The sequence below is a fragment of the Drosophila serrata genome, unplaced genomic scaffold (genome assembly GCF_035046125.1).
Source record: "Drosophila serrata isolate PLE 108 unplaced genomic scaffold, ASM3504612v1 contig_346, whole genome shotgun sequence".
Taxonomy (NCBI): Eukaryota; Metazoa; Arthropoda; class Insecta; order Diptera; family Drosophilidae; genus Drosophila; species Drosophila serrata.
Genome location: NW_028257244.1, coordinates 1,757 through 136,307, shown reverse-complemented (window position 1 = coordinate 136,307; position 134,551 = coordinate 1,757). Strand labels below are relative to the sequence as shown.

The window sequence follows — 134,551 nt, the reverse complement described above, 5'->3', positions numbered from 1 at the left end:
GAGTTCAAATCCCAAAGGATAGAGATACTCGCTTGAAAAATGGGTGGTATGGGGTGGACTCTTTCATTGTCCTGACAGTGGCTGTGAAAGAAGCAGCCGGTCCCGCCTCACGGGGTGGTGGCGTTGGCGAGGCCCCTTAGTCCTTGATCCTTGGAACGGGATCTTTGAGTGCGCAATAAGCGATTTCCTTGAAGGGTGGTACTGGCGGTGGTGGTGGTGGTGGTGGTGGGTTGCATAAATCTTGGCACACAACTCGTTTTCCCTAAATGGACAGCTGCCTCCTTGGCTGCCTTTTCTGCCAACAAGATGATCCTTCGTTTTGCCAGGCTTTCAGGCCGTGACAGATTGATAAATATTCCCTAGTTTTCCACAAGATGCGCAATTTTCCAAGGAGGAGGAGGGCTTAGAGGAGGTGAGATAGCCACCCGCCATAGATGAAGAGGATCTATACAGAGAGGGAAATGTATACTACCTAAAAAGTCTATAAAAATATAAATAGATATTAAATAGCTTTAAAATAAATACTATAGAAGTATTAATTAATGTTGAGGTAATATTAATTACTTACAAAAAGGAAACTAAAAGCATAAATCAAGAAAATGTTGTAATCTCTCTTGTTTACTAATTAATAATTTTGTTTAATTTTTCTTACATTTCAATTATAATTTAATTGATTTAGAGGCAATCATAAACAGACATTCTAATTTTGACTTTTTTTCCACTGTGCCCAAACTGCTTCGCGTATATATATTTATGTCATTAAATTTAAGCATTTTCGTTTAGGCCATTCAGCTGGCCAACCTGTGATTAAGTTGGGCCCTGACTTGGCTCACTGTCTGTCTTACCCGCCCTCTCTTTTGTGTCTCTCGCTCTCTCTTGGCCAATTGCATGTCCCGGCTAATAGTTGCAAGCTCCGCCATAAGAAATTCATATGAAATTATAAACGTTTTAGTTTTATTGTGCGTTCGCCAGTCGGACACGGACTTGGACTTGGACTTGGACTCGGTCTGGAAGTTGAGTTGGTGGCGGTGGCGGAGGCCCCATAGCAGTGATAAATGTTTCCTACGCCAAGGTATTTCACCCGCGGCATTAACAGCGGCTGAAAGAAATCATACAAATGCAAATTTAATTGTAGTTTGCCGCATCCCAGTGGCAGACCCACAAAACGCACAAATATCTTTCGGCGACCGATGATTTCTTTTGCCACAAATGAATGCTTTCAGCGTGGCACGCAATTTAAGTGGGCGAGACTGCTCCACAGTCCCAGGATCCTCGCAGAGACACGGAATATGTGCCAAGACAAAGAAAAAATAACCCCAATGCGAATTCATTTGAATTTCTTTAAATGTTTCTTACTGTCTCTGATTTTGGCTAACGGTTGTTCAGTTTATTTGGCTCGAAAGGAGATCCTTTTACCTTTCTCTTAATGCTTTCTTAACGTCTGGCAGAGGGTTATTTATTTCTTTTTTTACCCATACTAACAGGAGTGTATGGTTGTTTTTTATTACCTAATTCTCCTGCTAATATTATATAAATTTCTGCTCTCCCAAGTACTAATTATTAATTTGGGAATATAGACCAAAGAGTATCTCTTGCCCTTCTTTTTCTGGCGTCTCACACATGTCACTCTTTTACCTACAAGATAAAAACACTTGATCCCCTGGTCTCCTCTCTCTAATTGCATTTACAATTAAACTCCAAATTACCAATACCCTACACAGCTGTTTTGCCACAATTCTGACACCTTTTCTGCTCTAACCGCAATGCGATCAGATGCGATCCTTTCGTCTGCTCAGCTTCCTTGACTCGTGCGTTTCAGTTTTTCCTGTGTCAGCTGTTCACTCTCAGATTTTCCCGACTTGGCCCCGACTTCTGTTCCGGTGGCAGCAGCGTCTTTTATTTATATTTTTCCTGACTGCGCGCCAACGACTTCTTAAGATCAGCCTGATCCTGCCAACAGCTGTCCTGTAGCATTCCTTCTCCTCAAACAAAAGGCCAGGGTTTCGTTTTGTTTTGTCGGGTGAAGAGGTCAATAATCTTGGACCGGTTGGGGTGGCTGCATTTTGCCAAAACTCAGTGATGAAGGAAGAAATTTAAAGCAAAATGTTTGCTAAATTTATTTTCAAGTGCGAGAAGAGAGCAACTTTTGAGGGTAAAGAAAATGTCAAGGAAGTATACCTCCTTCTAAAATGTTTTCAATTAAATATTATTGTGAGAAACTAATATATTTAAAGGATTTATAAGAACCTTCAAAGATCATGGTAAAGTCCAGCATCCGGCTAGGTAATAAAGAAGACTCTGTTTATCAATAGTAATTCTTTATATCACCACAAATATTTACTCCATTTAAAACTCAACTTACATTTCGTTCCTGATCCAAAGATTCCCCTAAACTAACTCCCTCTCTTTACTACAATCATAAAATCTTCTATATGATCTTAAATTTCTTTTATCCTCTATACAAGATTGTGTCTTCAAATTCTCCGATTAAATTGAAGTCGCCTTCTTCCGCATATCTTACCATTATGTCATTAGCGGGGCATACAAATATGCAACATTCTTCGCTCAAGGATATGATGCTGGTGAATCCACACCCTGCCTCCTCATATCCTCGAGCAAGGGATGTCCTGAGGAAATCGGGAAAAATCAGAGACAAAGTGTGCAGCATTAGGTAGCCGAAGGGAGCTGCAAAGAAAGGTAAGAAATTAGATGTTATTGTACAAGCAAGACACACCGGGCCGTGGATAATAACAATAATGATGAGGATGAGGAGGAGCAGGAGCAGCTCGCGCCAAAGGAACAGAGGAACAGCTGAGGTGGCAGATGAAGTCCCCTCGTCCGGGATTCGGGTGTACCCTGGATGGATCATCTGACAGTGGATTCAGGTGCGGGGGTGTTTTCTTACCAGCTCCTGTTCCTGTTTTCTCCCTGATTTCTTTTTCTTAACAGCACGTGGCTGCTTTTGGCGCCCTTTTTTTGTTCAGTTTTGTTGCTGACAAATTTATTCATCTGAAAGAGTTGAGAGCTGAAAGCAGAGATTGATCGGGTATCAAAGGTATCGAGTTTCGATACTTTGTTGCGCCCACACCGGAAGTGGAACCTCCATTTGCGGGGCTTCGCAGGAAGGGAAACCCGTCGCAAATCTGCATGCAAAGCCATGTAACTTGCAACATTATTGGCAACATGATCGGATGGCAGGATCGGCGGCAGGGGGCGGTCGTCTGTCAGATTGGCAGCTATATTGAGCCAGGCCCAAAGACGGTTATAATTGGCCCAAGGCAGCAACAATTTATCAACGCCGATTGCCATTTGTGTTGACAACTAACATAGTGGACACTCGCCGCCGGACAGTGAGTGGATCAGGAAAGGAATGGGTACTCCCGTCTCCAGTCTCTCAGTGGGTCTCTGGTCTCCGGTATTCGGTCCCCAAGATCTAAAGTTGGCATGAAGCGTGTTGATTTCGCACTTTACAGCTTGTAAAACCAGCAAAAGGCAGCCAAACAGCGAACAGCAGCAGCAGCAGCACCACCGCATCAGCACTATGAAATTATTTATTTAATAATCGACAGCGAGTCATGAAAATGGTCAGCAATTGTCGTTAGTTGCAGCCGCTAATTGTGCACGAAAAGCTACAGTAACTGCACGCGAAGAAAATGTGTGTAAAATGGGAAGAGTTTGCAGAAAAATTACTATAACTAAAGTAGGGGGGTAAGGCAGAATTTATAAATTAATAAAGAAAGTATAAACTTCATAGAGTTTTCCTATAAATTAATTTATAACAAGAAAGGTAACTAACATAGGTATGTCGAGATATACGCAATGGAATCAGAAATGGATCTTAGCTTAAAAAATTTAGCAAACTTTGAATCAATATTTATCAATATCTTTATATGACAATTTTTGGAACAGATCCAAGCATAAAAATTATCAAAACTTAGCCAAAAACTTATTAATTTTAATTTGGAAAGCTGCTCTATGCTAGTTTTGACTAGATTAACAAATCTGCATACTCAGTTTTTTAAATTAACAAAATTAATCTTTTTGTCGATTTTTGAAAAAAACCATGATGTAACCCCTTATGAAAATTTAAAATTTTAACAAAATTCGAAAATGGTATATTTCTTTTGATGGATTTTGATGATTTATAGGGTCGCAAATGATTCCTTCACTGCGTTTCAATCGTCTGACTGAAATTATATTCTGCAAAAAAGGTATAAAAACAGACAATTTCATTGAAAAATCAATGTTTTCCAACCATCATAATTAAGCCAAAACAGCATTAATTTTGATTCGGAAAGATGTTCTGTGCGAGTTTTTAAAGCACTAACAAATCTGCATACTGCGTTTGTTGATGCAATTATAAGCTTCTGACTAAAATAATAAAACCCTGCAAAAAGGTATAAAAACAGACATTTTTGTCAAAAAATATTTGTTTAAAAATTTCATAACTATGCCAAAAAATCATAAATTATAATTTGGAGCTGTTCTATGCTAGTTTTTACTAGATTAACAAATCTGCATACTCAGTTTTCAACTTTAAAAAATTCAATTTTTGTCGATTTTTTAATAAAAAGAATGATATAAAAATGATTATAAAAATTTAAAATTTTGGAAAATTTTATTTTTCTCCCAGATGTGCCTAGATAGAGTCTTCTATTGATCCTGATCAAGAATATATATGATTTATAGGGTCGGAAATGATTCCTTCCCTGAGATTTAATCTTCTGAATGAAATTATAATACCCTGCAAATATACATATTTTTCGTACATTAAACTTAATGACGAAGGCAATTTGGCTTACAAAATCGTAACCATTACTTGTGGTTAATTAAATCAAACATTATTTTGTGTGTAGCAACGGTGGCAGTTGCTTCAGCAGCATCACACAGAATTTATTACGTTTCAATTATGTATATGGGCAAATGTTGGCACAGCCAATTGGCAACGCATAAATCTCTAAGGAGTTGCTGCTCCCTACCTCTCCATCTCACCTTTCTCGCTCCCACTAACAACTTGGCCAAGCTGTCAAATTAGCACGCCAGCAAGTTGGCCATTAGCAGCGTCCACTGTTTGCCTTGGCAGCTCTGATCTGGCTAATCAGCTTCCTACTCCTTAAGCGGTGGCTGCCGCTGCATCGCAACATGCAGCAAGCGCAACACTTTCTTGGCAACATTTTGTGGGATATGGCAACACTGATTTATATGCCAAGGGGTCTAATCAGTTCTTATCAGTTTCTCGCTTTTCCACTTACCATGGAGTAGAAATCACCAGCAACCCCCTTGCGGGCAAACAACTTTGTCTTGGCTATTGACAGCAAAACATTCTGGGCCTGGAACTAACTCACTTTCCAATTGGTTTTCCTGGGACTCTAAATTAAGATGAACAAATGGAGGGTTGCTTTACTCCAGGCTTTGATGCTGCGTAATTCATATTCCGCCGCCAGTAGGCAACTTAAGCTGCCCCACAGGCACAACATGCAGCGTGTGTGGTCCTCTCCAGGCTGCCTTGCTCCTGGGATGCTGCTGTTGTTGCTGCAACTGCTGCAGTTGCAACTTTTGTCGTTGTCCGTGCATAAATCGTGTGAAATATCGCATTTCGCGCATTTTCGCTTCGTGTTAACGAGTGTCACATACGCACACATGAAAACAATCGCCAGCAACAAGCATTTATTTGTCTTTTCTAGAGGAGAACCGCGAGGAGAATGTTGTCTCTTGTCTGTTGCTGCTGCAGTTGTCCGTTGCAGTTGCTTTTGCTGTGTGTTGCTACTTGGCCAAGTTGCCTGTTGTCGCTGGGTTTGCCCTGGGTATTTGCATATTGACAGCGCTGTGTGATAATGCTGTTGACATTGATATAGCTTCAAAAGTCTGGCCAGAAGACTATGGAAACTGTGGCTGCGTTGTGGCTGTTGCTCTTGCTGCTGCTGCTGGCTTTTGCTTGTTGCTTGTTGCTTGTTACTAGTTGCTGGTGGCTGCTGGCTGCAACGCCCACCAAACAATTGACAGTCAACAACATGCCGGCATAAGGCAGCACGGAAAAAGGAAAAAAAATTACAGAAATAATGCTAAAAAGAGCGCTGAATCTGATAAAGTTGCGGCTGTTGCGCATGCGCATGTTGCACGCCTACAAAATCATGTTGCACGTCAGTCCAGCGAGCTTTTTACCCTCAAAAAATATCTGTGTGAGTGTGTGTGGTGTGTGTGTGTGTGTGTGTTCTGCTTAGCGGCTCATTTAAATTCTGCAATGATTTTTGCCAAGTACTTTAGCATATTGCATCTCAAGGCCGCCTTTTCCATTCCCCCTGTGTGTGTGTGGCCATCGCTTTTGGGCTTTGGTTGGGGGGTTTTTGCGCTGACAGACGGCAGCCAAGAAGGCGGGCTATGCCCAGATCGGATTTCGAGAAGTACACACTAAGAAAAGAATCTAAAATGTATTTTATATAAGTGTTTGTTAACGAAGACTATCGATAGATTGAAATGTTTAGTTGTTAGTTGTTAGTTTTTGATCATCAGTGACTTTTGTGAGCTTAGAATCTTTAATTTTGCAATAAATTTAATTAAAATATATCACAAAACACCCAATTTTCTCACCGTGCTTTGCTGGGCGGCAATTGATTCTTAAAAAACGCTGACAACTTACATGTTGCAGCAACATGTTGCCGCGTTGACAAATCGGCTGCATGTATGTACTATGTAGATGCAGGCGGATGCAAGCGGAAATTGGAAATTACGGCTAAAATGTTCTGGCCAACAGAGAAAAAAGCGAGAGAGAGAGAAAAAACGAGAGCAAACGCCCACCAAAAATAGGGGCTTGCAGGTAATCCCCTCTTTCGGGAGAGCAACTAATAATCGCATAATACACGTACCAGGCTAATGATTAACCTGCATCATTATCGCTCCAAGATCTCCAAGATGTTCCCTTTCCTCACCCGATTTTTTTTGTTCTGGTGCCCATCGAAAATTAGCTGCCGTATCTGCAGAAGCTCTTCCGAACCGGAGCCGGAGCTGGAGCTGGAGCCAAAGTTTGGGCTGGGTTCGGGGGGCAGGACAACAAAGCATCCTGCACTTTTACTCGCCCCATTCAAGATGAAGGAGGAGGATGATGGCCCCAAGGCAAGACCTGCAATCTGGCTTTATTTTATGCGCGGAGCGCGCTTAAAAATGCAGTCAACGTCTCCTTGGATGGGGCAGACAGGAACCTGCCGCTTAGGCGAATGCCTCACGGGCCCCAAAAAGGCAAACGGCCCGACAACAGCAACATCTACAGCGGCAGCAGCAGCACAGCAGCAACATCTACAGCGGCAGCAACAAATGGCATTAAAAAACAGGGAGAAAAAAAAACCATCACTGGAGAAAATTCACTGCATCCTCCCACTTTTTGCTCGGTACGCGAATGTTGCCTCTAGATGGGCCTATTATGTTGCTGCCACTGCTGCTGCTCCCGATGTTCCAGCTTGTTGTTCGCCAATCATTAAATGCGTTTTTCATACACTCGATTTCGGTTTTGGAGTTTTGCTCTTTTTTTATTATATTTTTTTATGCGGGAGTTGCTGCTGCCGCCGCTGCGCTGGGATTTTTGATTTATGAAGCAGCAAATGAGTTTGCGAAAAGGAGAGCACGAGGAGCTGGGCATCGAGAATGTATATCAAGTAAGTATACACCCACACTTCCGGCTCTAAATTGAATTGAGGGCGTGGCCAGAGAGCCCCTTTTTTTGTTGTGCTGGAAATGGAATGTTGCCTGCGGCCAAGGCACACATAATTATGCGCATGTTGCAAGTTGCTACGTCTGTGGCTACATCAAAGTGCCAGCAGCAGGCAGCTCCAGCGACGACGACGACGACAAATCGTTGAAAGTTACAGTTTAAGTTGCTGCTGCAGTGATTGGCAGCAGCAGCATTTGTTGCTGCGAGCAGCGGATAATCAGAATTCCAGCATTTTCACCTGTTGCCCGGACTTGTGCAGCTTGACATGTGCCGCACATGCCGCACTGCCATTTGTCTGCACTTTAATGATGCGCCACATCTAACTGCAACAGCAGCAGCAGCAACAGCAACAGCAACAGCAGCAGCAGCAGCAGCAACAGCAACAGCAACAGCAGCAACAGCAGCAGCAACAGCAACAACAGAATTGCTAGTAGAAACTTTCAGTATTCACTGGCTGCACACGGAAAAAATCTAGAAATTATGCAAGATTAAGGCATTAATTCAAAATTAAGAGAAGAATAATTGATACTAAATTGCATTATCAATCATAATGCACTCTAAAAATAATAATCAAGTTAAAAACTAAGCTTCAGGAAAAAAAATCACTGAGCATTTAAAATTCTTCAACCTAACTAAAGATTTTAATTAAATTTCTAAGTTATGTCTAAAGACATGTACCTAAACTTATTTGATTTGATTTCTTTCAGTGTAATCTCCTGCTGATCCATTCTGCCTGCCTGGCTGCCGAGCATTCTATGCACATAATTTATCATTGCAATTAAAATGAAGCAAAATGTGCTTTTTAGTATTATTTAAATTGTGTGAGGAAAGGCATTCAAGGTTAGGAATTAAAATTTGTTTTCCAATTAGGTATAAGTACGAGTAGGAATTAGAAATAGAAACAGAACCGATCCGCAGTCAGTATGCCACCCAACGGCGACGATGTCACAGGAGTGCTTTTCGAGACGGATGGCCAGACGGGAGACCTGGGTCTGGCCAAGGATCTGACCAAGCTGAAGACAACTGATGGCAGGAAACTAGAGTTGGTGTGGCTCAACATCATCCTGTTTGTGATCGCACACACACTCTCCGCGTACGGCCTGTGGTTGCTGCTTGTGGAGTCCACTTGGATGACTTTCTTCATTTTCCCTGCGACCTTTGTACTTTCGGTTGTGGGAATTTCCGGAGGCGCCCATCGTCTGTTCGCGCATCGCACCTTCAAGGTCAACAAGAAGTTGAAGCTGATATTTCTGTTTCTGAACACGCTGGCCTTCCAGGATGCGGTGTACTACTGGGCAAGGGACCATCGGTTGCACCACAAGTACACGGAGACGGATGCGGATCCGTACAACTCGGAGCGCGGCTGGTGGTTCGCTCACATCGGTTGGCTGTGCTGTCGCAAACACCCGGAGGTGACGGAAAAGGGTCGCCAGATCGATCTATCCGACCTGAAGAGTGATCCGATGGTGATGTTCCAAAAGAAGTACTATCTCATATTGATGCCGCTCATCTGCTTCGTGATGCCCACTGTGCTGCCAATGTGGCTGTGGGGCGAGACTTTCAGGACCTCCTTCTGCGTGATGAGCCTGCTCCGGTGGGTCCTTTGCCTGAATATCGTCTGGTTGCTGAATAGCTCCGCTCACATGTTCGGAACACGGTTCTACGATAGGAACATCAATCCCACGAATGAGTCATTGCTCATTTGGTTCAACTTGGGCGAAGCGTATCACAATTACCATCATGTCTTTCCCTGGGACTACAAGAGTGCGGAGGTGGGTCATTTCGCCAATGACTTCACCACCAAGTTTATCGAGTTCTTTGCAAAAATTGGCTGGGCCTACGATCTCAAGAGTGTGCCCATAGACCTTGTCAAGCGAAGAGCACTGCGCACTGGAGATGGAACCCATCCCATTTGGGGCTGGGGAGACAAGGATCAAACGAAACAGGACATTCTCGAAACTGAAATCAATCACCAGCAAAAGGATAATAATTAGAAAGTAATTTAAGTTGTATTGAACCGAATATTATAGTTTATTTATCTGTGCACATTTCATGTATGAGGTATATATTTTTTTATACAAATAAATACATTAAGTGGGACTTGAACCTATTATGTACAACAAGTTTTCTTCAAATGAGGTTTGATTATACTTCCGCCTGGCTGATTACCATCCTTTATTTGCTAAATGTTAAAAAATAGCAACGTCAGGAATACATTAAATTTGGTTGAATTAGGTTCCAATTGCACTTTGTTAACAATTAGCAAGTCGATAATAATGCGCATATGTACTTATCGATACGTAAATCCAACTCGTTGCTTTATATTCAAAACTACAAACCTACACTGTAAACAGTGCAAAACATTCCAAGCAATAATGGAATCCAAACAAAGAATTATTTTGAATTATTTGACTTGTGTAGCCCCTTTAGAATTGATTTTACTTCCTGTTCAGGCCCTACACAATGATACTTGAAGTCCAATAGGTTTGAGCTTTGCGCAGAATTTGTGGAATATCTATACTAAGCAGTCGGTGCCATAAATCGGTGCGGGGGCACTTGAAAAATGCCAGTTCAGGCCACACTAATTAGTTTGCCCAAAAGCCACCGCCGGCTATTGCATAATTTAGGTAGCCAGCTCCAGCTCCTGGACCAAAGAACGCCCACACAACACAAAGAGAGCTTGATTTCCTGGAAAAGAGTTGCCGCTTAGGGCCATGCTAATACCTCCACCCTTCCTGGAAGCTGACCAGATCCCAGAGATCATGGTAGCAGCAGCAGCCGTTACCCGAGGGATCTCTGATCCACATTTGCATAATTGCAGACCAAAGTCGGCGCTGACTTCCCCTCCGAACAAAAACAAAAACAAAAAAAAAGGAAAACGAACAAAAAGAATACAGAAATTATTCCCTTCCGAGTGATTTAAGTTTCCTGAAATGGAGCGAACCAAGAGGAAGTTGGGCGGCCATCGTCGCTTTGACCATGAGCTGCCCCTCCATCAGAGGCTACTGGGCGGAATTCAGAGGAGTTTCGGGTGAGTCAGTCCAGTGCCCAGGAGAAGACAGGGATTTTCTACTTAAGAATACATATCTTCTAGAACAACGATGGCTCTTCAGGTTCAGATGCAACCCAACGATGAGAAAAGTCACTTAACGTAAGCTATATATGATTTTATTCCTCTTCTATAAATCATATATAAGATTTCAGGAACGTGGAGGCTTTCATTAATGTCCTGAAATGTGCTTTAGGCACTGGCTGTTTGGCCATGCCGCGAACCTTTCTGTATGCCGGCTGGTTGACTGGACTCATTATGACGATAGTCCTTTGCTCCTTTGTGGTATATGCCATGCATATTCTGGTAAATAATATATATTTCTATTAAGATCTCCCCCTGAAATGAATCTATTTAGTTAAATGACATAAATGAAATGGAAAAACGCTTTGGTGTGCCTCTGCTTTCTTATGGAAAGAGCATGGAAGTAGCTGTGGCAATTGGACCCAGAAGGTTTCAGTTTCTGGCCAAGCCAATGCAGTAAGTTGGGTTTAGTTGTAATAAAGAATATCTATATGTCTTTCTCAGTTATTTAGTGGACATTCTGCTGTCCTTGGATCACTTTGGTGTGGACTGTATCTATGTGGTTTTCATAGCCAAGATTTTAAAGGCTTTGGGTGATATATACTTTTGGCCATTCGATGAGAGGATCTATATGGCTCTGCTCCTGCCGCCCTTGACCATTACCTTTGCGACACGCAAATTCAAGCATTTAGTACCATTATCCTTTATATCCAACTTAATGTTAGCTATTGGTGGGTTATGAACAACTAATTTCCTTTTTCAGATGCCTTAAATATCTTTGTCTAACAGGCTTCCTCATCAGTTTAAGCTACATGATTCGGGATCTGCCCGAGTTCCGTGAACTTAGTCCAACTCAATCATTGAAGAATCTATCCCTAGTCTTTGGAACACTTCTTTTTTCAATAGAATCGGTGGGAGTGGTGAGTTTAGAAAGGGATTTTTGTCTGATTATCGATTTATCGAGCTTCTATACCTCCAAGGTCTTGGTACTTCGTCGCAAAATGCGTACACCGGCGGACTTGGTGGGAACGTGTGGAGTCCTTAATCGTGGCATGTTTGTAATAATAGTCTTCTATGCAGTATTTGGACTCCTTGGCTATTGGCATTACGGCCAGGATACGGCAAGCTCCGTTCTACACAATCTGCCAATCGATGAAATGTAAGTGATCCTACAGAAAATAATCCTCCGATTTATATTATTATATATTTTATCCTTCAGACCTACCCAGATAGTGGCTGGATTATTTGCCTTGGGAATCTTCTTTAGCTACGCCCTACAGGGTTTCGTGACTGTGGACATCATCTGGCGTGACTATATGGAACCGAAGATGGAGGCAGACTCATTTTCATCCAAATTTGTGGAGTACCTGGTGCGGATGGCCTTGGCAATTGCCTCTGTGCTGGTGGCCATGCGATATCCGGATTTTTGGATGCTACTCTCCTTCGTGGGCTCCTTTTGCCAGGCCCAACTGAGTTTTATCATTCCGGGCATCCTGAATCTTTGCGTACGATATGAGGAAGGCTATGGACCTGGAAGGATTCTATTCTGGCGATCGATGATATTTATTGGCGGTGGCCTGATTGGAGGTATAACCGGTACATTGGCTACCATGGGAAATCTTGATGATGAATATCCCATTATTAGGTGATACTATTTATTATTATTTATATATTTGTTTTAAGTTGTTCATTTTACTATTAAAGTTTTGCTCGTTTAACTTCCAACCAATGCTTTTAGTGTCATATATATAATCATGGTCATTTGTAAAAAGTTTTTGGCTACATTTTAGGTACAAAATAAGCTCTCTTCAAATTTCTATGGTATGGCCGAAACAGAGTAAGAAGAAATTCCCAATTGTTGAAAATCATTTTTAAAGCTTATCTTTCTACAGGGTTTACAATCCATACAATAATCGAAATGTTGCTTCCCCATTGTCGTAAGTCTTTGGCTTAAATCTTTAATTCTTTTGTAGGAATTTAGTTTTCTTTTAGGAATGTTGGTGCCTTTGTGACCTTAATGAGTTGTGTGGTTGGCGTGGGATTCCTGGCTTTACCCTTGGGTTTTTTCTTTGCTGGAATCCTCAATGGCATCTTCATACTCATAGTGGTCACTGTCCTTCTCGTCTATGGCATGCACTTGCTGGTAAGTTCGTTTTTGAGGATTCAAAATCAAAGATATTTAATACTTTTTTCTGCTTAGATACATAGTATGTTGGAGTGCTCTCGTCGGATGAAAGTTGGCTATGCCACCTATAAGGAATCTGTGACATATTCCTTTAAGCAGGGACCTGTATGCTTCAGGTGCTGGGCCAAGGCTGGAGGTTACTTTGTTGACTTGGTTTTGTGCTGCTCCCACTATGGCATGTGTGTGGTGTATATTGTCTTTGTGGCCGTTGGTTACAAATTCATCATAGATCAGTATACCAAGGCTTTGGATCTACGCATCTATGTGGGGATAGTTGGACTCCTTAGTATACCTTTATTTATGATCCGGAAACTCGGCAACTTGGTCTCCATCAATATGATATCCAATGCCTTGGCTTACTTTGGTTTCATCTTCATGTTCTATTTCCTGTTTATAGGACTGCCTCCGATTACCGAGCGCCGTCACATATTCGGTGATGTAAATAAGATGGCTCTCTTCCTTGGCATTGCTCTGTTCTCCATCAGCTCAGTGGGTGTGGTAAGTTTGATGATCGAGATCATAGAATTGGAGATTGTGGCACCATTTACAGATCCTGGCCATTGAGGCGATGATGGAAACGCCACAGGACTATATGGGTTGTTGTGGTATGCTCAACATGTCCATCGCCGTTATCCTGATCTCGTATGCAATCTTCGGAGTCTTTGGCTACTGGCGTTTTGGGGACAAAATAGCTGGGTGTATTTCCTTAAATCTGCCCGCCAATCAAGCGTGAGTTTTGCAAATGAATCTCAATATTTTCAATTATCAAATGTATATATTTCAGTGTCGCGACTGTCTCTAGTGTCTTGATTGTCACTTCCATCTTCTTGACGTATCCGGTATCCGGATATGTGGTTATCGACATCATAATGAATAACTATTTAAACAAGAATGGAAAACTGGAGCGCCCGAAACGCAAGGAGATCATCGTCCGCTTAGTGTTTGTTCTGATGACCACTGGAAATGCCTTGCTACCCCTTAATTTGATTCCCCTGCTTTCGTTGATTGGAGCCTTCTCCATCTCCTTGCTGAACCTCATCTTTCCGGCCCTCATTGAAATCTGCCTGTACTATCCGCCGGAATATAGGATAGGCAGAAAAAAGTGGAAGATATGGAAGAACCTTTTTCTCATCAGTATTGGCATCTTTGTATTAATAATCGGCACCTACTTTGCCATAAAGGAAATGATGGAGACTTGGGGCAGGAGCAACGTTGGATCATACAATCGAAACTAACATTACCTTGGAAAGAACTGGGAATCCCTGCTAATCTGCACTCCTCATTAAGAAATGAAAGATAAATTTATATGTGTAATGACAATTTTGGTATAGATTTTACACCTTGAAATATTGTTGGATAATGACATTTGAAAGCTTAGTGTAGAAAAGGATATTTGATATATGAGTTTATAATGACAAACAATTACTAATACTGCAAATGCATAAACTAAATTTGGAAATAATTAAAGGAGTGAAAAAATAATTGTTTTTTGACCGATTTTTGGGTGATTGATATATTAGAAAGTCTTTTTAGATTTATATCGCTGTGGATTATCTCCTATAGCCATATCCTGCAACACCCAAAAAAAGGCTAGTTGGTCACTAAGTATATATATCTTATATATACTCTCTCTTAATATATATAATCTTTTACAAAAATGTTGGGTTAATGTGCAAATTAATTAATCTTAATTCTTTGATATTTATGTCATGTGAGGAATATATTAATAAACAAACAATCCATGAAAACACCAAAAAAGGAAATTCTAAATTAAATGGCCGATAAAATGTAAGATGAAGTCCATCATAGTCTGAATTGTATAATAAGCATATCCTTCACAGAGTAGATTATAATCCGTACGAACACCGAGATGTTGACAATCCACTAACGTGAGTCTAAAGATTATTTAGCTTAACTTATGTACTTATAATACCCATTATTTAAGGAAATGTGGAGCCTTTGTGTCGCTGTTAAAGTGTATAGTTGGAACGGGAGTCCTGGCCCTCCCCTTGGCATTTCACTACGCGGGAATTGTGACGGCCATTATATTGCTCCTCCTGTGTACCTTCATGCTCATTCATGGGATGCAGTTGCTGGTAAATAACTCAAAATATATTATTAAAACCTCGATAATACAATTTTTTCACAGATATATAGCATGGTGGAGTGCTCACGCCGGATGCAAATCGGTTATGCCAGCTTTCCGGAGGCAATGGCCTTCTCCTTTGCCCAGGGACCCGCGTGCTTCAGGTGCAGTGCCAAGGCGGGAGGATATCTCGTGGATGGAGTCCTGGCCTTCTCCCACTACGGCGTCTGTGTGGTCTACCTTGTTTTTGTGGCCTCTACTTTCAAGCAGATCATCGACTACTATTGGCAGGTATTCGATATCCGCATCTATGTGGCTGTCGTGGGAATCTTCACCATCCCGATCTTCCTGATTCGGTCGCTCAAGTGGCTGGTGCCCTTCAACCTGGTGGCCACCGTGCTCATCTACTCCGGCTTCGTCATGATGTTCTACTATCTGTTCACAGGACTACCGTCGCTGTCCGACCGCGACATCCTTATTGGGGATATAGGGAACATGGGCCTCTTCTTCGGCATCGCCCTGTTTGCCGTCAGTTCGGTGGGAGTGGTAAGTCTGCCAGATGATCTCGAAAGCTATGGAAGTCCTTGATATTAGATAATATTACTCTACACTCACAGATGCTGGCCATCGAGGCGAAGATGGCCAAGCCCGAGGCCTATCTCGGTTGGTTCGGTGTCCTTGACTTGGCCATATTTGTGGTGCTGATCTCGTACATACTGTTTGGATTCTTTGGCTACTGGCGTTATGGGGATCAATTGTCCGGCAGTATTTCCCTTAACCTGCCCACCAAAGAAATGTGCGTATAGATGTATTCCAAAATACTTTATATAAAAATACTTTTACTTGTAGTCCTTCACAGGTTGCCAAGATCCTTATTGCCGTGGCCATCTACCTGACGTACCCGTTGGCCGGATATGTGGTCATCGACATCATTATGACCCATTACTGGAACAAAAACGGCGATCTGAAGCATGCAAAGCTCAAGGAGACCCTCCTCCGCATATTGTTTGTAATCCTGACCACCTTGAGTGGGGTGTTGGCTCCTAATCTTGGTCCATTGCTCTCTCTGGTTGGTGCCTTGACCATCTCTTTGCTGAACCTCATCTTCCCGGCCCTCATTGAAATCTGCCTGTACTATCCGCCGGAATATAGCTACGGCAAGTTGAAGTGGAAGCTGTGGAAGGACATTTTTCTCATCATTGTGGGAACTATCATACTGATCGAGGGCACCTATTTCGCCATTGTGGATATAGTCAAAGAATATGGAAATGTTAAAGCAATTTAGACCTTTTACCAAAATTAGTATAATAATGAATATTTGATTTATATTATTTACTTTTGACAAAAAACTTATAGAATTAGAATAAATGAATATACAATTTAAGCCTAAACGCTTGAAAGGAGAAATAATTATGACAGCTTTTACTACTCAACTACTTAACTAAATTTGGAAATAATAACAGTACAGATTCTTTTTCTTAAGCTTTACTTTTTCTTAATTCTTTGCCATTTATGTCATGTGATTATATACTTTTGAATATTAAAAAAACAATACAAACTATATGGCAAACACTGGGTAAGACGAAATTCGCCATAGTCAGAATAAGTACAGTAAGCATATCTTTCACAGAGTAGATTATAATCCGTACGAACACCGAAATGTTGAAAATCCAATAACGTAAGGCTTTGTAATTTTCTAACTTTTCTTGAGCTTATAATTCCGTTTTCTTTAAGGAAATGTGGTGCCTTTGTGACGCTATTCAATTGTGTGGTTGGAACAGGAGTCCTGGCCCTTCCCTTGGCATTTCACTATGCGGGAATCATGATGGCCATTACCCTGCTCCTGGTTTGCACCTTCTTGCTAATTCATGGCATGCAGTTGCTGGTAAACTCATATGTAGAACTCATATCATATGGCTAACTTCTCGGTTATCCTTATTTCTTTACAGGTATCTAGCATGGTGGAGTGCTCACGCCGGATGCAAATCGGTTATGCCACCTTTCCGGAGGCAATGGCCTTCTCCTTTGCCCAGGGACCCGGGTGCTTCAGGTGTAGTGCCAAGGCGGGAGGATATCTCGTGGACTGTGTGTTGGCCCTCTCCCACTACGGCGTCTGTGTGGTCTACCTTGTTTTTGTGGCCTCTACTTTCAAACAGATCATCGACTACTATTGGCAGGTATTCGATGTCCGCATCTACGTGGCACTCGTGGGACTATTCACCCTTCCGATCTTCCTGATTCGGTCGCTCAAGTACCTGGTACCTCTCAACTTAATGGCCACCGTGCTCATCTATACTGGGTTCTTTGTGATGCTCTACTATCTGTTCACAGGACTTCCGTCGCTGTCCGAGCGCGACATTATAGTCGGAAAAATCGGGAAGCTGGGCCTCTTCTTTGGCATCGCCCTGTTCGCCGTCAGTTCGGTGGGAGTGGTAAGATCTGTAAGGCTATGGATATCCTTAAAGTAATAACTCTGCACTCACAGATGCTAGCGGTTGAGGCCAAGATGGCCAAACCCAAGGCCTATCTCGGTTGGTTCGGTATCCTTGACTTGGCCATATTTGTGGTGCTGATCTCGTACATATTGTTTTGATTCTTTGGCTACTGGCGTTATGGGGATCAATTGTACGGCAGTATTTCCCTAAACCTGCCCACGAATGAAGTGTGCGTTTCCCACAATATATCCCAGATATATCTACAATCTAAAGCACTTAATACTTTTACATTTCAGTCCCTCGCAAATTGCAAAGGTCCTTATTGCTGTGGACATCTACCTGACGTACCCGTTGGCCGGATATGTGGTTATCGACATTATTATGGCCCATTACTGGAACAAAAACGGTGACCTGAAGCATGCAAAGCTCAAGGAGATCCTCCTCCGCATGTTTGTAATCCTGACCACCTTGAATGGAGTGTTGGCCCCTCACTTGGGTGCACTTCTCTCTCTGGTTGGTGCCTTGACCATCTCTTTGCTGAACCTCATCTTCCCGGCCCTCATTGAAATCTGCCTGTACTATCCGCCGGAATATAGCTACGGCAAACTAAAGTGGAAGCTATGGAAGGACATCTTTCTCATCATTGTGGGCACTATCATACTGATCGAGGGCACCACTTTCGCATCGATGGCTATGATCACCGAATATGGATATACCGATACCGGCGAGTTAAATCGCATGGTTTACCAAAATTATTGTTTAGACATTAGCGCAAACTGCAGTAATATGACTGAATACTAAATTCTAGTCTTTTAGAAATTTTGGAGTTGTAAGAAATCCATTTGTAAATGTAGACATATCTATAAATGTCTTTTATGTATATAACGATCTCTTATTAAAGACTTGAATATCACGAAATTTATATACTTTACAGTATTTCCAACTACCTGAACCATTGAACTATGTAATAGTAACATTTCACCTACATCACGGCAAAGTTTGGAATACCATAATCAAGTTACTTTATAGACACACAATTTCATCCTTAAGTTCCTCTTATTTAAGACTGTAAAATGTATAAATTAAAGACCCAATCCTATAGGAGTTTGGAGTTTCCTTCGAACTGAGTCGGCGTTATTCCCAGAGGTCAACCTCTTGCCGCCCACTGATTTAACCTCTTGACTTAACCCCAGCCAGAGGGAATCATCGAGGGTCATTATCAATGGCGTTGGCATTGGCATGGCGGAGTTATTCCCTCATTAGCTGTCAGGCGGTGGGAGTGGTGGTGAATGGACAAGAGGCATGCGGCATTCGGCATGTGGCATGTGGCATGCGGCAGCATGCTGCAACCTGCAACCTGCAGCAGCAACCTGCAACCTGTTTCAGCACACGTCTCTCTCGACTCCATCAGCTCCACTTAACGATGTGCTCCGGAATTTATGCCGATATGGTAATGCATCTACGCTGCTTCTCCCAGAGTCCGTCTCCAACTTCAACTCCAACTCCATCTCCGCCTCGAACTGGGACTGGGAGTTGGAGTCTGGATCTCGGATCGAACCGGCGGCGGGACTGCCTCATTATGCCATTGATGGACTGCAGTTGGAGCATTTGGATTGCGTAATTTATTGTTTTGGGTCTTTTGGCCCCGATAAACTGGTGTTGGCCACTCGATTCCCGGTTTGGCCAAAAACGGGCAATGGGTCCATCGCCCGACATCTGTTTGCAATCCATTTGTCCAGTTGTCCGGCCTGTCCGGCCTGTCATTTGTGTGGCATTTTTTGCCAACGCCTGCCGGCGCAGCAATCTCACTTTCCGCCGAGGGATTTCCATGGGAGATCCCATTTAAGGCTCTAATTAGCTACGCAGTCAGCATGCAAAGCGATGGCCATCTAATGGTTTTCCACAGAAACTACCAAGCCACACGTGCATTGAACACATCTCCACCTTCTCCCATTTCCCCAGTGCTTCCTAGAGACCATTCCATTATTCTTATTCCTTTCAGTTTGGAACTCTGGAATAGCCCATCCAATCCCTCCCAGTGCGGGAGGTCAGGAGGTTAAGCAGCGGCTGGAATAGAAACTGAAGAGTTCTGCGTAGACTGTGATTGCAGCCAGAGTGCAACAAATCATTTCCCATAGTCAGTGAGGACACTGGAAAAAAGGATTGTATTTTGTATTAAATATTCATCTATTAAATATATTTTCAAGGGGTTTAGATGAGGTCTGTTTTAGGGGGAATAACAAAAAGAAAACTTGCAGATATTCTCTGTCTAAAAAGTAGCTCTGGTAATATTCCTTAAAATAAGACAACTCCTTGTTCCATCTATATATTTCATTATTTTATAATCTCCAGAATGTAATCCCTATTTCTTTCAGTGCCTGAGCTGAGAGATCTGCAAGGCAGCCAATTTGTGTTCCGTTGCTTTGCCGTTTGTATAAATCAATTGGCAATGAGCCAAGTACGGTTGGGTTGGAATGGGTTGCATGCTATATGGTGGATTGGGGGAACTGGTACCGAGATTCTCCTTGGGACGCGACATCACGCTGTGCGGTGTCTATCCTATAAATTGCACAAATACGAATCCCCTCCCCACACACCCAAAAAGTCCTCGCCTCTAATGCGTTATGTGCCATGTGTTTGGACTAGGATCTTTTCACTTGCTCAAGGTGCGTGCACTGGGCCTGTGATTGGTCTATAAATTATTGAGTTTATTGCGCCGCAAGGTAAAAACGCCCCCACCTCCCCATGACACTGATGGATTACCAAAAATAATATATATACATATATATAGAGGGTCTTATCATCGATGGCCAAATATTTGCCCAACGAAATACCCGCTTCCTTTCGGCGGCTATCTCCTGAGGGTTGTACAAGTAACACACATATTATTTGCCTGACGACTTTACTTTCGATTTCAATTTCATTTTCGAATTCCAGATCAACGGCCACTTGAAGAGAGTTCGATGAGGTTCGGTACAATTTGAGGTATTTATTTATTTATTTATTTATTTGCACAACTTGAGGGTCAGCATTGAAAAAAACGCTGGTGGCCAGAGGGTGACAAATAAAAATGGATCTTAAAATATACACCATTAGCTTAAGGAAAATGATGAAATAAAATGAAAGAAAATATTAATTTCTGCAAGAATAAAGCCACAAGAAATTATCAAGAAATAGTATCCAAAAATTGGTAATACAATTCTATAAGAAATGTATAAAATACAATCTAAATTTCCTTAAAAAACTCAAGTATTTAAATAGCTTTTTATACTTAAACTAATTTAAGAAATTTTTTTAAATTAATCAATTAAACATTTCCGTACTATTTCTACCATAACTTTATTATTCTTGGCGGATCTCTTTCCCAAAAAAAAACTATGTCATATTGCAGTAGAAATGCTACTGGAATTCTGAATGTTACTGCAGCAACAACCGCAAGAGTACATCGGTCGCATTAATATTAATTAAATAAACGTTAATTCAGCGCATTAATGCGTAATAAATAATGCTCTTTTGAGCTGAAATTAATGCATAAAACGCTACTTATCGCCGCCGCCACGCACTTATCTGTGTCAACACAGAGCGACAGAGGCAGAGGCAGAGGCGGCGGCAAGATGGCAATGGGGGTGCAGGAGGGGCTCTAAGGGGGGGTAGGCAGAGGGTGGAGCGGGTGAGTGGGGGGTAAGGGGTAGGGGGGGTGTGGGTAGGGGCTACAAAAGCGGCCATTGCGATTGACAAACGCATTGTCAATAGTCTATAGATCTGTCTACACTTCAGAATATAATATACAATAAAGGGATTTAATATGTTTCATTACTAATTGGTATTAAATATAAAATAAATATTATAATTAATATATTTTTAATACTATTAAATATTTTATTACACAGATTAAACCTTCCAATGATTAAGAACTCTTATTCATAAGTGTCTAGACCAATGTTAATATTTTGCATATATCATCTAAGCTTTGAAATATAATATAGATCCATGAAGATCCACCATGAGAAACAATGGAAAACCCTTGACTATTCCATTGATTTTCATATAAAATTTTCACTTTTTCTATTAAATTTCTTTCTGTGTAAATGAGGCTGCCCACAGAGATGGAGTCAGATCGAAGTCAGAGTCCGGGAATCGACATCATCGGTTGGCGCGTTGCAATTACATGTCTGTGACAAGAATTTTAAATGAAAATCGCTGCGTAGTGCGCTGGACAAATGATTCAAACTTTCGCGTTACGTGTGGAAAATGTTTAAAACTGAGTCGCCAGGCCTTGTGCCTTGTGCCGATCTCAATGGAGGCGCCATGCCAGGATTGGAGATTTTTTCTCCTTTGCTTATTTTTTGTGCGCTTTGCATGCCCAATGGCCAGGAGTAGTCAGTCGCGACGCATGAAATTAGAAAGGCATTATTGCAAATCTCTCGCTTTATTTATCAGCAATTTGTCAGCAAGTGTGCCGCGGCTCAGATTAAAGTGCCAGCCGCCGCTGGATCTGTCCCCGGATCCATCCAATCCGTTCGATCCCGTCCAGACTTTCTAATGCCAAGATGCCACCTGACACACGCACAAATCGCCGCAGGAATTAGGCAGGTGGAGAAGGTCCAGTCCGTAGCCAATGGGGTCAAGTGCATCCGCAAATGAATTAAGTATTTTATAGTTGGTTTAAATGCGGTCAAGCCTGACTTGGGGACTTAACAAATTTATATATATTTTTTTATTTTAATCAGAAGGAGTCGTTTGCGAACCTAAAAACCAAACAACATATATACTCTTGATCAGAATTAATAGCAGAATCGATAAAGGCATGTAAGTATCTATGACCAGTAACCAACTCTGATTAGTAAGTATCAATGAACATTAAGTAACTCCGAACAGTAAGTATCTATGACTAGTAAGTATGTGAAGGGGACCATGGCAATAAGCAAATTATAATATACAATAAATTAGAATATAATGTCTGGGCCTACGTCTGATACCACCAATAGCTTCTCTATATATAATATTATTGTCATGGGCTTACCGCAGTAAAGAACACGTCATTGTTTACTTCCTTCCAGAGTTGTGATCAAGAATGGTTATTTCATCCAAAGTGAGCTTCTTCCTAGTCATCCAGATGCACTCCAATGGCCACGTCATATTTTTCAGGTTGAAGGATGATCACTTGCACTATCACTTGAGATGTTAACACTAGGTACCCCTAGGACAGACTGAGGCGCGCGCGACCTCAGCGCCTCTATTTATAGTCCGCGAGCAGAGCAGAGCAGAGCAGAGCAGAGAAAAGCAAAGCAGAGCAGAGAAGAGCAGAGCAGAGAAGAGCAGAGAAGAGCAGAGAAAGTGAGTGTGAGTGGGTGGGAGAGTAGGAGTGGCCTCTAGAGATTTACATAGAGCGATTAACATAGATCGATTAACATAGATCGATTAACATAGCGAGAGAGGGGGAGAGGCAGAGAGCAGCAGCGAGCTCATATTTAATTTAACTTTAATCAATAAGTTACTATGATTAGTAAGTATGTATAATTAGTTACTAACTTTTAACACTAATAAACAATGACTTACAACTTTTGTAACACAACACATTTCTGATCGAATTTCAATCTGCAACGGTGTGCCAAAGATAGCTTTCTTTCTACTTTAAATAGTTCTCCAACAAATTCTCATATAAAAATGTAGATAAATAGCGATTCAAAAATTACGAATTTAATAATAATAATAATAATAATAATAATAATAATAATAATAATAATAATAATAACAAATAATAATAATAATAATAATAATAAAGGCATAGGTTTAATCGAATTCCGATTCGATCCTATAATTCAATTGCAAACTGAAAAAGTACATGAACTTTGGCTTCCCGAAGCTAGTTTACTTTCTTGTTTTGAATTGAATATTGCTGCAAATAACTATCTTTAACATCAATTTGAATATCTCACAAATATTTGTAGAAACATTCATTAAATTTTTTGTCTAGTTGTTTCTAAATTTAAACAATAAATATTTAAAGAATGTAATCATAATATACATAATTCTATTTCATTTTTCCTGGTGCACTTGCATTAGATGAAGTCTCCTGGCCTCGGGACACATAACTCAGACCGCGGAGCGCCCTTCGCAGCAGTTAACAAATAACATCAACTTATTAAATAAAGTTTCAATTCGGTTTCGGCGAGAGGAGCACCAGCTACCGTGCTGGGATCTCAACGGAGCCAGAGCAGGGAATCTCTGGACAGGGAGACGGGACACGGGGACACAGGGAGCTGGAGGCGCAGCCGCAATAAATCATCACATCGGAGGGGGGCATCGGTGTGGAGCAGGAGCAGGAGAAGATGGGGTTCTGGAGGGGCACTGGCCACGGGTAACAGACGGTAACTGCGGCCAAGTTATGTGGCTTCATTGTGGACAGAATGAACGCTTTTAAGCAGACAATTGCAGCCCGGGGCGCAGGCACAACAGGTAGGAGAACCTGCGGAGTGGGATGATGCTGAAGGAACAGGAACTGGAGAGGGGTCGGGAGCAGGAGCAGGAGCAGGAGTAGGAGGAGGACCAGGAGCAGGACCAAGGGCTAGGGGGAAAAAACACTCTCGCTTGGTGTAGAGCAACTCCCACTAACCCCCTTGCTATTGTTGCCTTGACTCACCTACAGACTCTCGTAGGCCGCACTGCGAGCATAAATCATTTGGGTCTCCAGAGCAGCCCCTGCTCCACTACACTGGGAGAAAATGTATAGCCTAAGGTTAGATATATATTATGTAAATAAATTTAAAGGGAAAGCAGGAAATTCAGCGAGGAATAGAAACTTAATAGAGGTAAAGACCCTTTTACTTAGAAACTCTTTCTTCAACTTCTTCTTAAATAAATAAACATGAAGTTAAGAGTAGCATCGTATCTCTTTTTTTTATTTAAGGATTACATTTTATATTTCCCTAATATTTCCCCTTAAATTTAAACCCTTTACCTCCTCCTTAAAGTGTAAAACCTTCCAATCCCCTAACCCCTTTCTAAAACATCCAAAAAGCCCCAGCAATATGAGTTAATTTTTGCAACTCTTGGACTGTGTAAGGAGATTTTGCGTATTTGTCAACTGCAAATTACAGCATTTTTATGCTCCTTTTTCCCACACACACAAAAAGGCTCCTTGGTGGACTCTCCAACTCCGATTCCAACTGGTTACTAGTTACTGTGGCTACATGTGGGCTTCCACCACCATGTGGGTGGATGTGTATATATGGCAATGTGGCAAATTTATGGCAAGCCTAGCATTATAAATTTTCTATTAACCTGCCCCCAACCGAAGCGAGAGAGATACCGATTCGTGATTCCCAGATTTGCATTGAATACTGGCTGGCTGCACTCGGAAAGTGCGTTGATGATGGGGCATTATATCTGTTTAAGGCTTTAATTTTATTTCTTTTGCCAAAAATGTACGCAAAATAAGTACGCAAGGTAAGGCAGGAGCGCCTTCTATGGGGTTACGGGTGCGGGTACAATTCCACTTGCCACTGGGCTCACTTTGCATCCAATTGACTTGAAAGGCAGGGAGCTGCATCTCATTGAACCCCCGGACAAATTGGTCATAATTTCAGGCAACTAATCCCAATAAACATGGCCCAAACATTGTGCCACTGACATTAAGCTGCCAGTTGGCCATTCCCGACTTATATTGCGACTTACAGCCGGTGTAAGCCGGGTAAGTAGCCAACTAATAAAATGCCATTTATCGGGCCATCGATCGATGGCAGGCAGGTGGAGTTACTGGAAAAGCTAGAAAGCTGGAGGGGCACAGGAGCAGGAACTGGTGAGCTTGTCCAGTGAATCGATTTGGCCAGCGGCTGAGCATAAATTGTAAATTAACAAAAGTTCAAATCGAAAAAACGGGCCAACGATTTATAAGCGACGAGTAAATGACGAGACAAAAGGTTAATCAGATGCTCATCAAGTGGCCATCACTTCTTCTCCTATCAGGATCGGGGGGATATACAATGAAGGTTAAGAATTAAGTACTGATCAGTAAGGAAATTATTAAATATAGCAAGATTTTTGAAAAAGAAAAATAGTTTTACTTTAACTAGGGTTCATAAACCCCTTAAAGCAATTACCTTAAGTTCAAGAAAGAATTCCTTTTTGAACAAAACTTATGTTTTATTTATTTGTAATACTTTATTAAGACTATAAGCCTTTCTATATATTAGGAACTCCAGGAACTCTGACCTCAGGCAAAGCTTTATCATCAAATCAGGCAAAACTAATCACACCTATTGACTTGATTATAAGTGTAGAAGGCACTTGCTGGCCTGGCTTGCTCCTGATTTGCATAGTGGGAAAAGTGAGTGGGAAAACCGAGAGCTGAGAGTCCAGAGAACACACAACACACAACACTATACACTCTGACACACACAACACACTCGATGGGTCAGACTAGGCTCAATCAACGGGTTTCTGATTGGTTTCACACGCTGCCCCTTATCGAGAATCGAGTATCCGTATCCGCCAGATACGATACGATACCAAACACACGAACTTTAAACTCTTGCTGGGCAAATAGTAATTTTTCAATTGTACACACACACTCACACACACTCCTTATTTTATGTTTTTTCCTTCACACTCGATGGCGTCACAATGCAAAACGCTTATCGGTGCAGTAAAGTAGGAGAATAAGTACGAGTGCGATCTCGTATCTTGTGGATACTCCGGCGTATTTGTTATCTGTGGGTGTAATTTTCTCACGGTTCAGTTTCAGTTTCAGTTGCTCGGACCTCGGACTGGGATGGGATTGAATTGCGTTTGCACATTCGCCGCCCTTTATTTTGTTTTCCTCACTTTTTTTCGCCAACACTTTTTTGTGGGTGATTACGATTCCGATTCCGATTCCGATTCCGAGAGCAGCCACAGCCAAGCACCTGGATAAATATCTTATCTTCCCAGACTTGAGTTACCTTTTGCCTCGTTTCTGCTTTCAGCTCATATCACATATTAATTTGATTTCTCAGCTCTGGCCTCAAGTAGCGTGGGAAAGTGTGTAGCCCCTGGGCATGGGCCCTTTAAATGCGAATCGCTGTTCTCTTCCAATCGCCAAAACAACATTTAATTGTGAAAAAATGAGGAAGAAGTAACATTGCTATCAAGTGCTAAATTGTTTGTTCCCCCGCGAAATGTAAACAGGCAACCAGCAAATCTAGGCGTTGGGAAATGTCAACAGGGCTCAAGGTTGTATCGAGTAGGAGTCGCCAATTAGTTCCCACACTAAAGTTTATTCAAGTTTTTATCAGTTTAAAAGTTTAAAGAATTACTGCCATATTTCGTTGTATTTTTCCCATGTTTACTAATAATCTATAAGCCTTTAAGAGAGAAGAGCTTAAAATATGAAATATAGAATATACATATATCCTTTCTTTAAAAATTAATTATTATATCCAGTATTGTTGTTTTATTTTCATGTGTGTTACTAAACCAGAATTTTAGGAGGTTCTCTTCAAATCACTCGAATTTTTAGGTTCTCAACAACAAATAATATAAACAATAAAGTTGGTACTTTAAAACGAAGACATCTTAATGAATCTGTGCAGTAAATATATATAAATATATATAAATATATATAAATATATATAAATATATATAAATATATATAAATATATATAAATATATATAAATAGATATAAATAGATATAAATATATATAAATATATATATCCCCACTAGTATATAGTTCCGGATCGAACGACTATATTATATATCTGATATAGGAACGATCAGGAACGATTTTCCCCTAACTATCTGCCACTCGCTCTGCCACCCGCTTTGCCTCTCACTCCCACCCTCCCTCTGTATATGTTTCTCGAGAGAAAGCTATTTCGCTCATACCCTCTTGCGCTCTCGCTCGCTCTTCTCTGCTCTTCTCTGTTCTTCTCTGCTCTGCTCGCGGACTATAAATAGAGGCGCTGAGGGCCCGCGCGCCTCAGTCTGTCCTAGGGGTACCTAGTGTTAACATCTCAAGTGATAGTGCAAGTGATCAGCCTTCAACCTGAAAAATATGACGTGGCCAATAGAGTGCATCTGGATGACCAGGAAGATGGATGAAGTCAGCAAGAATACAACTCTAAACTGGATGGAAGTAAACAATGACGTGTCCTCTACTGCGGTGAGTCTTAACCATGCCAATTATATTATTTATAAACATGTTATTGCTGGGATCCGGCCTACGTGTATAACTTATTGTCCTATTATTTCCCCTTATTTAATTTAATTTAAAGTGACACGGCAATTTTGTATTAGGGATATCTAAAAACGTAATCTCTAAGTTAAAAGCCTAATTTGTTTATAAATTATTCACGAATATTGAATTCTTACTCTAACATAGTCTCAAAACTGACTTAGATGCCAACTTTTGCTACATTATTATACCCTAGGATGAGTATTATAACTACAATCAGAAGCTTGTAACCGAGTGAAGATGTCATATCCGACCCTATAAACCATATATATTCTTGATCAGCATCAACAGCTGAATCGATCTAGCTATGTCTGATTAAAAATAAAAATTTTTCCAAATTTTTTAAAATTTGAAAAATTTTTAAGAGGTAACATCGTTACAAAAGTCAAAAATTGACAAAAAATTAAAAATTTTAAATTTAAAAACTCAGTATGCAGATTTGTTAACCTTTTGAAAACTAGCAAAAATCAGCTTTCCAATGTTAAATTAATGCATTTTTGGCTAAGTTATGATATTTAAAATTCTTCGAAAATTCTTTAAAATTGATTTGATTTACCCATCTAAAAATATCGATTTTAATATACCTGGACTTGATTTTTAGATTTAGATTTTAGAATTCAGAAGCTAATCATTTCCAAAATACATATGTACATATATGTTTTGATCTGCAATCAAAATCTTAATGAATAAAGTATAGAACATACATATATAGCTTATAGGTTCGGAAATGATTCCTTTACTAAGTTAAAAAATTATTAAAATTATTTCACCCAATCAAACATACAATATTTTAATTATTATTATTTTAACTAGATTTTGTAGATTTTCTAACATATTTTATATGTAATATATATTTTATTAATCAGCACATTTAGAATTAATCAGTAAGTCCATTTAATCGTCTTTAATCAATAGCCTCCACAGTCTCTAGCTGTCGTTGCACATTTGTACAATTAATGTAACCCATTTAAATTTAATTTTCATATTGCTCATATTGATTTTCGTTAAAAGAAATGATAAGTGCCAAAGTGTTAAATTAATTCTGATTTATGTGTTTGTTTGGTATATATAAATTTACATTATTTACAATTGTTACATGCAAGGTAATTGAAACATCCCCAAGAGTATGCTGTAACTTACACGAAACTATAGATCCTCTAACTGAACAACTTGTAGTTTATTCATATTATTGCCTTAGAGAATATCTATTATTTAACATATAATACTTACAACCCATTTGAATTTAAGTATAAAACCCAGTTTACTTGTTTCAATAGATTTTTATTTATTTAATATTTTTTTAATGCGATTTTTTTGGCTGCCCCTGATCAAGGGGCAGCGGGTCTTTGTGTATTGGTAATATATATATTTATATATATGTCATGATTATTGAAATAGGGCGTCGATAATGTACAAAGTAAATCAATGATAAAAAAACAAAAAAACATAATTGAAGACGAAAACAAAAAAAAACAAACTTCGGCTGCGTCCGTCTGTCTTGGCTTAGTTCGAGTAGGAACTAATTACGACTAAGTTGTTGTCAAAATCACTACGATACAAAATCGCTTCTACAAGAATTCTCTAAGTAACCTTAATGCCACGCCCCCCACGAAGAGGGCGTTTGGCATCGACTAAATCGAAATACTTTTGTTGTTTTGGTTGCTATGATTTTCGGATGGGAGGGTGGGATCGGATTGGGTCTTGGAAATGGGTTAAGAGTCAGAGGCAGGCGGGAGTTTTTGGAGTCCTAGAAAACTTTGGTTAGCCCTAAAATTAGTTAAAAACTTAGCTTAGACATCCCTGTGCTTAGAAGAGTTTCATTTAAGACTAATTTAAATTAAAAAATTGTTTGCATTAGAAGCTAGACCAGCGGCTCATCTCTCAATGGCCGCCGCTGAACTCGGCATGGAATTCGATGATGCTGACATATGTACCGGCCACAAAGCCCACCACGCCGAACAATATCAGGCCGGAGTTTTTCCATAGCCTCCACTTGAAGCGTCCGAAGCCAGGATCCTCATGGTACACCGCCAGTTCAATCACCGCCGGCACAATCATGCCCAGCGTGCTCAAGCATACGGCACCAATTAGGGAGATGAAGGGACCCAGGTTGGGCAGGGCCACGGCAATGCCACCACATAGGAGCTACAAATTGAGAGATTTTTGTTGAAATTAATAAGTTAAGTTACTTGAAAGTCAGCCAAACTTACCACCAGTCCCACTCGCATGGCATACTCGCTGATGTTCTGCCTTTCCGGCCGGATCTTGTGCTCCAATCCCTTCCAGAGGATGGAGACGGGCACATAGAACTGCAGCGTAAAGGTGAAGAAAATGGCAATGGCAATCATCAGCTTCACAGATTGAGCCAGTCTAAAAAGGTAAAATAAAATAAGTTAGAACAAAAGAAATATATTTAAATAATTAAGTAAAACCCACTTGTCCTCCAATGGCAAATTAAGCGTAATGCTAGCCTGCGTCTCCGGGCCGTACTTCAGGAAGCCAAAGAAACCAACCAAGGTGTACAAAGCGATGACCAGTCCCATGCCGAAGTTCAAGACCGAAGGGCAGCCAATGAAATGGGAGGGATTCTTCATATCGTTCTCCAGGGACATCACTACACCGATACCCTCCAGGGCAAAGATCACAGTACCAAAGAAGAGTGGCCACTCGGTGACCGACACAATGCCCGGACGCTCAGCGGGAGCAGGCAGATCGGAGAACATGTAGATAAAGGTGATCACAATGCCCACAAACATCAGAATATTGGCAATCATCGAGAAGGGCGTGAGGAACTTGAGGTTCCGCACCAAACACATTAGGATCAGCGGCGCCGTCACGATCATTATCCACACCCTGATGCTGAGCTCCGTCTCCATGTAGACCCGCACCACCTGCTCCACATTGGTGGCCACAAATACCAAATAGATGCAGCAGCATCCAAGCAGATCAATCACCAGAAATGTGTTCACCATAAACCGGATGAAGCGTGACCAGCGATTCAGCGATGGCGGACCATCAAGGAAGGCCTGTTCCGCCACATCGGCGAAACCCATCATGGGGATCTTACGTCGCCGGCACAGGATGTGGGCGCACTTCACCAAAATATGGACACAATAGGTGCACAATGTGCCCACCAAAAAGGTGGCTACCAAACCAAACCACAAGCCAGCGTGGGAGAAGGCCATGGGCATGGCCAAAATGCCGGAGCCCAGGGAACCCTTAAGCAGGTGCACAAAGGTCTCGAGGTCCCTAGAGAAAATGGTGAGAATATAAATAAATAAATATGTTTCAAACTCTAATTTGTTAAATTAAAATCTTAGTTCTAAAGTTGACAAAAAGTTAGGGTTTCATATTAATTGTTATTACTTTTCTATAACAATTTCCTTCATTTTATGCTTCACAAACAGTATTTAAGTAAAACCAATTATAATATAATATATGAATATATATTTTCTATTTTCTTTGGATATTTGACAGGTTATTTTTAAAGAAATCCTTTAAAACCGACATCTGCACTTTTGGTAAATAAAAGGTCTGCATTTAAATATCTATTGTTGTCTAATCGCCACTATATAATATATTCGACAGATAAATAAATACACATCAGTGGGGAAAATGCCAAAAAGAAAACACCAGAAAATTGAGTAAAATGCTGTAATGCCTTGCATCTCAATCTTATAATATATAAACTACACATTTTTCTTTTGTTAATAGAATCACTGGAAATGAGGGCTTTTCCCGCTTCTCCGGCAGCTGACGTAGTGCACTCAAAATCAATAAATATTTCGGTTAAGTATATCAAATTTTAAAACACATATATGAGCTGGTCAATAATTAATTTGGTGAGCTGGCAAAATGAACGAAATTTTCGTCATTTTCCTCAATTTTCTCTCTCACGCAATTGCAAATCGTAGTGCAAGGCCTGGCGGATGCGTTTTTCTCTCAAGAAAATTGGGAAAATTCCTCATTCCACATGCTAAACGAGTCGAGCAAAACATTTGTCGGCGCTTTTCATTTTATTGGCTCGTTCGTCCGAGATTTTCCTTTGCACGATTACTTATTTTTAGTTTGGAAAAAAAGTAGTTTTTGCCAAAAAGTCCAAGGCCAATGTCAATACAATTGCATTTCCGTCTGTTCTTTTCCTTTTTAGCTTTAAGTATGTGCAAAAGTCAAAGTCTTAGTCGCTGGTTAAAGGTCAATGACGCTAGTGGGGGTGTATAATTAAGGGGATTAGTCATTGAAAGTTAAATGAATTGCATCAGCTGTTCTTTTTTGTTCCGGATTGCCAGAGAAATCTACAAAGGCTAGATAAGTCTAAAAAGGTAATGGTTTTAATTGGGTTTCTATATATTTTTAGTATTTGTTTTTACCAAAATAATACATTGTATCAAAACAAATGTGTGGAGCATAACGTAGTTACTGAATAAATAAGACTATTGACTTGATTAAATAATTAATAAAGATTAAAATAACTTTAATTTTACACCTTTTACATATTATATGTTTGAAATATTATTTATTTATATGAAAAGAAATAATATACTCTTTGAATTTGTTAAAAAATATTTAAAGAAAATACTAGAATAATTGAAAACAATTAATAGAATATAAAGACTTCTATTGTGGGTAAACCTTTAAAAGTCGCACCTAAATATGTAATGCTGTTCACATAACTTATAAGTTTTATGTGACTGTATTTAATTAACTACTTCTTAAACATTCATAAAAAATATGATTTAAACCCTCTATAACTTTTGTTAGAACTCTCATTTATAAAGAAGCAATAAATATTAGTTCCTTAGTACTTACGATGTGGGATGCTCCACCTTGCGATGCTCAAATGGATTATAGTTGCCATCCTCGGAGTCGTCGCCACCTTTCTTCCGGGTTATGACCAGGGGCAGCGTGGAGCCAGCCGCCTGCTGTACGGGCACATCGGCCATATCCGAGCGGATGAACCTATCCGAGGAGGAGTACATTTCAAACATGGTCGTGGAGGACTCGTTGTTGTCGATGTTCTTATACATCGCAAATGGATTGCAAAGGCCGGAGCCGTAACTTTATCGGAATTGGAAACGGAATCGTACGTAATACAGCCGTTGCCTGAGGCATCGACCAGACGAATGATTCAATTTCGATACGGATTCGGATTCAGATTCCGATTCCCATTCCGATCACCGATCTCCGGATCTCTTGGATGGGATGCACTCGGGGAATACTCACTTGGTTTGGCCGCCTTTACCGCCTTTGCCGGGCTTCTCGTTCTCACCGTAGCCCGCAGCGACCGTTGGGATTTTCTGCAATGAGAGGAAAAGCGGCCCGAGGAAAAAGCCAAGTGAGTACATTTCGGGAAAAATAAGCAAGAGCAATAGAGAGAGAGAGGGAGAAACGCTGATTATGTAAAGCTCTTTACAGCTGCAGTCAAAAAAAATAAAAATAAAAGAAAGAAAGGAGGCAAGGAGCAACCGATAAATTGTGGCCAGAAAGCAGAGAAAAATACGCAAAACAAGATCAATGAACAAGTTCAATGCAGTTTTATGACACAAACTATTTTGCCATAGGTAAAAATGTCTAAATATGTGATATCTTTGAGGTCCCACGCGGCGTATGCGCAATATTCATTTCTTCGATCCCCTGGAGCGTTGCTGCACCTGCTGATGCTGATTCTGATGCTGATCCACATTGGTGGTCATCACGCCCGTTCCACTGGAAGCAACCGGTGGCGGTCCGCCTCTTTTTAGGGACATCTTCAGCTTGTGCCGGGCCAAGGCAGCGCCCGAGAGACGCGGCTTCCGGCCGGAACCGGAAATGGAGCCCGTCGAGCCACCAAAGCTGCTTAGGCCCAAACTCTGACCTCCCTCCGGTGGCTGTGGCTCGCGGCGCGGCGCCACCGGTGGTTTTCCGGTGGGAGCGTTCAGCTTGAGGTCTTCCAAGGTCACCGTTTTGGATGAGGAGCAGGTGGAGGACGAGGACGAGGACGAGGACGAGGCGGTGACGGTGGCCAGGTGGTGTCCAGCCAGGAAGAGAGTTCGACAGACAGAGAGAGAGAGAGAGATTCGGCGACGAGGGACAAATCTCGGCGCGTGACTCTTGCAAGCGGCGACAAGCAACTGAATCAAGGCGGCCAGCCAAACGGCCAAACAACAAAAAACACCGCCCCATTGCCACCCCCAGAGATCACAGATTTCTATTAAATCCCCAACCTCCGTCACCACCACCCACCACCACCAGATGCTTCTCTCCCAAAAGGCAGCAACGCTCTTGAGTGGGATCAGGCACAGTAAGAAAATTATAGTGAGTTCTCTGATCAAATCGGATATTAGTAAGACAAAAGGGTTGCAAAGAAGACATTTTAAAACATTTTAAACAAGTTTCTAGTTAGGAAAAACCCCTTTAAAATTTTAAATATTAATAATTTACATTTCCTATCCATTTCTCTCAGCGTACCTGTTCACAATTTGAATATTTTGTTGGGTGCAGCAGCGGCATGACGTCACATCGCCACCCCTCTGCCAATCCACACGTGATCTTTGTGAGAAGAAAAAAAAACCTAGTCACAAAGGTGAGGTGAAGTACGGCGGCGGTCTAGGAGGGGGTGTGAAAGGGGTGTGGTGCGATTTTTATATAAATTGTTTTGAGGAATTTTCGTTCACCGTTCAGCGCGTTCGAAATAAAATGCTGTCGTCTAATGAGGAAACTGCGAATTTGTGCAACAAATACGTGCGAAAAAAGTGGCATAAGCGCAAAACAACTGCTGCTGCAAATTGTCCGTAAAACAGAACCTCAACTTGATTGGTCATTGTTTATGCTGATTAGGATTTTGTTTTAATTTCCTTTTTTTTAAGTTTCTTTATATTTGCAAATTTAATTCAGTGGCGCTTTCTAGTGGTAACAGTCACAAACTTAACAGAGCTGTTAACTACCATTAACGGTTAACAGATCAAAGTTCCTCTTTAAATGCGCTAGATGTCGCACTATGTAGAATGCCTGTGTAAAATGTAAGCTGGTTAATACAATCGTCAGGTGTTGCTGGTAAAACGATTAAAGTGCTTTCTATTTTAATATTTATTATTTAAATAAATATTAATTTTATGTTTTACATTGAGGTAAGATGCTCTAGAAAATCTTTATAAGAATAAAAAAACCCTGCATGGCTGTAATAAAATTCTTAATCTAATTTATGCACTTATTTTTCAATTGATCAATCAATAAAAAATCTAAAAAAAAAGTAAATAAAAATAAAATAAAAACCCCAAATTGGGGAAAAAACTAAACCGCAAATATGCAAAACGTTTAACATTAAATTGAGCTCGTGTTCACGAATCAGTGCATCAATCCCCCCCGCAAGACTTGAATTATTTCAAATATTTATTCAAATTATCGAACAGATTTCGACTAAAACAGCTCAACATTCAGCCTCTTTCCGCTTCAGATAACAATAAGCTATAAATGGTTATTATATGTTACATTTAAGCAGAAGGCAGACTTCCTAGTGCGCAAATGCAAAGGCAAACAAAAAACAAAACTACTTAAGGGAAACCGAAGTTTCCTTACCCTTAAATACATATATGCAATTGGAAAATGAAAATCGTTCATAACTAAGCCAAAAATGCATTAATTTTAATTCGGAAAGCTTTCCTATATTAGTTTTTATTAGCCTAATAAATCTGTTTACTAAATTTAATATTAAAAAGAATTAAAATTTTTATAATTTTTTTGACAATTTTAACGATGTAACCCCGTATAAAATTTTGAAAAAAATTTCAAAAAATTTATTTTTCTCTCAGACATACCTAGATCGATTTTGCTATTGATGCTGATCAAGAATATATGTGATTTATAGGGTCACTGCTTTGTAAGCTTCTGACTAAAATACCCTGCATGGGTATTAAAAAAAACGTAATGTTGTAATTTATAAATAGTTGGAAATTAGAAAATAGATAGAACAATAATTGAACAGCTGCCGTGTCGACTAATTGCCACAGAGCGCCACTCGGGCAGTCAGTCAGTCTCTAAGTTATTCAATCTGTCAATTGCATGCTTCAATTTAACTCAATGCACTCGAAGAAATGGCAAAGTAACTATTAGCTAGCTGAAGTACAGGTTTTTTAGAGTTTCATAAATTTCAGTTCTTTAAAGATTTTTAAACTATCTAAGTAGTTATTCGTTTGTAAATCCCCTAAACTATAATTTTCTCTACGCCTTTTTCTATCACCCTTTAAAGCTTAATAAATTACCATTTTTATTGCCATATTTAGGGTGTTAATTTTTTGTTCAAGTGTCTCAGTGCAAACCAAAAATCACTTATTGCGTTGCAATCTTTTTTTTATTGCATTCTAATATTATGAATTCTGTGGACTGGCGGTAAAATAAACAGAAACGTGTCGATGGCAAAGAATGTAAACACAGAGTTTGGAACAGTTGAGAATTAATTTCAGAGGGGGGAGGGAGGGTGCGGTACATAAAAAGGGGGGTATTACTAAAGGGCGAAATAGCCCCAGAACAGCAACACGTGTCGATGGCGCAACTCAAGTTCAAAATGGCGTCAAGTGCAGTTAACATTGCAAAATGTGTGACGAATGAGGGACAAAAAGAAGGGGAAGGAGGGAACTGCATTGATAATGAGAGAGTGATAAAGAGCCCAGCAAAAAGAAAAGTGGGAAAATATATAAAGAATTCTGGTATTAAACATAATTTGAATTTATTAACATAATTATTGGTAATAAGAAAAGATAATTTATGCAAAAAGACAAGAGAGATTTGTGTAACACTTTTATATAATTTAGATTTAGTATTTACTATATTTTTTATCAAAACTAAAGCACAAATAATAAATTAATATCTTAAATATTCTTAAACATTAGCAAGTCCACATATATCCCATTAATGAAGCGTGTTAACCCATACGATGTCATTATATAAAACCGAATGACAACCAATTTCACACACGAATTGATTACAGAATAAATCTATACACTCACACACACCTATCGATTTTATATTTGCATTTCCTGCCACCCAAATGCGAAATCCCTTATCTCACACAATTAGCCAAAAATAAATAATGCAATCATGCATGTTCTGAGAATGTTTGGGCCATTAAATATTAGATAAGAGCCACGTTTTCTGGAACTGCGCAAAAGTTTCAGAATGCTGTAAGACCAAATAACCAACTGCCATCAGTAGATGTCATTCATGGGGAAGGGTATAATTTATGGCAGGTATTTTCCCGCGGGCGATAAGGAAGCCTATTAATTAATGGGTCGCTATCTTTAGAAAATCTCAGTAGCTTATAGTTTACTGGTTACAAGATTGTTGTGACTAATGTGAAGAGGGTGACGTCTTTGCCGGGGCATGACGATTGCGATATTACTAACCCCTTTTCTTAACCCCTTTCCCGCTAGTGACTAAGCTAAGGAGTCTAGAGCAATGCCGCATTTTAAGGTGCACAGGTATTTCGTGTGCCTTTCCAATTAAAATCGACGACAATGGGTATTGAGTGTATATAGCCCATATATAGCGGCAAATTCGATCCGTACTCCGTAGCTGCCCCAACCTGGCGTGCCATTGAACTTATGTAAGCGAAAATGTGGAAATAGAAGTGGAAACCGAAACAGCAAACTAAACGAGAACGAGAACGAGAACGAAACAGCAAACGACAACAAATTGCAATGGAAAATTTTTATATTTGTTTGCAAAAAAATAAAAAATAAAGCCAGTGACAAAAAACTGCATTTGGCGGCAGACAGTTTGAGCAAAAAAAAAAAAAAAAATGAAATATGCAAGCTGCAAGCCGAGAACTACTAATTTAACATCAGGGGGAAATCACGTGGCCGAGGGTTCACTTCCCCGGAAAATTGTCGGCAATCTGTCAGTTATTAGTTTAGCAAACGGTCAAAGCCGACAATAAATAGAGATCTATTTGCCTAAATGCAATCATAGACTTAACACCTAGAGACTCCAATGGGGATGAGTAATGCTGGCGCCTGGAATTACCAGGCAATTGTAGATAAGACATATCGGTTGTATATCTCTACGAATCAGGAGTACTTCTGAACTTGATATAATAGATAGTCTTGTACAGATAGTCTCAATTTTTAACTATTAAATTGGAAAGACTGCGTTTCGTGACATTTCTAATTAAGAATAAATTCTATAGATTGATTGGCTGTCATTTTATCGGGAGATATGTGCGAGGCATTTAAGTAAAATTGTAGAAAATCATTAAAAAAAAACTAGAAAATATATATATTTATCTATATATAAATAAAATAGGAACATTCCCACGGAAGAGGTTTCAATTTTCTTATATAAATTAGAGTTTGTTAAAACCTTTCACTATATCATATTTATTTATTTTCTATTATTATTATATTTTTAAATACATTTTAATATTAATTAGTTCATAAGCCCTGAAGGTGTCATTATAGATAAGTGAAGTGAATGATAACTTAAAGACAAATTAGTATAACACAAGTTGTGCTGACATTTACAAATTGCATTTTTAAAATATTCTTAAAGAATATAATTTATTAAATATTTAATTTCATATATTAAATATAATCCATTAATATCATTTATAATTTTATACCTTAATTCCTTTCATTTCTCTCTTAAAAGTTATACCCCAATATACCTTATTATTTAAGAACCTTATATGATCTCATTTCCTTGCCATGTAAAGCCCTTTAACAGCATTTCTAGTTTAGTAAACCATGAATAAATAAATAAAAAAAATATTAAGTTTTTAAGTCTAACTGACAGAATAATTAACGATTTTAAGTACACAATTTTATTGACAGTCGTTTATTATGTTTATTTTAATGACACAACTTTAAAGTGGTTTAATATTTTATAGAACGAAAAATATTAAAAATACATAATTAAACCTCTTTGTTAAAAGAGTGGCTTAGATTTTTGTTCTAAACATAAACTATACCAATTAATAAATATTTACATTCATGCGGATATTGCCCTTTCTAGTCAATAGCATACACCTTTGGGATTCGATCGGAAATTCCATAGTTTGATCCAAATAACATTGCAACTTGTCATGGCGAAATTGGATCATTTCGGTTGTGGATCAGATTTATGATATGGTGCTGGAGCGATCGACCGACTCCTCGATTTCCAGAACAATGTACCCCGATTCTTTTCACCCAAAAGGGTAGAGCCTAGTGGAGAGGTCTCCCCCTGTCCTAGAGTACTTTGTAGTTCGGTTTCAAGTGCAAGCTGACGCAATATATTGCAATGTAGACCCAGAAGAATATAGAAAATAGAGAAGTACAAGTCATGTTCTCTCCCATTGGTCACACTCCCCGCGGTCAGTGGAAAGTTACCGAGTCTGAAACCGAAAACCTACGGCAGCATGAATTTGTGCCAGACCCAAAAATAAAAAACAAAAAATTAAAATCTTTTCTGCAAATTCAGCAAATTCCGGCACTTTGGCGCTTGCGCAGCAGCCAAAAAAATAAATAAAGTAAAAATGCGAGAATATTCCACATTAAAACCATACCATATCGTAAAGTCGAAACCCCGAAAAACGCTGACATAGTAGGTAGGAAAATATATGCATATAACCGGCTATAACCGGTAGCCCAAATGCCCTGCGGCAAATGGAAAATAAAGAAAACCCATAATGGGCAAGTCCAGGCAGACATAAAAGTGCAGCACGGCGAGTGGAAAATTCCATTGGGACAGGAACAATAAGGCCCAGAAAACTGAGGCGGGGGTGGAAAACTGTTTGTATGGATGGTTACTCATAACAACACACACCGAAAAGTACAAAAAAAATAACAATAAAACCTGTGAAAAAGGAAAGAACCGCCGAAATCATCCCCGAAATTAGGCTTCAGTTTGTTATCAATCCAAACAAACATTAACCCAGAGAGATTTGCATAAACAATCAGTCAAATTAAGGCGGGCAACCATCGATCAATAAATAAACAAGGCATTAGAGGGTTAAGTCTGCGGTCTACGATTCTTAAGGGGAAGGTGTCACATCATCACATGTCCACATGGGAAAAGCCTCTAAGCCCATATGCCAATTTAAAGTCCCGACAAGTCAAATTTTTTTCCCCGCCGGCAAGTCTATTATCAATCGTCAATGATATGCATATATGTTTAGATATATGGATCTAAATTTGCAAGAATTGTGATGATATCGCAAAGATAGGGATATAGGGTGTGAATATAAATTAAGATAGGAAATGGGTATTAACTTTTAAGAATTATAAAGGATTTACTTGTCAAATGTGAAGCCTTATTTCCTTTAGACTAGTCCTTAATCTTTGTTAAAACAACGAAGTTTTTAATGGTTCCAAATATAGATATAGATTTTAAGATATTTCCTCATTCAAAGGGAAGTTGTTACAGGTAATTATAAAAATAGTTCTTCTAGAACCTTCGACCGAACCGTAAAATTAAATTTCGAAAGAAATCGAAATTCGAAAATCGAATTAAAGTGAATTTACTTTTAAGGCGGAAACTTTCTTTAAAATAATTTAAAAATAAGGAAAAGTAAGGAAGTATAAATAAAAGCAAGTGAAGTCTTAAAAGTGTTGATTAAATTTAGTATTAATTAATATTGAATAACTTGAAGGAAGAAGGAAAAAAGAGCTTCGAGGAGGGAACACTTTAATGATAGTGATAAAATAAGGATAACTAAGCAACTTAGGGGACTTAGAAAAATCTTCGAAAGCAAAGAGAAAAATCTAGACAGAAATCCAAGAAAAAGAAAGCATTTTCTCCATTTTAAATAATTAAAATCTTTACTTACAGTGTACTCAGTGGGCGCCAGCGGCGTCCGCGAGTCGCTCTTATGGAAACTCATAGCGACGATAGTGATAATGGTAATAATGGAAATAGTTATCCTGGATTAGCCGATGCAGGATCAGGCCGTTGGGGGTTATGATCCTGGTGCACGGAATGACACTCGGCCACCGAGTGGCGGATGGCCGGATCCCAAGCACTTGTTACGATACAAAATAGAATTTAATGGGATAGATTTAATAGCAATGGTTGAGACACGTCTGAGAGTGGGATTGGAGTTTGGAGAGTGGACAATAGAAAATGCAATATTACTAATGCAACTTGCGAGAGTGACCGTGACCGTGACCGGAACTGGGGATCGAAGATATCGGAGATTGCATTAAATCGCAAAAAATTCGAGGGATTTATGATGGCTCTCTTTTCCTATTTCCGATTTCTGATTTCAGATACGATGGAGTTGCGATCCGAGCAACCGCGCGGCTTGACAAACAGAACAAGAATGCCAACCTTTGCACTAAAACTGACGAGTAAAACCCAGCCAGCCGATTCCCATTCCGATTTCCCGAAGAGGGAAAGCGATTTACTGCTACGCGGAAAGCGAAAGAGACAGCCGAGCCGAACCTAGCCGAGGGTGAGAGTGAAACGGCGAGCGAGAGAAAGAGAGAGCTCTCGCATTTTCCGTTGCCAGTTCAAAAATATATATGTATATATATAGTTAAATTTATCAAACGATTTTCAAGTTTTCCTTGGGGATTTGGGCATGCAAAAAAAGGAAACTTGCCACCGCTTTTGTGGGATTTTTAGTTCCGGTCGAAATATTAGGCGTTGACATATAATGCGTCAAGTTTGCATTAAATATCGGTTTAGATAAAGCTACACAAAGGAAAAAGAAGTGATTTATATCCATATATTTTAAGCATTTAAACCCATATATTTTAGAATAATTTTAAACTGCTTCAAAGAGAACTTAAAGGGTATTGTTTATAAGGAACTTAAAAGAACAGGGCTTGGTATAATTAAACCTCTAGTTTATATATATTTTTAGTATTACTAAGGACAGTTCTGGTAAGTTTTCTATACCCTTTAAATTCTTATATATTACAATAAAAGGTTAAACCAACAATGATTAATTCGTACATTCATGTAAAATATATCTTAAGCCCCAGTACGATGACGAATATCCATAACAAATAATTTTCTATGCCAGCAAATATTAAGTGAATCAGTTTCCCAAAAGCTCAAACAAACCCAGATAAAGCCCATAGATAACTGAAATGGCCGGGAAAACTGGAATAGTCCGCTAATTAATTAGTGATAAGACTCGCAGAGAGATGAATGCGTACTATTGCCTCGCCTCAATTGGCTGCCAATTGAAACGTGTGACCCCCGGGAAGTGAGGCTCAAAAAAAAAATTAATTTTTGATTGCCAAAAATACACGTCAAGGCTGGAAAAAAGCAAGAAAAGAGCGAAGTGCGAATCAGTCACTTGCTGAAAAAATTGAAATCAATTTGATTTCGCATTTCATTTTTGCGTCGCGCTTGATTCACGGGGTAACTTGAAACGTGCGCCAACTGCAGCAGGTCTGATGTTCCGTCTGTGCCCATAAAAACCCCCCTTCGATCCCAAAACCCCCCTTGAAACTGGATCGAAGCGGTTCCATTCCTGGCCTATTTGATTTATGGAAATATTCGCAAAAGTCCACTCAAACTTGACCGAGTTTGAGCATCTGGGTAAGGGATTAGATTGAAGCAACCTTGCATTGGACTTGAATCAATGCATAATTGATAAATACTTTATTCAAATGTCACTTTACGGATTTGGGTCAGGTTGTTCAAAGGTTTTAATTTATATTTTAAAAAAGTAACGAATTTCAAAAGGCTTAAAAAATAAAGTTGCCTACTTTTCGGATGCCCCGACAGAGTCTCCCTCTGTTGGCTTCTGGTGCTCAACAACACTTGACTAAGCAGACGTTAGGTGGCGTACAAGTAACATCGCCTGCTAACTGACATTGCTCATACGCCCCCTTAGCCCGCCCCAAAGACAAAAAACCTGAAAAAAAACACTTAAATTGGGATTATATTCGCAACGATATGCTTTCCTTAATTTGTGTGACCTCTGCTGCCGATCTCCGCGGATTTAGCTACTTAACTTATAGATAAAAATAAACACAAATAACAAGTGCAGCGCTTTCACAGAGCAAAAAATCAGAATCAAGTCGTACTTGAAAGCTAATTTACGGCAATCTCAATCCCCGTGGCAGTTGACAGCCGAGTTATTTAAGCAATTTGAATATGCAAAAATAAAAATACGTCGAAAACGCACCCTGAAATCGGACTGCCAAAACGGGTTTCTGCTTCAAACAAAGAGATATAATATTCAACGTAATTGTTTGCAATAAAATCAGTGCAGGAAAAAGATTGTGAAGGTATTACCTAAGTTACACACACAATCTCTGCCACTGGGCATGCACATCGCATATAAATATATTTTAAAACAAACACACAGAGTTCATCCATCACTCACAGCGTCAATCCTTGAACCATTCACAAAAAACACTTGCCGCGAAAAACCCCCAAAACATGACAATCAAGCTTGGGTTGTTGACTTTGAGAGACCAAGCTTAATTCATTAATTTCACACAAAACACTTTAGGATTCTCACTTCGTTCACTTATGGGAAATTCTCACCTTTAAAGGATTTTTTTCTCTGGGGCCTCAAACTCCTTGAACGATGTATTAAGCAGCACAACTAAAGCACTTAGTTGAAGAATCTAAACTAAAAGACTGTTTGAAATCGAGGTGCCAAGTAACCAGTGGTCCGTAAAAAATAAATGGATAAGAAATCCCTATCTGGATAGGTGTATCCGCGAAATAAATCGAACGAATTCAGGGCCATGGGGCAAAGTATCCATCCACCTGCAGCTCAATGACGCTATTGATTATTAATTCTAGTCTGCCGATAGCTGTTGATAGGAGTGACTGGGGAAGAAAAGATCTGAGGACCCGCTGCCGACTAAACCTCGTAGCGCATGTTAATTTAATTAAAAATCCATGTATTCTCCCAATGCAAAAATAGCCGCTAGCCCTGATAATGCCAATAGATAAGCCACTTTCGGTACAGTTTTAGATATTTCTATAAATACTAGGGGGGCGGGGTAGAATCACCCTCCAAATGAATCATTCCTAGCGGACTTTTGAAAGGTTTTCAAATGGCTTAAGCAGAAAATATGTATTATACACTCAATAGAGTCAGCTATCACCACTCGCTTAGCTAACAAGCTTTTATAACTAATTACACTTGAAGTGAATGTCGAATCCATCGTTCTCCGGTGATCCGCTTTTTTGTGGTAGTGTCACTCTTAGGTAACAGACACTTGATGACTGCCAGGGACTTAACCAAATCCCAAAACACACAGGGGAGCACCTGATAAGGCCGATGATGCCCTAATATCATTCGTCGTGTTTACACCCGCCTAATTGCAGTCTCAAGTGATATACGGTGGCATACTGAACATAAAAACCAATTACTTTGTTGTGTCTCACTGAACTCAACTGTCTAGTTGGTTAATTCTGGGTGGGTTGTGATTTTTCATAATTTATTTCCGATTTTTTGTAGGATTTATGGGGTTTATAAATCAGGTCTGGGAAACACACGATTTATCTTTGATTGACAATCCATTTGGGTTAAATATTTATGTAGGATCACAATCGAATTTTACTATAATCGTTCTTGTTTTTCCACTAATCTGAGTTTATTATCAATGGGACAAACACAGCCGATAACTTTGCGAAAATAGCTTGTCAAGTGGTATAATAAATTAATTATCTATAGATTATTTTTGTTAAGTTATAAACATATCTTGTTTTTCTGTAACTTTACTTTATTACAAAACACAGCACAACTCTTTATTATTTAAGACTTTGTTATTGTTTCCTTTCTAAATATATTTATAATGGATTAATATTCAATTTTAATGGCTTACAAACTAGTTAAGCCATTAACTATATAATTTACTCTCTTAATTTTCTTTTATATATTAATGTATTAAAATTTTCATAAAGTCCACATATCACCCTTATTTCAAAGATGATTTTCCATGATTTTTCCCAACACAATTCCTCCATTTAAAATGCCATAATTGATTTCAGATTTATCTGTGATTAACCAGCTATATTGGCCCCAATTTAATGACCGACCGCGACCGAATTCCGTTCGATCGATATTGCATTAACCTGGATCCAGGTGGAGACGACAAACGCTATCAGTTGGGAAACACTCTCGAGGGTTGAATTACGCTTACGAGGCACTTACTGTATCACAGGCTGCGCCCGATCCGCTAATCACGGCTATAGTCATAGTATTGGCACAATAAAAACGGAACCGAGCGGAGAACAATTAAATCGAGTATACGCCGCGTTAGCCGCCGGAGTCGAACTTGGTTGTTTGTGGAGCGATCGGCGGGCACAGAATAAAAGCGCGAATCTGGCCAGACATTCAATTTAAAAACAAAAGTTGGCACTGGCACTTGGCAGTGGCAGTGGCAGTGGATGTGGGCCTCTATATCTCGATCCCAAAGCTCTCGGAAACCCGCTCGAGTGTACCGCTTTAGCCTTTCCCCTCTCCACCCCACCGATCTCCACACGAAGCACTTGGCAATGTCAGCGGTTAAGCACTAACATTAACATTGAGTCGGTCATAAATATAACCTGGTCCGGAGATCGGGTATGGGGATTTTAGCGGGGGATGATGGTACACATACGGAACATGTTACGTTTAGGCTCTTTTATTGCAATTCCACACTGACTTGGCCCAGACAGCGGAACGTGAGAAATAACTCAAAGCCGGAGACAGATGACAGCGGAAAGTTCGACATTTGTTAACAGCCGGTTGATAAAGATGTTGTCAATCTTGTAGGCCAGTGCACGCCAGCTCGAAATTCTTATCTACGAGATAAACTCAAACCTAATTGAGGGGAGTTCTCTTTAAGATTAGCTGGCAAAGCTTTCAAGATAATTAACCCACGAGTTGCTGTTCTATGTTCTCTTTTTGGGTTGAGGAATTTCAAAAATGCAACTTACAGACTGTCATTAACGATTGAAACTGAGTTTTGGCACACAAAAGATATGGAAACTGGTCATGACTTTATAGACAAATTAAATAGTCTAAGAGATCTAGTATTTAATTCGAATATTACCTATTAATCAAATGCTTGCGAATTTCTTTAAATTGATTTCTACAATTTCTACAATTATTTGGAAAACAAAATCTTTAAACATTTACAGCTGTTTTTAGGTGAGCAACTTACAGTCTCTGGCGTTGACATGATGGAAACCGAGGATCTTAGACCTTCCACCAGGAACCTGAAGCCTGGAAACCTTTCACCCTGACCGGGCCGGTACCAACTGATCCGAACCCATGGACATGGCGATGGTAAGCTCCGATCTGCATGCAAAAATCCATCACTGCCGAGCGAACAGCACAGCAGGCAGCAGAAACTGTGTCACCCTCAATTCCCACTTCCTTCGACGGGGGAGCCAAGCCAACCCCAATCTAATAATAATAATAATAATAATAAATCAGCACTCATCAGGCACTCGGAGGCAAACAGCACCAGAGGTGTCCGAAATGGGATTCGCTCTTTTGTGCGCAATTCGTGATTGAACCCAACGCATAGCGCCTAAAACTGTTTAGAGCCTCAAATTGAGAATAACAAAGCAATTTTTCAATTGAGCAGCCACGAAAAAATTACACGATGCCATGAGATATGAAATATGAGATATGGACAGAGGCACATGGTTGGAAAGTAAAAGTCAGGGAAAATTGGCGAGGCCAAAGGGCAGTCGACCACCTGACCGTGGATGACATCGGATCAGGGCACTCAAAGAGAGATGTAAATGGAAACACGGAGAGCACATCTCGAACCAGAAATGGTCCAGCGGCACGTGTTCTTTGTTGTGTGACACCCAACAGGGCAGGCACAAGTTCAGGGCGAAATCAATTTTCCCCCTGGCCGTAATATACGACTACTCACTTTGGCTAGCTATTGGATACACTAAGGAAAATTAGGGGGAAAATATTTGGAATAAATTAAATTAATAGAAAAAATATACGGTAATTATGATAAATACATTTGTGGGTCTTTACTGCAAACCAAATGTTTGGTAACTCAAATAATAAAATGTAATAACAATAACAATTTTAATAAATAATATTAGTTCCCTTTAGACTTTCCAAGATAAACCGAATCCAAAAATTAATTAAACCTTGAATTAGATATATGTTAAAATAAAGCCTACATAATCTTTAGCTTTATAATATTTAAATTTAAACTGACTTGCTATTAAATATATACAAATTTATTCAAATATTTCAAAATTACATTATAATACCCTTCTTTAACCCATAAAATATTTATTTAAAACCCAGAAAATCTATCATAAAATCGAACAATTCCCTAGTGTACGCCCAATTTTGTGGCTCACTGTAAGCGTCAATATTCCGCAAATTAAATATAATTTAAACCGAACAGAGTGCCTGTATGCTTTTACACCTAATCAGATTAAATTCACATGCAATTATCACGGTATTTCCATATATTTAACTGCAAATGAGAGATTGAAAATCTGTCATTTTCATAACGATATCTAAATATATGTATTTAAAGCTGAAAGCTTTTTTTTAGCATTCAGTTAAATTAGAGTTTTCACCTCGAAGTCATCCTCCCTGGCAAAATGATGGATGTTTTTCCTTGACCAACTATGATTAATCCCAGTCGTAGTATAAATAAATTGGCATAAATATTTTGCACCTATTAATCATACATAAGTTTATGACGAGGTGAGAATCACTGGCAATTCTAGCAAAGAATTAACACTCTCGACTTAATTGAAGCCGTCCATTGATCAGTAAGGCAGTAAACCATTAAATCATTAAACCATTAACCATATTAGCCCATTAGAGTGGCTTTGCCGACGTCATTGGTGAGAAGAAATGCGCAAATTTGTTTTGGCCAATTCGAAACCAGCTTCCCTTTCGATTCAAGCCAAAGTCAAGAGTGGCTAGACCAAAAGACTACGTCACAGCTTGGCCAGATGGAGGAACTGGTTTTGGGGCGGCTATCAAGTATCGCTCTGGTTATTGATCGCTTCGCTCCAGTGAGGGATAACTGGGGTAATTCCCAGGCACATGCGGCGTATGCGCAATGCAGGCAAATGCTATTAAGACGCAGGAAATTTCAGGCAGTCGCAGAACACGACTCCCTTCTTCTCCCTCTCCCTCCTGAAGAAAAACCAGTTAACTGACGCTGAGAAAGTGCATTAAGCCATCGTTGATTGAACCGAATATCAATGCAAGAAAAACAAAAAAAAAAACATGTTAATTGCCCGCCGATCAAAGTGTCTTGGCCTGCTGGCTGGTTACTGGTTCTTGCCATAAGCCAACAGCCATCGGCCAGACAATGCACCGCGTCCAAATATTTGGCAATGCCTCTCTGTGCCAAGACAGGAAAGTGGCCCACGGCTTGGAGATGGTGAGGAGGAACGAGGACCGAGGAACCGAGAAGATCAGGCCTTGATGGTTGTTGGTTACATGAAAACGTGTTGAGTGACTGTCATTAAGCGATCGCTTATGGTTAACAGATGAGCTTGGGGAATATGGGGGAAAGCTGCTTAGGGACAAGATGCTGCAGTCCATTGAGGGAATGCATTAAAGGGACTTGTCTGACAGAACTCCCAGGGAGATATTACATAAATAATTATATATGTTAATGAGTTCTTTTAATTATAATCTAACTAGGAAGTTGAGTTGCTTTAGAAACCTAGAAATTACTAGTACATAAGTTAATCAAAACAAGCATCTAACCTGTGTGTCCAGTTTGTTGTAACTTGCCTTTAATAAGGAAAAGAGTTTGTGTTTAATTAGAAACCCTAAGGTTTATTAATCAGTAAATCTTAATTCGTTCTTAATTTAATATAAATATACTTCAAATTGTATTAAATATTAAATAAATAAATATTAAGCTCAATACAAAGCTAAAGTTCATTCATTGTAACACGTAAACTTATAACTCTTTAAACAATTCCCATCAACTAAGATCTGTAAGTAAACACAGACTATTTAAATTGCTTACTCTCATTAATAATAATTAAGAATTTCTCACTTAATCTTCTAGTTAAAACTATAAGTTTAAATTCTACAAAACTAGAATGCAACTGTTAAAATCAATAACTATAGAAAATCCTGATCAATTAGGTGTTAAATGCAATAACAAAGAAACCCTGAAAACCATATTATTGATCTTTAAATATAAAGGAAATTGTTAAAATAAATATAAAACTATATAAGTAACCCTGAGGACTCTGTAACTTTCCTCTTAAAGCTTTGAATAATATATTTATTAAGTTTTAAGTTTTATTAAACAACTCTATAAGCCATAGATATACATATAAAGAAAATCCCTGAGGACTCTGTAACTTTCCTTTTAAAGCTTTAAATAATATATTTATTAAGTTTTGGGGTAAACAACTCTATAAACCATAGATATATAAAGGAAATTGTTAAAACAAACATTAAACTATATAAGCAACTTTGTAACTTTCCTCTTAAAGCTTTAAATAATATATTTATTAAGTTTTTGGGGTAAACAACTCTATAAACCATAGATATATAGCCCTGAGGATTACTTGAACCGATTCCAGGATCTTCTATATTCTATGTAATGCCCCCTAAGTGATCAGATTGGTACACAAACAAAAGCCACCGTTATACAGCATCCCTCCTCCCTCAGCCAAAGCATCCGTTGGATTCTGCGACACTCGGCAAATGTGCGAGATGTTTCCCAATATGTGTGTGTTTTTGTGTGTGTTTTGTATCTGAGCATGTGAAAAGTGAGTTGATGGTGTGCGTGTCGTGCAACGTTTCGCGCGATGCTTAAAACTGGTGACCCACGTTGGGTCTGATTTAGTCGTTAACGCGCGGCCAACACGATCACACCGCAGATCCATCCGATCCGACCAACTATATCGCTCGTAGATCATCATCATTGCCTAGTATATATCCCATATAGTGTGTGTGTTTGTGTTCAGTGCGCGTTGATTTAGATTTATGTTTTTATTCTTTATACGAGTGTTTTCGGTTAATTGTCAAAATAATCAACTAACTAAGCGGCATTGCCAAGAGTTCGACATCGAGTATATATTATATACATTTATATGCAACAGAAGCTGCACTCGCCTCCGTTAATAAACCAGAGTTTTGCAATCCCACAGACAACGACGGTAAGTGAGGAAAATTTCTGGCAAATCTCTATTTTTGTGTGAATTTTTGTGCTGTTTTTTTTTGGGCTAATTAGACAGCGGAAGTCGCAAAGCTCGACTTTTGCAAATTAGTAAGTCGGGTCTAAGTTAAATGAAGTATAACCCCCCATTAATTGCAGTTAAATTTAGACAAATCATCGATTGCAACAGTAATATATATAACAAACAATGTTTCTTTAACAAATTAAGTAAAAAATTAATAAGCTGCATAATAAATATATCAAGTCCTTTTTAAATTATTTCCTCATAACAATAAAGATCTAGATCAAGAGGTATCCTAATAATGGAGCATTCTATTAAACTTACAATAAGTTTCCCCAAGTACAATTTCAATATTTACTCATCTCTCAGCCAATACACAATTATCAGTGGCATTATTTCAAGTCTCTGTTCAAAATGTCTAAAGAAGTGCTATAAATCCATGGAATTTTATTTATTTAGCAAACGAGTCCCTGATAAGGTATAGCATAAAAGTCTCAGATAAAAGAAGCACACATCACTCATACGTCCAGTTGGCCAAACTAAAGTATTAACAAACACAAATCCATGACTTCTTCGACATTTGCACACTCTCGGGTAAAGGTTGGATAAATAGCGATGTTAACATATCACAATAAATAATTACTGAACATTGATTGCCAATTTTATATGCTTAATGCTGTCATTAGCCAGTTGTATGCATCAAATTAATCAATAATATTAACTTTCAATAAAGGTGTTGTGCAAACTAAGTGTGCATTATTCATTTTAAATTTTTAAATAAATTTTCCCAAACCTAAAATACAAAAGTAACCAGTTATTAACATAAATCGAAACCAAGTATATAATTATTGACTATTATTATTGTTTCGGTGAAGTAAGTTTTTTTATGTTAACATTAAGCTTTTTGTTCCGTAACCCAGTTTAAGGAAAATATATGAATATTAATAAATATATTTTCAAATATGTTATGTCGTTACAATTTTTTGTGATAGTTATTGAATAACAATTTTCCTGTGTAACTATCGTTATTTTTCCACCTCTCCCAAAACGCCTTGATTAATGTATGTATGGCCTGGCATGGAAAATTCGATTAAAAACCTGCCCTGGCTGTTTAGTTGCCACTTCGCCACATTCGTCGACCGAAAACAGAAGTTAATGTCCCCCTCGGCCTTCATTGAGTGCAACTTTTCCACCTGCCAAGAACTTTTCCACTCCAAAATTCACTGCCAGAGCTAGTAGAGTTGAAAATTGTGGTTTCGAAAAGCGAAATGATTAAGCGGAGCAAGGCCGACGACTTTTATAAGCCAGTAATAGCCGCTTAGAAGCCGATCGCGTTTGGGCCAGGCCAAGAGATCCGCTGCCAACCTCAAATGCGGCGCTGTCAATTGAAATTTGTATTCCGCGGCGGCGAGTCAAGTGCTGCAAACGACGACGTCTAAGGCCAAACAACCTACCCTGGCTCATTGAACTTGGCTAAGTCTCGGGTCTAGACATTAAAAAAACCAAAAACCAAAGCAGCATTAGTGAGTAAATAAAAGCACAATAAAAAATAACAGCAAAGAAACCAAAACAAAAAAGCCGAGAGAGTCGCGTGCCGCTTTCAATTGATATTCCGCTGGCGTTCACGTGAACAGAATGCGAGCGGGCCAGCGAGCGAGCGATTCATGGGGAATTCTTGGCTCAAAACATTTTCAAAAATATTTTGTATTGCCTATTAATAGACAGCTGCAAAAAAATAAGAGGGAAAATAGAAAAAGAAATACGAAAAAAGGAAACGATGGGCCCACTAAATCATGCACAGCCAAGTCAAAGCAAATTGCCAATTTTGCAAATCGACATCGTCACATAAAATTAATTTATTTACATACTATAATAAACGCAAATGCAAATGCCAATCCAGTTAAAACCGCCTGCACTTCATTAGTAAAACAAACTAAACGGGGTTTGTTTTGTTTTGTTTTTTTGCGGATAGTTGAAATAAATTATGGAGATTATTTCTGCGAATTCTGTTTTGCGTAGTCTCTTGACCATTGTCTATTTTCGGTGATGATCTACGATAGTTTTTAAAAGCCGGAATTGGATTATTAGAAAGCTCTTCTTAAAGTTTTTTAAGGTTTTCAGAATTTTAAATAAAATTAGTTAAATTAAAACATTACTTGTTCCAGTTTACTATATTTCAAAGTCCGACTTGTACTTTCATTCAAATTATTATGCAAGGTAGCATTTAGGAATTTCACATAAAATCATTAGACTGCGAGTCATCAACTGTATTTACCTTTCATAGATATTACTCATACAACCTGTTAATTTTTCATTATATTCTTCAAGCCGGAATTGGTCTATTAAAACCTCTCCTATAACAGAAAATTTCCCTTTAAATCATTATTTATGCCAGCTTAGCAATTGTTCCCTATTATAAATGTATTATTTTACATAGATTTTCCCAGAGATTACTAAAACTCAGTAGAGTTCCCAAAAGTCAATTCAGTAAAATCATATAATAAAGAGCTCCCCCTGAGAGATCGGTTAATGACTTCCGCATATTTCAGACTTTATAAGTGGCACAGAAAACCCGGCGTACTTGAGATTATGCAGAGAGTCATTCAGGTTCTTGATTGGATCTGGGTCTGACATATCATATCACAACATATATGATCTGCAGATATGATCTGAACAATTAGCTAATGACAATTGCAGGAGGCACGAATAGGAAAAGTTATAGCAATTTGCCAAAATTTCCATATCTCTCTGAGATTATCTTAACTGGAAGCAGTAAACTCTTGAATTGCTTGTTGTCACACAGCTAAACAGACATATTTTCTAATTAAGCAGGGACTGTGACTAGAAGGAGGAGGAGGCGAAGGCGGAGCGATTAGAGCGGACAAAACAAAGTCCGATCCGTAGACAAGTGACACTGAAATTGGCTTTTGTTATTTCGCTTTCGTTCTATTTTAGCACGTCTCGAAAACACTGCACGAAATGCCAGGTACTACTAATACCCTTTAATGGAGGAGGTGTGTGGCTGGGGCAGGGAATGGGTAGCATGGGTATGCAGTCGGATCGGGGCAATGCTTTGCTAGCACTGAACTTGACATTGCCGAGGTCTGCTTTCAATTTAGAAATATGTCAGCGGCACAAACTATTTTCAGAGCAACGCGCACTGTGCACATCACGCACTTGTTGCGCCACAGATACAGATTCAGATAAAGATAGAGATACAGATACATTAACAGACAGAGAGAGAGAGTCGTAGATACAACTCAGACAGCTTAAGTGTTACAGGTGGGAAATGTATCTGAATTATGAAGTAAAGTTAAAGATATTTCCGGCTTTAGTTGATTTATTTTTATGGGTATCTTCAACAGCTCTTTATTTTCTTGTTTATGTTAATACAAATTCATAAAACCTTTAAATACATAAATTAATTTATCGGTTTTAATACACAGTCATGACTAAGAATGGACACAGCAACACAGCCTATGTCAGCGATCATGCAGACAAGTTGGAGCTGGCCGAGAAGGGTCAGAAGAACAAGGCCATAGTGGCCAAGGATCCCGACTACAATCCCTACCATAATCGCGAGGTAGAGCATCCCACAACGTAAGCAAATAACACTAAACATAAATATAACAAAATGAATTCCTAATTATATGATTTTCCCATAGAAATTCGGAAACTCTCTTCCATTTACTGAAGGGTTCCCTGGGCACTGGTATTCTGGCCATGCCCAATGCCTTTCGTAACTCTGGCTATATCACAGGCTCCATTGGCACTATAGTTATTGGATTTATTTGTACATATTGTATCCATCAATTGGTCAAAGCAGAATTTGAATTGTGCCGAAGAAAGAAGGTAAGAAAATATATTTATTCTGGTCAAGTATTTCTATAAGTAATAAATTTACAATGTGTATATGTAAGTTATCAGCAGATGTTTTAGAAATATTTAATTAAAACAGTTGCTTCGTGATAAGCTTTTTGAAACCTCATTTGATGTAAATTTGTAGTTTTTACAATCACCTGTATTGGATATTATTTTTAAAGCAAAAGAAAACTTTATAGTTATTTAAGAAGTATAAACATGGTTATACTTTTAGTCAAAATCTTATTACTGTGTGAAGGAATTATTTCCGGCCCTATAATCCATATATATTCTTGATCAGCATTATCAGCCGAAACTTTCTAGGCATATAGGAAAGGGAAAAAAATGTTGAAATTTTTTTCAAAATTTTATAAGCGGTTAAAATCGTTAAAATATTCAAAATTTTATAAAAATTTTTAAAATGTTATATTCCGTATGCAGATTTATTATCCCTGTAAAAACTAACATGGGACAGCTTTCCGAATTAAATTTAAGACCTTTATGGCGTAGTTATACGTTTTTTAAAATTTGATTAGTCGATAAAATGTGATATAAAAAAATTGATTCTAAAATGTGAATATTTTAGGCTTATGATATTTGTAATCCATGTCCGATTCGATGCTATAATTCAATTACTAGCTGCAAGGGTTTATAAACTTCAGCATCTTCTTGTTAATAATTAAATTTAATTAATAGAAATCCCATATTTTAATAAAATCTTCCCACAGATGCCTAGCATGAACTACCCTGCAGTGGCGGAGACAGCTTTGGGCGAAGGACCCAAGTTCTTCCGTTCTATGGCCCCATACATAGGAACCGTGGTCAATACCTTCCTGCTGATCTATCAACTGGGCACCTGCTGTGTGTACGTCGTATTCGTGGCCTCCAATATTAAGGCCATTGTGGATGCAGTGGGGGATACCAACATCGATGTCAGGCTCTGCATGATCATTATCCTGTTGCCCTTGATCCTGATCAACTGGGTGCGCAACCTCAAATATTTGGCACCATTCTCCACGCTGGCTAATGCCATCACCATGGTCTCCTTCGGAATAATCTGCTACTACATCTTCCGAGAGCCAGTGACCACAGAGGGCAAGGATGCCTTCGGCAAGCCAGAGAACTTCCCGCTATTCTTCGGCACTGTGCTTTTCGCACTGGAGGCCATCGGTGTTATCCTGCCGCTGGAGAACGAGATGAAGACACCTCAGAAGTTTGGCGGCAGTTGTGGGGTCCTCAATGTGTCCATGGTCCTGATAGTGTTCCTATATGTGGGAATGGGCCTCTTTGGCTACCTCAACTACGGATCCGCGGTGCTGGGATCTATTACACTGAATATGCCAGAGCACGAAATGTAGGTTTATTTAATGAGCTCTTGTATTTATCCAGTGATCTAATGAGTACTCTATCCTTTAGCCTTTCTATGTGCGTCAAGGGAATGTTGGCCTTTGCCATCTACATTACCCATGGCTTGGCCTGCTATGTGGCCATCGATATTACCTGGAACGATTATGTGGCCAAGCGACTGGGCCCCCAACGAAACGCTCTCTTCTGGGAGTATGCCGTGCGAACCATCCTCGTTCTGATGACCTGTAAGTATGCTATGGAATTTTTTTCCAAAGATTCTATATAAGAAAAAATTCCCCTATTTAGTCCTCCTGGCCGTGGCCATTCCCAACCTGGAGCTGTTCATCTCCCTGTTTGGCGCCTTGTGTCTTTCTGCCTTGGGTCTAGCCTTCCCAGCCCTCATCCAGATCTGCACGCATTGGTATAACACCAAGGGACTCAGCAAGGCCTGGCTGCTACTCAGTGAGTTTATCTATAGATCATAACTGAAATCAGAATACTAATATTTAATTATCTTAGGCAACTTTGTGCTCATCATTGTGGGCATCCTGGGTTTGGTGATCGGCACGTATACATCCCTCAAGGAGATCGTGCTAACCTTCTCCGAGTAGATGCGTGATGAACCTACTAAATCCGCCAGCGGGCATTCCAATTAAAGCGAAAGTATTATGAGCAATCGGAAGATATTGAAATCTGTAGACATTCGCAGTGCAGCACAAATGACAAACAGATACCGATGCAGATACGGTTAAAGATATATAGATACAAATGCAGATACAGTGGAGCTGTGGCTATACTATTTGTTGCGTATTTGTATAGAATTTATCAGATTTGTGATATTTTTAAGCATCGTGCCCAAGAATCTGTACAACAAATATGTGTGTGTATATCGTATATATCTCTTATTATAGTAGATAACATCTTGATAAGTAGTTTAGTGCCAAGTCACATCTTTATAAGCCTTATTTAAATATGATAGCAGTCAGCCCACATCAATAAACATTATTTTGCCATATTAAGATACGCCATGGGTGATCTTCAGCGCTTGCATATAATCCCTGAGAGCGTGGCACAACCTCCTGGCCCCATCCACCAGCTTATCTTTTGGGTAGAACGCAATGGACAATCGGAAGAACTGCTTACCCGTCTCGCCATCCAAGGAGAAGCGTGGTCCGGCTATGAAGTAGATCTTGTGATGCTCCAAAGTGTACTTGAGAAACTCCCTGGCATCGAGGGAATCGGGTATCCGAACCCAGATGAAGTACCCGCCCGAAGGACTAACAAGCTTGCATCCCTCGGGCAGCTCATTGCGAAGCACTTGGGTGGTGGCCAGCATTCGTTCCTTGTAAGCCTCGTAGAACCGAGCTATCTGTTCCTGGGCCAGCTTAAGCTCAAAGAGACTTCCCACAATACCAGCCGTGTAATTATTAAGGCAACCGCCGCTGTTGGCAAATCCACTTCCATCCAGGATAGGCTTCACCCGCGGTGGAACTTCCAGCCAACCCACGCGTACGCCAGGTCCTAAAATCTTTGAGAAGCTTCCGTTGGAGATGACATGGCCAGCAAAGTCGGGATCACTTCTGTTATCATAGGACATTAGGCGTGAATGCTGCGGTTTCTCTCCATAGTGCAGAATAGTATACACATCATCGCAGACTACCAAGAAGTCATATTTACGGGCCAGCTGCACAATTCCACGACAAATCTCTAAAATTATTCAAATATGATAAATTCCATAAGATTACTAGTAAAATACCATCACACCTGGTGAAAACAATATCCCAGTGGGATTATGGTAGGTGGGTATAGTGTAGTATATCCCCCAAAACTCCTTTGTCTTCGAATCAAAACGCCGCTTGGCCACCTGCTCCTCGAGATCCTTCAGATCGACACCATCATCGTTAAGCTTCACAGGAACTATGGTTAGACTGGTAAAATGCTTCATACTATCCAGGGCTATCATATAGGTGAACTCATCCACAAATATAAAGCCCTGGAAGTCGACCACCGTCGAGAGTAGCAAGTGAAGGCCCTGGGTAGCTCCCGTGGTTATCATAAGATCCTCACTAGAGTAAACAACAAACATAATGAGATAATTGTTAAAACCTCACAAACCACAAACCGATTACCTTTTGACGGGGCTTCCATACATTTCACTAAAGTATGTAGCAATCTCATGGCGCACCTCGAACGCCCCACTGGTTGGTCCATACTGGAAAATCAGCGACTGGTTGTCCCTCAATTCCCGTTGCTGCAAAAGAACCCCAGCAAGGTCATTTCAAAGAGCAGATTGCGTAATTGGCTTCACTCACCAGACAATGGTCCGTGGCCTTCCTGAAGTTGTCGCAATTGGAGCTGAGGAGATCCGTTCCCGGTGCCCCAACTCCGAGATTTAGGATGTCCGGCTCGTAGACATTCCAAGCACCCCCATCGAAGAGGTGCTTGAGCTTACGATCTTCACTGTTCTGCGACATGTGTTCTGTAATATTTCTAGCATACTAATGCCTTATCTGTGCTTAGTGTACTCGAATTTATAGAAAACAATGGAAAACCTAACATTTTGGAGGCCGACATTTTGTACCCATTACAGGGGCAATCCTAGGGATATAGGGACTTTCGACAGATTAAAGATTGCCTTATTGTAAATGAAAGCGTCGTAAAAATTCTGTATATAATACAATTTCTATAGAAATATTTTAGTTGAAATATTCGTTTTCGTATTGAATATATAATTAATTTCGAAATAACAATTAAATGTAAAAAACAAAAGGTACTGCAAAGTCGAAACTCTTAACGAAACAATAATGCTTTTTCTGGTGAATGGCGAAAAGTTTCAAAGCCATTCGCAACGCACCACCATTAACAGCTGATTGCATCAATCACTTTGTTTTTGGAAAAACTCGGAAAAACTCATGGAGATGGACGCTGAGAAGCCCACTACAAGTGCATCTGCTGCCGCGGCACAGGATCCAAATCAGCTCCTGGACTCTCCGCAACACGGACCTACCTTGTCCAGCGCATCCAGTTTCGAGGCATTGACGCGCCACGACCCGAATCTTAGTCGGCTGGCCACGAAAATGTTCCAAAAGACGGAGGAGTACATCACCCACGAACTGAATGCGCCCCTGGAGGACTACAAGCTGCTGGAGGACATGAACAAGGCTACCATAGCCAAATACAAAGATATGCGGCAAATTGCGGAGAACCTAAATGCTTCGACCTGCGAGCTCAGCCTGAAGTTTCAGCAATTGGCTCCACTAATGCAGCAAATTGATGAGATCTCAGACACTGTGGACAAACTGGAAGCGGCGGCCTACAAACTAGACGCCTACAGCATAGCTCTGGAAAACCGTGTAAAGTGCGTGCTCCAAAGGAAATCCGGTGGTCAGGTGGCGCAGTGAACAAATAAGACTAGTCGTCTACAAAGGCTTTATGTGGTACATTTATTACAATAGATCTTATGTCGTCAACCAAGTAATAATTTAAATAAAATTGCAATTATGTTAAGGAATATCAAGGGAACTGCAAAACGGATATTCTTAGTAAAGCACAGCAGAGAGACTCAATATAGCCTTACTTACTCTTGGCCACTGTTCGAATGGAGCGGATGAGGTTTAGCACTTGATCCTTCGCCGTAGGAGATCCAAAATCCTGCTGACCCGCCTGCCGACCCCAACCAACTGCAAAAATATGCAAAAAAACTTAATATCGCGTGGCACGGACAGAATACTTGACACAATTACTTACACTTGGCTAGGAATCGTTCCTCGTGCAGGATGCAGACTGCGTTCAGGCACAGCAGCGAAGCTTCGATCAGTGTCCACAGGGTAAACATATTCGCGGCAAATTACTACTTTATATTCCCAACCAAGATCGGATCGGCGTTTAGTTGTTGACGTCAGTGATGCCGACTTGTCATTCACCGCGAATGCTGACACAGCTGTTTTGCAGCATTGAAATATCAGTATTAGAAGAAGAAGACTGCGCGCAAAATATTTAATTTATTTTGGTTTTGTACTGAATTTATTTTCTATGAAAATTTAACAATCTTATTATTAACATATTTATTGAGACCACGGTAAAACACCCAAGGCACACTTGGACCAGTCGTTATCTGAAAGTAATCAAAATAAAATATAAAAGCATATTTAATTTTTACACCAATTGCATTTTTTTTGTAAAGTATTGTTATGAGTTAAAAAATGTGAAAGAAAAAAAGCCCACCTTTCTCTATTGTCCAAATACCTAAATCTGAGGTTTCAACATTAGAAAATGTACTTCCTTTACTCTGAGCTTGTGCAGACATAAGTTTTTCCAGATAATCCAGGTTATAGCTCTCCATCGATATACTGTTGTTTTCCATAGGTTCTAGTTCTTCTGATTTCTTGGATTCCTGCAAGCGTATATCGCAGAGTTTGGCCAAAGTCGCCTGTTGAATCTGACTTAAAGGTGGATCTGCCAGAGGCAGCAAGCTGAAAGCAATGAATATAACTTTTTAATTCAGTAAATACTTAGTAATGTGAAGCTTACCCCTTGAGAATAGGGCCTGTGTATTTGCTAAAAGGAACCACACGCTGCATAATAAACTCCCGATCGAACACCCACGTTTTGGCCTTTTTGGGATTATCTCCAAAAATAAGAGTCACTGAGGAATCCACACCGGAGTGAACTAAGAGGCTACGCATGGTTTTTGAATGCACGTTAGTGTTGAGGGAAGAGAAATCCACTGGTTTTAACTTAGTGTCCTGGAAAAATTGGGAAAAATTAGCATCGGGGTTAGCATGTTAACTATTTATCTACAAACCAAATCTAGTTCCTCCTTATACATCCGTTTCATGCGAAACAGCATTAAAAAAGTTTTGATCATCTTCATGGCCCAGTAACTGGCTCCCAGTCGCGTTATATCTGTTTCATTTGGATTTTCAGTCAATCGAACCAAGGCTACAAAGAAGTTTTCGATGTACCCCTGCATGGCGAGTAGTCTAAACAGATCCTGGGTTCCAGCAATAAGCACATCCTCGTCGTCATTGATTTCCAAACCTATGCTCAGGAAGTACTTCATTTTAAGAAGGCAGCCCATGTAGATATCCAGCAAATCCTTCATTGAAGAGGACTCCTTTTTTATCTTAGCATTAAGGTCATTTAGCACTAAATCAAGGATTTCCTTGGAGGTCTTTGCCTTCTTGCTTGAGGAGTAGACGCGTATCTTGTTAAATTCCGCACTGGATTTAAGTTTGCTGATAGCTTTAAGCTTATCCGCTCCCTTGAGGTGACACTCTAGGGTCAGGTCATAGATCTCCAGAAGATTGCTAATCTCTTTTTTGAACTTCAGCTTATCTTTGCGCTGCAGCTTTCCAGCATCCAAATTGGACATGGTCTCCTTATGCGGTAGCCAGTAATACGTCCGCAGCCACTCTAGACAGTGCTTAGAAGTGCTCCTCAGCACCTCTACCGGTGGCAGTTCCTGTCCGTGAGCGCACAAGTGACGCAAATCCACAATGAATGACTGGAGCCCCAACTCCTTGGCTGTCTCGTACATGCTGCTCATATTGTGACCCTGGATTATCGAGGACATGAAATTGTAGAATCTTGTAAAGGCGCTGGCATATGTGGTCTGTATCTTGGCATTGCCCTGCTTGTCCTTCAGCTGGGCTTGGACGAGCACCGAAGTGGCCAAGACAGCCGCCGGGCAGAGGTTTGCACGCCGCAGGCTCCAAATCCGGATCCTACTCAGGGCTTGGCGACGACCAGTGGAATTGGAGCCTTTGCCAAAAAGCCCGTCATATGTCTCATTGAACTCCACTCTGGAAAACAGTAAATTAAATTAATGTTTACTTATTAAATTGAATGCACGCACGTGTCTCTCCAAGGGGTTACCACTGTCCTTTGTTTTACCGCTGCAGATGTGGTAGCAGGGGAAGTTTTAACGTTCTGCTGTTTGGCCTTCTCAGGGCTTTTCTTTTTAGTCGGTGACTTTTGTTTTTTCTCCACTGCCATGTCTGTTATTAATTTTAATATTTTTTAAGTTTTAAGCAAAACAAACCGCCTATGCTATCAATGATGGCGAACTGCTGGGCCTGCCAACGTACTTAAAGAAAAATGTAGCTTTTTTAGCTATTTTCCTTTCAAATCTTCAGTTAAAATAAAATAATACAAAATTTGTAAAATTAATTTGTAAAATTAATTTGTAAAATCTATTGGAGATCCTTTTTCCTTTAAATATTTAATCTTTTAAATTTTATATATATCAGAAGTCGGATTGTACATTTCGCTTAACATACTCGTGCAGGATATTATAATTTTAGTCCAAAGTTTAAAACGCAGTGAAGGAGTCATTTCCGACCCTATAAATCATATATATTATTGATCAGCATCAACAGGCGAATCGATCTGGTATGTTTGGAAAAATAACAAATTTTTCAACATTTTTGAACATTTGATAAGGAGTTATATCGTTATTATTTCAGAAGTTGGTAAAAATTTTAATTCTTCTTAAATTTTAATCTGAGTGTGAAGATTTATAAATCTAGTCAAAAGTAGCAAAGAAAAGCTTTCCGAATTCAAATTTATTAATTTTTAGCTCAGTTATGACATTTTTTAAACTTTGGTTTTACCAAAGAAAAATTTATTAACAAATTTGGGAAAAAGTCGATATACTCTCAGAGTATCTATAAAGTATATAATATATAGTAAAATCGGAATGAGTCGGAAGACAATATCATGTACTTTCCATAGGAACAATCGGTAAATTTTTAGAAGAAAATTTAATACATTTTCTAGTTTTCAACATATTTTCATCTAATATGAGATATAGTCATTTATTATTATTATTATTATTATTGGTTTTAACTTTATTAAAATCGAACGATTATATCATATAACTGACATAGGAACGTTTGTTAGAATGTGTAAACTGTTAAAATGTGAAACTGTAAACTTAATTTTTATTGGTGAATATAATGAAATAATGTCTTACTTCGTGTTTTTTTTTATTAACATAAATAGATATAGTTTATATTAAATTAATTATTTATGATCGAATTTCGATCTGCAAGGGTATACGAACTTCGGCGTGCCGAAGGTAGCTTTCTTTCTTCTGTAATTCTCATATTAGCTCACATTTTTAGCTAATTTTTGCTTGAGCAGCTCTGATGGCCAGCTTATAAAAGAGTGTGACCAGCTTTACGTATTACAATTAGACAGCCAGTTCTCGAAAAGTTCCAGCGTTTTCCCGCCAACTGGTCTTACTTGGAGCCAAAAATAATATTTTCTTCCTAAATTTCTTCCTACCCCCAAGGGGATCCCGCCGAAAAGATCCTTTAATTCCCGCTAGCCACGACAACACATGCATTTCGCCCACCATCCCAGCTACACGTACGGCAGCAACCACAACCACTTGGTGGACACTCTGAATCCGGAAAATATCGAGTTCGATGGGCCGCCAGCGGCGCGTAAGATGATAATAGGCTCGTTCTCGATGTTTGTGATCTTCTCGTACCTGCAGTTGCTCTACATTCTGGTGGCCATCTATTTGGCACTGCACCACGCACACCATTAGGGTGTACCATGTACCATTTTATGTCGGAGCAAACGCCGGAGCTGCGGCTCTCGGCGGAATCACTGGTAACCAGCCACGTGACGCAGTACCTCAAGGGCTTCCAATTGGACGCTGTCCGCTTTCTTTACGATCGCCTATCCAAGCGAGAGTTCAGCGTTCTCAACGACGAGAGTGGATTGGGAAAGCTAGCAACGGTGGCTGCTCTGCTAAGTGCTTTGGATCGGTCGAAGAAGATCCTGATAGTGCTACAGAACGATGAGCAGCTGCTTGCCGGCTGGCAGTTCCACCTGGATACACTTACGGATCTCGCGGTGTATACCATTCAAGGGGTGCAAGGTAATTGCCCTAAAAATGTGTGATGTTTATTTGAATGTGTAATTTTATAATATTTCACAATACTTTGAAATTATATTAAATAATTCACTATTTTTCTCAACAGACACCACAGACTCGCCGCACAACGTTTACCTGGCCAAGTGGAGCAGTTTGCGTAGCATTGGAGATCTCAGTCGCCTTAAGTTCGACTATATTCTGGTAGACAATCGTGGGCACTCACTGAATAACAGCTTCTGCACCTCCATGCTGCTCAAGCACTTTGAGGGCAAAGTAAACATAGTTATCTCCAGCGTTGACATTACGGTGAGGCAATCGGAGTTGACGTACCTTAGAGCCAGCTAATTCACTTAATTTCTCATTCCCAGTCCGATGTGAAGTTGCTGTACAATGTTTTGCGGCTAGGCGGGCGACTTGAGCATCAGTATCGAAACTTTCAGAGCTTCGACCGGAAGTTTCACCTGCCCGATCCCAAAGAGGTGTTCAGCAAGCGCATAGATCTCGAGGATTACTACAAGCAGCGTGGATTTCTCAGCGAGTATATCAAGTAAATTACCCAGTAAAGGAAACAATTATCTAATATGTAGAGTATATTAATTGTATTGCCCCTTTTATGGTCTTTTAGGGACTTCCGTCTGCGTCGCTTTCGACATCAGTTTGAAAAGAGCCTGCCGCTCGTCGCGCCTGAGCAATACAAGCACAACCTCAACCTCTGGCTGGCCTCCAAGAACAGTCAGAGCACCATCAGCGGCTCCTCGGAGGTCTGCTCCACCATTGCTTCCCTAGAAAACCTTCCGGCTCAACCACAAGAGCTGGATAAATTTTCCGACCACAGCGTCGATGATATCGTTGCGATGTCTCCGCTGGTCTTTGAATCTTCCGACTCTGATGTCGAGGCCATAACAGTGGAAGCTGTCCCAAATCCTAACCAGGTCTTGGTAGTTTCCAGCGATGATTGTGAGATCGTGACGCCTCCAAATACGCCGCCGAATCAAACGCCCAGCGTGAACGAATCGCCTAGATTCAAGTCTAAAAGAAAGTTCAGCAAGCGGATGACGCAACAAAAGAAACTGGAGCTCACCGAATCGGAAGAGGAGGACGGTGTCCCTGAGGTGGTTGTGCCCCCCAGAAAGCGTACTCGTTCGACTGCTGCTGCTGATCCTCCCAAGACGAAAAAGCTCAACATCCGACTGAGAAGGGTATCCTTAGAAAGCATACCCACAACACCGCCAGCGGCTGAGAAAGCTGCTCTGCTTGCCACACCCAAAACCGAGCCCTCAGCTAGAAACCGAAAACGAGGCCGGCCAGCAGTCAGTCCACAAGATACGGGACGTCCAGCCACTCGGGGAATGCAGCGATTAACTCGATCCGCCGAGTCTAAACTCAATAGCAAGTACTTGAAACACTGCAGCCTCGAAGATACCAAGAAGAGCACTCCCAAGAGAGTCAAGGCTGATGAGAACCAAACGCCCAGGACAAGCAAGACGAGGGTGAAACAGGAGCTGAAGAAAAAGCCACCTGAAGATCAGCTGAAGCCCCCTAACAAGCCCGAAACGGAGACTCCCAAACGAAAGTCGGGGCGTCCAAGAAAATGCAAGGAGGAACCAAAACCAAGTACCTCAAGAAGAAAAGCTAAGCCCCCAGGCAAGCAATTTAATCCCACGCCCCAAGTGCTTAGCGGCAGTTCCTTGTCCTCGGAATACATGCAATGTGCCCAGCGGATCCCAGACAACTTGGATATCATAGAGCCACCTGCCTTTCGGGTACCCTTCACGCCCCAACAGACGCCCTTGCTTCTGAAGCTTCCGTCTGCTTTTAATTTACTTAGCGATTCGGAAGTGGTAGCCATCTCTCAAACGAAGTCCCAGGTTGAAGCGGCGGTGATTAACAGCTCCCATGATGAGAGCTCTCCACAGGATGCCACGCAGAGTCGTCGCACCAAAGCCTTGAAACGAAAGCGGAAACCGGAGTCGCCTACCAAGTCCAGTTTCGGCGGAGGATTAGGCTTGCCGCCGGCTAAGCGAAGTGCAAACAAATCACCGGATTTATTTAGCATCTCCTCGGATATATCGCAGATTCCCCTGGCTCAGCCAAGGCCTTCGTCGCCCTTCGAGGGTTTTAAGATCTTTGGTTCGGAGGTAAAGCAATTCCAGCAGCAGCATGCCAGAACAAATGCTACGACTCCGAAAAAGAATCGCGAGCGCTCTTGCCTAGATATCCTAGAGAAAATATTCGAGCCACGCCAGCCACAGAAGGAGAAAACCAGCCCCAAAGTCTTGCCCACCTTGCCGCAGACTCAGAAAGATCCTACGACATCATCAGAAACCATCATCACCCAGCAACGGAGGACGCTGCTGGAAGATGACTTCTTTGAGATCACCAATAATGGACAATTCGGCAGTCGCATGAGGCTGAATTCGTCCGGAGATGTATCGCCTGTTCAACCGGATCAACAGTCCGTGAGGGCCACGCAGGCCAATAAGATCACAAACTATTTGATAGGCTCGGGACTCACCCAGGAAAAGACCCAACCGAATACAGGAACGCGGAGCTCCATAGCCGCCGCCACGCAAGCACTACGAAAGTCTCCCAAGTCCCCTAGACAAAATGGAAAGGCCACCCAGGTCACCAAGCTCACTCGCTGGTTCGGCTCTGTCTTCGGAGGCGGTGGAACCTCGCAGACCAGCTCCGTGGAATCAGTGAGTGCCCCGAGTACACCGGTAGCACCTTCCACAAGTGCAGCAGCCTCTCGAACACGAGCGGTGAGAAGTGGTGGTGCCGGTGGGGGACCCACCAGACGAAAGCGATTGGACTTGTTTAAATAAGGAGCAAAAGAAAGACAGCAACCTTAAGTTATAGTTAACAACAGCATATTCAAGGTCTGATTATAAATGGGTAAATATTGAATTTAAAATGTACATTTACTTAAAAAATAAGATATTTGAAATGAAGAAACTGACATGAATTAATCAAAAGCCAAGCTAAAGTTAACAGTAGATAAACTTGTGCAAAAAAACGACTATTGTAGGTTGTAGAATCGATCTGGTACAATGTTAACTATAAAACATTAGCCAGCATGAAAGTAAATAACTAGCCAATTTAGTTAAAATTCAATTTTTTGTGCACATTTTGAACATTATAAACCCCTAAGTCCGCCGATTGAGAAGACATGTAAACATTTTAACATTTATAAATTATTTAAATCCCACAAGAAGTACTGAAGTTTAGATATGTAAACTATTATTTTCTAAAAGATGATAAAGTATGGGTTACTAAGGTACCATAAAATAGTTCTGAAAGCTATTATTTAAATACCTCAAAGATTCGGACTGGAAGTAAAGCATTTTAAAATTAAATAATCGCTTTGTTTTTATTAAGTTAAAGAACTTGACTTAAATTACAAGATTTAAGTATCATTTGAACACATTTACTTCCCCCTCTGCTTGCTGAATATATGTGTTAGGTTGTGCATCACCGCCTGCCTCTGGAACTCCAACTCCCGGCGACACATGCTCCCCAACAGGGGCGGACACTGGTACTGGATATTCTCCTGGGCGAAGGTATCTCCATTGGAGTTCTTGAAGATAAAGTCGCTGTGAGATTGCACTACCAACATTGGAAACATGGTTAATAATTTTGTTTTTAAATCATTTTCTCTCCAACTTACAGCAGTAGAATCCACTGAAAAAGCAGGTCTGGTGGGTGGACTGTATGGCATAGGCCACTGGCGTCACTCCGGGCATGGTCTTGGTAACCACATACTTGGCTGTAGCTGTGTTTATCCAGTGAGGCCAATGGGACAGGCGCTCAGTATATTCCACCGTATAACGCCAGTCGTGGGCGTGGCCATGGTCGGCTAGGATCTTAAAGTTGATGCTGAACGAAGTAAGAAATATATATATAATATATATCATTGGGAAATTAATCTTTAATCTCTCTATATTAATTTACAAACATTTATAAAGTTCAGGTTAATACTCACATGGTGGGGTTAAGCAGGCGCATCTTGTTAAAATCCGCCACATACTCCCAGACCTTTTCCGGTTGCGTCCGTCCGATAATGCCCTCGATCTGGTACTTGTGATATCCGCTGGAGAAAACAAATACGTAGAGCAACAGGGCGGTGCTGAGGAGCAGCGAGACCCGCTTTATATTCCAGCGACTAATATGCATAGTTCTGTTCCGTATGGATTTCCGACACCAACTGACGATCGTGTGTATATGTCGGCCTATTCGAATTTCAAATAAACACATGGATGGAGAGCTCACCACTGGCCCACCGGATTCGGGACGCAGCCTCAGAGGGGTACAGAGCGGGTGTACCACACATAGCTGAAAGAGAAAGATAAACAAAAAAGGGATCTTCAAGTACAGTGGCATAGGGAAGTAAGAACGGGTCTCTTTCTTGTAAAAAAGAGAGATTTCTTGGTGTGAAAAGAGAACCACCATCAGCTTCCTTACTGATTAAAGTGATGATAAAACAGCAGGCCAGGGATCTGTTATGATTAAATTTAAAATTTCAGCTGTGTTTAGGATTTATTAAAATATGTGTCATTAATATGTACATATGTATATGTACTTAGGTTTTGATGAAAATTAATTGCATCATTTAAATTTTTAAGCAACAAAGTCAAAAATTTAGTTGATTCTACTGGAAATATTTTAAACCATAACATTTGAACACATGTTTGCTCTAAAATGCCTATTTTTATTGCAAACTTTAGGGGAGGGAAATTAAATAAAACACTTGGACCTTAAAAACTAAATTAAATTGGAACTACAACTTACAATTATACCCAACTCAGACTATAAATATATTGCTGAGAATATAAAATATAAAGTGCTGAACCATAGCTTTATTACCTTTTGCTGAGTGAAGCTGTTGGTAAAGTTAGCTGAGGTCAAAGCTCTAGGGTTCCTTCTCCACCTTCTCTTGTCTTCCCCAATTAGCCTCCATAATATGGAGTCCATATTAAATACTATTTTAACAAAACTGTTATTTTATTAAATGATTATGTTATTTTAACAGTTTTTATCATAAGAAAGTTTTACATTTATAAAATTTTAATTAATATATATCAATTATTTTTCAGTCTTAATTTTCCAAGTGTATCCATTAGAAAGCTTTTGGCAAATGGCAAAAGCTGGCCACCAGAAGCTCCGCCATATGATCACCGATTCTGCGGTCTTAGTTTATAAACAACGCTCGCCGGCGGCAGTTCGGAACCCTCGGAATCGGCGGTATATATATATAGCGAGACGAAGGCGGGGCAGCGTGCCGCTGGTCATATGTAATTGCTTATCACACCGAACTGTCCGAAATCGTTATGTTCTCGGTGCTCCTCCAGTGACAGCGACATCAACATCCATCCCTTTGGCCCCCCCCCCCGCGAACTGTCGGTTTACGTAAGCCAATTCAATTGTTGTTCGTCGATTCAAATACGTTATAGCTGAGAGAGCACATTAATCAAAATACACGTAATGCGGCTACTGGCGAGACACGCGATTCGGCTCTTGGGCCAGGAGAATGGACGAGGTGGAGCAGTAACAGCAATCCGGCTAAAGGCCACAACCGGTTCCTTAAAGCTGGCCACAGCAAGTGCTCCAGCGTTGGAGCAGCCGGCAAAACAGGTGCAGAGAAAGGTGAGTCGCCATAAAACTTCCAAAGTTTCTATTTATTCAATCTCAAATTCTGCAGAACTCACCGCTAACGGATACGTTTGGCAGACACCACACCTACCTGAGGATCTCCCTCACCGAGCGCTGTAACCTGCGATGTGAGTATTCTAGGCAGAAACCTTCAAATCCTATCGCAACCGGCGGGCGCCATGTTTTTTTTATCCTTATCAGTATTATGTTTATATATTGTTATGCTTGATAATACTAGGTCTGAAGTGGATTTCCACCTTGATTGAATTTTGTGGCGAAATTCGTGTCTTACATATGGCACAGCAGGGGTGGAAATTATAGAAACGAAGCTATTGTAACTTATTTTTTGGGTTGTCTAATTAGTATAGATGTTCTAATTTGATTTCCGAGTTGTATTTAATCGAATACGACTTGTTTGATAGCTCAATTCAAGTGCTATTTACAATTCAAAGCTGATAAATGATAAAGTACTCTTTTGATTACCAGAGCATTCCATTCTTTCCCTATCTCTTCAGTAATAACATTTTGTCTGAATTATTATTTTGCTTTCATCAAAGTCAATTAAGTCCATTATCTTATTGTGACATTTCGGCTTGTAACAAAATAATAATAATAATAACCTCACCTTGAAAGCAGCTTTTAAACAGACTACGTTTCCGTCAATTAAATCTTATAATAAGCCAGCAGAAATTATCCATAAGCTTTAAATTCTTAAAAAATAATATTACTAAAAAAAATTATAATTTCCAGGTGACTACTGCATGCCCGCCGAGGGAGTTCCCCTGCAGCCAAAGCAGAATCTCCTAACCACCGAGGAGATACTTCGCCTGGCACGCATATTCGTAGAGCAGGGAGTCCGCAAGATCCGTCTAACCGGAGGTGAACCCACAGTCAGGCGAGATATAGTTGAAATAGTGGCCCAGATGAAGGCTCTGCCGCAGCTGGAGCAGGTGGGTATAACTACCAATGCACTGGTACTCACTCGCCTGCTCCCTTCGCTCCAAAGAGCAGGATTAGATTCACTCAACATCAGCTTGGATACGCTGAAGAGGGATCGCTTTGAGAAGATAACACGGAGAAAGGGTTGGGAGCGGGTCATAGCTGGCATTGATCTGGCCGTTCAGCTGGGATACACTCCTAAGGTCAACTGTGTCCTGATGCGGGACTTCAATGAGGATGAGATCTGTGATTTTGTGGAGTTCACCAAGGATCGTCCTGTGGATGTGCGCTTCATTGAATACATGCCCTTCTCCGGCAACAAGTGGCACACTGAGAGGTTGATATCCTACAAAGATACCCTGCAGGCCATTCGGCAAAGGTGGCCAGACTTCGAGGCCCTGCCCAATGGACCCAACGACACATCCAAGGCTTACGCAGTACCCGGTTTTAAGGGTCAAGTGGGCTTCATCACCTCGATGACAGAACACTTTTGTGGAACTTGTAACAGACTTCGACTCACCGCAGATGGCAACATCAAGGTGTGTCTGTTTGGGAACAAGGAGTTCTCCTTGAGGGATGCCATGCGTAGAGAAGACATATCCGAAGAGCAGTTGGTGGATTTCATCGGAGCGGCAGTGCAGCGCAAGAAGCGACAGCATGCAGGTGAGTCTGGATCCCGAATAAAGTATAGAACGTCTTCAGACCTTGGTCCCTTCTTCGCAGGCATGCTCAACCTGTCGCAGATGGAGAACCGGCCCATGATACTCATAGGCGGCTAGTAGACACACCACACTCTCCTCTCTCTCCCATTCCAGGTGCTGCCCCACTGCTCCATCATTATAGCCGCCACCTTCATCATCACCTCTATCATCATGCGTACCATCCATCAAGGCAACAGCTCCAGATCAGAAACTGCAGCAGCATAAGCAGCCATCTAACTCATGTCAACGCCCAGGGCAAGGCCCAAATGGTGGATGTGGGCTCCAAGCCATCAACCATAAGATTAGCCCGCGCCGAGGCCACTGTCCAGGTGGGCGAACGACTTACCCAACTCATAGCCGCCAACGAGCTAGCCAAAGGAGATGTTCTGACGGTAGCCCAACTTGCTGGCATCATGGGAGCCAAACGCACTTCGGAACTCATTCCTCTGTGCCACAATATCAGCCTATCCTCGGTCAAAGTGCAGGCTACTCTTTTAAAGAGCGAGCAATCCGTCCGTCTGGAGGCATCGGTTCGCTGCTCTGGCCAAACTGGCGTTGAGATGGAGGCCCTGACCGCCGTCTCTGTGGCTGCCTTAACCGTGTACGATATGTGCAAGGCCGTTTCCCATGACATCTGCATCACCAACATCCGGCTGCTGAGCAAATCTGGTGGAAAAAGGGACTTCCAACGTGATGAAGCTGCTGAGCTGAAGGTCGAATAAGCAGATCTTCAATAAATCACAACACGTTCGTTCATTTCGTTACAGAAGTTGAAGGTTTCGGTTCTCTCTTTAATTTCGTGGCCAGAGTGGGTTAAGTTTAAATGAAAGGGTAAATGGCGGGTGCTTGTGTGAAGGTGCGTTTGGGGCGTGTCGTGAACTGCGCGCCTTAAGCTAGAATTACATACAACATTAGAAGTCGCCAATTATTGCTCGCAAATCCTGGCAGAGTTCCCTCTCAACATAGACACAATAAATACGGTTGCGGATGAGGTAGCGCCGTTGCCTAGGACACCAGCACATTGCGGTTCTCCGCCTTGCCCTCGGCATCCGCGCCCTTTCCTCCCTCGGTGCCCAGATGCTCGCCGCGAATCTTGATGTTGTGCTCCTCCTTAAATTTATTCAGCTCACTACCTTTTTTGCTCAGATCCTCGGTAACCATTGTGATGGTCTTAGCTATAAAGTCCTTGTTCTCCACCAGCTGCGGCAGCACTTCCTTCACGGTCCGTTCGCACAGGACGCCGCCAATCTGACGGAAGCACTTGCGTTCCGGATCCGCCGCCTGCAGGGTTTCGATAACCGTTCTGCCAGGGAAAAATAGGTATTAGTTAAGGTTTTCAACTATAAAGCTACTCCAGATGGTCCGTAATCCGTTTGCCCATCTTTGGTTGCCGGGTGACTCACTTGTGCTCGCGCAAATCCATCTCCAAGGTATTGAGGCTGTTCGCCAAGTTGCGCTGGTCATTCCGCAGCTGTTGGAACTGGGCCACAATTGCCTCTTGGCTGAGCCCCTGGCTGGCCGCCGCCTTCGCCGCTTCAGTGCTCATAGTGAATAAACTTAAACTTAAGTAGGGATTAACTAGTTAGTCGCTCCGAAAATGCGAAAATTAAGTTTTCTTTCAAAATAAGTCGGCGAACACGAGGGTAAAGGGGCAGTGTGGACGAGCTCAAGGGACCAAAGAAATACCAAATAGTATTAAATATACCAATAAGAATGCTTTATAAGAGACTGGTCACATACAATAATTTCGTATAGCGATTACGTTATTTCTTACGTTCTGGATTCTAAAACCTTTTTTAAGCTTATTTTTTGTTTTTAAAATTAATCTTATATTTTTACTAAATTGTATTTTATTATTACTAATTAATACTGTACTTTTTGTTAGACAAATTTAATTAACTCTTAATTTCTGATTTGGTTTGACAATGTATACAAATTACATGTCTTCTACCCCTTTATTTTAAAATTCATGTAACTTTTTTAATACAATTTTAAATTCTTATTTTTTTATTTATATATTTTAAAACTCAAGCATTAGAAAGTAAATTGGCATTTATTTTTTATATTTTCCAATTTAAAAAATGAGTAACTTAAAACAGGGTATTTCCGTATTACTCTCTTATGCATCATTGTGTATATCTGAAGTTTTCCTTGCCTAAGAGCCTTTAATTGAATCAATTTAAAGATTTCTCAAGCCAGTCATCCCATGAGAAGTATCCCCATTCAGCCAGTGACTGTCGTCATCAATCAACAACGCTAGGCTTCGAGAGTCATGTAAGGGTAATCTCGAGTCTATATAAGGCGGCAAATGCGTCGCTCTGCTTATCAATTCAATTGAAAGCGCTCACTGTTATTAATAACAATCACCGTGCTTTATATTAACGCCCCTCCATAACCCAGTACAACCCTTCGGGAGATGAGTAATCCCACGGGAAGCTCCGATTGGAATGCAAACACAAGACACACTCCGCTATTTACGCTCATTAAAAACATATAAAATAATTTATTCTGCTTATTAATTTGTTTAATAAATATACAATATGTAAAACTGCGGGTTAGTCGCGCAGGTCCGCTCGAAAAAAATTGTATAAAAAAGGACCCAAGTCGTGTAACTTTAACGCTGTGTTAGAAAACAAACAACACAGAAGAGGCACACACCGAACACAGGACATTGACTTGGACTCGTTTTGGGTTAAGATTGCTCTGGCGAAGGCACAACATCGTTATCGTAATAATCGTTATCAGCGTGGCGATCGTTATTAGTCTAGAATTCCACTTCCATTAACACTTAAACACACAACGCTTTCGGTTAGGGTGGCTCGATTGAGTTGATAAAAAGTCAAAAGATAATCCGTGGGACAAGTTATAAGGTTTAACTGGTTTTCAGTTTAAAATTGGTTTCTTTTTTTAAGTTATTAAAGCTCTATTCTGGTCACCAAACATGAAAAATTAAAATTAATTACTTTTTAGATAAATGCCGACAGTTAGAAACTAAAAATAAATTTTTACTACAATTCTGTTAAGTAGCTTTCAATTAAAGTTATTTCGTTTTTTTCGGTAAGCCAGAACAGATATATGACCTACATTTTTGGACAGTGACGAAACCCTTTAGTTTTTCAAGGCAAAATGGTTTAGCAGATTATCTAACGATCCATAAATCAAGCCACCCTTCTCTAGGTAAATATATATAGATAAAAGTGTAGAACATGCGACGAGGTTTGTGCTTGGCACTCGTAAAACTCCACTCCTCCCTCGACTTGGACTTCTTTACGACCAGCCGCCCGTCAGCTTGTGGAACATCTCCTCGTTCAGCATCTGGTTGTTCTCCTTGGATCGCATGGACATGAAGATGTAGCCGCCGATGAACTCGTGAACCACCTTGCAGTCGGCGGATTGGCAGGAGAATACGACGTTCTCGTCCTGCAGCTGGATCATCATGCATTTGATGCCCCAGTTTACATTCCAGGCCTTCATTGTGTTGTAGCGCCAGGTCTTGATGTGATCCCCAGTGCTCAGGTCCATGCGCATGATCCTGTTGTTAGCTACGCCCAGCAGCTCCTCCTTCTTGTGGCCGTCGAACTTGATGACGAAGAGGGTGACACCGAAGTCGGGCAGGGATTGCCAGGCCTGAATGTATTTCAGCTTGGCCTCCATCAAGGGCAGCTGACGGACATTGGCATGGGCCTCCAGGATCCGCTGCACGGCCTTGCTGGAGAGTTTGCGCATCATCTTCTGGGAAAGGTAATCCATGGGCTCCACACTTCTGGGATTGATAGTAAGCGGAGCTCCTTGGGCTGGCTTCTGCATCTGGAGGAGGGAGCGAATGCTGCTCACTTCGCTGTCGTAGGAGCTGTCGGCTAGGGAACGTCCCTTGGCTGCCAGACGGCAGGCAGCCATCCATTTGGCGTACTGCTCCTCGTTCTCACATCTCACCCAGACTTCGCTGTTCGGTCCACTCCTGCCCTCTGGGGGTACTTCCAAGCGGATGGCAAACTTTCCTTGGGCCAGGTGAACGTCGGGCGTCACCTCGCAACCCCTCAAATTGATGCTGATGGTGGGAGCGCCCCGCCGAGACTCCTCCTGCGACTTGTACAGGTGCAGATGCAAATCCCTGTAGGTGAAGAAGTAGCGCTTGTATCCCTTAAGGGTGAACCTCTGCGGCTTCAGGAATCTCAGGTAGTCCGAGAGCTCTGGTATCCTGGTGATGTTGCCCTGATCCTTGCCACCTCCTGGACCCTCCAGCGTGATCTGCAGCTCGTTGAGAGCGGAGTCAATATCGTCGTCGCCGCCATTCTCCTGACTGGATGAATCAATTCCAGAATCGATGCCCGGTGGGTGCAGGTCCGTTTGGTGGTTCACCTGAAACTGCAGGGCGGCGAACATAAGGGTCTCCTCCTCGGTGGCATCCAGCTCCTCGTTCAAGATGCTCCATTTGGCCTGCTCGTACAGTTGATTGATTCTCACTTGGTCGTATTTCGGGTTCAAGTCGAAGAAAGTGAAGTACTTGAAGCGAAGACAGAGGGTGTCGTACTCCCTCACTCCCTGTTCCATGATAGAGAGCGAGGAGTCCAGCCAGCCTACGTTGAGACGTGCCTTTTCTACCAGCGTCTTTGGTCGGACCAAACGGGCTCTGACATCCGGGCTAGGGGACCTTGGCGACACTGCCAGGTTCTCCTGGAAGTCGCCAAAACTAGAGTTTGAATCGTAGCTGGCATATCCAGTGGAGTTGTGCTTCCAGGTGCCCGTGGGCGAGCTGATGGGAGTGCCCGGAGCAGTGGCTGCTCTCCTTGGAGTCGTGGCGTACGGTGAAGCTGGCGCACACAGCAGATTTCCATTGTGCGAACGGTCCAAGCTGCCATTGCTACCATTGTATGCTCCTGTGATCGGGACAAAGGAGTTGGTATCGGGCGCTGGCTGCAAGTAGGAGATGCCATTTGCCTCTGCCACCGGAATTTTGCGCTGTGGCAGTTTGGAGAAGTTTTTCTTCAGATGTTCCGGCTCCAGGGGCTTGCTGAACGACAATTCCTCGGGATAGCGGATGTCCAGATCCTTGCACAGGCTCACAACGGCTCCAAAGGTCTTGGCTGAGAAGTTGACGCGGTAGTCCAGATACCGAAGATCGGGCAGCTGCACCCGCAGCGTCTTGTGCATGGGCGTAAAGTGCAAAAAGGAGTCCGATTGTACGCCAGCCTGGTCCAAAGTCGAGCGCGTCCTGGTCAGCCAGACGTTCTTTGCGGGCCACCAAAGTGCATGATCTGACCAATCTTTGGGCATCTCCGGGTCGACCAGCTGCAGCATCACGCCGCCAATGTGCTGGTCGCCCTTCACGCGGAGCGTCTTTTCCACCTGCAGATCGGTGATGAGGATCCGCAGGTTCCACGTACTCTCGCCTACATGAATCATCTCGGATGCGGGGGCGCCTGTTGTTGTCGTTGACCAGTCGTCAGTTCAGAACCAAAACTATAACTGAGTCTATATATATGGCGCAATCAGAGTCTAAAATTGCCCTCGAACGATGACGTAATCCAACTTACGTTCAGCGCGGTTTTTGCAACGAAAGCGTTTGCTGGGACCGAGGGAGGGGGACTGGGGGGGCTGAGAGGGGCGCCCTTATCTCGCCAGATGTTATGTTTGCTTCGGAAACGGCAGCGCAACCAGCGGAAAGCAGGCCAGAAGCGGAATGGTGCTGGTAATTCCAATCAAAAATCGGCTACGACGACACCTCCACTTGGGACACGGGAGGAGGGGCGGACGCGGTGCGGATAGGAAGGAGGGGCGACGCGGAGAGCGGATCGCGGTTCGCGGATAGGAACGCTCAATTAATACACACGCCCAAGGTTGCGATGAGATGTGTTTTGTTTGGCACTCTCGCAGCGCTTCTGATCTCGTTCACTATTCTGGCGTCGCTGCGGTGCGTTGTTTTCCTCGCACAGAGACGACCGACCAATACTATTGCACGCGCTGAAAGATGCGATGCAAATTTTCACGAAAACAACACGTCGCGGGCGGGCGCACAAGCTACAGATAGAGAGAAATTAATTTATAAATAAATCAGTCACGTCCAGTTGTGTCAGTGTGGCCATTCCGCACTACGTCAAAGTTACTAAAAATCATACCAAAATAACTAGCGGCGGTATTTTTATTGAACATGTTAGTGAAACTGCTAGCATAAAAAAGCTGCTTTGCACAGGTATAATTTTAATATATTTAATTATTAAATGGTTTTTGTTGGATATGGATCTTTGGTTACGTTCATTTAGATATTTTATGGTTGCATTACGAACACATTTAAATAACAATTTATTTTTTTAAGCATTGTAGCAACTACAATTTTTGCAAATGTATTTATAGGTTTTCATGGTAAAATCTTGAGATTTTATTACTTTTTTGTGTAAATAATTAATTAACTAACTAAAATATAAGTTTTCCCCGTCTAAATAGAAATATAGCTTAGAAAAATAAAGGCTTCACAATTGTTTATTAAAACAGCTATCATTTTATATTAACTTTCAAGTAAGTTTTTAATTTTATGTTAAAATTTATAACTAATTTGAAGTAATTGAAAATTCTGTACCCTTTGCAAATATAAAAATATATCTTGAATTGGAGTTCAAAATGAACTTAATGAACAATCCATTTGACTTGCTTACAAGCTGTCATATCTAAATATCTCAGTTAGTATCCAGTTTTTAAGAGAAAGATAATTACATATAGATATTGATGTATTTTAATTAAAAGTAATAAATATCAGGCAAAATTACTTAATTACGGCCCACAAATACCAGAGAGAAACTGGTTTCTCCGCCTGCAATTTCTAGCGCCTTCTGTTGATCTCGCTGTAGTGTTCCTAGATCAGGGATTTTTTCTTATGAATTTGATGTTTTAATTAATTTTTCCCGCCAATTTTTTTTTAATCCTACATTTACAATTACTTTACGTTCACTACGAAATATAACTTATATTACATTTTTCTAATTAACAGATTTTTTGTGTGGAATATCGATTGTTCGGGATTTTTTTTAGGAACAAACCCAAAAACCTCGTCTGGCAACACTGCTGTCTTCTCTTCGCTTCACACCGCATTCGTAAACAAAGACAATGAAAGCTCCCCGAAGTTTTTCGAGCCAGATAGTTTTTCGCCGTCGAGTCGAGCGCACGAACCAAAAGACGCTAAACAAAAGTAAAAACTAATAGTGCTTAAAGTGTATTGTGTAAAACACGCCGCGTCTCTGCGCTGTCTCGCTCTGGCACACACGCAAATACCGACACAGGCACACACACACGCGGCAATATACATACCTGTCTGAGAGCAAACGAAAACGGTGCAAAGAAAATCGGGAAAATAGGCTCTGAAAATTCACTCGAATTTCGAAACGCAGATTAAACAACTCTCGGTCTTTGCTCGGGAAATAATGTGTTAAACTTTGTGAAAATAAAAGGGCTTGAAAAATTGAGCTGTAGCTTAAAACGCTGAAGAGGAAACATCTGGGCGCGAAAAAATCGATTCAGGGCGATGTAATATTGCCAAATTTACGGTACCTCGTTGCAATCAACAATTTTGACAGCAACAAAAACTAGGCGGACAGGGAGAAGCGCCAGATTAGGATAGAGTGCGACGGAGATAGGTAGCTAGCGGCGAATTACGCGTGATAGTAAAAATATAAATAAAAGCGAGAAGCGCAACAACCCGCGCTTAGTCATCCGTGCGAGATAAAGAGATAAAACTGCAAGCCTGGTGCCTGGTATCTGGCAGATACAAAATAAATCTGGAAAACCCCCCAGCAGAGCAAAAGGAACTCGTCAAATCGGAAACGTAATTACAACATTTGCAGCAGCAGCAGCGACGGTGGCGGTGGAAGCAACAACAACAACAACAACAATAATACGGCAACGCCTACGACACGCCAGTGATTACAATAACAAAAAGATTTGAGCTTTTGTTGTAGCTTGTTGCCTTTGAATTTGGTTGCTCACCTCCATCGGCATCTGAAATTGGGCATTCACATAAGCGGCTTAAATACGCGGTTAACCAAACGGCGGCCGTATAGAGCTGGAATCTGCAAGTGGCACACCTGTTTGGCCACGGGTCATAGTGGAGAGTGGAGAGTTGGCTAGTTGGGTAGTGGAGAGCTGAAAGCCAATTGGAGCACGAGCACCATCATTGCAATCACATCTTGCCATGTCTCGTCTCACCGAAGAAATGGTTATTGCGCGGGCCAAGCAGTCCGATCTTGGCCTGATCAAAAAGCTTAATTGCTGGTAAGTACGGCGAATATTGCTTTAATGTTTAAATGATATAAAACAATATACAAACTTACATTTGAATTTAGCCCTTAAAGTCTTGTTCACATTAAAAATTAAAGTGAAGGACTCATTTGCGACCCTATAAATCATATATATTCTTGATCAGCGTCAAACGCCCAATCGATCTAGGCATGTCTAGAAAAGAAATAAATTTTCAAAATTTTGTTAAAATTTAAAATTTTCTTAAGGAGTTACATCATTCTTTTTTTTTTTTTTTAAATCGACAAAAAATTGAATTTTTTAAATTTAAAAACTGAGTATGCAGATTTATTAATCTAGTAAAAATTAGCATAGGCCAGCTTTCCAAATTAAAATTAATGATTTTTTGGCTTAGTTATGAGATGTTATACTATGATTTTTTGACCAAATTTGAAGTTTTTATACCTTTTTGTATGGTTTTATTATTTTAGTCAGAAACTTATAATTGCATCTAAAAACGCAGTATGCAGATATGTTGGTACTATAAAAACTCGCACAGAAAAGCTTTCCGAATCAAAATTAATGCTATTTCGGCTAACTATAATGATCAGAAAACATTGATTTTTCAATGCAATTGTCTGTTTTTATACAGACAGAATATAATTTCAGTCAGAAGATTGAAACACAGTGAAGGAATCATTTCCGACCATATAAATCATATATATTATTGATCAGAATCAATACGCAAATCTTATTAGGCATGTCTAGAAGAAAAATAAAATTTTACAAATTTGTGAGCTTAAAAAATCGTTAAAAACTATGTGTATACAAGTTTTACCAGTGTGCATGAAATCGATTTTCGATCTAATTTCCGCCTGTGCATTGATCTATTGCTAATCGTGCCGAGGCAGGTGCAGCCGCAGTGAAAGCTCCAATCTGTTGGGTATAGTATTGGGTATGGAGTATGGGGTATGGGGTATGGGGTATGGGGTATGGGGTCTGGGGGATCTGCCCACTTTGCTGCTCAACCCGGCTGCTACGGTTGCTCCGGCTGCTGGCTTTCACTCGAGTGCCGGCCATGGTTCCCCAGTGTGACCCAAATCCGGGGGCAATCTTCTAACCAGTTTAGAAGTGTCCACTTTGGGAGCAAGTCACGATTCCCTGGGCTGGAAAACTCGCGGCACTCCAAGAGAAGGAAGCCCGCATTCGGAAAAGCGTGAAAAGCAGTTGAGCTACTTTCCGGAATGCCTCCAGCCTCTTGACCCGTCTTAGATTAAAGCGGGCGATGCCTTAAAAGAGGCCTCCACGCCACACTTATCTCAATTATAATGCCATCAAATGTCTAACGTGTTCTATCTGTTTATTTCAGGGGAAGTGATCTCAGCGATGTGTCCATCATCAAGCGAATGCGTGGAGTGGAAGTTCTAGCTCTGAGGTAAGTCGGAGGAATGCGTCTCATATAAGGATCATCTCTCTCTCGATTAACGTTTTTATTTTTTCTCAATCCGAGTTGGAGAATCCCCACCGAGAATGAGGGGGAAAGAGGTTATATATCGCCGAGATATATGTGTTTGCTTTCCAGTGATGTCATCGCCCCATCATTAGGCAAGCAGAAATACGAGAAATACTTTGGCACGCTCAAGCGCGTAATTAATGCAAAAAGCTGTGGCAAAAGCTACACAAACTACAGAAAAATAAGTTGAAAGTCGTGGGAGCTCCGAAATTGGCAATACCAACTGGAACCCAGTCGCACTCATTTTTTAGGCCGCGTAGGCCCAAAGCGTAGGTCGCACCAGATACTCTGACTATGAGTCGTATCTGCCAGATACGTACAGACGTATCTGTGTCTGCGCTTGTACTTTATCTTGTGCTTGTACTGGTAACTTGTACTTGTTGTACTTGCATGTTGCTGGGTCTGCTTCTGCTTCAGCTGCTGCTGCTTCTGTTGCCTTAAAAGGCGACAATCATTTTGACTGCCAAGGTCACCAAAATCGATTCGTCCGCCAAACTTCTCCGTCATCTGCTGGCAATATGCTTAAAACTCTCGGCTGCCTCATGACATGTATACATACGTTTGTATAATTATGCACAAGAGGAGGTGTACCCCCGAGCTGGTGGCCTTATAGGGAGCCAGCTTGGAGCGATTGGCATTGAACTTGGGGGATGAGAAGCGTGAGAACAGCAGGAAATAATATTTTAGGTATGAAAGTATCTAACAGATGATACTTAAAAAAAATTAGCTCAGTTTGACATAAACTATATTTGGCGAAAATGGAGCAAGGGAAGTAATTAAGTAATCAAAATTTCATTAAAATCTGTTTGTATATTTGGAAATAGTAATGATAATAATATAAAAGGGCCTGCCATAATATTTCTATTAGATTTAGCAATCAATATATCATAACTCTATTCAAAGAACAGTAATTAATAATACTTTTTGAAACTAGATCAGTTTATGAATAAATGTTACATTTTTAATTGATCAAATGTACTAGAAATTTTAAATTCTGAAAGAGTTTCCCTACAGTATAGCTTCAAACTAGAATTAAGAGAAATTATGGTACTGGTACGCCCAACCAAATCAGATCAGACAGCTAAGAACAGGAAATAATTAAATATCAGAAGCAGATATTCCATTAACAAATAATCTGATCAAACAAAAAAATGTATGTATATAAATGAAATGAGCAAATATTTACTGATCTTAATTGAAAGCAAAAGTATGCCTTTTTTGGAAACTTGATTTTGACGCCTGATTGTTTGCTTACCTATAAAGTGACTCAGATGAAATATTGTCTGACTGAGGTCTAAACGAGTTTTTAAATTAAATTTATAGATAGTTTTGTGATATTTTTTAATTTTTGTTAGCTTGCTAAGCTCTTTTCAAGAGTACTTTAGATGTACTTAAGACAACGAATGCCTTTGTGTAGAAACCAAGATTAATTAATCAATTGCACTGACAAATTAGAGCCTAAAATAGCTCAGAACCGTCAGTCTTTTCTATTAACAGATATATTGCTACATTGCTCTCAATTCCATTGTTATCAGACCGTCTTTCCCAAGAAGCTTTATCAGTCTGCAGATAATGCTACACGTTTCCTATATACAAGCGTGAATGAACCAATTGATATGGCATGCATATAAACTCGAGGGCAATAACTTCTCGGACCCATTGACGACGACTATCAAAGAAGGCTGCTCTGTTTGCATTATTTTAACTGAGCTTAATATCAAAAACAACGAAAACCTTTCTGTCTCAACTCGTTGGGCAGGCGGTTCCCCGTGTCTGCTGGGGCGGTACCTATGTACGTGGGGTTCTTCGAGGGTCTCCTCCGCCCTTTTGTTTGCCATTTGTTGTGCTAGGCCAGGAGTGGAAAAGTCCATAAATCAGGGGTTCAGGTAAAATGCGTTGGTGTAGTCTTCCATTAGGTTGTGTTTATTTCTTACCCATACTCATTATCATTCACTGTTCCCTGGTTTCCTGCGTTATGAGTGTGCATATTGATTTGGGTTGCGTGTCGCTGGCACTTTTCTTTTCTTTCCACAGAACTATCAATGGTTTTTCCACTTAGTGCCACTCGAGTGCTATTCAACCTTGACTTTAGCTTGGAACTTTGATTATGCATATCTGAATAGGGGGAGCTCTACTCCCAATTGGCCTGATTTTATGCCAAACTATTAATAGGGTTAGCGGAGCTACGAATTCCAGATACCAGACACTCACTGAGGCAATGCACTCGTGTGCCATTTAGGCGATGTTTCTGGCTAAGTTTAGACAGTTGTTTCGGATGTACTCTCTCTACAAAGAAGAATAAACTGTTTCTGATAGCTACACATAGGAAAAATCTTAAGAAATTTTCTAGGGTTTAAAGGGAAATCGGGTTATGGGAAATAGTAATTCAATTTCTTGTATTTTAACTTGTTTTGATTTGCTTTGTCAAGCTTATACCCACATTATCCAGTCAATATCTAACCACTGTTTCTCTTGAGTGTAGCTTGTACACATCGCAGCTTATTTATTCTATCAGTTAGGCCATTAAGGCACGCTTTTGGCCATCGGCAATTGGCCACTTCAGGGTAATTAGCATTGTTAGAGAGACCGAGGTGCTAAGCGGGGATTCGCTCGCAACGCGAACCTGACCTAGACGCAGACAAATGACGACAATCAGCTTTTCCTCCCCGTCGGAACCATCAGCCTCTTTAACTGTGGTTTTGTGGGGAATTCTGTGAAGAATCCGTCGAGTTAATGACCGCACGCAGCTGCCAGAGAGAATCTTTTGTGTTGTGTGTTCCAAGCATGATTCACGGCAGTTAGTTAATGGTGGTGATGATGGTGGCGCCTTTGTCGCCGCTCCAAGAGAAAGTTTCTTGAACCTAAAAGTCTGGTTTTCTTTTGGTTCCATTGCAGCGTGAACAAGATCAGCACGCTGTCCCCCTTCGAAGAGTGCCAGAAGCTGCAGGAGTTATATCTGCGCAAGAACAACATCTCGGACATCAATGAGATTGCCTACCTGCAGAATTTGCCAGCTCTGCGCTACCTCTGGCTGGAGGAGAATCCCTGCTGCGAGCGAACAGCCAAGTAAGTGTCATCCAATAAGAAATGTATGTGTATACAAGAAGCCCCTAATGATCTATATCAACTCTGTATAACCGCAATCACAGCTATCGCGCGGTTGTCTTACGCGCCCTGCCCAACCTTAAGAAGCTGGACAATGTGGAGGTCACCCAAGAGGAGGTGGACGAAGCCTTGCGTGGCAGCGGTGGCCCCGTGGTCGATGATGAGGTTTACGAGGACGCCTACCAACAACAGCAGCAACAGCAGCAGCAGCACCAGCAGTCGCAGCCGCAACAGATGCCGCAACATCAGCAGCAGCACAGCTACCCGCAACACTCTCCGCCAACGCAGCAGCAACAGTATCAGCAGCAGCATCAACCGCAGCAGCAGCAGCCACAGCAATCGCAGCAGCAGCGTCGCAGCTCCAGTCCCATGAAAGAGGTAAATGGTTTCCATTGTCTGGGTGGATATTTCTCACACCACGCCCTGGTTTAGCGGCTCTAATCTTTCGGCTCCGCCACGAACTCAGTAATCAACGCTCACCTCCCCTCTTGTATCTGTCTATTTCTGCTACCTCTGAACCCTATCCCGCTCCCTTAACCCATGTTCCCATTAATATTAAAATATGCATTGCTAACCAGCCGCCACCGCCGCCGCAGTTAGCCAGTCCGCTGGCCAACAACAGCAGCGAAGGGACCATCACCCATAGTGCCAGCGATCTCTACGGCAGCCAGATGCAGCAGGCACAGCCGCTGCATGGCTCCAAGCCCCCCACACCCACCAAGGTAAGGGGAGAGGTCGGTCAGTCAGCCGGGAAGGGAGATGGGGGAAAGGTTTAGAGAAAGTAACTAGTCTGTGGCACTTGTGGTTCTGTTTCTATGTTTTTGTGTTATAATGTTTATGTAAACAGTTTTGTAAAAGTAAAATTTGATACTTTTGTAGGAGTATAATGCTATATCAATTTCTTAAACGTATAATGAACTCACTTTCGGTTACCTTACGTTTTATTTTATAATGTTTATGATGTTCTTGCCTTTCATGTATACTTTTTTTGTTACGTTTAATTTTTCCGATTGAAAGTAATTTATCTAGAGAGTTTTTTGTCCATCATTTTCATCATTTATTCTCTCTCAATGCATAATCTCGTAAGATCAGCTAAGAGCCCTACTAATCTCGTTTCGGCATCCCCTCCAGGAACCCGCGCATCCGCCATCGCCCATGTATAACAATATAACCAAAGAGCAGCGCACCTACCACCAGTACGACGTAAGATCCACAGTCACTGCCCCCCCGATGAGTAGTAGTAACACAGTCAACCAGTTCCGAGCATCCGACATGACAGAACCGAGCTTCTTGTATTTTTTTGTTGCTGCCGGGCCCACTTTTGGGGGCCCTATTCCGAGGCCCTACTATTTTTTTTTTTTTTTTTTTTCGAGGGTGTGGGCCCGTGTCACACTCGAGTGGAGAGAGAGAGGAACGGGGACTTGGTTGGGGGCAGTCACGCGATGGCTTCGATGGCATGGTTAAGGTTCTCTTACTCATGTTCCCGCCGCCTGGCCATTGTCTATTTGCCGGCGTTTTTTGGGTTAAGTCCCTCGCTTGACTTTGGAGTCTAGTACTGGGTCTGATGGGAACTAACGAGGGACACACAATAATTGCTAAAGAAGACCGAAAATTAAGTATATATAAAAGGGGTCATTATGTATGCTTTTAGGCAGGGAAAATGGTTAGAAGAAAATGGAAATTGTATTGAAAAGGGATCAATATAATCAAACAAACACTCCAAAAACCACTGAACCAGTGTGAAATTGCTCCCTCACTCTCGTAGTTACTAGCTCAACGTTTTGTCGAGATTGCTCGGGTGACTGATATATAATTTCAAATGAAATCTAACATCTATAATCTCTGCTGCCTCTCTCACCATGCACCGCAACCTTAAACCAAATCAAAACCCCAACTAAAAACGCAAACTGCACTGCATCCCACTAACTTCAACACGGGGTCTCGATGAGCAGCGCTCGCCGGGTTCCGACCAGGAGAGTAGCCCGCAAACGGGTTACAGGGAGGTGCGGCCCACGCCGCTCCCTCCCAGCATCTCCACGCACTCGATGAAGGTAAGAACGATGGTTCTTCTCACTGAGGACTACCAGCTGGGACTTGGGACAGTCAAGATGGAGAAGCTATCTAATAATGGTGTTCCCGCACAGGAATACTATCAGTCGGATCGTCCGGCTGGCTATCCAGCACACTATCGCCACAGCCAGACAGACCTCACCGAATGGGAGGAGCACCAGCAGGCGCCACAGGTGCATCACAATCCCTACGGCAGCCAAATGCAGTTACACCACCAGCGGCGCAGCGATCCCAATTTCCGTAATGGCAGCGCTCGGGAGAATGGCGGCGAGTGGGAGCAGGAGGAGAGGCCCAGGTCGAGGTGAGTGGAGGTCAAACCGCGAGGTCATCGGGTGAATATTATTAGCATAGAGCTTAACGTTTGTTGTCGCTTATTGAATTTGTGGTTAAACATTGTGGTATCTCTGTGATGTTCGTTTGCAGATTGTGTTTGCATTTAAAATGTTTACCTTGTTGTTGAAATATTATCGCAAAATAAGCATTAAGAACTATAAAAACACTTCTAAAGTAATTACAATTAAATAAAACATTCAATTCACATTCTTATCTGAGTATAAAAAGGTTTTAAACCATTTCCCATAATCAATGTGTGTTCAGCCGGTTTATTATCCTAATAAATCAGTAACGAAACGATTTGTTTAAGCTGCTATAGAATATTTGGGTTTTTAAAGCTGTTAATTAAAGCTGTTGTTATAACTATTACTTATTATTTTCAATAACATTTTTCAGGCGCCCCGAGGGTCGTTTCAGTGACTCGACGACAACTCTTTCGGCCTCCGTGATGAATCACTACGCGGGCTACCATCGCAGGCCAGTCAATAGGGTGAGTATTATCCAGAAATGGAACCCACTCATCATCGATAAGGTTGAAAGCTAACTGATTCATATTCCCATCCTATATTCCGTAGACATCGAATCTGCTGTCTGCTGCGCTGTGTTTGGTTAAGGAGCTGGACTACGCCAGCCTGGAGGTGCTGGAGCACGCCGTGCGGTGTCGCATCGATGAGATGGCGGGCGAATGATGAAGACGACTCTCTAATCGCATGTCGATTAGCTAATATCCACACTAAACAAAAACAAAAAAGACCAGGAGAAAGACAGAGGGGAGAAGTGAGGAGTGAAGCGAAAACTGCAGCTGATATTATTATACTAACGTCTTAAGCAACAAATGGAAAATCAGATACTTAACGGATAACGAAAACGATTCATACTTGCCAATTTGTAAACTGTCATAGTGTAACTAGTGTCTTTTTGTAAGCATTTTGTCACGTAACTAAATATGCTGACGGAATCGAAAGAGCGTAGGAAGGTTGAATAGTGGACTATAGCCTAAGTTAATTTCCGCCTGATTGATCCCAGATCCTGTTCAGTTGTGCACAGACCACTAAAAACTAGCCTTCTTTTGTACTTAACTTGCGAGGATCTAACTAACTAACGAACTAACGGCGCCCAAGGCGCCAGGCACAATGAATCTTCCTTGTCTGTTTTTTTTATTCAAGTGAGCTTAGTTCAAATTGATATATGATTATATAATTATATAATAAAATTGAAATTCAGCATGGCTCATTGCTGTTAACTTTAATTTTAATATATATTTATATATGTATAAATTTAACCCAATGACTTTGTTAAATATTTGTACACAAGCTAAATAATAATTTTAATATAAATTTACCTATGTATAATAATGCAATTGAGCACGTCCAGTTTATGTTTGCCGTTCTCTTTTTAACGTTTACGTTGGAAACTACTATGCAAAAAATAAACCAATTAACATTTATTAAGAGTTTAAATGGGAATTTAGTGGAATTGTGAATATAATATTAACAAATTTCAAAGTGCGCGGGTTGCTGTGCTGTTCAACACTAGAGGATATTGATTTTCGAGAGAGTTATCGAAACTGAAAGAAAAGCAGTTTATTCGGCAGCAAGCAGTTCATATGAAATTATAAATAAAATATATAATAAATATAAGCCAAATAAATTAAATTATATTAAAAATACGTTATTTAATTGATTGTTGATTTTTATATTTATCAAAGAAATATAAAAGTTCGAAGTTCTTTCAGCTATACCTTTTATATTTACAGTTTTATATTCACTGTTTGCATTTTCCTATATTTTTAACGATCGTTTGTATGGCAGCTAAATGATAATGTAGTCCGATTTTTATAAGATTTTACACAAAATTATAGATATAATGGCTATATATTAAATTTAATGAAAATCAGTTGAGAACTGGAAAAGTAATAATAGTTTTTCTAAAAATTCCCTATCATTCCTATGGCAGTTTTACATATACACATATATATATATATAGTCCACCGATTCGTCATTCTCCGACTTATATATCAGTAAAATTATACACAAGAATAACTCCATAGATCATTGAAATAGATTAAATTTGTTCCAAAACAAATCTCGCACAACTGTGCATATGATTCCCAACAAGTTCTAACATCCCCGGAACGAAGTGAGTGCTGCCGGCCAAGTTTCAGAAATGTGTTGTGTTACAGAAGTTGCAAGTCATTGTTTATTAGTGTTCAAAGTTAGTAAGTGAACATACATACTTACTGATCAGAGTTACTTACTGGTCATAGATACTTACTGTTTAGAGTTACTTACTGCTCAGAGTTGCTTAGTGTTCATTGATACTTACTGATCAGAGTTACTTACTGATTAAAGTTACTTGCTGATTAAAGTTAAATTAAATATCAGCTCGCTGCTCCTCTCTGCCTCTCCCCCTCTCTCGCTATGTTATCGGTCTATGTTAATCTCTAGAGGCAACGGCTTCTCTCCCACGCACTAACATTCTCTTCTCTGCTCTGCTCTGCTCTGCTGCTCTCTGCTCTGCTCGCGGACTATAAATAGAGGCGCTGAGGGCCCGCGCGCCTCAGTCTGTCCTAGGGGTACCTAGTGTTAACATCTCAAGTGATAGTGCAAGTGATCAGCCTTCGGCCTAAAAAATATGACGTGGCCAATGCAATACATCTGGATGACTAGGAAGAAGCTCACTTTGGATGAAATCAGCATTCTTGGTCACAACACTGGATGAAGGTAAACAATGACGTGGCCTTTACTGCGGTAAGTCTTAACCATGACATTTAACATATATAAAAAAACTATTGGTAGGATCAATTCGCACTTCCCAATTTATTTCCTTATTGCCATGGCCACCTTTACATACTTACTGGTCACAGATACTTACTGATCAGAGTTAATTACTGCTCATAGTTACTTACTGATCTTAGGTATTTTTTGATCATAGTTGCTTAATGTTCATTGATACAGACTGATCATAGATAATTACTGTTCAGAGTAACTTAATGTTTATTGATACTTATGCACTAATCAGAGTTACTTACTGGTCATAGTTACTTACTGTTCATGGCTACTCACTGATCATAGTTAATTACTGGTCATAGATACTTACTATTCAGTTACTTAATTGATACTTAATGATCAGAGTTACATACTGATCATAGTTACTTACTGGTCATAGATACTTACTGATCCTCTACATTTACCAACCGTTTCTCTGGGAGTTATATTATATAGTATTTCGATTTTCATAAAACTAAGAACGCAATTATATAATAATAAAATATAGCTTTAAATCAAATTAGATAAAAATATGTTAACAACTGTAAAAGTTAATTGTTTTTTCTAAAAATTGTCCGATCGTTCCTATGGCAATATATACTTTATATGGTGGGAGTTAAATCCTTTACTGCATTGCAAACTGAATGAAGTTAAAATATCCTGCAAGGGTATAAATATCGATTCAAGGAATGCGAATATTCTAAACTTAGTTATGATCATTAAACGAATATATCCTTTAATTTAATTGCAAACTGCAGGAGCTTTCTTTTCTTGTGTTATAGTTTTAAATAAATAATTTAGCTTTAATAAACTCACTTTATAAGTTGATATTCCATTCTGTTGTCCCAAAATAAAACACATATTTTTCAGAGGGGCTTTACACAACATTTAACGTATAATAGATATATTTTTCCTTTAGTTTTGCTTGCTTAGTTGATTTTTCTTTTATTTTGTTCGGTTACATTGTGTGAAATTGCCTTTAAATCTATTTCATTTTGAGTTTATTTTTTTGTTGTTGTTTGAACTAAAATCGAAACTTTCAAAACGGTATCATCGGTTGGTTTTACACTCTGATAATAATTCGTAATTGATGATGATGTGTCTGTTGGTTATTTTGATATTATTCCAGCATAATTCGGTTAGTTAGCCGCTGTATTCATGGCAGAAACGCAACGCCTAACACATATACATATACATAAATGTAAAGTGCATTATAATGTTTAGTTAGTGTATTTACTGAGTGTGATTAACTTGCTACACATCGATTACATACTGAAGCCGCATTAGGTTATCAATGAATGTGCTCTGAAAATTGCCTTAAACATTGCGATATTGTCTAATATAACGTTGGTGCAATACAATATATATATTCATATAATATATCATATATTGTTGATAAGTGAGCGGTTAATAATATTAATACATATTAGTTCTGATATATAGACACTGAGTATGCGAACTTCCTTGCCTGCTGTTCTCCTCCTTAGTTTTGTTAATTATTGTCAGTCACAGCGTGACTTTATAGATCTTCGGGTTCGAATTCGAAAATGCTATTATTGTTATTATTTATCATTACATATTATTTCGCCTAAAACTAAATGATATTATGTTTTGGCCGATGACCAGGCCGTGCTGAAGTGACGCATGTCTTCCAGAATGCGTCAGCGATGTTGCTGCTGTCTTGCTTGAAAAGTCTTCCATTTTTTTTCAATGCAATGCGAAAAAATGTCTTCCTAACAAATAATTGTTATATTGAATTGTTATTATGCTGAACAATATGACACCTAGATATTAAGATAACTTTAGTTACGATTTAGTTTGTAAACGGCAGACCTGGTACATATCCATGTCTTCCGTCTCTGAGTTTCTGATTTGCAATCGCAACTCATCTGTGTGGATATATAGACCAATTAGATATTACATTTATATTGTATATTATCGTTTTGTGTTTTGTATATATTTTGTTATATTTATATTTGTATTTATATGGTTTAAGGGCCGTAACCAACACTAAACTCTTGGTTGGCTCGTGGCCTAATTGCGACACTCGTAATTGATGCTGATTTAAATATCTCAACGCTTTTGATTCGCCAATAACTTGTAAGCCAAAACAAAGGAAATTCTTTGGATACCAACTTTTACTTCTTCTTCTGCTGCCTCGTCGTGGTAAATTGATATGCTGATTCCATCGAACCAAGGGATATAATCCAAAAATCAGGGGTTGTGAGGGGTTGTTGTGGTTTTTGTGGCTAGTTAATGCCACGATATGTTGTGTACTTTGATATTGAATTGGTTGTTGATTTTCCTCATCCATCGTGTGTCTCCTTAGTCAAAAACTCCTCTCGACTAATCAATCACTTAATTACGGGTTGTGTCCTCATGGGCATTGAAGGATCCAAGGATCCTCGTCCACCCAAGGGAGCACTGGAAGCCCTGCGTGATTCTGCTGTTGTGGAGGGGTTTCCCCACTCCTCTTACTCTATAGCTTTCTATAGTTACGATTTTGTTTTTTTAATTGAAATTAGTTACAAATTAATTGATTCGCATAGGGAATTTTTTGCTTCTCCTCATCGTCCTCGTATATTCATCTCTTTTTTGTATTATTCTTTTGCTTTTCCTATAGTTTTTTTTAGTTTTCTTTCTTTACAAAGATATTGGAACTAAACTTTCGCAACAAGATTTTGAATATAGATAATAATGGAATATTTAAAGACAACACTAGCACTAACTCAAGTCCAAAAACGAAGAACAACAAAACGTCATATAATTCTCGAACTATATATAATCGGTTTTGTGATTTAACGCCTGCATCCAGAGGATCCATCGCAGAGATCCCCTTGCGAGGATCTGGGGATCCTTAGCTGAAGAACGGCGATAAATCACAGTTGCACAAAGACCCGCCATCGCCAGTCTTGCAGAGCACCTTGCACACTTCGTTCCAGTCCGGAGCCGCGGTCGTGGCTTCCGCATCCGCCGCTGCTGCAACTATCGGTGCAGCAGTGACAACCACTTGGATTGTCTCCCGGGGGATTGGCTTCTCGGGACCGGAACCGTATGTAGTCTTGCTCTGCACTCCACTGGCCATCATATCCTCTCTCCAAACCATCTCCTCCGTCTCCTGCTTTCTCTGCACCTCCTGCTGGCAGGGACTACAGCCGGGCAGGGAGCGACTCCTTTGCTGGCAGAAGCTCGAGCAGATCCTGTCGCCCCATTCGGCTGGAAGAAAATTAATAAAAAGAATTAGGAATAAGTAAAAGTGCAGAAACCAGTTGAACAAATTATTTATAATTAATTTGTGATCACTTTTATGTATGTAATCTGTTTACAAAATATATTTTAAAATGTCTCGTAAATGTCAGAAAAATTAAATATTTAGCATTTTTTTTAAATTGAATGAGTGCAAATCTAATTTACTTTGCTTTCAATTCACATTTTAAAGACAACCAAATATTACAATAATGATTTTAGTTAAGAATGTTATATATTTCAAATATTTTAAATATTTAAAAAACATATTAATACGATAAAAAGGTAACACTAAGTTTCCTGGCAATGTCTGTTTTAATATTAAAAAACTCATCTTTTTTATTGAATCTAATATATGTATTATATTATTTTAGGTATTGTTATTAATTACAAATTAAACTATTTTCTTCTACTTTCTGTATAGAAATTTATGCGGATCTAAATTCTTTAAATAGGTATTTATTGACAAAAAAAAAATTAAGTCTGATCTTATTAAATCAACGTCTTATGAAAATTAAATTTAAATTGATATGAAAAGAAATATAATTACTGAGTAACATTTTTAAATTCACAGATTCTACATAAAAGAGCTCTTTTACTTAATTATTATTTTGTATTTGTTATATTTCTTTTATTATTATTTATTTATTATTTTTTGGTATAGGCAGTCCTAGGGGTATTTATTTATGTATTATTTTTTGGAACTTACCGCTAGGTAGTCCACACAGTTGCCGGCACTTGGCCACATCGAACTCCGGTCTCAGGATCGTGTCCTTGGCGCCGCCAGGCGTTGAGGCAACGCCTATGCCAGCTCTGGAAGGATCAATAATAAATAATCATGAATTTAAATTATAATAATAAATTAAAATAGAAAACTTAAAAACTTATTAATAATACAAGATCCCTTTTGTGAAGTGAAGATACCAAAATTTGTATTTCAGTTAGAGATCTTTTCTTAAATAATTTGAAAGTAAAGATAAGATTGAAAGATCATTTCAGAGAGCAGATCATCCTTATTTATATATATATTTGTAAATAAGATCTTCATTTTAAATTTTTTTAAATAATACAAATTAAGCTTTAATATTCTTCTGTCACCATTTCTAGTTAACATATTTGACACTTGAAAAAAACACTGAACACGCGCCGTGAAAAACTAAACTAGAGATAATATAACATGTTTGACATTTGCGATTAGTGAAATTCTCGATAAAAGCCACTTGAAAGGCCGCCGCATTCCACAATTCGTTGATTTCTCATGGCCAGACACTCACTTTCGTTTTCAGTTCGCCATAATCATCATTAGTTCCCGCTTTTTTGGGGAAAACCTTCGCGGCACACACACTTTCGGGACACAAAAAAGGCCACCTCACTCTATGCTCTACTGTCTGCCGTTCCACTCCACTCTATATGATTTTATTTTGATAGAGTTCTGGCAGCTTGTTTATCCGAAACTTACCCGCAGAGCTCTTTACACAGCAAACTCCAATCCTGAACTGCGCTGTTGGGTTCTGCGACTTCAAGGATGTTGGCTGCGAATGCAGCATCCCCCACGGCATCGTCCTTCGGCAGCGCCGCCAATGACGTCACGGCCGGCGCAGGCGCACCAAGGATTAGGAAAATGACCAATGGCAGGCCGCATAGCCAAGGTTTTCCCCGTCGCTTTTCCACACGCTTTCCCATCGCTGGGGCTAGAAGGAGACGGGAAGATTACAAATTGGTTGGAAATTGGGATGTAAAAAGGAGGAAGGGATCCTTTGCGGGGTATGAGGCCAAAATGGAGGCTGACTCGTCCTCCCTTACAATAGGAGCAATTGTGCTCAAAATGCAATTATCGCGCGCTCAGGAATAGGCAGCATAAAAAAGCAAACAGTAGACTTCCACTATCTCATGCCAGAGATGCAGCTCCTCCACCAGCTCCTCCTCCTCTTCATTGTTATCCCGAGCATTTTCTATCCGAATTTCATGCGCTTGATTTGCCAAACTCAAAAACGGGGTTATGCAATCGCTGGCGTCTCTACGGAGATGTTCCAGGAATCCAGCCGCCGCTTTTCCCAGCGATTTTCCGACACAAAAATACCAACGAGAAATACCTGAGCTAACCAACCTGCTGCTGCTTCTGCCGCTGCTGCTGGAACTTTATTTTGTCAGGATAATGACAGTCGCCTAAGCAGACACAATCTCCAAAAATCCCACCTCCCGCAAAACTCCCTGTTGGGCCAGGAAAAAGAATGTTTATAGCCCCCGGGGCGAGCCGAACATGGTGTTCCGGAGTACCAGGACCTCTGGGCCACAGTTGAGAGTCGAGTGCGAAAGAGGACGCTTCGCTGGGCCCCTTTGGACCAAAATACACACACAATCCAGGATAGGATTGAATTAACTAGCCGGCAAAGCCCACTCCCAGCTGCGGGCAGTGGCACAAGTGTCCAAAGATTTTCGCCTATCTGGGCTACAGGGCCTATTTGCGCTACGTGCAATCACAGCCAGGTGAGAGTCGTATTTTTTCCCTCAAGGGTTCGCTTCATTGTCCAATTCTGTTTGCTTTTTAATACTCTATTTGAAAAAGGATACTGTTGCTTATAGTAGAGTTTTTGAGGCATAACGAATTGTGGAATATGTTTTAACTGAATAACTTCATGGTTTTTATAACGTATTTATACTTTAAAGTTTGATTTTGAATTTTGAAACCTAATTCGATAGCCTTACTAAATGAGTCTATTTAATTTCATGCAAAGAACTGATAAACTTCCTCTTCTTTTATTAATACATTTCTTAGACTACTTTTTAGTTGAGTTTTAATTTTGAAACTGTGATTTTTATGTATTTAAAATATATTTATCAGAAAGAGTAAATCAGATTCGTATTTTCCATTATCTTTACTCTTATCCTTTTTTATTTTTGTACTGGTTCAGCAACAATGACAATTTCCGACAAAAAATATGTTGGGTCAATGGACAAATAAGATTTAAAATCGGACTTCAGTACACAACAAATAAAATACATATTCTTTTCGGCAATAAAGAAATTTAAATTCGGATTTTAATACCCTTAAATTCAGTTAATGAAATATTCGTCTAATGTAATTTGACTTTGTATAATAACATTTATAACTATTTTTCATGACTTAATTTGTACTTCCACAATTATTTTTCTTATAAATTCTTCTAGGCGTTGTGATCAAAAATAAATATACCAAAAATATTATATTAAACCCTCTTAATAATTTTGAAATCTCCTATATAAAATATGCTTAACGTTCAGTGTATATTTTTTCGCAATAAGTGTTCATGTATTTACTGTAACTTTTTCATGTGAAACACTTTTATATCCGCTTATGCAAGCACTTCCGTTTTGGCACCATTTGGTACAAATAATATTTATGTTTTTTTGCCGATTTAATGAATGTTGGAGTTCATATATAAAATAGCTGAACAAATGGCACCATTTATTTAATATATTCGTTGATATTAAAGGGTATTTTGTGGCGCCTTCTGTTCTCTCAACCTAAATCCCTATAATTCCTTTGTTAGCCATGTCCATGTCGGCTCTTGTTGCCATTTCCACTGCTAACTTACTTTGCTTTTCAAAAGTTTGACTCAATTAAATCCAATTGTTCGCTCCACCTGCTCTTCTCTTAAATTGTTTAAACTCTTTTTGCGCTGTCTGGCTTTTATATATAAAGCTGTCCGATCCGAATGCAGGCAGTTGGTCAACTGAGTCGCCGCCGATGCGAAATTCCCACTTGCTAATAATAAGTGCCTTTGATGGCTTTATCTGGCATCGGTGTCACCGATTCAAATGGGAATCAGCGGATATACTATCGCGGATTTCCATCACCATATGTCCTAATACCCGGGTTTTTTGTCTAGGCCAGACCAAAATCGGAGATAACTTTGAACGGAGTTGCTAATTATTATTGGTAGCACATGTCGTTGAAGTGGCCAGGCGATAAGTCGCCGACTTTATTTCGCCATATATTATGTACATAATCGGTCGGTCTATATGAGGTTTTTGCACTGATTACTGGGGAATATTTGAGTGACACCTGTGATGGATGGCCAAATTTAGGGGCTAACAGGTAGAGTCTCTGGGGAGTAGAGGGAGTGAACAAACTAATATCAAGTATACGCCATGTTAGATCACGTGATTTTAAGCTAGGTTGAAGTTTACTACAGGCATTAATAGTGTTAAAATTAAATAATATTTTATACTAAGTTTCATTAGAAAGTATGTCAGAGTGTCACAAATAAATATAATAATAAATAACACTCTTAGGAATTAAGTTAAAACTAATGGTTCCTTCAGAAAACTTATAGAAATAATATATATACAAAAGGATAATCCAATTAGAAAAAATGAATAAATAAAAATGAATAATTGAATAATATAATGAAATACAAACAACAATTACAAGCTTAAAACAATAAAAAAGAAGATTGCTTAATTAAATTAATCATTTTTATAGATAAATGAACTGTAGATAATAACCACTGGGTTTAAGTGTTAAGAGTATTATTTTTTTAAAAGAAGCTATCGTAACTGAACCATTTAAAAATAGCTATTAATTGGCCTAAGAACCTTTTAAATTGATAAACAATTTTATCCTGCAATTATTCCTAAAACAAATAATTAATTATATCCCAAAACTTATTTTTCGAATAAAACATATCTATCAAAAGGGGGCTTTAAATTCTAACTTAAAGTGTGATCTTAAATTCCTAAAAGAAGTTCTTAAACTAACAATGTAATTATATTCTTCAATTATCTCTAAAAAAAATCTCAAAAAAAATTTTCCTTAATGGAACATATCTTGATAAAGTGCGAATTAAATGATATATATAAAAGAGTGATTGCTATAAGGTTTCTTGGCAGCAGTTATTTCTCGAGTAATGGTCCTTCCATTCCATTCCGTAAGCTGCAGTCGTCATTTACATGGAAAGACACTTGCCAAATGGTAAGAGAAGCCTTTCACATCGATGATGTTGCTGACGCAGCAGGTCCTGCCGAACAAGGACCAAGGAGCAAGTAAAGTGCCCAGCAGCTTCAGCAGCTCCTGCCTGCTGTCAGATAAGAGAGTATGGGAGAAAATTCAGTGGAAAATGAATGTTTTACAGCGCTCGTTGTTCTCAAGTTCCTCCACTTTGATGGACGTCATTTCCCCGCCCCTCCCCCCTTTGCTCCTTGCTTCGATTACATAACCTTCCTCCCTAGGTCCCTATGTAAATAACACGTATACGTATGTGGCTCAAAAGTATGCTATGAAAAGCATTCTCACGGAAATAATGCAATTTCCCTACCATGCGATACATATACATATATTTTTTTTAACTTGGCACTAGAACCTCGCTTTGACCTAAATTTCTATATACAAATGTTCTATATATCAAAACCATATATGTCTTAGGTTCCATATACATTATATAGGATGATATATATAAAATATAGGAGCACACGTGCTACTGGAAAACGGCGGCAATTATGTCCGGTTTTTCGGCTGACATTCGGAAGGAAACTCTCATAAAAAGTTGTGGGTCATTGTAAATGTCAGAAACAGTGGCGGAATTAGTTTGTTAATTAGCTTTTCATTCTGTCGCCCCCACAGAGCCCTCTTCTAATTTTTTTTTTTTTATTTTTCATTATTATTTTTCCAGCTTAGTTTCCTCAGGCGTGCGCATATACATTACTTTTTTTTTGTGTATCTGTTGGGGCAAGTTGTGCGGGGAAAAGTGGCATTCAGCCCACTCACAGTTGAAGCTCCGCCCACGCAAAATGGCTCAACAAAGATGGTTGCCCCAAAAATCAATGACGTCATGGCTGCTGAAGGTTATGCAAGAGATGGAGGAGGAGCAGGACCGAGTAGTATATATATATGTATATATTCGTGTGGGCCGCCATTTTGTGGGGCTGAAAAAGCTTCGTAGGATGCCCAGTTGGATGCTGGTGCTCATAGCTCCGCAGATCGTCAGCGAGTGTAGGCTGCTTTCAGTTCCCTAAAGATTTTCAGTTTAGCAAAAAGTTGTAAAATACCAAATATATTCTAAATAATAAATCAATTTAGTTAAATTACTTGAAAAACCAGTGAGTTATAGGCTCCGTCCGCGCGAGTGTTTGAGATATAAATACGAGAGAAGTGCTTTGTTTAGCTTTGCTTGAAAAAGGAACTCTGTAAGTTGTCGCCTATTTAGACCTCAAGTAGTACCAGCATCTGTCTCCAGCTCCATTCTATATACTATAAATATATATATATCTATTATATATATAGAGATATACATTACGCATTTCGTCCTCGCACATTCCTATAGTTATTTTACTGAGACAAAGCGTCGGTGCCTCGTCGCCCACGAAACACACAGTCAAAGTGAATTATCTCAAGCAGTACATCGACGATATCCGCCGGATAATCGGTAAGACCCAAAGGATATAAACTCTGATTTTCGAACGCCTTTCGGTTGCATAAGTTTCCTCGTACTGTCCAAGGTTTCCAAGAGCAGCTGTCTGTCTGTATCCAATATCCTGTATCCCCAGAGTCCCCATGCAAATTTATATGTATATAGAAATATGTATATATTTACAGTCGGAGGAAATTGGCTTAGCACTCTCTACTGCGCAATAGCAGATGGCGCCAAAAAAACAAGGCAAAAGGAAGGATGGGGCTCTCAGAAATCTGTGTATATATACCTCCTAGATAGGGGGGGTGGCCAAGCTTGCCCTTCAGTTGTCCTTGTCCAGAGCACATAGCCCCCGCCACCCACACCATTTCGCCATTTTGCCATTTTCCCTTTTCCACTTTTCACTTTGTTTATTTACACGCCCATTGCATTTTCACACTCTGCGCGAATTTGTTATTGTCGACGTTATGCAATTTCCCTATGTACCCAAGGATATAGATAAGGGGAAAGGATGTGGATAAGGAGGAGGAGGAAAGAGTAGGGATGCTGGGCCTTATGTAACACCTGCTTCAGGGTCTTCAGGTTTAGGTCGATTGCATAACATTGACTCACTTCATTTGGCCTAGCTCCATTTGTTCTATACCAAGTGGTGTCTACACTACCGGGATTCCCCACATTAATAACTTTCTATATATATTTTTCTGTATTTTATTGTCCTTGCAGAGGAGAAAATGTCGCTGAATCCGAATGGGTATAAATTGTCCGAGAGGACGGGCAAGCTGACAGCATATGGTGAGTGTATTATATCTCTAAAAATTAAGGGTTAAGTCATTAAATTAATATTGGATTAAAAAGGCAACTGTTGCTTATAAAAACTTGTTAATAAATTTAAAAAAGTATATACAAATAATAGTGTGAGAAGAATATCAATTTAAAATTAACATGATAATAAGCTTATAAAGAATACAGAGTAAAATTTACTCATAAAAATAATTCCCCTTTACTTTTTAAAATAATATATTCTTTTGATTACATATTTATTTATTACTTAATATATTTTTCACTATTTCTTATTTTGTTACTTATTTGTAATGGAAATCATCGCTCTTTAGCCTTTTCTTTGCCATCAATACGAACTGAAATATTCGCTGTCATTTAATCGATATTTAATAATTTTTTTATATGATACATTTTTTTGAAAAAATCATAATTTTTCAAATAACATAACTAAGCTAAAAATGCATTAATTTAAATTCGGAAAGTAGTTTTGTGCTAGTCTTTAAAGTGATAACAAATCTTTTTTTTGTCAAATTTTTAATATTTTAACGATTTTACTCCTTATTAAAAAATTTCAAAAATGTTATTTTTAACCGGACATGGCTAGATCGATTTGCCTGTGGAGGCTAATCAAGAATATATACATATAATTTATAGGGTATAAAATGACTCCTTCACTGCATTACCAGCTTCTGAAAACATTTTTAATGCCTTTGCAGGGTTAGCGTTCTATAAAATGTTTAAACTAGATTCTTTGCACAGTTAATCATTTACAAAACATATATGTATAGCTACACAGAAATCACAGAGAACATATTGTTAGATTTATGCAACTTATGTTCCACAATAATTCCCTCCATCGCACAAAATTCTCCCACATGATAAGTGTATTTTAGCAATATGTTTTCTCGGGGGGGATTTCAGAAGTCCTTCTGGCAAACATTTTGTCCTCCGCATAGCTGCACTTGAATCGCATTTGGCTGGGCAAATACTCGTAATAAACGAGTGTTAAACTGACACTGTCAGGGACACTGGCTCGGAAAATGGCAAACAGTGGTGGCCTGCCAAGGACGTGGACAAGCATTGGGCTGTCCAGGACACTCGTGTCCTTGATAAATGGCCCTGCAACGCAAAGCTCTAAACTCTAACTGTGTGTATGAGTGTGCGTATATGTTTGGCTCCTTTGAAGCGTGAAACTGGCGACTGTTGCCTGTAACAGATTTTCCTCGAATTTCCCCCCAAAAAAAAAACACACGAAACAAACAGAGAGACAAACAGAAGCAGAAGTCAAACAAATCCACCACCAAGAAGACCAGGAGAAGAGCCAGACGCGTGCCTCAAATTGAAAGGCCAACAAACATAAACCGTTTAGTCACAGGATATTGCTCACGCTCGACTCCAGGACTCCAGGACTCCTGTGAGAGCGTGTGTGTGTGCCGGCTGTGCTTAATGCTCCTGCAGGATTCGGGGTGGTCCTGAGCACCCACCCAGCCAAGCACATTAAATTTTATTTAACTTTTTGCCCGTTAACTCGAGGAATTTTTGAAATTGCTACAATTTGTCCACAGCCGCCGTCTCCTGGAAAATGTTAATCATGCGCAACGTTAAGTTTTCAATTGATTTTCCAGCTGGCTTTGAGCTTGGAGTCGCTGCTGCTCCCATTTTCTCGGTGGCTTAGTGGCCACCGATTATGCTTAGAGGCAAAGCCCCAGTAATTAATTGCAGCCACCGCAGAAGGACAATGGCAAGGACAATCCCCCAGATGGGAGTCCTGCGCACGCGAAATCTGAGCCAGGCTGAACTGGGAGAAAATCTGTGAGATTGAAATTAGCCATTAAATGGTCAAGTGTGACTTCTACGCAATTTCAATTAAAATCACAACTTAATGGCTTGATTATAATTGCTTTCGGAAATTTATGGCATAACTTTGTTAATAACCCAAATAGGGAAATAAAAGAGGTTTCAAAAAAGCAAAATTTTGTTATGGAGTTTTCTATACTGATTTGCTAATTAAATTATGAAACATATTATAAATAATAGATGTTTTACTTTGGAAACAATATTTTTGCTTTCAAAAATCCTATAAAGTTCTGGTAAAAGGAACAAAATAGCCTTGATATTCAGTAAAAGCATAGAATTTAAATTATTTATTGTATTTATTATGTAATCTCTTACTAGTTTTTTTACTACATATTTTATCTTACTAACATATGGCTTCTGTTTTTTATTTAATATTATTTAACCCCAAAACTCACAAGCTTATTGTAATGATTGAAGTTAAATTCCCCCCAGTGCAAGCACATAAAACACACAAAGTTATAGTTGAAAACACAGCCTGCCTCTGGGGATTTTTACCTTACCTTGCCTCTTGGACAAGTAAATCTCTGTTTTTTACGACATAAAACTCCCCACAAATCATGGGCAGTAATAATAGCCATATATCATGATAAAATATAGAGGAAAAAGCATTTTTCCTGTCAGCAACGGAGCCACGCTTTTCATATTTACTGATAAGGAGAACTCATTTGGTTTTTTCTGCACCCTCTTTTTTTTTTTGTGGTGCGTTTGTTTTTCCTATCAGATCTCATGCCCACAACAGTGACCGCTGGTCCGGAGACGCGGGAGTTCTTGCTGAAGGTCATCGATGTCCTGCTGGATTTCGTAAAGGCCACCAATGACAGGAATGAGAAGGTCCTGGACTTCCATCATCCCGAGGACATGAAGCGACTTCTGGATTTGGATGTGCCAGATCGAGCATTGCCTTTGCAGCAGCTAATCGAGGATTGTGCCACCACATTGAAGTATCAAGTGAAGACGGGTGAGTCCTTAATAAAATTCTATATAAAAGTATTTTTATAATATTTATAAAAAATATATATATAAATGCAAGAAAATAAATGGGGAAGGTTACTTAAGCGTTGGAAAAAACAGACTAAGTCCAATTAAAAAGAATTCTCCAAGTAAAGTGAATAATAAAACAAGAATGAAATTAACATCGGGAAGCTGAAGTTTATATATCCTTGCAGCTGGCAATTGAATTATAGGATCTTATCGGAAATCGATCAAAACTCAGTTTAAAATATTCGCATTCTTTCAATCAAGATTTATCAATAAGGAAATTTTTTTGGTAAAGTCAAAATTAAAAAAAAACCATTATAAAGCCAAAAATGCCTTAATTTCAATTCGGAAAGCATTTTTATGCTAGTTTTTATAGTGTTAACAAAACTGCATACTCAGTTTTTAACTTTAAAAAATTCAATTTTTTGTCGATTTTTGAAAAAAAGAATGATGTAACCCCTTATGAAAATTTCAAATTTTAACAAAATTTGCAAAATTTTATTTTTCTTCTGGACATGCCTAGATCGATTCTCCTATCGATGCTGATCAAGAATATATATGATTTATAGGGTCGGAAATGACTCCTTCACTGCTTTTGAAGTTTCTGATTTAAACTATAGTAGCCTGCAAGGGTTTTAAAGCAGGAGCTTTTCTATTTTGTTCGTTGAATATTTATTAAATAAAAATAAGAGCAGGTTTTCCCTGCATAATCCCCTGAACTTATGGTATTATTCAAAGTCTTTATCATACAGCTTTTCCATCTCTCCCGATGAATATTCAAAGGTGATCTAAGTAGAGCTTACCTCCTTGACTTGCTGCCTTATCACCTTCCTCTGATGTTTGCTCAGTTCCAGATTAATCAAATTTGTCCCTGCTTAGCATATGCTTTTCATCTGTGGCATATTTTTGTATGGAGGAAATCACAAGGACGCGTGTCCGTGGACCTTGCGGTCGCATTAGAACACAAAGTGTGCAGCCTCCGAGATAAGCACATTAGCATATTGATGGCACTCGGGAGATAGCCATAGACAGCAGACAAAGCCATTTTATGGCCCATTGAGCCGTACTCCCCGCTTGTTTACACCTTTCAAAAACACTCGCCGCAGGGCTAAAGTTCCCCCCGATGCCCTCAATCATCGCCCCTTCAAGCACCGGGGCCATCAATCATAAATCAGGCAAAAAAAGGGTTCTCTTTTGTGTGTGAGGCGGCGCGGCGGCTTTAGCAGCCAAAAGTCATTCGCACGTTTCACTTTTTACTTTTTTAATACCCAATAGTTGGTAAAAAAATCAGAGATAAGATCTCAATAAGAGATTTTAGAGATTGGGGGTATTTTAAAGAGTTGGATTTAAAGTATACAATAAAGTTTTGAAATAACTAAATATATAAAAAATAGCCACAATAAAAGTTATTCTTTTAGGAACATTTTTTATCTAGTGTGCAGTATCCTGTGCAGTTTCCTTTACATTTATTACAAATATATTTTAAATATAAAACAATTATGATTCCAAGGTATCCTTTAGTTCATAACTTTCTCATTACTTTGTTCCTACTTGTTTTGAATGTCCTTGCTGATTTGATTTCATTGAAAATTAATGCGAGAGGAGGTCTGCTCTCAGTCTTTGTCCTTTGCTGTTTGTGCAGTCCTTGCACGTGACCACAATTGTGTTTGGAGTATCGATAATAAGCGTATTTACTAGACCAAGGACCAACCCCACACCATACAGCACTCCAACCCCCAAGAGTTACCACCCCTTCCTTCCATATCCGGAAACTGTGGCCTTGTCTCGGAAGCAGGCGTTGCTTCCTCGATTTACGAAGCAGGAAATGAGAGACTGGCTCCTGCTCCTGTTTACGAGAGATATATACAAGGATGTGTGACTGAAAATTGAATTAAAACTCTACGCAATCAGGGGAGCTGAACTGAATAAACCTAGATTGTATGGGAAACTTCTGGGAAAGAAATCAGTTTGCAATCAGTACAGAAATAAGTGAGTTTGATTCTGGTTTCAGTTGGTGTTGATTCAAGGGAATAGTTTGAAAAGAAACCTATCTTTGAGAATATTATAGAACATAAGTTTCTGTATTGTAAACATAATATTATTTAATTTATTTGTAAGGAATTGAGGCACTTCTCTAACTATTCTTGTGTAATGCACTTCAAAGTATTATTTAACAATACAAATCTCAACAAAATCCAGATCTAAGCTTCTAATTAACAAAGAGAACTCATTATTAAAACCACTTTGGACTGAATTTGACAAGATTCCACCAACTTTCTTGAAGATATCACTCAAGGAGGAATAAATGTTCCTTTTCCTATCCTTGAGATAGCAGCCAGGACTCGTCCTTTTCCGAGCTTTGCCATTCCACCAGACGCGATAAGAGTCCCCATTTATGATCCGTAATCTCACATAATGCTCGCCCTGTCAAACGGGCAACCTGATACGACGGATACGACCGAAGGACCTCCTCCTCTTCCTTCTCTTAGGACTCCATAAAAACGAGGGGAGCTTTAATCAAAATCCGTTGTTATTTTCTGACTCGCTGCATTCCTGATCCTTTGATGCGAATGAATGGGTGCCGGGCGAGGGTGAATCGACACGATACGAGGCGAGTCGTCCTTCGGATGGGAATATCCTGGCCACATGCGCAAATTGAAATGTTTGAATGCCGACGCTGTGTCAGTTGGTGCAGAGAGAAAAAATATACTTATCAGGAAAGTTAAAGAAGTGTTTTAAATAAAGAAATATAAAGGAATAAAATGCCTTAAAAGTTAAAGTAAAAGATATATAAATCGATAATGTAACGCTGCTATAAATTAGTTTCTCTTTTAAACATTTAATTCTTACTCCATTAATAATCAAAATATTCCAGAAGACTTACTGATTATAATAGATATACTCCACAAAGTCCCCAAGATTATTTTTCACTGCATTTTCCCCCGTGTATGAAGGGATTTAGCCTTGTGGGCAATGGGATTTTAATCACACGACTTATGGCACTCAAGATGTGAACTGACAGACGCCGAAGGGTTCAAGCTCGACTGAAACAGGGGAAATGGATGTTGGACAGCTTCCTGATGCTGACTGAAAGCATTTTCTGATTCTCCGTGGGAGTTTTCCCGCTCTCTTCAGACAGACAGAAAGACTAAACCCTCCAAAATCGAAGCTCGGCAAGTCGCAATTAGCTGCAATAAATGAGCAATTTATGGAGCTCAGAAGAGCGGCAGGGGACGGCTCAAGGATTAGACTTGTTGAGCAAGAAAGAAAATAATAGGAATCACAGGGCATACTATCCCCCCATCGATTGGCCAGGACCTTGTTTCGTCTGCCCTTGAACATATGCACTTCCGGAGGCCTTTCCTCGTTCGCCGTCTGTGTCCTGTGTATATTTTTCCTGTTTCCTTTCGAGGCCAGCCAGCCGTGCCTTTGGTTCCGCCTTTGTCTCTGCCCTCGAAAATATATATATATATTTTTTTTAATAAAACAAAAAACGCTGGCAAAGAGCGACTGAGGCGGGATGAAGGCTGATGGCTGCCAGGCACATCTGCTGTCGGCTTAGAGGCGACACCAGGAGGAGAGACAGACATTCAGATATCCAGACAGCCGTGGCTAAAAGGAAAAGCATTTTCAGCTACATTAACCAGGCCAGGCGGTGTCAGATATAGTAGTTTTAAATTAGAAGTATTAATTAAAGATGGGCTATTAGTGTGAGAAAAAGGGGTTATTTATATAAGATAAGATAAGATTGCACTTTAAATCTGATCTACAAAAGCTAATTAATTTCTATTAATTTCCCAGGACATCCTCACTTCTTCAACCAGTTGTCCAATGGCTTGGACCTGATCTCCATGGCTGGTGAATGGCTAACAGCCACGGCCAATACCAATATGTTCACCTACGAGATCGCTCCCGTGTTCATTCTCATGGAGAATGTTGTGCTGACAAAGATGCGTGAGATTATTGGTTGGTCCGGTGGCGACTCTATCCTGGCCCCCGGTGGCTCCATCTCCAATCTGTATGCCTTCCTGGCTGCTCGTCACAAGATGTTCCCCAACTACAAGGAGCATGGCTCTGTGGGTCTGCCCGGCACTCTGGTTATGTTCACCTCGGATCAGTGTCATTATTCGATCAAGTCTTGTGCCGCCGTGTGTGGTCTGGGCACCGATCACTGCATTGTGGTGCCTTCCGATGAGCACGGCAAGATGATCACCTCGGAGCTGGAGCGTTTGATTCTGGAGCGTAAGGCCAAGGGCGATATACCCTTCTTTGTGAATGCCACTGCCGGCACCACTGTCCTGGGAGCCTTTGATGATATCAACACGATTGCCGATATCTGTCAGAAGTACAATTGCTGGATGCACATTGATGTAAGTGGGGGTTTTGGGGAAATAATTTAAAGGATTTTATATGATTTTATCAGAAATTATTTAAAAAGACTAAGAAGAGATCATAAAATTGGGTTCTTTTGACCATTTATTTTGTATTAATTTAATAGTAATAATAATGATTTGCTTAATATATATTTTATTTAATATTTCAGGCTGCTTGGGGCGGTGGCTTAATGATGTCACGTAAGCATCGTCATCCCAGATTTACTGGCGTTGAGCGGTAAGTAAAAAGTTACTTTATATTAACTAAACATTTTACATATTTAAAATGCTTTAAAATTAATATAAAAGATGTCTTTATTTTCACAAATCTATAAACAATTGACAGCTTTCTTTAACGAATTATATCAAGCTATTAATGTTTCCATTTATATCCAGAAATTTGTAACTCATTCATTTCATATTTCTTAAGCTTGACTTTTAAAACTTCCTTCCAAGTTTTCTAAGCAAGTTGTCAATTCATTGCAGATCCTTTGACTGCCTTAAAAGTCCTCCTTACAAAAGTCCTCGTCTCTCTATTGTCCCAAGCAATTGTTTTTCTCATTCATCATCCTTCTTGGCATGAACTTTTTGCCCTCATCTTTTTGGGCAAGTCAAAACACAAATTGAAATCTCTTTGCTGGGTTGGGTAAATTTAAATCTAAATGCTCCCAAATGGCCCGCATCGCTCAAATCTCAACCCCAAGTCGAGTTGAACATGTGGGAAAAATCTCAATTTGTCATTTAGTGCCTCCATCAGGTGTTCAGAGCTTACAGGGATTACAAGGCACAAGCCGAGTGCATTTTGGCCCGAACAAACAAATGAACAAAGTGGATTTCCTTCCCTCAATCCTAATACATATATATATATATAAGTCCTGGAGGGGTGCCTTTGGGTGGGCATTACTTACACAACAATTACGCCAAACAAAAAACCAGGCAGGGATGGAGTGTGGGTTCAAGGATTCATCCCCGGCGAGTGAGGAATTTTTAATTTTAAAGTCGCAACCTGAAATGCACTTTATCCCCGACTCCATCTCCAATCCATTTGGATTTCTCCCGTCCTGGGTAATGCTCCTTGGAATCCTTGGAAGCTTAGGCAAATGCGAAAGTGCAGCTGTCGTCGTATTGACAGCTTGCGGTCAAGCAGCAGACTCCATAAACGCTTTCGAATTGATTGTCCTTCGGGGGGCGGAGAGGTCCTCCTACTCCTCCTGCTCCTTCTCCTGTTACCACATCCATCCATCACCCGGACACGTTCGGCTTCAATTAGTTTGAATGGCTCCTAAGGCTGGAATTGCTGTGGCATGCAAATTGAGGTCCTTAATTGAAAGGCTCTCAGTGCAAATTAATCATTAAAATGCCCATGCAGCTGACACTTTTGCGGCCTTCGCCAGCTTACATAGCTCTGATTAATGGTTATTTGAAGGAAGTGATGGTTATTGAGAAGGTTTTGGAGCTCTTAAATCCGCTGAGTTTCGTTGTGGCTCAAAAACCTTAAAACAATCGAACGAAAATCGAGTCTTAACAGATAAGCTTAACATGCCGCCGCTCAATCAAATTGTGGTTAGATTTTGGTATATACTTAGACTATAATATACCCTATTTTAAGGACATGAAAATATCCCTACAATTTTGAAAACTTACCACATAAAAGTGTACTTCTTTTTAAAATAAAAACATAAGAAAATTTAAGTGCCATGAAGTTCCTTACTTAAACATAGTTTAGGTATTATATAATGAGAACTTAGTAAGAAATTAAAAACCCAGGAAAGTAGAGAATACTTCTTAATAATATAATATTCTGTGAATTCTAAGAATTCTTATGAATTTTAGCTCTCTTGCCACAAATACTTAGCATACCCTTACCTCAAAAAATACCCTATGTTAAACAAAAGAAGTGAAGCACACTTTTCAGCCACTCCATAAGGATCATGTTTATAGACACCAACTCGCACACACACACACTCAGACTCAGACTCCAGGCTGCGCCCACATAACTGTAAATAGCTCCCCCAGGGATGTTTAGCTGTCAACCCTCCAGAGCCCACCGGGGGTTGTCCTTGCTCCTTTTTGAATTCAATTAAAGTGCTGCGGCCTGAAATTGCCACAATTTATGGCACTTGCCGGGACACAACAGTGCTCCCATCCCTTCGTCCTTGTCACCCAGCGGGGGATGGTTTTATTTTTTTGGGGTGGTGTGGGTTAGACTGTGCACCACACTGCGGCAGCTTAGTGTTAATTGTTTGTAATTCGTAATTGAATGTCCATTTATTGTCATGATTTGACTCTTGCAGTGCCGACTCTGTCACCTGGAATCCCCACAAGCTCATGGGAGCCCTGCTGCAGTGCTCGACGATTCACTTCAAGGAGGATGTAAGTAGACAAGAACATAGAAATAGTTAATTACTATTAAGATAAATAAGGTAAAAAGATATTAAATATTTTAAATATAAGTTTCAAGATATATTTCTCTGAACCAATGCCAAAAATCTGCATAAAACAAATAGTAAAAATCACGGAATAATTTTTCTGCAAATTCCAAATTAAAAACTTAAAGGCCAGCAGCATAGGGGAGTTCAAAGTTCATCCTTTGACCACTGCCTCCCCCACAATCCCAACGATACAATTTCGTACAACAGTACATGCCTCCTTGCTTTACATTCCTTCCCTGTGCCTCCTCCATTCAGCATCCAAACATTCTTCTGGATGCACATCGGACAATGTTTGTGTAAAGAATTCCAATTGTGCTCCGAACAATTCCTTGTTGTTTCCTCCTGCCAAACCGAAAGGCAAATGTGGCCACGGGGAGAGACTACAATGCGCACTGAAATCTTTGACAGGGTTCAGCGAAATACATCCTGAGTCACCCTGGACGCTCTTTTGGGCAATATGTTGCCATCGGTCACAGTTGCGCCTTTTGGCAGGCAGGAATTTTAATTAAAATTTCAACTTGACTTATGTTCCGTAAAAAAAGGGAAAGAGAGACTGATTCAAAATCGATATTATTCCAGGGTCTGCTCATCAGCTGCAATCAGATGTCGGCGGAGTACCTGTTCATGACCGATAAGCAGTATGACATTAGCTATGATACCGGAGACAAGGTGATCCAGTGCGGCCGGCACAATGACATCTTCAAGCTGTGGCTGCAGTGGCGTGCCAAGGGTACCGAGGGTTTCGAACAGCAGCAGGATCGCCTCATGGAACTGGTGCAGTATCAGCTGAAGCGCATCCGAGAGCAGTCAGATCGCTTCCACCTGATCCTTGAGCCAGAGTGTGTCAATGTGTCGTTCTGGTATGTGCCCAAGAGGCTTCGGGGAGTGCCACATGATGCCAAGAAGGAGGTGGAACTGGGCAAGGTAAGGGGAAACTCTATATAAACTAGAATATATTATATATTTTATTCTTTACCTCACAGATCTGCCCCATCATCAAGGGACGAATGATGCAGAAGGGCACCCTGATGGTTGGCTATCAGCCGGATGATCGGCGACCCAACTTCTTCCGCTCGATCATCTCATCGGCAGCGGTCAACGAGGCGGATGTGGACTTTATGCTGGACGAGATCCATCGTTTGGGCGACGACTTGTAAAGGGTTTTCAGACCGGTCCGGTTGGGTTTTTGGTTTAATTGGGTGTTGATGTTGATATTGATAACCAAGAAGTATCTATAAGGTAAAAGCATATCAGGAGACCGCAATGAAAAATGAAAAACCCCAAGGAATCAAGATTGAAGATTCGAATGCGAGGGGATAGAGATCCCAGTAATCATCCAGAGTTCAATGTTGAATGTACATTTGTTTGTATCTATAAAGTGTTGCTAGATGTTCCTTTTTCTCGATTCCTCATCCCGTTATCTGTAATTCGTTATCCGTTGACCGTTATTCGTTCGCCCCCAGTGTTGGAAAACTATGTATAATCGAGTCGTTTGATTTCCGTTCGATGGCAACTATAACTAAATCGTTAAAAATGTACTAAAAGAAGAATAAGAGAAGAGAAAGCATCTAAAAGTAATATTTGAATATCTATATGTATACTGCAAATAATAATAGAAACCAGAGCATAGAAGCCACCGCTCCACACACGCACCACCAAGCCACACGGAACAGTCCCAGCCCCACACTCAAAAAAATACTAAGTACTGAGTTTAGAGAACTCAGAACTATGGAATATATATACGATATAGAAACTGTTGGAACGCTATCTTAACATATCAGGAGAAGATGAAGAATGAGTTGAGGACATTTAGTTTAATCCGTTAATTTTAAATTTGTTTGCAAATAGTAAAAGTTTTCAAAAAATAGACAAAGCTCTATGGCCATGCGTACCTTTATAAACAAATATAAAATATATGAAAAACAAAACGAGATCGAAAGAGACCGAGACCTGTGCTTGTTAATTGTATAGACAAAAACCAAAGATTGGGATCTGGACTCCAGGTCCCACTTAGTCCATGTATCGAACTGTGCTATATATAGAGAAATGAATACGTATAATCGAATTAGTTGGAGTTTAGTTTCCAGCAAATATGGCTGACAGAACAGAAATATATATAGTATATATATATTGTATATGCCCGGTGTCAATTAAACTCAATTACGAATGTTGGAAAATTCTGTTTTATTTACTCTATTTCAGTTAAGTTTTTAATCTGTTATTGGTTCAGAAAGGTTATAGAAGAGGGTCAGGAATGGAAAGAACCCAATCAAAAAACACAATCAGACATTTTACACACACAAATCGTTTGTCAGTTCAACCAAATTACAAATATATTCCCTTAACAGAAATAAATTAAAACATATATTGTATTTAAAAGCGTGTTAACTAAGTTTATCCAGAGCATCAGTGTTATATGAATCACGCTCATTTTATGTCTGTATAAATTAATGTATATGTATTTGCAGAGATCCAAATCAAAGCCACAACAAGAATTATTCCAACATCTATATAAATGCAAATGAATATATTATATATATATAAATATATGGGTAAATAAAAATAAAAGTAATCAAAGCGCAACAAGTTATTTCTCTTTGTAAGATTTTATTTTTTATTATCGCTCTCTTCAGGTTTGGGGGCTTGGTTTTGTGAAGAGAAGAGAACAGGGAGAGATCTTGGGGTTCTTTGGAGAACCTATATAAGGCGGATCGTTGAGTGGGAACCTAATCAGTTCTTATCCGACTCACTGTGGCTTCGTATAGCTTTTTTTTCGTACTCTATTTCAGTTTATTAATTCGCTCTCACCTGCCCAAGTTTTCCACTTTGAGTGCTTTTAAAATGTCTACTAGTTTTGTGCCAGTGCCAGCAGGCAGTGATTTCCCCCTGGAAAATCTGCCCTATGCTGTTTTCTCAACTCAAAATAATGTAAGTTTATTTGTGTATAAAAAAATTAACTTGAAATCAAATCCAGTACTTAAACACTTTTTCTTATAAACTATAACCCTTCCTTTTCTTTTTACATATCTGAAAAACAATTTTCCCACAACTCTTCTTTAGTTTTTCATAGTTTAAACCAATTTTCCATGTGACTTTGAGCCAGATTCACATGTTCTAGAATAAAATTCTTAAAACAGAAACCGCTTTTGCGGCATAGCATTTGCATATATCATCCAACACAAACTAGTTTGTTTACGAAAACAATATGCTAATCCCATCTATATAGTAACTACCCAGCAACCAGCTCTGATAAGGCCTTAAAATCATATGATATCGTATGTGAATGTCGTAAATGATATCTTTTCTTTTCAACCCCATAGAAAGTTCATCGGTTGTGTGTGGCCATTGGTGAGCATGTCCTGGACCTGAAAGCTGTCTCGCAATTGTATCCTGTGCAAGTTCAAAAGAGCCTGCAGGCGGAAACTTTGAATGAACTTATGGGTCTGGATTTTGAAGCTTGGGATGTGGTAAGGACACAGACTCAGAAGCTTTTGACAAAGGGTTCCGAATTGGATCAGAATGTGGACTTGAAGGCGATGTAAGTAACTAAATTTAATATTAAATTAAACATTTCTAAAAATGCTTTCCTTTATTTCAGTTCCATTGTACCCCAAACCGAGATAAGTCTGCATCTGCCTGCCCAGATTGGTGACTATACCGACTTCTACTCATCCATTCATCATGCCACCAATGTGGGCATCATGTTCCGTGGTCCGGATAATGCCCTGATGCCCAACTGGCGTCACCTGCCTGTGGGCTACCATGGACGTGCCAGTTCTGTGGTGGTTTCCGGAACTCCTATCCGTCGTCCACTGGGACAAACCTTGCCCGAGGGTGCGGAGAAGCCTGTTTTTGGAGCATGCAAACTTCTGGACTTTGAGCTGGAGATGGCCTTCTTCATTGGTGGCAAGGGGAATCAGTTGGGAGAACCCATTCGTGTGGATGAGGCCTGGAAGAATGTCTTTGGATTTACGCTGATGAATGACTGGAGTGCCAGGGATATCCAAAAGTGGGAATATGTGCCACTGGGTCCATTCACGGCCAAGAATCTGGGCACTACCATCTCTCCCTGGGTGGTGCCCACGGCTGCCCTGAAGCCTTTCCTTTTGGATAATTTCCCCCAGGAACCAGAGGTGTTGCCCTATCTGCGTCAAAGTGTGCCTTTCAACTTTGATATCAACCTGGAGGTTTCTCTGAAGCGTAAGTTATTTTAAATATTTGTGATATACTGTACTATTTATAAATATATCTTTCCTTTCAGCGGCTGATCAGAATGAGTCTCGTATCTCCAAGTCGAACTTCAAGCACCTGTACTGGACACCATTGCAGCAGATCGCTCATCACACTGTCACTGGCTGCAACCTCCGACCAGGTGACTTGATGGCCTCTGGCACAATTTCCGGTGAGACCCCTGACTCGTACGGATCCTTGCTGGAGCTGTGCTGGCGTGGAACCAAAACGCTGGAGCTGCCAGGTGGTAAGACCAGGAAGTTCCTGCAGGACTATGATGAGGTCATCATTCGGGGTCACTGCGAGAAGAACGGACTGCGTATTGGATTTGGAGAATGTGTAGGTCAGGTGTTGCCCGCACATCCAGTGCCTCAATAAGGGATATCTAAAGATTCAGAATGATTATCATTGATTAAAGACACTTGAATAAATGAAATAATAGTAATATAAATTCGTTAAATAGTAATAATTTTTTAACTTGTTTGCTCATATATTTTTTAATTTTTTTGTTTAAATATTGGTATACCCTTGCAGGGTATTACATTTAAGCTTGAAACGCTGTAATGGAGTCATTTCCGACCCTATAAATCATATACATTCTTGATCAGCATCAATAGCAGAATCGAACTAGGTATGTCCGGTTGAAAAAAAAATTTTTTACATTTTTGAAAATTTTATCATTAAAATGAATTTTTTGCTTAGTTATGATATTTTCAAACTTCGATTTTCAACAAAAAATTTTCATACAAAAATATTGAAAAATATCGATGCGAATGTTTTATTAGATTATTGATCGAATTTAGATTCGATACTATTTTCTCAGTGCACTCGTTAATAAGCTCAACAAGTGCTTAAAGCTGAACGCTCTCACTGTAAACTACGCTCTTTCCGGCTCTACTCACTCATTTTGCTTACTCTCAGCTGCTCCCCACACAATGGTCTCCACCGCTTTCCCTCTCTCTCCGCTCTAATGGCTCCCATTGCTGTCTCCGCCATTCTACGTAGCTTCGTAAATACACGCATGCCGCTTCTCCAGCTCTCGCTTCTTCTTCTACTCTCGCTGCTTCTTCTTTGCCTGCCCCAAAACGAGCGCCAGCAGAGGAGCAGCGAACCGCATTCGCATTCGCGCATTCATTCGTCGGTTGTCGGGGAAAGGTGGCGCAGCACAGGGAAAACCAAAGCGGCGAACGGGGCGTATGAGTAGTGGCGCGCCTATCGAGCAAACTTGTTTAAAGTGCCATAAAAAAAAGCCTCGCAAAAAATCAGCACAAATAAAATAAAAAAGCTGAGAGCAGACGCTACTGGCGCCGGGCCACAATAATAATTTTCGCGACGAGTGTGCAACTTTTTTTCGTGAGCTAAAAAGTTAATATCATAAATAACAAAAAGCCACAGCAGATCGCGGAACAAGTGCAGTGTCGAGAAATTATGCCCTGAATATTCAGTGTGTAAGTGAGCCACAAAATAAAATATCTACATAAATATACTGCACAATAGTGCAAATGTTTTTTCCGCAAACAACGCAGGAAAATGTCTTGGAAAAATCAATTTTTAACTCCACTCTGCGCAAGTACACACAGACACTTACACGCCGAAGAGAAAGGGCGGGCAGGCAGACTGTGCGGGCCACGGCCACCCACCCTGATGGAAAACTCTGTCTGCACACAGAGAACGTACACTGAAAGGCAAAAGGAAATAGATTAGAAGAATAATTAGTCTATATTGATTAAAAAACTATTCAAATTTATTGAGTATAGTTTGAAAATTAAATTTATATGCTAGGCGAAGGTGTGAAAGGAAGAGGTATTAAGAATTTGGATGCTTTATTTTTTTAATTTTCCCACTTTCCTCTTAATTTCTATATACTTTCTTAGAAAGCATTATATTCAAGTAATTATTAAAAACTGGTTTCTAAAACATTCTTTGCAAATCCCTGAAATCTACTATAATTTTTTCGAGTGTCGAAAAAAGTCAACAAGAGACCTCCAAGAATCCATTCCATTCCCATTCACGTTCCCTTTGCCATTGTTATTGCCTGACGCTCTCTCTCCTCTCTCCCATTTCCCTTCCCAATCTTCTCCAGCTTGCACTTTTGTGTTTTTGCATTGATTTTCTACAATGCTCCTCCGAATGTCGCAATTTCCGAAATGCAGCTGAAAAAACCAAAAAGCAAAGAACGAAGATGAATCCCTTTGGAACACTCGAACTCAGGCACACACACGCAAACACACACACTCAGGGAGCACTTTTAGATGTAGTGCAGAATTCTTGTGGGGACATGGACAAATGCACACGCAGCACGCAAAAAGTTAATCAGGCTTCAGAAAAAATAACAAATACGAGGGCATTACAGAAACGGCAGACTACGAAAAGAAAAGTAGCTTTGATGATATTTGGATACCCTTTACCAAATATTTAATATTTTTATGAAATCATATTATAAGGGGTCTAAAATTATTTAACTTTATAGATAAGAAATCTAGATTATAAAATTATACAAAATTAATAGAGGTTGAAGAATAAGTTATCTTGCTCTTAAAAAATATAGTTTGAATTTTAAAATGTTTCAGCAAAAAACTGAAACTGTATGTACATATTTATAATTTCTCAAGAGATTTTTAAGCTAAAGAGATCGTAACAGAATCTTTAAACAATCTGATACCCATGTATGGGGAATAACAAGTAACAGAATATTTATAGAGAGAACATTTAGAATTTTCTGACTCAGTAGTAGTAGTACTTTTCGTTAATTTAATTAACTTAATTTAATTATAAAATACTTGAATGCTCACAGTCATATTTTTGAGTAATTAAATAATTAAAAATTATATATTTATAATGAGTTAATGGGTCCAAATAGCATACCCTATCAGACCTAGGGCATCGAGCAGTATTTGCAATTAACTGGCGCCGTCGGCTATCGTGCGAGAGCAGCCGGCGGTCACCACCACCTCCTCCTCCTCCACCTCCCCCCTCAATTCTCCATGCGGCACTTGAGACAGCGCCAGAAGAACCTGTTTTGGCGCGTCAGAGAGACAGCGAGAAGAGTCTTCTGGCGCTCTCTTCGGCCTGCAGTCTGCGCATGTGGAACTAGGAATAAGAGTGGAAAAACGGAAGAGAAGAGAGAGCATTTTTACCCCGTCAAATTTATTATTATTATTATTGTGCTATAAATTTGAGAATTACAAAAAACAAATAAACTTGATAACGGAAATTTGTCATAGAACGTAATCGTTGTTAGCCGGTTCTCCTACTGCCAATTCTTCTAATGATCTTTGAGTGCATCTTCCAGAGTTTCTTCTGATACCAAGCATCCAGTTCTTTACTGGTGACAATATTATATCTTACAGGGTATTATAATTTCAGTCAGAAGCTTCAAAAGCAGTGAAAAAGTCATTTCCGACCCTATAAATCATATATATTATTGATCAGCATTAAAAACTGAATCGATCCAGCCATGTCCAAAAGAAAACAACATTTTTGAGTTTTTTCCTACATTTGAAAATTTCATAAGGGGTCGTTAAAATTGTCAAAATTTGACAAAAAAAAACGAAAATTTTAAATTTTAAAACTGAGTATGCAGATTAGTTAACCCTATAGAAATTAGCACAGAACAGCTTTCCGAATTGAAATTATCGCATTTTTGGCTTAGTTATGAGATGTTGAATAGCATTGATTTACCCTAAAAAATTGTATTTTTATGAACTGAAGTTATGTTCTTTACATTAAGATCTATATTTTCTAATCTCGTCACGTAGCCATCTCTAAAAGCAAATGCTTATCGTATAAAAGCCTTGGAGAGAGATAGCTGAAGATAATACAAGGCTCTTGCTTTCATTCTTAATTTACTTTTAAAAAGTTCATGAATTGGAAACACCATAAATAATTGACGTAGATAGAGGAGGTAGATTTCATAATCGCGTGATAAGTGTATCCTGCCCCTTCGTTTTGATAAAAAATATATGCTTATCGCGCTTCAAAATTTCATGCCCCGTCACCCACAATTAACCCAAATGTCGCCAATGCAAATTTCGTTACCAGAGCGCCAGGTAAAAGTAAAAATATACATATATGTATATATTTTCACATATTTATATATTTACACTTGTGTATATAGAACACATACCCTCTAATTGGAGAGGAGTCAGGCGTAATAATTTCATCCAGCCACATAATTAATGCCTGCAAAATTTTCTAATCAGCGTGGGGTTGAAAGCAAGGCAGACAAGGGGAATGTGTGTTAGAATACTTCTTAATCTTGGGGTATATGAGAACTAAGAATTAAATTTGAATTAAAACAAATTTTATTTATAATGAATATATTTAAAAATTGAATTGATATTATGGGAGACGCTAGGGAGACCTATTTTAATAAGAAAGCCATTGGGATATAGTAAAGTTTTCTTTTATTAAAATACTACATCTTGTAAAGCTTTTTTAAATTCCTAAAAATTTATTAAAATTTTATTTTTATTTAAAAATAAAAGATTATTAATTATCTATACATAAGTATTCATTGGTCGGTATCATTTTCTTGGCATTCAAGCGCAACTGAAATGATATTTTTTGCTTATTCTGGCGGCGCCTGGTTCCAAATGGGTTCCAAAGTGCAACAGTTCCCCCGAGACATGGAGTGGGTGGCTCCCGATCCGTCTCTCCACAATCCATAGAGAGAGAGAGAGACAGAGAGAGACACCCACTACGTGATCGTGGATCGTGGGGATTGTGGAATCGTAGAATTGTTTGAGTATTTGGGTCTGGGCATTATCGTCGCCCGTTGGCTTGATAAAGTCGCTGAGCTTGCAAAATTGTCATCGCTTATTGATACATTAGCCGGGCGAAAAAGGGTGTGAGTGTGTCGCAGACAATTGATAATTCCTGCGTTGATGCTATTTATAACGAAGACAACAAGAGATTTATAAACAATCATGCTTCCTTTCAGCATTTTCAGGTCTCACAAAATGCCGTAAAATTGGATAGAAGTTAAAGTTACCTGAAAAGAAATATTAACAGCTACTCAAAGATCTACTCAGCCATGAATTGGGTTATCTACAGTTCTTGGCCCTGGCTTCTGCTGGCCATGATCTCTCTGGGCAGAGCCTGTAAGTATTTACATATTAATTTATGAAATTAGAAGTACTTAGTAATGGAATTTTCTCGTAAATATTAGCACCTGTGCCCAGTCGCCAATACAGCTGTATGAGCTACCAGGAGAACGACAACTCCTTCCATGATGATGACACCGATCAGGATGTTAGCAATGAGCTGCAGGAGCAGCAAATAGAATCCACTGTATTACCCGATGAGCCACATCAACGCACCTGCTCCGATGGTTATACCTTCTGTTTTACTCTATGGAATCAGACGGCCAATGAGACGAGGGTTGTCAAGCAGGGTGAGTCTATCCAGGAGGAGAATTCATCAACATATAGTATACTAAAATCCAGATAAATCTCCCCATAGGATGCTGGAAGGACAACACAGATCGTCCCTCAATTTGCAGCCATTCGGAATGCACCAGTTCGGCGCCCACTTCAAAGACCAATTCCCTCTATTACTGCTGCTGTTCCGGTGATGTCTGCAATAACCACTATGCCGTGGTGGAGCCAGCTCCTCTGGAATTGGGCTCCAATGAAGCCAGAAATTCAATCACAAATCGGGCAACGGCTAAGCAGCAACAATCCTTCATGGCCAGTACAATGTTGGGCTTTGCTGGAGGAGTAACTGCCCTTATGATTGGCATATTCTTTGCCGTTCAGTATTGCCGTGGTCCCAAAGAGAAATCCGAACCAGAGGAGTCGCCACTGGCACCATCGGGACCTGGTTACAGTTCCAATCTTCGGAACGTGGACAATATGAATTTGATTGGAATGCTAGGCAGTGGCAAGTATGGAACTGTGATGAAGGGTCTGCTCCATGACCAGGAGGTGGCTGTTAAGATCTATCCTGAGGAGCATCATCAGTACTATGTGAACGAGAGGAATATCTATGCTTTGCCCTTGATGGATTGTCCAGCTTTGTTGAGCTATTTTGGTAAGTATTCTACAGAAAATTTAATAGGAAACTTTCTAATCCCCCAATTCAGGCTACGATGAACGTTGCACAATGGACGGTCGCATGGAGTACCAACTGGTTCTCTCCCTGGCTCCCCTGGGTTGCCTGCAGGATTGGTTGATAGCCAATACCATGACCTTTAGCCAGTGCTGTGGCATGCTCCGGTCCATCACCCGTGGCATCTCCCATCTCCACACTGAACTCCGTTTGGGGGATCAGCACAAACCATGTGTGGCCCATCGGGATATCAACACCAGGAACGTGCTCGTCCAAGGGGATCTAAGCTGCTGCATTGCGGACTTTGGATTTGCATTGAAGGTGTTCGGATCCAAGTACGAGTACAAGGGCGAGGTGGCCATGGCGGAGACGAAGAGCATCAACGAAGTAGGCACCCTGCGTTACATGGCTCCGGAACTGCTGGAGGGAGCAGTGAATCTAAGGGATTGCGAAACCTCTCTCAAGCAGATGGATGTGTATGCCTTGGGATTGGTTCTCTGGGAAGTGGCCACTCGCTGCTCGGACTTCTATGCCCCCGGCCAAACCACACCACCATACAAGGCTCCATACGAGCAGGAGGTGGGCTCCCATCCCAGCTTCGACCAGATGCAGGCTCTGGTGGTGAGACACAAGGCGCGTCCGCTCTTCCCCGCCGGCTGGGGTGGCGGATCAGCAGCCAAGGTGGTAAGAGACACCTGTGAGGACTGCTGGGACCATGATGCGGATGCCAGGCTGACCTCATTGTGTGCCGAAGAGCGCATGCAGGAGATGTCAGGACTACGGCCAAGAGCTCAGGCACAGCCAGCCAGTCCCCTGCTGAATACCAACAATCTGGTGGCTACACCAAACTCAGAGCAGGTGAGTCTTATTTAATAATATATTAACATTCTTAATGCTAATCCCTTTCCTTAATCCTCTCTTGCAGGGCATCAATACCATAGCAGTGGCAATCACAACGACTACGACATCAGCGGCTGTGCATCATCAGATGAGTTCCGACACTGTTGGCCTCATCCAGCCGCCTCCGAACCAACAGCTACCAGCAGCTGCTCTCGAGCGAGAGAAGAATCACCTGAGCTATCCTCAGCAGCAGCTACAGCCGTATCAGGGCAGGAATCCCTGCCAGGAGCGTAACCTAGCACCTCTTCCCTTGCGTACTCCGCCGGTCCTGGTCGAGCGAAGCAAGAAGCACAGCTTCCAGACACAGCCGCAAGAGAACTCACTGTCCTGCCTGGAGCACGATGTCAGCGTGGAGGAGCTGATAGCCAGTCATCACAATCACCAGCAGCAGCAGCAGCAACTCCAGCAAAAGAACACCATAGTCAGCATTGCCGGGACCAATACGAATCCCAGCCTGGGTCAGGGATTTCCCAAGCAGCAGAACACGGACCACAAGCTCAGGGGATGGCATGGTGTTAGGGCTCTGATCCACAAGAAGCTCTTCCGCAAGGAGCATGCCGAGGAGCTATGCCGGCAGCTACAGCTGGGTGAGGAAAAGTCCAACCTGGTGACGGCACTGCGTCGCCCCAATAACCTGGACTTGAGTCCGCGGCTGGACAAACCCACACCCATACAGTTGAGGAGTGCGGAGCAGCGAAGTGGAACGCCGGCACATATAGTTCCCAGATCCCTGTCGAGCAGCCTGATTAAGCACATGAATGGGAGTAGCACCAGTACCAACAATAACTCCATTTTGAGCCATGGCAGCGAGCTGCAGACCCTCACCCGTCCCGCTACGAAGCGAAGACCTGGCCACCTGCGTACCAATTCCCTGATGGCCACCACAACCACCTCGGGTTACCAGGGTCCACCCACGGAGCAGCAGATGCGTCGGCAGCATAGCCTCGAGGTCTTCCGTGAGGTCTTCAGCGGACGGGGGAGCAGCGAGCGCTTGAGGGATCCCAGCGAAAGGGTCAAGACCCCAGGGGATGTCCCGCCATCGGTGAGAAAGGCCAGGGCTAGCAAGACCCTCAGTCTGTACGATGATCGTATGATGGACTCGTCGCTGCTCAATATTCTCTAGCATGAGGAGGTCCTGCTGCTGGAACTATAAACCCGGGCAGCAGGACAAGGAACTGGACTCATATCTCATCCTTCATCGAACACATATTCAACGATAGCCATAGAGCAGAAGACTTGAATCGCTTCCTGGAACAGTCTTCTCACATAAAGGAAAAAGGGGCAGTGTTTAGGGTTTTCAGATTCTTTTGATTTCAATACTAATTAAATTTAAAATTTAAATCAAAAGAATCTAGTTAATACAGAGAACCCATAGACAACCCCCTACGAAAACATTTATTTTTCGATCATACATATAGTAGCCTGGAGGAGTTCACAGATCGTATGTGTATATCTAGATGTATTTTTTCACCAATCATCCTAGCGTGTAGTGCGGCAAACAACCAAAGTCCTTATAGGTTAGATCTGATTAGAATCGTACGGAGTATCAGTATATAGAGCAGGCAACCTGCCCCCCAACAACCATATATAAATATATATATTTTTGACTTGAACTTGAACTTGGACTGGGACAAGAGCGACACAGGTAGTAGACTATATAGTTTATATATATATTGATGTATGTACGCGGTTTTCACTCGAGTTGAGCTTAAGGTGCAGTGAGACAACAAACGGGAAGACACTGAGATGGTAGGGGCTTGGTCGGACCATTTTTATAGAGCCATATATATGCTAACGATCCCCATATATCTATAACGAAACATTGTACTGGAATATTTAGTCAACACAACACACCATTACTTACATACACGAGGGATTGTCATCATACAAAAAAGGAGCACAAAATACTCGTTTCCGAGGCATTTGGTTAACAATCTCTGAACCCCATTTCTTATGAGCAAAAGACAGCCCTATTTGTTCGAGTATTTGGAAAACATCAACCTTTGGATGAATTTTCAATGAATGCCGTTTTTGTCGTTCTCTTTAGTACTTAGACCAAAACACCCGCAGCCTTTCAATCACATTAAATGCAAGTCTAGTTATATATAATTTACACTAATTATAAACTAATTTAATACAATTAATAAACGAATTATTTAAAAATTGTATAATAAGTCTGTGTTCTCTCAAGAAGTAGTGTTCCAAAATGGACTTAGATCTAAAACTTATTCGGTACGTGGTCGCAGCTCGATGAGAACTGGAGCATCGGGTTTGTTAATCAGCAAGGTCTTGACATCCATCTCGGCATCGGAACCGCTCCAAATCAGTTCAAAGTCGCGTACCAGCTGTAAGAGTTATAAAGGTATTTAAGAATAAGTATGTAAGAAGCTGGAGAGGATTCCTATTCACTTACCCGAAGGAGAAGGATGTGCATATTCTGCTCGGCCAGGCGACGGGCAATGCAGGCTCGCATTCCGTGACCAAAAGGGAGGACTAGGTAGGGATTCAAAGCACTTCGGTGCTGGAGCCAACGATCCGGCTTGAAGAGTAAAGGCTCCTCAAAGTGCTGGGCCAGCCGGCAGGCCACCATGTTCTGGGTTACCACTGTAGTCTATATATAACACATTATATAGTATTTAGTATAATATTAATTCCCAATTTATATCTCACCCCCTTGGGCACAAAGTAGCCACTAAAAACTGCATCCTGGTTGAGTATCCTGCCCACACCCACAGCTATGGGATTGAGGCGCAAAGATTCCTTGAGAACAGCCCTTGTGTATGTAATATCAGTACGCAGGACATCTGCAGATAGCTTCTCCTTGGCATTGGGTAGCACTCTCTTGGCCTCCTCGTAGAGTCGCTGCTGTACCTCCGGATTCCTGGCCACATGATAGAGCAGAAAAGCTGAGGCATACGAGGTGGTATCTATTCCTGCCAGGAGCAGATCTGCAGCTGTTCCCACCACATCACTGCGATCCAGTTCTGGATTTTTGAGGTAAGCTGAGATGAGCGAGGAACCTATTGATCCTTTGTTTATATTCTCCTCTAAAAGTTCCAGAGCCACTCCCTCCATGTAGGATTGGGCATGGCTTAGCTTCCGATAACTGGGCGTCTCCAGGAAGCGCCACAGCTGAAGACCCTGATCCGTGGGCAGGATGCAACTATTTGTGGTCTCCGCAGCATGCATCAAACGTGTGGAACGGGACTCCGGATCCTGTTCCTTGGGGGAAAAAGACTGCAGGCGGGCTCCAAAGGTAAGCAGACAGGTTACTATACAAAGGGATTATTTAGGAAAGTGTTAGTAAAAAACCTCCTTCAATTCCTTGTACTAAAAATCTGCACAACTGTTTACTTCACCGCAAAAGTACTTCTACACTTGACAATGTCTTGAACAACTTTAAATACTGAATCGCCGAGCAAATGATATTTAAACCTTTCGACGTCAGCAGTTAACTCTGCAGGTTTTGGTTGAATCAGCCTTATAAAACTAACATGACTTTGTCATTTACATTGCAACGGTATTTATAATGTAAAACCTTGCTGGAAATAATTCAATTCCACCGGAGATTGCTTCACTGAGAATCTGCATTTCAAATCCTAACTATAGAATCTATAATTTCCATCCGATCTGTGATCGAATCTCGAACTTACATTCCAAATTCAGTCTGGTGAGTTTGGGTAGCATATCGATGGCCTCACTGCCGCCATTCCGTGACTCTTGGAGAAATCTTAGGAATTCCTGGGTCACTCCATCCACTTGGCCAACAAAGCTACGCACACTCTTTGGGGCACTTAGTTCCTTTTGGAGTTGGGCACGAAGGCGCCACCAGTCCGGACCATTGGTGGGCAGCAGTCCCGTGGTCTTGTACACTTCCGGTCTCCTCTGACGGTACTGGGCCAGGGCCAGGTGACTCCTCCGCTGAGGACAATCGCGTTCGTTGAGCAACGAAGCAATATCCCGAGGATCGTACAGCCAGACAATGTCCTGCCGGGGCACTATGACTTCCCTGACAATTGCTCCATATTTCTCGTACTTATCCTGCCCGGCCTTGTGTAGCTTCAGCCAGGAGTAGGATCCTATTCCCGGCAGATAGTTGTAGAGATTGCCCATACCCAAGGGGCCACGAGGTCCTGGAATGGCCTCATAGGGCTTGGCAAAGGTGCACTGCCTCGACGTGCAGCTAATCTTTAGGAGTTTCGTTAGCATTTCTCTGGGTTCTTTCGGGAATTCTCTGGATGTCTTTTCGCGGCAAATTCTGGAAATGCACTGAAGATAGCTCGGAACTTCAGGGTTTTATTGCTGCTGCTGGCTCAGCATTTGGGTTTTGCAAAGGGAATGGATCGCTTCCATTGTTTCACTTGTCGCAAAAGCAATAAAAACAAACTCGGGCCTTGAGGTTGGGTGCCTACCTGGTGAATCTACCACAGTTTGGTCTACCTGAGCTGGTAATCTCTTAAGAGGAATGTGCTCTTTGGTACACTCTTCACTTGGAAGAGAGTTTGAATGGGATAAATATCGGGAGAGTGAGGTTTATATAGTCTGGTATACTTTTAGGCCGGATATTTTACTATATAAAGTATATATACTATTGATCAGCATCAAAATTTAAAAAAAATCAATTCCAGCAATGCGAATATTTCACGACCCCATAATTAAATTGCAAACTGCAAATGTATACCAATTTCTTTACAATTTCTTAGATATCCGTATCTTTAAAAATGAGACTAATTAAAACGACTAATCCCACCATTTAAACACATAAAAATGATTGATCTACCAGAAGAGCTTAAGATTTCCCAACGTTTGACTGAATTAACATTTAAATGAACTATCTACCAAAAAAGGCAACTCTCAAATATAGGTTAAGACCCAAAAAAGGCTATGACATATGTTAACTTTTCGCAAACTCATAAATTAAATCAACACTTTGTTTTGAAACTGTGTCAAAATAAAAATAAAATCTATAAGAAATGAGGAGATTGTTACATTTATTTATTGCCAGTCTTTATAAGGTCTTTAGTATTAATATTTAATAAATTATAAACAATCTGAGAAAGCTGCTCATTAATCCTCCTTTTTGTCCTGCAGAGTCTTCTCTTTTTGGATGCCCAATAAATCCTCTTCTACATTTTCATTCAAGTTGGTTTTTTCTTCATCTGGAATGTGCGATTGATTTCTGGCTAGTAACTCCTTCTCACCTTCGATCATTTCTTGCTGCAAATCGTTTATTAAATCGCTGCTTTGTTCCAAATTCGCGGGCTCAGTTTCCACGGCCACCTTCTTTACCTTTCTGCGTTTTTTAAGATCCTTTTTCTTGGAGGCTTTTACGATATTGGAGATCACGTGCACTAAATTCAATACGAAAACCAAAATGAGGACAACCGGCACTGCCAGGACATCCAGAGAGTGAGCCACCAAGAAGTTCTGGTCAATGGTCTCCACATTCTTGAAGAATCGAGGATCGGCAATAAGTTGCTCTGCATGCCAAATGGCGATTTCTATGGGGGATTGCAAACGGGAACGGAACTTGTGCTGGGCACGGTACAAAACGGTGGTAAAGAGGTCAACATCGAGGATCGAATGGAGAGCCTCAGACAAGGTTTTCAGATGGAATTCGCTGGACGAAACCATTACGCCCAAGTTGCGTTCCTTTACGCGCTGAGCAGTCTGCAAAGCAAAGGGGTTAATGTATATTAATTACTATAATTTTTACTCACATTAAACTGCTCCAAATTCAGGGGAAGAACAACCATGGGCACTCCATAATTAACTGCTTCCTGGATACTGAAACTGTCGCCATGATTGAGGAAACCCTTGACTGCAGATGCAGCTGAAAATTATTCCAGATTGCAAGCCATTTTAAAAATAATTATAAATAAATAATAGTAGATATTCTTACCGAGTATATCCTGTTGCAAAGATTGATTAGCATGCAGGGTTAACAAATTTGGCATTTTCGCTGGCAGAATTTCCATATTATTCACATTCCAAATAAAGCCACAATTGGGATTGTCGTGAATCATATCGACCATAGCCTCGAATCCCTGATAGATCGATTCGATGTATTCCATATTAATGTACACAATGCCATAGATGAATTTTTCCATGAAATTTTCTATATAGGAAGGCAGAGGCTTGGGCTCGTCCTTAATGTGAAGTCCACCCACTTCAACGACGCTTGGTGGCAGGTTCTGTATGTAATCCACCGTAGGATGTGTGTTCAGCAAAACAAGTTTTAATTTGGGAAAGATTTTATGTGTTGACACGGTTTTATCGAGAACGGGGCGAATGATAAGCCAGTTGATTCTAAGGATGAATATATAAGATCACAAATATTTAAATATTAAAATAAGTAAATAATTATTTCCCTAAATATAACTCACATTGGCTCCCCCAAGTACATGATGTGGTTATGCAGTCGGTTCCAAAAGCCCATGTTCCAGGACACCTGACTGAGATGATGCGGAGTCCTGGCCGCATTTATGGTATCCTCCGCCTGAAGCAAAGCCATCAGGTCCGGGGTGAGTTTGCCAGCACTTAGTCCCAGAACAGGTACAGTGTCCAGGGCAGAAACCAAGTCCAAAAGACAATTGGCACCCTCAGTGATATCCGCGATAATTAGATCAAAATCTTGACCTCCTTGAGCTACCAACTCGGGAAGCAGACGTTTAAAAGTATCGGACTCCATCATGGCACGGCAGCTGCCCAGGATGACTTCATACCAGACAAGGAGCTGCTTAAGCGCAACCATCTCCTGGTACTTTCCGGTTCTCTTGTCTATGAAGTGCTTCTGCATCAGATCGTATTCATTGGGCAAATGGTAATAGACCAGCCCCTCTTCGGGAGCTTTATTGGGCTCAGCGGTGCTGAGCACCGTCAGGTGGTGACCCTTGGCCAGAAGGGCATCAAAGAGCGGACGCGACCAGCCGGGATTATTGTGTTTGGCGGAACTCACCACACAGAGGATATGTGCCGCCTCCAGGTAGCAGAAGCTTCCCAGTAGGAGGAGCACGGCCAGCGGGAAAGCAGTCTTCATTGCTCCACTTTCTGTTCACCACTGAGTCACGTTTGTTGCTGGTTAACCGGCACCGATAAGATTTGCTTTTTGTTTTTTGTAATGGATTTGTAGAGTAGATAAGGTTTTTGCTTTTTTCGAGAGATATCGAAAGGAAAACGAGCGACGAATGTATATGAAAGTATGACAAGTAACTGAAGCTTTGGGCAAGGGTTGCTTGATAATAAATATGTTTTCCGGCAAATGTTTGTTTTAATTTTGTTAACTAAAGATATTTTAATGGAAAAATGTAATAAATCAAATCATATTACTGAAAAATATATATTATATTATTATTCGATTTAAATAATGGGAATATTTAAGCAATTGCAATCTGTCAGAGTTTAAGTGAGTTTCCTGTTTCATTATAATACATTTTCATCTTTTTACCATTTGCGGATCCCCTAATAACATTTACATTCCTTTGTACATAATAATAACACCAGTTTCAATTTAAATAATTATTTATTATCTTCAAACTTCTTAACAATACACAAAATAATGGTTCGCACTAAGAGTCTAAAGTTTCCAGGCAACGGGTGTTCATTCCTCTTAAATGAACAGCTATTGGCCAAGAAGCTGTTATCAATATCGTTATCATCATTATTGATTTAATCGTAGTTTATCATATATATTTTGTTATGGGGAATACCAAGGGATGGATGAACAGAGAGATTTGTTTATTTACTTTTCGTTAATATGGCAAGATTAATACGTGAAACGATTTCTCCCCCATCACTTTCAACATCGGTGTGAGTGTGTTCCCCTAAAAGACCTATTCTAGGCGCTAATTGCACATAGTTTCGATATACATAAATTAAGTTATAATGTAAATGTGATTAAGCATTAAATTAATTAACACAGATGTCGTTTTCTTTGTGTGTAAATGTGCGGGCAGGAAGGAAGAGTAGAGTAGAGTAAGCGTGGTGGTTATATGTACAGGTTAATCTTAAGAGGCGGGGACTTCCCCTGGCTGAGGTTCTACGGTTAGTTTTGGTGCCTCGTTTCGAGTGGGTCGGTCGTTCGGTCGGGGGAATGGGTTAAGTGCAGCACCTTCGATATGGGTGGGTTGATTATTACAGGTCCTAATCCTACCCTGTATCCATATGCATCCTTGTGTCACAGAGATCAACCCACACAAATCCCCATCGATGATCCTATTCGTTGACCAGCTGTGCTGGTCCGGGTTCATCGAAAGGCGCTCCATTGGCTCCCACATACTGGTTGTTATTCCGGTGTACGAATCCCCTTCCGGGAGCGGCATTGTAGTACACCACCCGCCGAATGCCAAAGGGATCCACATAGCCAAAGCTACCGGCTCGCTTTCCATCCGAAGGATTCGTTTCCTCCTCGTGATATTGCTTGGGCAGCACATACCGGAAGCCATTCCGGGTGCTGGCTATGCCATCATACTCGGAGGCTGCCAGTCCTTCCAGGTGATTGCTCTGTGCAGGTCTGGGACGTAGACGCCTTCGGTAGCCCCTAGAGGGCAGAGGCGGCAGCAGGGCTGACTCTAAGGAGTTCACCTCCAACGGTGACTGCGGCAGTGGTGGATAGTAACCATATCCAGTGCCGGAGGATGTGGCAGGCGGGGAGTACTGATACGCTGGAGCAACAAAAGGCTGTGGCGTTGAGTAGCCATACAAATCCCCACCAGAAATGGGAGAAGGCGTACTAGAAACAATTGCTATGGGAGCTGGTGTGGGACGCGGACGCAGTCGTCTTCTATGAGCACTCAGAGGAGGCAACATATCCAAAGCCGGTGGTCTGGCCGTTGTGGAACTGATCACAGAGCCAAACTGACCATGACCAAAGGCACGATCTGCCTCAGCATCGTACACATTGATGGCATTGAGCTCCAGCTCCGGGACAGGCTCCGCATTGGGATGAATGTCCACTAGTGGCTGATGTGGTGAAGATATATCTGACTGATATATCTGTTCCTGTGCCCGAGGCAACTCATCTGGATAGTGATCGAATCCTAGTTGGGATTGTGGCTCAATCTTGGCTGCCTGCTCCGGTGGCAGATAGTTCAGCTTGCCCACGCCAGCTTCCTCTAGGATATCTAAAGGAGGCAAGGCTGCAGGTAGTGGTGCCGGTGTGGTGGTTGAGGTGGTACTGGACACATAGCCATAGCCTGCTCGCTGATAGTTACCCAGACTGTTGGCCGAGGAACCTGCAGAGCCACCGCCGCCATGAACCAGGACGCCCGATTGCGCTGGAGCTGCCTTGGTGGATTTAATGGCGTCCTAAAAGGAATGAAATCAAATGTAATATTAAAGATCTCTTTATTAATTTTCTGATAATCCTTCAACTTACCTCAACAGCTCTTCCCACGCCCACATATATAGTCTTGGACTTGAGTATCCTGTAGCCCTGCTTATCGGCTATATAATCCTTTTGCCTCAAATAACCAGCTGCATCGATCCAGGCCTCAGTGCCTATTATAAAATCAATTGAAAATCGTAGAGTTTAGTGAACTCCCTCGCAAATAATGTATGTGTGCGATCACTCACCTATTACGGTGCCATCCTGAAGCCGCTTCTCCTTGCGGAACTGGCCGCTGTCCGTTTGGAAGCGGAAGTACCGCTCCGGTCCCTCATCCGTCTGGATGTGATATTGGTTCGCACTCGGCGCCTGGCTTCCAAAGATGCCAGAAACGACCGCTGCCAGGGTCATCAGTGCCAGCTGCAAAGGAAAGTTTTGTTCGATGAGTTGTGTTTTTGGGGGAATGGCGCCCGACTATTGGGTTTTTCTAACTAATCACATCCGCCGGCAAAAGTTGCCCCGAACCAAAAGCAGGCTGCTTTCCGGTGGGGCAACTAACCAAACTAACTTATGCAGAGTGCAAAATAATATCAAGTTTATTATTGCTACTCGTAATATTTAATGTCGCCAATTTATGAGTACTTATTTGTTAAGTAAAGTAACTCGGCAAACAGTTTTTGCTGATACTTTCAACATTGGTTTTTTGTACATCATTAAAGATAGTTTTTTAAAGAAATAAACTAGAGATTATGTTGGTAATATTCCCATTTATTTCTCCCAGTGTGTGGCGCGTTTCAGAGTCAAGGTGACACCACTAGACCGGTAGGAATCAATGGCACGAGATGCGGTTGTGCAACATTCAGGCAGACCGCGTGCGGAAATGCAGTATGTGAAAGTGCTTTTTCAGAGCTGTCATTTCCACAGCAGCAGCAACAGCATCAACAGCATCAACAGCAGCAACAGCAACAGCAGCTGAATCAATAACATCAACACAGAAATCAAACCATTAAACTATCAACAATAACAAAATCAGACCGGTTCACGTGGCGTATGCGTAATGCAGATGACTCGATTTGGCGGTACAGAGGATTGGCATGACTTGTCTTGACTTGGCTCATGGTTAAGGTTGGAAATGAAATTAAAATTCTTTGGCCAATTATTCTAATGTGTAAAGCCACCCGCACGTCGCAGCATTTACGCTTCAATTACTTTCAGCATTCCGTCATAAATTTCCAACACCTCACCAGGTGAGGGAGGTGTGTAGGAGTTTTTGTGGGTGTATCAACTCTGAGGCTAATTTCGGCTGCCGCTGACATTTTTATTTGTTATTTTGTATTTTTTTTTTATTATAATTTCGTGCTCGTTACTTGCTTATTATTATTCGACATGGTTCGACGCAGTTTATGGCACTTTAATTAATTGTTGCTGAGACATTTTTTTTGAATAATCAGAATATATATTTTTGAACTTCCCTGGGGGGACCCCTCCCATTCCAGATGATTGCAAATTATCTCATTGATTTATCGCTCTAATGACTACCACCTGTCACTGACTAAACGTGGTTATAAATCATATTCTAAGGAGGCAGATTACATCAGCAACAAATATGTAAAAATTCCCCAGCACTTTCTTCTAAAGCATTCAAAAATATTTAAATGAGGAGCGAGAACTAAAGAAATTCTTGACCGGTTAGTAAACAAAATTTACGATAATAAACAATGAGAAAGTAAGGCTTTAATCAGTAAACAAATTAATAAAAATTTTGATATTGTACTCACTAAAATAAGCTTTTTAATGAACCCAAAACTCTTCAGGTAGAAATTAGTTCTTTAAAATCTTGTAAAACCCAACTCCTTTGGCCTGTGAAAATGCAATGACATCACCACCTTAAAATAGTTTGTATACATATTACCAAAAACATATAACCTGACACTTTTCTTTGGAACTCTTAGTTGATAATAAAATAGCAAATTGCGTCCCATTTGCGAGATATTCGCGTGTCGAAGTCACAGTCGCCATGCCCATTTATACATCTATTACTTTGGGTATCCAGCAAACTTCGTGCGAGCACAGATGGAGATTTATTTGATCGGCTAACGCAACGAAATAAATTGCGAGCAAATTATTGCGACTGTTTCCGCTGTGTTTTTGGCCAAAAACGAGAGTAAAAGTGGCCACCGGCCAGCGGCGAGGAGGCTTAGGAGAGATCTCTCAATGAAATTTTCTGCCCCGAATTGGTAAGTGAAATGCAGTGAAAGAAATTGTTAAGGGTATATTTTGTCTCTTAAAGATATTTACATATTTTAATCTTTATAAAAGATGTGCATAAATAAAGGCTTTAGTTGGCTGATATAAATTGAAGGCTGTAAATAGTCAAATTCAGTTTTGAGTTGTTTCTAAAATAACATGATATTTAAATGGATTTAATCTATAGTTTTCCTATTAGTTAGTAGGCATTTTATTACGAACTTAACTAAAAGAATTTTCTGCTGTGTCTTGGCCAGTTATCCAACTGGTTTCTTGTTTGGACGGATGCTTGCCTCTGCAGCATATGTTGCAGTTGCAGTTGCAGTTGCTGTTGCTGGTTGAGGTTTCTGCTGGAAAGTCTGCGGAGTCTGCGGCGGTTACGTGAGAATCGCCTGGCAAGATGACTCCCGACGTGGCGAACTCCTTTTGGGCGCGATCAAAAGTGGAAAATCACGTTTTCCTTGGCGCGCAATTTGGTGTTTACTTTATTGTTTTCCCCTCAAGACTTGCCTGTCGAAATGGTAACAAAACAGCAACAAGAGTTTCTTTTTTGCCGTTGCGCAATCATCACCCCCACAGCCTCTACCACAACCCCTCCTCTACCCTTTTTTTTGTAACTTACGCAACCTAAAATTGCTCGGCTGACCCCAAAAAATAATAATAGCTGAACAAAGAATTCTGCAAAATACTAAACCCAAAAAAAAAGAAAAATAAAGCAATCATAACTCCCCATTGTCGCTGACCTTCGCTCTGATCACAGTTTGCTTTTAATTAAAACCCACTTCAATTACGATCGCTCCGCTCCAAATTCACCATCTCAGAGATGATAAATGAGGCGGGGAAAACTCGAATTTAATGCTTTAGTTTTTGTATCTTTTCAACCTGCATTCTGAGCACGAACAAAGACCTAATGAAACCCATATACTGGCAAACCATCGAGACTTTCAAATCGATCCGACACATGTGGTTCGTATTTGATTTCGCTCAATGGTTTGGTTCCGATTTGCTGGTTTTGTTGGATTTTTTCGGGGAGTGTTTTTGCATACTTCCCCCTCCCAGGGAGTGCATGTTGCGATGATTATTTATTCGCTATTTCCCTGTTTTCAAATTCGATTACGTAGCTTCCGCCTGGAGGATGGGTGGCTGCCATGAATCATGCGGCATGGAAACCCACAGAAATCGAGAGCGGAAAATCTAGTTCATGTCGCAAGCGGATGCCTGTCCAAGTTGCTGGAAAATCCGCTTCTAAATGGTCATGTTTTTTAGCCAAGACCATGAATCTTGCGGTGAGGAAGCTTCAGAGAAATCGAGAGTGGAAAATCTAGTTTCAAAGACTTTGCTTTATTGGGTAGAAGAAAATCTTTGATGATTCACAAGCTGCATTTGTTCGCTTTTTTCATTTAGCAAAAACAAATCTTGTTAATATGATATATAATATAATATGGAAATTTAATAGCAGCCTTAAATGGTTTCTATGTATTATTTTAATGTATTCTTAAATTATATATTACGAAATACAAACTTAATTCCAATTTTAATTAAAAAAAATACAAAAGACTTAAGACACAAACTTGAAAAAAAATTTAGATAAAAAGCAACCGAAACAAATCGGTAGCTAAGTAGTTATTAATAACACCAAAACTTTTACTAAATAGCTTTCTCTGTTGATTCTGATCAAGAATATATACGATTTATAGCGTCGCAAATGATTCCTTCACTGTGTTTCAATCTACTGACTGAAATTATATTCTGCAAAAAAGGTATAAAAACAGACAATTTCATAGAAAAATCAATATACTCCAAACATCATAGTTAAGCCAAAATAGCATTAATTTTGATTCGGAAAGCTGTTCTGTGAGAGTTTTTAAAGCACTAACAAATCTGCATGCCAAGTTTGTTGATGCAATTACAAGTTTTTGACTACAATAAAAAAAACCCTGCAAAAAGGTATAAAAACAGACAATTCTTCCAAAAAATCATAGTTCACAAATCTCATAACTAAGCCAAAAACTCATTATTTTTAATTTGGAAAGCTGCTCTATGCTTGTTTTGACCAGATTAACAAATCTGCATACTCAGTTTTTAAATTTAAGAAATTCAATTTTTTGTCGATTTTTGAAAAAAATCATGATGTAACCCCTTATGAAAATTTCAAATTTTAACAAAATTCGGAAAATGTTATTTATCTTTTAGACATGCCAAATAAGATTCGCCTGTTCATTTTGATCAAGAATATATATGATTTATAGGGTCGCAAATGATTCCTTCACTTTTTTTTATTCGTCTGACTGAAATTATATTCTGCAAAAAAGGTATAAAAACAGACAATTTCATAGAAAAATCAATATATTCCAAACATCATAATTAAGCCAAAATAGCATTAATTTTGATTCGGAAAGCTGTTCTGTGCGAGTTTTTAAAGCACTAACAAATCTGCATACCACGTTTGTTCATGCAATTACAAGTTTTTGACTACAATAAAAAAATCCTTGCAAAAAGGTATAAAAACAGACAATTCTTCCAAAAAATCATAGTTTACAAATCTCATAACTAAGCCAAAAACTTATTAATTTTAATTTGGAAAGCTGCTCAGTGCTAGTTTTTAGTAGATTAACAAATCTGCATAATCAGTTTTTAAATTTAAGAAATTCAATTTTTTGTCGATTTTTGAAAAAAATCATGATGTAACCCCTTATGAAAATTTCAAATTTTAACAAAATTCGGAAAATGTTATTTATCTTTTAGACATGCCAAATAAGATTCGCCTGTTCATTCTGATCAAGAATATATATGATTTATAGGGTCGCAAATGATTCCTTCACTTTTTTTTATTCGTCTGACTGAAATTATATTCTGCAAAAAAGGTATAAAAACAGACAATTTCATAGAAAAATCAATATATTCCAAACATCATAATTGAGCCAAAATAGCATTAATTTTGATTCGGAAAGCTGTTCTGTGCGAGTTTTTAAAGCACTAACAAATCTGCATACCACGTTTGTTGATGCAATTACAAGTTTTTGACTACAATAAAAAAATCCTTGCAAAAAGGTATAAAAACAGACAATTCGTCCAAAAAATCATAGTTTACAAATCTCATAACTAAGCCAAAAACTTATTAATTTTAATTTGGAAAGCTGCTCAGTGCTAGTTTTTAGTAGATTAACAAATCTGCATAATCAGTTTTTAAATTTAGGAAATTCAATTTTTTGTCGATTTTTGAAAAAAATCATGATGTAACCCCTTATGAAAATTTCAAATTTTAACAAAATTCGGAAAATGTTATTTATCTTTTAGACATGCCAAATAAGATTCGCCTGTTCATTTTGATCAAGAATATATATGATTTATAGGGTCGCAAATGATTCCTTCACTTTTTTTTATTCGTCTGACTGAAATTATATTCTGCAAAAAAGGTATAAAAACAGACAATTTCATAGAAAAATCAATATATTCCAAACATCATAATTGAGCCAAAATAGCATTAATTTTGATTCGGAAAGCTGTTCTGTGCGAGTTTTTAAAGCACTAACAAATCTGCATACCACGTTTGTTGATGCAATTACAAGTTTTTGACTA

General features: G+C 40.2%; 24 protein-coding genes, 1 long non-coding RNA gene and 1 pseudogene across 48 annotated transcripts; 14 read left to right on the top strand and 12 right to left on the bottom strand.

Annotated features, from left to right (window-relative positions):
• Positions 1 to 8,606: 8,606 nt before the first annotated feature.
• On the top strand, positions 8,607 to 9,808 carry Fad2 (stearoyl-CoA desaturase Fad2). The gene has a single exon (XM_020945802.2). It carries the CDS (start codon positions 8,626 to 8,628, stop codon positions 9,694 to 9,696), a length of 1,071 nt encoding a protein of 356 aa, XP_020801461.2. The 5' UTR covers positions 8,607 to 8,625; the 3' UTR covers positions 9,697 to 9,808.
• Positions 9,809 to 10,187: 379 nt separating this feature from the next.
• LOC110178608 (proton-coupled amino acid transporter-like protein acs) lies at positions 10,188 to 12,497 on the top strand. Its single transcript, XM_020945793.2, has 8 exons — positions 10,188 to 10,733; positions 10,797 to 10,853; positions 10,907 to 11,057; positions 11,110 to 11,231; positions 11,280 to 11,506; positions 11,565 to 11,695; positions 11,756 to 11,934; positions 11,995 to 12,497. Exons 1-8 carry the CDS (start codon positions 10,636 to 10,638, stop codon positions 12,422 to 12,424), a joined length of 1,395 nt encoding a protein of 464 aa, XP_020801452.2. The 5' UTR covers positions 10,188 to 10,635; the 3' UTR covers positions 12,425 to 12,497.
• LOC147642851 (glutamate transporter polyphemus-like) lies at positions 12,479 to 14,442 on the top strand. Its single transcript, XM_086838108.1, has 6 exons — positions 12,479 to 12,612; positions 12,668 to 12,712; positions 12,768 to 12,918; positions 12,976 to 13,458; positions 13,511 to 13,689; positions 13,745 to 14,442. Exons 1-6 carry the CDS (start codon positions 12,599 to 12,601, stop codon positions 14,193 to 14,195), a joined length of 1,323 nt encoding a protein of 440 aa, XP_086694234.1. The 5' UTR covers positions 12,479 to 12,598; the 3' UTR covers positions 14,196 to 14,442.
• A 154-nt stretch (positions 14,443 to 14,596) lies between these two features.
• Positions 14,597 to 16,437, top strand: LOC110178676 (glutamate transporter polyphemus-like). 2 transcript variants are annotated; one of them, XM_020945878.2, is made up of 6 exons: positions 14,597 to 14,748; positions 14,802 to 14,849; positions 14,906 to 15,056; positions 15,110 to 15,592; positions 15,664 to 15,842; positions 15,906 to 16,437. In XM_020945878.2, exons 1-6 carry the CDS (start codon positions 14,735 to 14,737, stop codon positions 15,940 to 15,942), a joined length of 912 nt encoding a protein of 303 aa, XP_020801537.1. In that variant the 5' UTR covers positions 14,597 to 14,734; the 3' UTR covers positions 15,943 to 16,437. The 2 variants fall into 2 exon arrangements, with proteins under 2 accessions (XP_020801537.1, XP_020801536.2); XM_020945877.2 differs by having other exon boundaries at positions 15,896 to 16,437.
• Positions 16,438 to 16,480: 43 nt separating this feature from the next.
• LOC110178675 (glutamate transporter polyphemus-like) lies at positions 16,481 to 18,361 on the top strand (annotated as a pseudogene). Its single transcript, XR_015272841.1, has 6 exons — positions 16,481 to 16,622; positions 16,677 to 16,724; positions 16,781 to 16,931; positions 16,996 to 17,478; positions 17,532 to 17,710; positions 17,778 to 18,361. The product of XR_015272841.1 is annotated as a glutamate transporter polyphemus-like (transcript).
• Positions 18,362 to 28,964: 10,603 nt separating this feature from the next.
• LOC110178673 (proton-coupled amino acid transporter-like protein acs) lies at positions 28,965 to 56,679 on the bottom strand. Of its 5 annotated transcripts, none has more exons than XM_086838106.1 (6): positions 56,116 to 56,679; positions 32,920 to 32,993; positions 32,506 to 32,655; positions 30,133 to 30,945; positions 29,907 to 30,066; positions 28,965 to 29,841 (listed from the first exon to the last, which is right to left on the bottom strand). In XM_086838106.1, exons 1-6 carry the CDS (start codon positions 56,125 to 56,127, stop codon positions 29,578 to 29,580), a joined length of 1,473 nt encoding a protein of 490 aa, XP_086694232.1. In that variant the 5' UTR covers positions 56,128 to 56,679; the 3' UTR covers positions 28,965 to 29,577. The 5 variants fall into 5 exon arrangements, with proteins under 5 accessions (XP_086694232.1, XP_086694231.1, XP_020801532.1 ...); XM_086838105.1 differs by lacking the exon at positions 56,116 to 56,679 and adding an exon at positions 45,774 to 45,945; XM_020945873.2 differs by lacking the exon at positions 56,116 to 56,679 and adding an exon at positions 44,780 to 44,991.
• Positions 49,413 to 55,991, top strand: LOC110178674 (proton-coupled amino acid transporter-like protein acs). Of its 2 annotated transcripts, none has more exons than XM_020945875.2 (7): positions 49,413 to 49,743; positions 53,211 to 53,364; positions 53,430 to 53,616; positions 54,354 to 54,979; positions 55,042 to 55,217; positions 55,279 to 55,434; positions 55,492 to 55,991. In XM_020945875.2, exons 2-7 carry the CDS (start codon positions 53,213 to 53,215, stop codon positions 55,581 to 55,583), a joined length of 1,389 nt encoding a protein of 462 aa, XP_020801534.1. In that variant the 5' UTR covers positions 49,413 to 49,743; positions 53,211 to 53,212; the 3' UTR covers positions 55,584 to 55,991. The 2 variants fall into 2 exon arrangements, with proteins under 2 accessions (XP_020801534.1, XP_086694233.1); XM_086838107.1 differs by lacking the exon at positions 49,413 to 49,743 and adding an exon at positions 50,995 to 51,287.
• On the bottom strand, positions 55,500 to 57,783 carry LOC110178677 (uncharacterized). Its single transcript, XM_020945879.2, has 4 exons — positions 57,285 to 57,783; positions 57,102 to 57,223; positions 56,737 to 57,038; positions 55,500 to 56,679 (listed from the first exon to the last, which is right to left on the bottom strand). Exons 1-4 carry the CDS (start codon positions 57,444 to 57,446, stop codon positions 55,988 to 55,990), a joined length of 1,278 nt encoding a protein of 425 aa, XP_020801538.2. The 5' UTR covers positions 57,447 to 57,783; the 3' UTR covers positions 55,500 to 55,987.
• Positions 57,784 to 57,884: 101 nt separating this feature from the next.
• Positions 57,885 to 58,494, top strand: Blos2 (biogenesis of lysosome-related organelles complex 1 subunit 2). The gene has a single exon (XM_020945785.2). The coding sequence runs from the start codon at positions 57,885 to 57,887 to the stop codon at positions 58,371 to 58,373; it is 489 nt and encodes a 162-aa protein (XP_020801444.2). The 3' UTR covers positions 58,374 to 58,494.
• LOC110178602 (immediate early response 3-interacting protein 1) lies at positions 58,393 to 59,086 on the bottom strand. The gene is made up of 3 exons (XM_020945787.2): positions 58,720 to 59,086; positions 58,554 to 58,652; positions 58,393 to 58,494 (listed from the first exon to the last, which is right to left on the bottom strand). Exons 1-3 carry the CDS (start codon positions 58,805 to 58,807, stop codon positions 58,439 to 58,441), a joined length of 243 nt encoding a protein of 80 aa, XP_020801446.2. The 5' UTR covers positions 58,808 to 59,086; the 3' UTR covers positions 58,393 to 58,438.
• On the bottom strand, positions 58,968 to 61,058 carry LOC110178599 (uncharacterized). The gene is made up of 5 exons (XM_020945784.2): positions 60,830 to 61,058; positions 59,777 to 60,776; positions 59,503 to 59,717; positions 59,197 to 59,444; positions 58,968 to 59,086 (listed from the first exon to the last, which is right to left on the bottom strand). Exons 1-5 carry the CDS (start codon positions 60,967 to 60,969, stop codon positions 59,037 to 59,039), a joined length of 1,653 nt encoding a protein of 550 aa, XP_020801443.2. The 5' UTR covers positions 60,970 to 61,058; the 3' UTR covers positions 58,968 to 59,036.
• A 1,128-nt stretch (positions 61,059 to 62,186) lies between these two features.
• Positions 62,187 to 67,929, top strand: SuUR (Suppressor of Under-Replication). 3 transcript variants are annotated; one of them, XR_002319343.2, is made up of 7 exons: positions 62,226 to 62,866; positions 62,970 to 63,169; positions 63,232 to 63,410; positions 63,489 to 65,758; positions 66,327 to 66,458; positions 66,533 to 66,748; positions 66,829 to 67,929. XR_002319343.2 is itself a non-coding variant. In XM_020945762.2 (4 exons), the coding sequence occupies exons 1-4, from the start codon at positions 62,539 to 62,541 to the stop codon at positions 65,686 to 65,688; spliced, it is 2,907 nt and encodes a 968-aa protein (XP_020801421.2). In that variant the 5' UTR covers positions 62,187 to 62,538; the 3' UTR covers positions 65,689 to 66,219. The 3 variants fall into 3 exon arrangements, 2 of the variants coding, with proteins under 2 accessions (XP_020801421.2, XP_086694220.1); XM_020945762.2 differs by lacking the exons at positions 66,327 to 66,458; positions 66,533 to 66,748; positions 66,829 to 67,929 and having other exon boundaries at positions 62,187 to 62,866; positions 63,489 to 66,219; XM_086838094.1 differs by lacking the exons at positions 66,327 to 66,458; positions 66,533 to 66,748; positions 66,829 to 67,929 and having other exon boundaries at positions 62,678 to 62,866; positions 63,232 to 63,422; positions 63,489 to 66,219.
• On the top strand, positions 62,318 to 62,530 carry LOC110178588 (uncharacterized). The gene has a single exon (XM_020945767.2). It carries the CDS (start codon positions 62,318 to 62,320, stop codon positions 62,528 to 62,530), a length of 213 nt encoding a protein of 70 aa, XP_020801426.1.
• LOC110178586 (uncharacterized) lies at positions 66,207 to 67,189 on the bottom strand. Its single transcript, XM_020945765.2, has 3 exons — positions 66,846 to 67,189; positions 66,531 to 66,739; positions 66,207 to 66,469 (listed from the first exon to the last, which is right to left on the bottom strand). Exons 1-3 carry the CDS (start codon positions 67,115 to 67,117, stop codon positions 66,291 to 66,293), a joined length of 660 nt encoding a protein of 219 aa, XP_020801424.2. The 5' UTR covers positions 67,118 to 67,189; the 3' UTR covers positions 66,207 to 66,290.
• Positions 67,930 to 68,053: 124 nt separating the features above from the next.
• Mocs1 (Molybdenum cofactor synthesis 1) lies at positions 68,054 to 70,921 on the top strand. Of its 2 annotated transcripts, none has more exons than XM_020945763.2 (4): positions 68,054 to 68,506; positions 68,562 to 68,640; positions 69,263 to 70,114; positions 70,267 to 70,921. In XM_020945763.2, the coding sequence occupies exons 1-4, from the start codon at positions 68,345 to 68,347 to the stop codon at positions 70,872 to 70,874; spliced, it is 1,701 nt and encodes a 566-aa protein (XP_020801422.2). In that variant the 5' UTR covers positions 68,054 to 68,344; the 3' UTR covers positions 70,875 to 70,921. The 2 variants fall into 2 exon arrangements, with proteins under 2 accessions (XP_020801422.2, XP_020801423.2); XM_020945764.2 differs by having other exon boundaries at positions 70,175 to 70,921.
• On the bottom strand, positions 70,909 to 71,811 carry Pfdn2 (prefoldin 2). Its single transcript, XM_020945766.2, has 2 exons — positions 71,556 to 71,811; positions 70,909 to 71,455 (listed from the first exon to the last, which is right to left on the bottom strand). Exons 1-2 carry the CDS (start codon positions 71,696 to 71,698, stop codon positions 71,158 to 71,160), a joined length of 441 nt encoding a protein of 146 aa, XP_020801425.1. The 5' UTR covers positions 71,699 to 71,811; the 3' UTR covers positions 70,909 to 71,157.
• An 814-nt stretch (positions 71,812 to 72,625) lies between these two features.
• Fit1 (Fermitin 1) lies at positions 72,626 to 76,273 on the bottom strand. The gene is made up of 2 exons (XM_020945843.2): positions 75,687 to 76,273; positions 72,626 to 75,624 (listed from the first exon to the last, which is right to left on the bottom strand). The coding sequence occupies exon 2, from the start codon at positions 75,553 to 75,555 to the stop codon at positions 73,420 to 73,422; it is 2,136 nt and encodes a 711-aa protein (XP_020801502.1). The 5' UTR covers positions 75,556 to 75,624; positions 75,687 to 76,273; the 3' UTR covers positions 72,626 to 73,419.
• Positions 76,274 to 77,196: 923 nt separating this feature from the next.
• Positions 77,197 to 86,843, top strand: LOC110178654 (uncharacterized). 9 transcript variants are annotated; one of them, XM_020945846.2, is made up of 10 exons: positions 77,202 to 78,411; positions 79,745 to 79,810; positions 82,784 to 82,954; positions 83,038 to 83,371; positions 83,572 to 83,715; positions 84,125 to 84,196; positions 84,946 to 85,044; positions 85,138 to 85,364; positions 85,793 to 85,886; positions 85,972 to 86,843. In XM_020945846.2, exons 1-10 carry the CDS (start codon positions 78,332 to 78,334, stop codon positions 86,083 to 86,085), a joined length of 1,401 nt encoding a protein of 466 aa, XP_020801505.2. In that variant the 5' UTR covers positions 77,202 to 78,331; the 3' UTR covers positions 86,086 to 86,843. The 9 variants fall into 9 exon arrangements, with proteins under 9 accessions (XP_086694226.1, XP_020801505.2, XP_086694225.1 ...); XM_086838099.1 differs by lacking the exon at positions 83,572 to 83,715; XM_086838095.1 differs by having other exon boundaries at positions 84,946 to 85,364.
• Positions 86,844 to 89,026: 2,183 nt separating this feature from the next.
• On the bottom strand, positions 89,027 to 97,884 carry LOC110178684 (uncharacterized). Of its 2 annotated transcripts, none has more exons than XM_086838093.1 (4): positions 97,686 to 97,884; positions 92,870 to 93,101; positions 92,120 to 92,223; positions 89,027 to 91,380 (listed from the first exon to the last, which is right to left on the bottom strand). In XM_086838093.1, exons 1-4 carry the CDS (start codon positions 97,702 to 97,704, stop codon positions 91,022 to 91,024), a joined length of 714 nt encoding a protein of 237 aa, XP_086694219.1. In that variant the 5' UTR covers positions 97,705 to 97,884; the 3' UTR covers positions 89,027 to 91,021. The 2 variants fall into 2 exon arrangements, with proteins under 2 accessions (XP_086694219.1, XP_020801547.2); XM_020945888.2 differs by lacking the exon at positions 97,686 to 97,884 and adding an exon at positions 94,986 to 95,137.
• Gad1 (glutamate decarboxylase) lies at positions 93,255 to 110,802 on the top strand. Of its 4 annotated transcripts, none has more exons than XM_020945885.2 (9): positions 96,872 to 97,575; positions 97,713 to 97,814; positions 98,523 to 98,591; positions 101,158 to 101,394; positions 105,216 to 105,784; positions 105,958 to 106,025; positions 108,082 to 108,160; positions 108,799 to 109,143; positions 109,203 to 110,802. In XM_020945885.2, the coding sequence occupies exons 3-9, from the start codon at positions 98,531 to 98,533 to the stop codon at positions 109,374 to 109,376; spliced, it is 1,533 nt and encodes a 510-aa protein (XP_020801544.1). In that variant the 5' UTR covers positions 96,872 to 97,575; positions 97,713 to 97,814; positions 98,523 to 98,530; the 3' UTR covers positions 109,377 to 110,802. The 4 variants fall into 4 exon arrangements, with proteins under 4 accessions (XP_086694218.1, XP_020801544.1, XP_086694217.1 ...); XM_086838091.1 differs by having other exon boundaries at positions 96,899 to 97,575; positions 97,673 to 97,814; XM_086838092.1 differs by lacking the exons at positions 96,872 to 97,575; positions 97,713 to 97,814 and adding an exon at positions 93,255 to 93,897.
• Positions 110,803 to 110,952: 150 nt separating this feature from the next.
• On the top strand, positions 110,953 to 112,900 carry Faa (fumarylacetoacetate hydrolase). The gene is made up of 4 exons (XM_020945887.2): positions 110,953 to 111,147; positions 111,540 to 111,757; positions 111,818 to 112,419; positions 112,481 to 112,900. Exons 1-4 carry the CDS (start codon positions 111,061 to 111,063, stop codon positions 112,825 to 112,827), a joined length of 1,254 nt encoding a protein of 417 aa, XP_020801546.2. The 5' UTR covers positions 110,953 to 111,060; the 3' UTR covers positions 112,828 to 112,900.
• Positions 112,446 to 113,981, bottom strand: LOC147642850 (uncharacterized). The gene is made up of 2 exons (XR_015272839.1): positions 113,365 to 113,981; positions 112,446 to 112,834 (listed from the first exon to the last, which is right to left on the bottom strand). It is a non-coding gene; the product is annotated as an uncharacterized LOC147642850 (long non-coding RNA).
• On the top strand, positions 113,565 to 120,625 carry wit (kinase protein wishful thinking). The gene is given in 6 exon segments (XM_020945867.2): positions 113,565 to 113,897; positions 117,392 to 117,551; positions 117,620 to 117,844; positions 117,913 to 118,482; positions 118,535 to 119,358; positions 119,426 to 120,625. Coding segments are annotated over 5 exon segments (2,814 nt in total). The 5' UTR covers positions 113,565 to 113,897; positions 117,392 to 117,484; the 3' UTR covers positions 120,554 to 120,625.
• Positions 120,626 to 121,488: 863 nt separating this feature from the next.
• dib (Cytochrome P450 302a1, mitochondrial) lies at positions 121,489 to 123,768 on the bottom strand. Of its 2 annotated transcripts, none has more exons than XM_020945823.2 (4): positions 123,054 to 123,768; positions 122,071 to 122,672; positions 121,814 to 122,011; positions 121,489 to 121,745 (listed from the first exon to the last, which is right to left on the bottom strand). In XM_020945823.2, exons 1-4 carry the CDS (start codon positions 123,607 to 123,609, stop codon positions 121,626 to 121,628), a joined length of 1,476 nt encoding a protein of 491 aa, XP_020801482.2. In that variant the 5' UTR covers positions 123,610 to 123,768; the 3' UTR covers positions 121,489 to 121,625. The 2 variants fall into 2 exon arrangements, with proteins under 2 accessions (XP_020801482.2, XP_020801484.2); XM_020945825.2 differs by lacking the exon at positions 123,054 to 123,768 and adding an exon at positions 122,755 to 122,805.
• A 606-nt stretch (positions 123,769 to 124,374) lies between these two features.
• On the bottom strand, positions 124,375 to 126,614 carry Ugt305A1 (UDP-glycosyltransferase family 305 member A1). The gene is made up of 4 exons (XM_020945813.2): positions 125,787 to 126,614; positions 125,303 to 125,709; positions 125,121 to 125,233; positions 124,375 to 125,070 (listed from the first exon to the last, which is right to left on the bottom strand). The coding sequence occupies exons 1-4, from the start codon at positions 126,437 to 126,439 to the stop codon at positions 124,468 to 124,470; spliced, it is 1,776 nt and encodes a 591-aa protein (XP_020801472.2). The 5' UTR covers positions 126,440 to 126,614; the 3' UTR covers positions 124,375 to 124,467.
• A 289-nt stretch (positions 126,615 to 126,903) lies between these two features.
• Positions 126,904 to 132,021, bottom strand: LOC110178612 (uncharacterized). Its single transcript, XM_086838090.1, has 3 exons — positions 128,974 to 132,021; positions 128,777 to 128,898; positions 126,904 to 128,706 (listed from the first exon to the last, which is right to left on the bottom strand). Exons 1-3 carry the CDS (start codon positions 129,134 to 129,136, stop codon positions 127,615 to 127,617), a joined length of 1,377 nt encoding a protein of 458 aa, XP_086694216.1. The 5' UTR covers positions 129,137 to 132,021; the 3' UTR covers positions 126,904 to 127,614.
• Between the last annotated feature and the right edge of the window lie 2,530 nt (positions 132,022 to 134,551).

Coding starts and splice junctions, on each gene's coding strand:
- Blos2 (XM_020945785.2), top strand. CDS start 57,885: ATGGAGATGGACGCTGAGAAGCCCACTACAAGTGCATCTGCTGCCGCG.
- LOC110178676 (XM_020945877.2), top strand. Junction 14,850..14,905: donor GATGTTGACAATCCACTAAC/GTGAGTCTAAAG, acceptor CCATTATTTAAG/GAAATGTGGAGCCTTTGTGT. Junction 15,593..15,663: donor CCGTCAGTTCGGTGGGAGTG/GTAAGTCTGCCA, acceptor CTACACTCACAG/ATGCTGGCCATCGAGGCGAA.
- LOC110178684 (XM_086838093.1), bottom strand. Junction 92,224..92,869: donor CTGTGTAAAGAGCTCTGCGG/GTAAGTTTCGGA, acceptor TGATCCTTCCAG/AGCTGGCATAGGCGTTGCCT. Junction 91,381..92,119: donor ACTGTGTGGACTACCTAGCG/GTAAGTTCCAAA, acceptor ATTTTCTTCCAG/CCGAATGGGGCGACAGGATC.
- LOC110178599 (XM_020945784.2), bottom strand. CDS start 60,969: ATGGCAGTGGAGAAAAAACAAAAGTCACCGACTAAAAAGAAAAGCCCT. Junction 59,445..59,502: donor ACAGGCCCTATTCTCAAGGG/GTAAGCTTCACA, acceptor CATTGCTTTCAG/CTTGCTGCCTCTGGCAGATC. Junction 59,087..59,196: donor TATTTGGACAATAGAGAAAG/GTGGGCTTTTTT, acceptor GATTACTTTCAG/ATAACGACTGGTCCAAGTGT.
- LOC110178654 (XM_086838095.1), top strand. CDS start 78,332: ATGTCTCGTCTCACCGAAGAAATGGTTATTGCGCGGGCCAAGCAGTCC. Junction 78,412..79,744: donor ATCAAAAAGCTTAATTGCTG/GTAAGTACGGCG, acceptor TGTTTATTTCAG/GGGAAGTGATCTCAGCGATG. Junction 84,197..84,945: donor GCACCTACCACCAGTACGAC/GTAAGATCCACA, acceptor CTCGATGAGCAG/CGCTCGCCGGGTTCCGACCA.
- LOC110178588 (XM_020945767.2), top strand. CDS start 62,318: ATGCATTTCGCCCACCATCCCAGCTACACGTACGGCAGCAACCACAAC.
- LOC147642851 (XM_086838108.1), top strand. Junction 12,713..12,767: donor AATGTTGCTTCCCCATTGTC/GTAAGTCTTTGG, acceptor GTTTTCTTTTAG/GAATGTTGGTGCCTTTGTGA. Junction 13,690..13,744: donor AATCTGCCCGCCAATCAAGC/GTGAGTTTTGCA, acceptor TATATATTTCAG/TGTCGCGACTGTCTCTAGTG.
- Gad1 (XM_086838092.1), top strand. CDS start 98,531: ATGTCGCTGAATCCGAATGGGTATAAATTGTCCGAGAGGACGGGCAAG. Junction 101,395..105,215: donor GAAGTATCAAGTGAAGACGG/GTGAGTCCTTAA, acceptor TTAATTTCCCAG/GACATCCTCACTTCTTCAAC. Junction 109,144..109,202: donor AGGAGGTGGAACTGGGCAAG/GTAAGGGGAAAC, acceptor TTTACCTCACAG/ATCTGCCCCATCATCAAGGG.
- LOC110178612 (XM_086838090.1), bottom strand. CDS start 129,136: ATGACCCTGGCAGCGGTCGTTTCTGGCATCTTTGGAAGCCAGGCGCCG. Junction 128,899..128,973: donor TCAGGATGGCACCGTAATAG/GTGAGTGATCGC, acceptor ATTTTATAATAG/GCACTGAGGCCTGGATCGAT. Junction 128,707..128,776: donor GCGTGGGAAGAGCTGTTGAG/GTAAGTTGAAGG, acceptor CATTCCTTTTAG/GACGCCATTAAATCCACCAA.
- SuUR (XM_020945762.2), top strand. CDS start 62,539: ATGTACCATTTTATGTCGGAGCAAACGCCGGAGCTGCGGCTCTCGGCG. Junction 62,867..62,969: donor TACCATTCAAGGGGTGCAAG/GTAATTGCCCTA, acceptor TTTTCTCAACAG/ACACCACAGACTCGCCGCAC. Junction 63,170..63,231: donor TCTCCAGCGTTGACATTACG/GTGAGGCAATCG, acceptor TCTCATTCCCAG/TCCGATGTGAAGTTGCTGTA.
- dib (XM_020945823.2), bottom strand. CDS start 123,609: ATGCTAACGAAACTCCTAAAGATTAGCTGCACGTCGAGGCAGTGCACC. Junction 122,673..123,053: donor CACCAGACTGAATTTGGAAT/GTAAGTTCGAGA, acceptor CCCTTTGTATAG/TAACCTGTCTGCTTACCTTT. Junction 122,012..122,070: donor GCTACTTTGTGCCCAAGGGG/GTGAGATATAAA, acceptor TGTTATATATAG/ACTACAGTGGTAACCCAGAA.
- LOC110178674 (XM_020945875.2), top strand. CDS start 53,213: ATGACTAAGAATGGACACAGCAACACAGCCTATGTCAGCGATCATGCA. Junction 53,365..53,429: donor GAGGTAGAGCATCCCACAAC/GTAAGCAAATAA, acceptor ATTTTCCCATAG/AAATTCGGAAACTCTCTTCC. Junction 55,218..55,278: donor CATCCTCGTTCTGATGACCT/GTAAGTATGCTA, acceptor TCCCCTATTTAG/TCCTCCTGGCCGTGGCCATT.
- LOC110178586 (XM_020945765.2), bottom strand. CDS start 67,117: ATGTGTTTATTTGAAATTCGAATAGGCCGACATATACACACGATCGTC. Junction 66,740..66,845: donor CGCCTGCTTAACCCCACCAT/GTGAGTATTAAC, acceptor TACTTCGTTCAG/CATCAACTTTAAGATCCTAG. Junction 66,470..66,530: donor TTTCAGTGGATTCTACTGCT/GTAAGTTGGAGA, acceptor CAATGTTGGTAG/TGCAATCTCACAGCGACTTT.
- Mocs1 (XM_020945763.2), top strand. CDS start 68,345: ATGCGGCTACTGGCGAGACACGCGATTCGGCTCTTGGGCCAGGAGAAT. Junction 68,507..68,561: donor CAAAACAGGTGCAGAGAAAG/GTGAGTCGCCAT, acceptor CAAATTCTGCAG/AACTCACCGCTAACGGATAC. Junction 68,641..69,262: donor CGAGCGCTGTAACCTGCGAT/GTGAGTATTCTA, acceptor TATAATTTCCAG/GTGACTACTGCATGCCCGCC.
- LOC110178608 (XM_020945793.2), top strand. CDS start 10,636: ATGGAGCGAACCAAGAGGAAGTTGGGCGGCCATCGTCGCTTTGACCAT. Junction 11,507..11,564: donor CAACTTAATGTTAGCTATTG/GTGGGTTATGAA, acceptor TTTGTCTAACAG/GCTTCCTCATCAGTTTAAGC. Junction 11,935..11,994: donor AATCTGCCAATCGATGAAAT/GTAAGTGATCCT, acceptor TTTATCCTTCAG/ACCTACCCAGATAGTGGCTG.
- Ugt305A1 (XM_020945813.2), bottom strand. CDS start 126,439: ATGAAGACTGCTTTCCCGCTGGCCGTGCTCCTCCTACTGGGAAGCTTC. Junction 125,710..125,786: donor ATGTACTTGGGGGAGCCAAT/GTGAGTTATATT, acceptor ATTCATCCTTAG/AATCAACTGGCTTATCATTC. Junction 125,071..125,120: donor TGAATTTGGAGCAGTTTAAT/GTGAGTAAAAAT, acceptor TTTGCTTTGCAG/ACTGCTCAGCGCGTAAAGGA.
- Fad2 (XM_020945802.2), top strand. CDS start 8,626: ATGCCACCCAACGGCGACGATGTCACAGGAGTGCTTTTCGAGACGGAT.
- Faa (XM_020945887.2), top strand. CDS start 111,061: ATGTCTACTAGTTTTGTGCCAGTGCCAGCAGGCAGTGATTTCCCCCTG. Junction 111,148..111,539: donor TTTTCTCAACTCAAAATAAT/GTAAGTTTATTT, acceptor TCAACCCCATAG/AAAGTTCATCGGTTGTGTGT. Junction 112,420..112,480: donor CCTGGAGGTTTCTCTGAAGC/GTAAGTTATTTT, acceptor CTTTCCTTTCAG/CGGCTGATCAGAATGAGTCT.
- LOC110178677 (XM_020945879.2), bottom strand. CDS start 57,446: ATGTCGCAGAACAGTGAAGATCGTAAGCTCAAGCACCTCTTCGATGGG. Junction 57,224..57,284: donor AGGCCACGGACCATTGTCTG/GTGAGTGAAGCC, acceptor GTTCTTTTGCAG/CAACGGGAATTGAGGGACAA. Junction 57,039..57,101: donor TATGGAAGCCCCGTCAAAAG/GTAATCGGTTTG, acceptor TGTTTACTCTAG/TGAGGATCTTATGATAACCA.
- Pfdn2 (XM_020945766.2), bottom strand. CDS start 71,698: ATGAGCACTGAAGCGGCGAAGGCGGCGGCCAGCCAGGGGCTCAGCCAA. Junction 71,456..71,555: donor ATGGATTTGCGCGAGCACAA/GTGAGTCACCCG, acceptor TTTCCCTGGCAG/AACGGTTATCGAAACCCTGC.
- LOC110178673 (XM_020945874.2), bottom strand. CDS start 33,443: ATGTCCCTAAAAAGAGGCGGACCGCCACCGGTTGCTTCCAGTGGAACG. Junction 32,656..32,919: donor GGTAAAGGCGGCCAAACCAA/GTGAGTATTCCC, acceptor CTCCTCGGATAG/GTTCATCCGCTCGGATATGG. Junction 30,946..32,505: donor AAGGTGGAGCATCCCACATC/GTAAGTACTAAG, acceptor CATTTTCTCTAG/GGACCTCGAGACCTTTGTGC.
- LOC110178602 (XM_020945787.2), bottom strand. CDS start 58,807: ATGTTTACCCTGTGGACACTGATCGAAGCTTCGCTGCTGTGCCTGAAC. Junction 58,653..58,719: donor GGAACGATTCCTAGCCAAGT/GTAAGTAATTGT, acceptor ATATTTTTGCAG/TTGGTTGGGGTCGGCAGGCG. Junction 58,495..58,553: donor CATTCGAACAGTGGCCAAGA/GTAAGTAAGGCT, acceptor TCCGTTTTGCAG/TTCCCTTGATATTCCTTAAC.
- Fit1 (XM_020945843.2), bottom strand. CDS start 75,555: ATGATTCATGTAGGCGAGAGTACGTGGAACCTGCGGATCCTCATCACC.